A 144,179-nucleotide genomic window follows, 5' to 3' on the forward strand; every position below is an offset into this window, starting at 1 on the left:
TCTCACATAAATTGGGTGCATTTGAATACTGATCCCCAGTAGGTAGCTATTTGGGGAGCAATAGGAGGTTGGCCTTGTTGTAGGAAGTATGGCATAGGGGTTGAGATCTGAGGTTTCACAAGCCATGTTCCCTCTCTCTGCTTTCTGTCTGTGGTTCAGAAGTGAGCTCCAAGCTGCTGATCTAGCCATCTACAACCTGCTACTTCTACTCTGCTATCATGGACTCTGACCATAGAAGATGAGTATAGAAAATTCCATAACTCATTAAGCTTTATAACAAAATTAAAGAAGAAAGAAATGGAAGAAAGGAATTGGTAAGGGACAAACACAATGGAATATTTTAGGACTGAGATGTTTAGGATGGCCAGATACAGAGACCTGACCAAGTTGCTGGTATCAAGCAAAATAATACAAAACAACAAACAAACAAACAAAAAACCCAAACAACAATACACACCAGGAAAGTTCACAACAAAATTTCAGAGCATACGTATAAGAAAAACTTGAGAACACAGATAAGTATCTCCTGAGTGTTAAAAGTGGTTACACACAGATGACTAGCATTGGACAAGCATTAGCTATCTCAAAATAAGTCTATAATCTATCTATTTATAATCTACCATAATTATATTCGTAAGTATCTAGCATCTATCTTTATGAGTTATTGAGCACTTTATACTCAAACTACCAAAGAAGAGTGAGGTCAGTCAACTTGCTCAGGTCTGCCTTCTATGCAATCTTTCTTAAGTTTTTAATAGAGGATATGTTTTATTAAGATGAAAAAGGAAAATATAGGATCAGAGAAATAATGTCTCCAATGAAGGAGACTAGCAAAATGCTGAGGTGAAAACTGTTCTATCAGCTCTGATAGCAGCCATTTTGTTATGACATTGTTGCAGCGTTGATCAGATTCCATCATACAGAACTCCCGGACAAAGAGACAAAAGTCGACCAGACAGAATACATGGAACTGTGGATGATAACTTAGAGATAAGGAAGGTACAGCAGACGATAACATGGAGACTAAGCACCAATGTTTTCATATACTAATTTTGTATGTACATGTGTGTGTTCATGTGCACATGAGCATACTTGTATGTGTGAGGGGAGAGAGAGAGAGAGAAAGAGAGAGAGGAGAGAGAGAAGAGACAGAGAGAAGGGAGAGAGAGAGAGAGAAAGAGAGAGAGAATGTACATGCACACTCATTTCACAGTCTGTCTGGAGAATCAATTTTTCCAGCCTTGTGGCTCTTCACAATTCAACAGGTCATCTGGTTTGGCAGTAAGCACATTTACCCAAAGAGCCAACTCACTGGCTGTGAGCAAAATGTTTTGATCCACAATTTAGTGAACAAAATATTGTATAAGAAGGGAAAAAATGTCTTGATAATTTTCTAGAGTGCAAATTATATTTCCTGAGTCATACTCACATGAAGTCACCTAAATTAACTTTCAAACATATTCAAAAATAGGAAAGGAGAGATGAGAGATTTAAGAGCTAGATGTATAAATCTCAGAAATGGAAATCAAGAGATCATGTCTAACAAATCCTGTGGTGGTACTGTGTTCCCCAAAATATTGTGCACCCTAATAAACTTATCTGGGGTCAGAGACAGAATAACCACAATATTAAACATAGAAGTTAGGCAGTGGTAGCACACGCCTTTAATCCTAGCATTCCAGAGGCAGAAATCCATGTGTTCAAGGATACAGCCAAGCATGGTGACTCACGCCTTTAATCCCAGAAAGCGAGCCTTTAATCCCAGGGATTGGTGGTAGAAAGCAGAAAGGTATATAAGGCGTGAGGGCCAGAAACTAGAGGCAATTTGGCTGGTTAAGCTTTTAAGTTTTGAGCAGCACAGTTCAGCTGAGAGCCATTTGGATATGAGGACACAGAGGCTTCCAGTCTGAGGAAACAAGATCAGCTGAGAAGTTGGCCAGGTGAGGTTAGCTGTGGCTTGTTCTGTCTCTCTGACCATCCAGCATTTCACCCCAATAACTGGCCCCGGGTTTGATTTTATTAATAAGAACTTTTAAGATTCCTGCTACAAAATCCAGTTGGAGAAGAATGAATGTATGAATAGAGGATCAGTATGGTCATCACTTACTGTCTCCCTCTGTTCAATAAAAGATTTGGCATGTGAATGCCTAGTGTCAAAAATACATCTTCTAGTTCACTCACATCTGTGATGATGTTTTTGGCACATACACATTTCAAGTGATTAAACATGGAGGCTTGTTTGAAAGGATAGCAAATACTTTTGCCTTTTCCTCTACATTCTACAAGTGGTGGAATCTGAATATCAGGTCTGGCATCTTTGATGGAAACAAAAACAAACAACAACTCTCCATACCTTCTTATGTTTGAGGCTATCAGAACCTAGTCTAGTAGTAGTGTTTCAGCCCCTTGTGAAAAACATGGAGGTGACAAGCATCAGGGGAGCCTATGGAAACAGTGGAACATCTTGTCTTTGGATACTACACTTCAGGTTATAGAACAAAAAGATAGGAGCTAGTGTTTTCCATTGAAAACTTGAGTAAGTAGAATGTAAATTTGCTATTTTATATACTTTAATTTATTGAATACCAGTTGTAGGTTTTTAGGTTTTTTTTGTTTGTATTTTTTCTTTACTCTTTGGTGGCCCACCACCTAATAAATACATAGAGACTTAGTCTTACTTATAAATGCTTGGCCTTAAATTATCCCATTTCTGTTTAACTGCATTTAGCCCCTGGACTTTTTATTTTTCTTAACTCTATATATCTTTCTTTCTTTCTTACTTCGTGGCTGGCTGGGTAGTTGGGTGGCTGGCTCCTGGCATCTTTCTCTTCTTCTTTTCTTGCTCCTCACTCTTTTCAAGATTTATCCGCCTATTTCTTCTCTCTACCTGCCAGTCTCACCTCTTTCTCTCTCCTGCCTAGCTATTGGCCATTTAGCTTTTTATTAGACCAATCAAGTGTTTTAGGCAGGCAAAGCAACACAGCTTTACAGAGTTAAATAAATGCAACATAAAATAATGCAACACATCTTTGCATCATTAAACAAGTATTCCACAGCATAAACAAATGTAACACATCTTAAACTAATATTTCACAACAACCAGTGATTTATGACTCAATGTGATACATTATTAAAAATAAGACAGGTGTGTGTAATAGTGTGGATAAAACATCTATAAACATGGCAGTTAAAAAATGAGACTGCTGAGTAAATAGGAGTCTATCTTTTAAAGACCTTATGTATTGCTCTAAAGGTTTGTGGCTTAATGTGATCTGATTTCTGGTTTGAAGATAGTTCTCCTAGGAAAATGAATAATATACCAGAAGGCTCAGCAATTTAACTATGCTAATACTTATTAATTGGTAATAATTAATAAATAGACTTTGATGGTAAACATGTGACAAGTAGTAGAGGACAAATCAAAACTATTGCAGAGAGGACCACCAGGCTAAAAACTAAATATTTGAGAGGTGGAAGCAAGCAGAGGAGGAAAGCACCGGAAAGGAAGTGGTATAAACAGTGGTATAGACCCTGTCTCTGGGGACCTTCAGAATGGCTCTCCATTTCACATCTGGCTATGGAATGTTCAGTGGTCATGCTCTGCTTCCCATTCCTCATCTGGAAAGTGGGAATGCATCACACAAGAAGGGAATGAGAGATACTTTGCTGTGGTGGTATTTTACTTGTACTGAAATGTGATTTTAATTGTATGTTAATAAATAAAGTTGCCTGGGGGTCAGAGTTTTAGAGCCATAGCAAGTGCGTGGCGGTGGTGGCGCACGCCTTTAAGGACCCGGAGGGTGGTACATACAGGTAGTGACAAGGCAGTCACGTGTTTAGGTTTACAACCAATGAGAAGGCAGAACAGCTAGACTATAAAAAGACATACACACAGGAAGTAGGCCCCTTTTTCGGAGAGCTCTCTTGGCTGAAGCAGGATAGCTGAAGCAGGAAGGGTAAGGCTCTTAGTTCTGACCTCTTGGTTTTCTTCTCTGAATCGGCTCTGTGTTTCTTATTTAATAAGACGGTTGGTTACATCTACACTTTGCAGAAATCTTTAACAGAGTTTTATAAGAAGTGAAAATTTACCAACTCCAGCTGACCCCAACTGACCCAGATAACAAACAGTATTGTGCACATCACTGCAGACAGACTTATCAACCTATATCCATGTTGCTTCCAACATTTATGACAGATATTTGTTTTTATAAGGTTGCATCCAACTTATTTGCTATTTTCAGCATTTATTAGTATAATATACATACATACATGCTCTCGGTCAGGGGTATGGAAGAGAACATTATTTATGATCATTGCTGCATATTAACTTAAATTGTAAAAGTTAATTACATGAAGAACCACGGCTGTAAAGTGTCAGAGCCTGCTGACAGTCAGCTGGGTGGCTGGGTAGAGATGCTCGGATTGTAGAGACAGTGAAGAAGACAGAAAAGAGTTAAGAGAACTGCCAGTCAGTGCCGGACAGCCCTGAGTTTATTTCACAGCCAGCTATATACAGTTTTGAAGAGCAGAGGTAGAACAATGCACATCACAGGCATTCAACCACTATCTCTCCTGCCTTGCATCAAGGAGCAGGCAGTTTCATTTTCTATCTCAATGTACCTCCGGTTGGCATTAGCAGCCTGAGTCTAGCTATGTAGTGTGTTCCTTCCTGTGGGCTAATCAGGACTTTCTCACAGCCCTGGAGCAGCAAGCTTGAACTCTATTGTCTCAGAATAGACTTCAGATTCAAACTGGGAAATTGAGTCAATTGTGGGCTCCCACAGTAAGGTTGGTTGTTCCCTTGTCCTCTTCAAAGCAGGTTAAACAAACAGGCTGAGCACACAGTAGGCTAGCAGTGTTAAGTGATCTCAAAGTATATTACTAACTCTGGCTGTGAGGTCCAGCAAAGGTTACAGTCTCTTAGAATGTAAGAGATATTTTCAAAATAATGTATTACCACATTTATGTGTTAATTATGTGTCTCTATGAACAAGTATGTGCATGCAAGTAGAGGACAGAGGCTAACTAACGAGTTGTGGTGATATTTTATTTGTGCTGAAATGTGGTGATATTTTATTTGTATGTTAATAAATAAAGCTTGCCTGGAGATCAGGGGGAAAAGGCCAACCATTTTAAGTAAACAAGTCAGGCAGCACATATTCTTAATCCCTTAGCAGGCAGGATCTCTGTGTGTTTAAGGTCACACTAGGGAAAAGAGCCAAGCGTGGTGCCATATGCCTTTAATCCCAGTACCAACAATAGAAGCTTGGAGGTCTGTGCAGACAGACAGAAAATGACAAAGCTGTGTAGGAAGATGAAGTGAGGTAGCTGGGCTAAGATAGCCAATGAGAGGGCAGAATAGCAAGGCAATAAAGGCATGGGTAGACAGGAAATAATGCTCATTTGGAAGCTGCAGAGTTGATGAAGTAAGGTTGGCTGGTAGCTTTCCCTATTTCCCTGATCTAAGGCTTTCACCTCTATATTTGGCTCTACATTTTTTATTTGATAAGACCATTTAGAAATTCATTTACATTGAGTTTTTTCCTCAACTGATCCCCACCTTAATTTTAAGGCAGGTTCTTTTATTGAACCCAGAACTCACAAATTTGGCTAGACTGACTGAATAGTGAATGACAGAATCTTCCTGTCTCTGCTTCCCCAGTACAAGGGTTACATGTATGCACTGTCATATCTGACTTTACACACGGGTGCTGGGGATCCAAACTCAGGTTCTCATGCTTGCACAAGTAATTTACTGACTTAGCCAACTCCCCATGCTAGTAAGTAAAAACATTAAGAGTCTTTCAGCATGCTTGGATATCACAAGGCTATTGCATGTCTAGCATGCCCCCTGGTCTTAGCAGCTAATGGGGCAATGGCAATCTTGGTATCTCAGGAGATCAGAAGCCAGAAAATATAGATGATGTCAAAAATGAGAAAAGCATTCTGAGCTACCACTAGGCATGGATGACTTTCTAGAAGCATGCCTGGGAGTGAGGAAACTAAGAATTGAGAAGGCACATAAATAAGACTTCTGAAAGAAAGGAAAAATAAATAGGAGAAACATATGAGAGAACAAGATCTCCGAGGACCTGTTATTTTCTGGTTTTCCAATATTATCTTCTCAGCTAAGTAGATTTTATGAATCCAAAAAGAAGAATTATTATTTTTGACCTTGATTTATGTAAGATGTGTTTCAAGAACCTCATCTCATGAGAGGGTGTTTAGTTCTGTTGTGCAGCCTTTCCTCATATTATTTCTTAAAAGCAATAACACAATATGCAAAAGAATGCAGAAAGAAATCAATCTGAAATGACATCTCATGTCTGGAGATGTCTCCTCTGTGCCCAGTACAAATAGCTCTTTTTGATAGCTTCTGTTATTAGTGCTGCATCTAGGAAGAACAGAAAACATGCCTCACAGAAACCGTTTTCTATTTTCAATTTTCCAAACAGGTAACTGAATGATTTCATCTGTCTACAGAGTTGTAGGTGTGTGTGTGTGTGTGTGTGTGTGTGTGTGTGTGTGTGTGTGTGTATTTAAGAACACTGGAGACTGAAAAAATATGCCTATATACTACACACACACACACACACACACACACACACACACACACACACACACACAGAGGAACTGTTTAATCTTGAGTAAATTCAGTTACAAATAACAACATAAAATATAGTATTTGATCTCAGGGTGTGACAATGGCATTTCTTATAATAACAAGAGATAAATTCACTCATCCCCTGGAACATGACTCCTATGTGTGGTCCTTATTCCCATAGGCCTATTTTGTAGTTATTACAAATAGAGGCAACATCACAGGAGAACCATTGTGCCTTTTCTACACCCATATCTGTTTAGTCACAGGAAATGAATTACCACTAAAGTTGAGTATAAGAATGATATGATAGGAGGTAATGATAGGAAGATTGTAGCAAGCCCAGAGCCACCAAGGCCCAGACAAGTCAAGGGTATACAGTGAAATTATTTCTCAAAAAAAAGCAAACCCCCAAAAGAATGATGTGATTATTTTTTAATTATTTTGAGTATATTTTCTATGCATATGTTGTTTGACATTCAAGGTAAGGCTTATTTCCATATGTCACCATGAGCATCAGAGAAAAGTCTAATAGGAAATGCTACTATGATTGCCAAGCACATATCCTTTCAGGCAGAAGTGCTGCATGTGATCTGTGCACATTGCACCAGTTATAATTATGCCCCAGACATTAGCTATGCATGTAAATCATTTAATGTGTTTAATAATTACAGTCTGTGCTGTTGGCATCACCTCATCTAGCAGAGGAAGAATTTCAATCTCTGTTTAATGAAATCTCTAGACCCTGAGAGTTAGTATAAGGAATTTGAAGCTACGTGTGGGGAGACTACTTCTAGCATTCATGTTTTGGGGCAAAATAACTAGATGTGGAGAAAATAGTTTGCCTCGCTAGCTATTTGTCAGAAAAGAGAGCTTATAGGTAAGAAATTTTTATTTTGTCTAAAAATATTAGACAGAAACACCACTATTCTGTCTGGTATTTTCAACTGTGCATTCATTTATGTTGTCTGAACTCTTTAGAGTCTTCTGTTTTATGGAATTAATGTAGTCCTTAAAAATTTCAGGCTAAGCCGGGCGGTGGTGGTGCACGCCTTTAATCCCAGCACTCGGGAGGCAGAGCCAGGCGGATCTCTGTGAGTTCGAGGCCAGCCTGGGCTACCAAGTGAGTCCCAGGAAAGGCGTAAAGCTACACAGAGAAACCCTGTCTCGAAAAACCAAAAAAAAAAAAAAAAAAAATTTCAGGCTAAACACCTACTGTTCTACTTAAAAGAGGTACTTAATGTGTCCATTTGGTAAAGAACAGTTTTATAACATCAGAAATGAATGACCACTTACCAAATAAACGTGTTTGTGTTTAACTAGCTATATGAGTAGAATTTGAATGTTTCAAACCATTTGGCTAAGATATGAACTAAATAGCATAAAGACTCATAGTGATTAGAGACAGGGTCACTTTCTGCTCAGAGGATACACACAACTGCGCCTTGGGTGCTTGCAGCCCAGGGGTGTGCAGGCTCCTGCTCCATTCCTGCTGAAGGTCTAAAGGTCTTCTACCCTAGACTGTGACTCTTGCTTTATTTGCATGGTTCCAAATCTTGTAAAGAAATTTTTTGTAAATGTCCTATGACCTCTGTATTAGTTATTTTTGTATCACTGGCACAACATACCCAACAAAAGCAACATAATTAAGGGAGGAAGTATTTATTTTGGATCACAGTTCAGCTATTCTCAGCCCCTCCTGGTAGGAGAAGGCACAATAGTTAGATCAGTCAATAGCAGTAACAGCTTGCCGTTTGTTCACATCTCAGTGGGTTAGGAAGCAAAAATCTCAGGCTAGAAGAAGTTCCAGGTTGTAAATGCCAAGAGCTTGCTCTTCTAAATGCACTCCCTCCAAGTAGTACCACCAGCTCATGTTCAAACACATGAAGTCATAGGGGCTATTTCCGTCTGAAACAGGACAATCTCTCAGGAAGGTTTCATTGCTCTTTACTGCTCTAGAGGTGGTGGGACCTGGGAGAGTGAAGCCAAGAAATGAGGTGCACTGAAGTCTCAGGCAATAGCTAACTATATTCAGACAATTTATACTCTGAGCGTTAAGAAGAATCACATGAGTAGTGTGCAATCACAAGGGCAAGCTGCACATGACAGACATGCAGGGAAAACATGTTTCTCCATAGAGGCAAGTAAACACATGAAAGTAGCCAGTTGTAATGAATAACCTGAAGTAAACTCACTCCTATCCGCCATACCTGGGAGGAGCATGAAAACACATTCCAAGAACAATTTGGAGCTTTGAAGAAACTGAGATCACAAGACTTTTGTCTTCTGTTCTTGGAGTTTTCCAGCAAGTACTCAGAATTCTCCTCCCATAGCTCCATTCTTGGACTGCTCCCCCTTTTTATTCTTTAAATGCAGGATATCCAGAGGGTTTTGATTTGAGATGTTATAAATTGATGTTGATATAAATCTAATTTTTATTTGATACATGAGTATCCTATAAGTAATCAAATTATAGGCATAATTAATAATATTAGAACAGTGAGAGAATTGTGTGTAATACTCTGCCACCAAGAACAGGGATCCAAACTATTGGTCACATTATATTGATCAGAAAAATCTAGGGAATAGCTTAAAAAGAGACCCTTATGTAGTTTTAGTAGCATATAGAAAGTAAGCCAACATTTGCCTTTAATAGGAATATAAATGTTATGATGTCCCATATAAATGGGAAGTGATTTAAATCTCAGGGAAAATTTATGCATTCCCTTCTTCAGATGAATGAATGAGTCTATTACAGTCCTATGGTTGAGTCATAAACGCAGTCATTAGTAAAGATAACAGGAATTAGAAACATCCAATATACAAGCTGAAACAAGGGAGGATGAGGAACATAAGACCAATACACACGCTCAGAGACACTCCCTGTAGATGTACAGGTCAAAGCAGCTAGCATTGTCAAAAAAAAAAAAAAAAAAAAGATTCTCCAGTGACATAGACTCTGTGTATTTCATAGAATAGCGTCTCCTTTGATTCATAGGTCTATAACTTGGCCCTGGGTGGGCAGATTGACTCTGAAGATAGGGTAGATACCAAGGTCCATGACATAGTAGAGCAGATGGCAATTAATAATTTAGGTGTCAACCCAGCAGGAGAATGATTCTCTGATGGAGAAACCTTGTTCAAACAAGGCTTACAAGGCCACAGACTCTGGAACACTGTCTGCTTCTGTCTGTAATTTCACATGAGCAAAAACAGCTATGGGAATTGCCCCACTATCTGTACTGTGATGTGTCTATCTCATGATTACATCTCATCCATGGGGCATTTTTATCTGTGGATTCTTAGGAAGATGCTGTATAATTTTGACAAAGTCAGGGCCTATTAATTTCCACTAAGAAGCTGCTTTAGTCACAGTTTAGATTTATGATTTAGGAAAACACTTGAGTCCAGATTGGCCCAAATTCCTTTAATCTTTATGCTGAGAATTACAGTTACCGGTTTCTTGTACATCATGAGGTGAAACAAAGCTTCAAAAGAGCTTTAGATAGACCCGGTACTTTGCGATCACAAGGACACACAGCTGAAAATGCCTGGCTAGGTTGTAAACACAAGGACAGCCCAATTATTACTAGCTGGCAAATGACTCAGTCCTTGCACCCATTCCTGACCTCAATTTGTGAAAATATATTCTAACTAGTTAAAGCTACAGAAAATAACTTGACTCTGTAGATCCTAATGAGGGCCGTAGGTGTTCTTAGACAATCAAAAGTTACACGTAGGATAGGAAAATATACTTCAAGATTTAAAAAGTGCTTTTATATCACTGTGCCTTGGAAAATGCCAAGTGGGCCTATATTAGGAGATTTAAAGTAAACCTGAGTTCCAACCAGAGCATTTACGACACAGCTCTCTTTCTGTAAACACTTTGAGAAAGCCCGGCATTTCTGTTAATCACAAAATGTTAGTTTAAAATGTTACTACACTTAAAAATGTAGGCTAGTACACAAATTCCTTAAATTTCTTAGACTCTTCTATAGTTTTATAACTCTTTTAACCCTTTATAAGCTTATCTCTTTAAGTTATATAATGTAATGACGGATACTTTATTTGCAGCTGCCCTTTACAGCCAATTAAGAAGTTAAGATTTATTACATGTATATTGTCAGGATGGCTCTGTTTCTTTTCATTTTCTGAAAGGTGACCTTAAAGTGTATTTCCTATATTCATCATGAAAGAGTTTATTGGGTATACACACACACACACACACACATACACACACACACACACACACACACACACACACACACACACACACACACCAGAGAAAAACCTGGAGCCAACATGAGAAACTAGAGATACCATCAGAATATGTGCGTTCCTTTCCTAAGACCCTCAGATAGAAATTAGCCCCTCAACCTCACTATTCTGCGGCATTCTCTCTACAACCCTGAAGCAGCCTGGAAGCTGCTCTCTCAGGCTGCATTAGATCAACATTTCCTTTTGCCCTTTAGCTGGAGGCTTCCTGTCTTTCTGGTGACTTCCACTGTCTCCTCACCCTCTGCTATCATCCTTAGTGACCTGGGGCTGGAGGAGCTGAAGAGGAATCCACCACGTTTCAGTGGATCTATGTGCAATGACAGATGCATGCCCCTTCCCAGTTTTCTTCACGAGAAGTAAAAGTATGACAGGTTAATGGTCTAAGTTAGGGTTTCTATAGCTAAGACAAAACACCATGACTAAAAAGCAAATTGGAGGGAAGGGAAAGGGTTTATTGAACTTCCACTTCCACATTGCTGTTCATCACCAAAGGAAGTCAGGGAAGGAACTCAAACAAGGCAGGATCCTGGAGGCAGAAGTTGATACAGAGGCCATGGAGGATGCTGTTTACTGGCTTGCTTCCCCTGCTTTCTTTCTTTCTTTCTTTCTTTCTTTCTTTCTTTCTTTCTTTCTTTCTTTCTTTCTTTCTTTCTTTCTTTCTTTCTTTCTTTCTTTCTTTCTTTCTTTCTTTCTTTCTTTCTTTCTTTCTTTCTTTCTTTCTTTCTTTCTTTCTTTCTTTCTTTCTTAAGATTCATTTTATTTATTATGTATACAGTGTTCTGCCTGCATGTATCCCTTCAGGCCAGAAGAGGGAGCCAGATCTCATTACAGATGGTTGTGAACCACCATGTGGTTGCTGGCAATTGAACTCGGGACCTCTGGAAGAATAGTCAGTGCTCTTAACCTCTGAGCCATCTCTCCAGCCCTCAGCCTGTTTTCTTATAGAAACCAGGACCACCAACCCAGGGATAGCACAGCCCACAATGGGCTGGGCCCTCCTCCATTGATCACTAATTGAGAAAATGCCTTAGAGCTTGATCTCATGGAGGCATTTCCTCAACTGAGGGTCCTTCCTTTGATGACTCTAGCTTTTGTCAAACTGACACAAAACCAGCCAGTACATTAACACACCAGCTTGCTTACTTCTTTCTGCAATAAAACCAGGGAGGTTAGAGTGTACACAAGTCTGAGTCTATTGTTGTAAATAATTGTACAACATAAGACGATGGAACTCTCATCCAGTGTCCGATGGAAGCAGATGCAAAGATCCACAGCCAAGCCCCAGGTGGAGCTCTTGGGAGTCCAACCGGCCAGAGAGAGGAGGGATTGTATGAGCAAGAGATGTCGAGACCATGACTGAAAAAAGCACAGGGACAAATAGCCAAACTAGCGGAAACACATGAACTGTGAACCAATGGCGGAGGAGCCCCCATGGAACTGGACCAGGCCCTCTGGATAAGTGAGACAGTTGATGAGCTTGGACTGTTTAGGAGGCCCCCAGGCAGTGGGACCGGGACCTGTCCTTAGTGCATGAGCTGGCTTTTTGGAACTTAGGGCCTATGCTGGGACACTTTGCTCAGCCCTGGTGCAGGGAGGAGGGGACTGGACCTGCCTCAACTGAATCTACCAGGCTGGGCTGAATCCCCAGGGGAGACCTTGCCTTGGAGGAGGTAGGAATGGAGGGTGAATTTGGGGTGGGGGGAAGGCTGGGGGGTGGGAGGAGGGATGACAGGGGAATCCGCAGCTGATATGTAAAATTAAATTAGTTATAAAATAAAAATATTTACATAAAAAGAAAAATTTGAAGACTTAAACTTAAAATTTCAAAATGACAGAACCAAAAAAAAAGAAGAATCTGAAACTATATTTAAGAGTTTATGAATTAACCATAACAGATGAATCAAAACAGCCATCTTCACCTGTTGTGCTCAGGAAAAGGAAGTATTAAAAGACTGCTGAATATCTGGACCATGAATTCACTCCTATGCTATTAGATGAGCCATCAATAAAGTAAGTATTTTCCTGTGGAATGGGTATTGTAGACTATTATTTTAAGGTGTGTTGCTTTTATTTATGCTCTGGAACATTTGTTTAATGATGCAAAGATGTGTTTGATTAAAAAAAATTCACCTGCGGTCAGGAGGCTGAGTCAGCAATTAGCTGACAGGAAGTGGTAGGGCGGAGCCAGGTGAGAAAGGGTTGATAAGGAGGGGCGAGGAGCCGCACAAGGGCTTTTGGAGGACTCAAGCCAGGAGAGGAGGTGAGCTACTTGTTATTCAGCCTCTCTGTAGAGCAAAATTCCACCTTAACCTTTGAATCTTGAGTTCTTTAGAGGGAGAGAGGTTTAATTAAGTTCCCTTTGTATGTAGCTTTGCAAGAGTTGAAGCCAGAGGGAACAGATTTCCCTCTGGCTATGGCCCTTGCAGCCTAACCACTGCTGGAAGTGGCCGAGTTGCAGTTGCTGATTCAGACAGCTGTGGCTTAAAAGGCAGCAACCATTTAAAAAAAGGACAACAAATGGGAGAAGGTTAGATAATTTTATAATCACAAGTTCAGTTCATATGAGAAAATCCTATAGCTTAGCAGGTGGATAATAATTTTCTTTCCTTTCATAGTAACATGCAAGTGAAATTTGAAAATCCATAGAGCTTTATAATGCTGTTAAAAACTGATTGTTAGTTAAGAGTAATATAATACAGCAAGGATCAAATCCATGTAATTGTTGACATCGCACCCCCCCTTCCCAAATTTACTAATTGAGCAAGAAGAATAAGGTAAGCAGTTTGTGTTTTCTGGCCCTTATAGGAGACAGTTTAGTGGAGAAAATAAATAAATTTAAAGGCAGCGAAGGATCCACACAATACACAAATGCCTCTTTTAGTCTGGATTCAAATTACTGTAGTTCTTTTCTTGTATCTCAAGACAATATGTGAAGACTGTCTAATGCCATCTCTCCTTTTAGAATTTTAAGTAGGTTTGTTAGTGCATTGGAAATACCAAGCACAGCTCATAAGGCTGAGGAGGAATTGGGAAATGAATTCATTTTCCCTGCTCTGCCCTAGCTTGTACAGTTAGCTTTTTCATAAGCTCCTTCCTACATTCTCATCAAAAATCAGAGAGAATTTAAGATTAGACTGATTATCAAATACCTCATCCCATGCCGCAGGGTCACTTTTGGGCTATGGAGGCTATGTATCTAAAGGAGAGTCCGGTAAGGGAGCTGGAGAACTACCACCAGAATAGTTATTGGTGGCACTGTTTTTACTTTTGCTTTTGCCTGACCAGGAAAAATCTTCTTTTCTGTCTCTTTTAGCAATTTTAAGGTTCGATCATCCAGTTTATATTCATTCAGGAATTATCTCTCTCTTCCTCATGATTAATGTCCTCTTTATGTTCCTTAAGCATTTAGATAACTCTGAATTAATGCCCAAGTTACCCAAAACTGATGGAGCTCCTTTCCCCTTCTTTATACACTTTTCAATATTCTTTCAGATTCTGTCCCACACTTCTTCATCTAAAGTTCCTTTTTCTGGAAATGAGGGGTTACAATCATAAACAACTTGAAAGCAGTCTAATAATTGTGATTTTAATATTGTGCTCCTCCTCTCTTTAAACACGATTCACAAGCTTGACATGAGGCAAAGCCTCTCCTGTTTTTGTCTGGCTATTCTCACTCCCCTCCTTCTGTGAGGGTCCCCACTCGCTTATCATGTAGCCCCCACTTTGGGTCCCTGTTCAGCTGGCACTCATTCACTGCTCTAGTGGTGGTGAGACCTGGGAGAGGGGAGCCAATAAATGAGATAGACCAAAGTCTCACGCAATAGCCGACTTTATTTAGAACATCAGATAATTTCTACCTTGAGCATTAAGAGAAGTCACGTGAGTAAGGAGCACAATCACAAAGGCAAGTCGCACATGACAGACAAGCCACATGGATGGGCAAGCCACATATGGAAAAACATGTTTTTCCATGCAGGAATATAAGGAAATAACAACACCCATTTATAATGAATAATCAGAAGTAAACTCACTCCTATCTACCACACCTAGGAGGATCGTGAAAGCACATCCCAAGAACAATTCTGTTTTGAAGAAACTGAGGTCATGATGTTAGACTTTTGTCTTGTTTTCTCACAAACACTCAGAATTCTCCTCACATGGCTCAATTCTTGGACCCTGCTCCAACACACTGCTTTTTTTATTTTTATTATTTTCATATTACTTAAAACTTAGAAGATTGAGAAGAGTTGTATTTAGAAATTATGTTCTGTGTTCCTATCCTCATTGGGGTTTTTGTCAATTTGACTCAAGTTAGAGTCATCTGAGAAGAGGTAGCCACAACTGAGAAAATGTCTCCGTAAGACTGGCCTGTGGCAAGCCTGTCAATATTTTCTTAATCAATGATTGATGTGGGAGGGCCCAGACCATTATAGGTGAGGTCACCCCTGGGGTATACAAGGAAGCAAAATGAACAAGCCAGTAATTATTATTTCTCCATCCTGCCCCTCCTAGAGTTCCTGCCATAAATTTTCTTCCATGATGGATTGTAATATGGAATTTTAAGTGGAATAAACCACTTCCTTCTAAATTGTTTTGGTCATGGTGCTTCATCACAGGAATAGAAATCCTAAGTAGGACACACCCAGTTACACCAGCAATACTAGGTACTTACATTTTGTTTTCTTTATTTGTCATTTTTTTCCAGAGTTTCTAAAGATACATTTTCATTTTCTTCTTAAAAGCTTGAATATACATTGGAATAACAATTGAGTATGTTTCAAGAATCGTTCTTATTTTTCCTAAAGATAACAGGATTTATTTCCCCCAAACAAGAGCATTCTTTTGCAATTCAATTGTAAGATCAGGAAAATCAATATTAATACATTGTCAATATCTAATCTCTCTCTATATATAACAATTTTTTAAAGTTAATGTATTTTATTTATCAATTGTGAGTTTACCATGGCATGTGGATAGAGGTTAGAGGACAACTTGTGGGGTCAGTTTTATCTTTCCATCATGGAGGATTAAACTCAGGCCATCAGTCTTGGTACTTTTGACTCTAACCAGCCTATATATTCAAACAGAATGGTTGTTTCAGAAATGTATTTTGTTGTCATATTTTCACAACCCAGGACAATTCCAGGATCATGTATTACATTTAGTTATATTATTCCTTAATCTAAAGATTTTCCCCTTTCTAACTTCTTCCCTCCCTCCCTCCCTCCTTCCCTCCCTTTCTCCTTTCTTTCTTTCTTTCCCAGCCACTTTAGTTTTTCTTTATCATCAGTGATCTTGACGTTAAAAGGTATAAGTTGGTTTTTTGATACAATGTTCTTTAGTTTGAGTTTGCTCATTGTTGTTGGATAACCCTTTCCTGAATCAATTATTAGTATGACATTACAAAACGCTAACTTTCTTTCTTTTCTTTCACAGCTAATAATATTCTGTTATACAGAAGAATTTATTCCCATTTTGCGTGTTTGCAGTATTAGGTATTTATATCACTTTGGGCTTATGGGTTTTTATTTTGTTTAATAGATTATGATATTTCATTATCATCATTTATTTTGATCTCAAATTGCCCCTTGTATTTGAGATTTTAAAAACAGTATTACCTTTGCTTTCTTATCCACTTAAGTCATGCAATCTGGACCTAAAATGTTCACATGGGAGTTAAAAAATAAACATAGGCTCACAGCAAGGAAACTGACTATTGAATACATAAAAATCAATCATGAAAATCAGTAATTTTCAAGACTGGTGGCTTTGTTGTAATCAGATACAACTTTTCAAATGGTCTACCACTGTTTCTTTTTTGTTAGTATAGTATCATGTTTTTTATTATCATCAATGATTCTGGAGTATTCACTTTAGTTTCATCTTACAGTGAATTTTCTCTTTTCTCTGTTTAAGCATTCTTTTGACCCCAAAGAACAGCCTACGACATTGTAGAATAAAGTTGAATGTGTTTATAATAGTTTGCATGCTATTGATTCTCAACAGTTATTCTTCTGAGTTCTTCATGGCTCTGTTTTGTTTTGGGTAACTCCCATTTTGGTCACATACGCCGAGTTGTATGACATCTTTGGATATTATCCACACACGTGGAGCTGCAGGCTGTCCAAAAGACTCCCAAAGCATAGAATCTATTGCTATTTCCCTTGGTTACCCCCAAGAGGTAGAAGTGCTAAAGGTGACATGTACTTCAAAAACAGGGCCCAGAGACCCCTGAGCTGGAACTGAGTTGAAAATCCATCCCTGGGAACTAGCTTTCATGGTACCAGAAGGTGCCATGCAAGCTTCCAAATGAGGGAGGCAACAAACATTCCTACTCAGATATGACACCTACAAGCCACGTCAATGGCCAGCATGCCACAATAACCCTACAGGAGCAGTAGTGACCCATATACCTTGGTGACAACCAACAGATCTCTAATTGTACTTAAGACCTATTTAACAAGAGGGAGTCCATGCCTGGTACTGGTATCTGCTCAGTGCTAGTGAAATCAAATTGGAGGAGAATCTACAGCCAATCATTTACTGATCAATCAGTCCATAACTCCCTGACACCAATCTATAAACACTTGTCATTGTACTCACAGACAAGTGTAGTCTTCTACCCTCATTAAGAAAACTTCTCTTTGCAACAGATGGAGACCACTACGGAATACCACAATAAATCAAAATGTGGAGTTGTAGCACCCAGTTCCAATGGACACATCAACAAAATATTCCTGCACCTAAGACTTGGGAAACATTGTGGAAGAGGGGGCAGAAAGATAAGGACCCCGTGGCTTCCTGTGAGACAATTTCTCCTATGTAGATGAATTTCTAAATGGTCTTATTAAATAAAAAACATGGAGCCAGGTATAGGGGTGAGAACCTGAGAGATCAGGGAAATAGGAAAAGCCACAGCTAACCTCACCTCACTCAGAGCACAGCTTCCATACGGAGCTACTCCTGTACTCCTAGTAACATCAGAAGTTACACCTATAAAGTCTCGCCAATAAGTCTGCCAAAATGTGAGCTGAACAATGGTGATATCTACAAACATGTCAAATTGCATGGAGAAAAGCTCATGAAGCCTCAACCCTACACAAAGATCCATAGGCAGTGGAGAAAAGCTGGGAATGGGAGGAGTGGCCTCCCCAGGGAAGAGCACAACAATTGGTTGTCCAGTGCCAAACAGTCAACCCTGAAAATAAACATACAGGTAGCATTATACGGACTGAACAGGCTATATTATATGCATGCAGTAACAATTAGTTAAAACAAAAGAGGCCATGAATTGGGAGGAGAAGAGGGAGGTATATGGGAGTGTTTGAAGGGAGGAGAGGAAAGGAAGACATGTTGTAATTTATAATCTCAAAAAATAAAGTAGACCTTCTTCTGCAAACCTATGTGTGAGCATGCCTATTTCTCCTCATATTGTCCTCAAGTGAGTGGCAAGGGAGGTCACCATTGCTATTGTGTATAGGAAACCATGTGTGCAGACTGAAGAACACATTGAGGAAATGAGAGGTTGCAAGGATCCTAGTTTAGATCTTAAGCATAGAGAGCATATTATCAGCCCCATTATTCACTAGACTCTTCGTGGGCTTGGAAAGCAGGTGGGTTCCTTAGATTTCGAGGAGCCTACTAGATAAAAGGCACCAAAATAGGACTATCTAGGCAGCCACTGGGTATGACTATGTTGGGGCCTATGCCGCTGTTGGGTGAAGCCCAAATGAAGCTTGGGGCAGTAGTTTCTCTGGGACACCTTTGGTCTTTATTTTACTGGTGATATGTCTAGAGGATAATGTTGACTTTGCAGTAGAAAGAGGATTACTCTAATATGTAAATTGTTATTTTAAATGGCAGAACCACACTGATATTGAACTTTACCATAAATATTATGAGTGCACCAAATCTTAATCCCATAGAAATATTTCTAGTGCAGACTGACTTTTCGTTTGTGTGCTTTTAATTTTAGAGATGGCATTTGCTTAGCTATGCCCTCATCTAACCTCCCTGAAATACTGACATTGCAAACAGGGCATCTAAAGTTGGTTCACATTTGTTAGAACGGCCGATAGGAAAAAAAAATACCTGTGTGCTACAATAGTAAATATAGCACGGATTCAGATGACCTCTGTTCATCTCCAAATGTGATAGATTCAAAACTTCTCACATTGATTTAAAAAAAAGAAGAGGACCCCAAGAAACAAGTCCAAGTGCAGCATGTGAAAACTGGCTCTCTGGTCTGCAGATGTGTGAGGAGTTTCCGGCTCAGCCCTGCAGAGCTGACTGAGGGTCAGTGATAGCACGTTGCTTCTGCAGGAAAGCCTCAGAGGGAAGGTGCACTGCTCACTGTCATTTTGCTGGCCGGCCTGAATATTACACTTGCTGCTTCATTCTTTAGAAGAATAAACATTTACACACCATTATTTGGTCAGGAACAAAGCTTGGTGCAAGGAGTGTACTGCTTTTCTTTTATAAACAATGAGCCAATTATTTCTTCACTTCTGGGCCCACTGATGACTAGTTTCAAGTTAGTAATTGTTTGTTGATGACAGTTGTTGATTAAACACTTGTCAGTGCTAAATGTAGCATAAGACTCATGGAAGCTGTTTCTTGTAACAACTCATAGTTTTGTGACAGGACAGTCATATCTTCATCCTCTGTCTTAGAATTGAGAGTGGGGAGGGAGGGACAGAGAGAGAGAGAGAGAGAGAGAGAGAGAGAGAGAGAGAGAGAGAGAGAGAGAGAGAGAGAGAGGAGGGGGAGAAGATAAAGCAACACCTTCTTAGCTCTTCTTAATTAAGTCAACCTTCTGTTAATTAGATGATATTTCAGACTGCCAGCAAAGGGAAGGGCAATTTATTCCAAGTGGACCTGAGGGACCCTTTTAAGCAATAGAAATGTCCTATATGTTAATTTTGTTGATAGCTACAGGAGTGAACACATTTTTCAGCACTAAAAAATGATTACTTATTTTGAAAGGATACATAGACTTTAATATATTTAAATTGTAGCTTGCTTTAATTTATAAAGCTGACCAAGAAATAAAGTTTCAACTCACTGAACATTGTTCAAAGGACATGAACCAGAAATTCACAGCATAAGAAGGCAAATAGCTCAAAAAATGTGCTGATGCTAACCTCCTTAAAAATGATGGAAGTGAATTATGACATGCTGTGTTGACCTATAAAGTTGGAAATATTATTGACAATAATAATTTCTATGAGGGAAACTTAACTTGTTGAAGTATATATTGTCATCATGCCTATTAAGGGTGGATTGGGCACAATTAAAACATTTGTGATGCATACACCTTTGTTTCAGTCATTACACTTTGGGGAGACTTATACAGCAAAAATACTTGCATGTAAAATACATACATACCTGTAACCTATAGAACTGTAAAAAATTGGAGATGATTATTTAAATGGACTGGCTAAGTGAATTCTGGTGTATTCACACAACACAATGTGGCTGTGAAATGAGAAAATCTCTGAATGGCATAGATGTGTGTGCTTATATGCCCTTGTGTGTGCACATGACATGTGTGTGTATGTGTGTTTGTAGATCTTAATATATAAATTCAAAGATAAGGCAAGCTTTTCAGATACATCATTTTCCCTAATCCTCTTCCAAGATACAAATAAAAATCTTTGACATTACATATGCAAAAAAACAAAACCAAGACCCCCAAAATATAAGAAAATTCTGGAAGGCAAAAAGGAGATAGTATTACAACTATGATTCTCAGAACCCACAAGACACAGGGAATGAACACATTTGAAGTTTTGTTCTTTACAGATTTGTTGAAAAAGCTGGTGACCTATAAATACCCACAAATACAGATACAAAGTGGTATTGGGAGAGTATCTCAGGATTAAAACTTTTGATAAATTATAATTATATCATTTCCCTCCTCCTTCCTCCAACACCTCCCATGCCTCTCATTCGCAAATTCACAACTTTCTACTCAATTATTATTGCTACACACACACATACACACATATGAATGAATAAATATATAACTACAACCTGTTAGTCCATTTAGTTACTTGTATATTTATATCTTTAGCACCGATCACTTGGTATTGAATAACAAATTAGTGTGCTCATCCCTGAAGTTATTTAAGTTTCCCTCTCTCAGCAGTCATTAATTATTTGTAGCTTTTCATCTAGGGGCGGGGCCCTGGTAGATTTCCTCCATCTTCGTTGTCATGTCACTTGGTGTTGTCATTGTGCAGGTTTTGATTCCGCAGTCTTGTTGAGATTTCATGGATATAGCATCCCTGTCATATCTAGAAGACACAATTCTGTGGTACACATTGATCTTTGGCCTTTACAGTCTTTCTGGGCCTCCTCCATGATGTTCCCCTTAGGTGTAGGGGTTGTATTGCAGATGTATAATCTGGGGTTGGGCACCCCACCGGTCAGTTGTTCTATGTGATTTGACCAGTTGTGGCTTTTGGTGATGGGCTTTGTCTGCTTTGAAAAGAAGCTTCTCTGAGATGGGGTAAGAGCTACACTAACCTGTGAATGTAAGGATAGATGCTGATAATCAGTTAGAAATCACACTGGTTAAGAAAAGTAAAGTAGTAGATATTGTTCTCTAAGATCCATGGGTAGTTGGCAAGGTTTATACAGCTAGGGAAATGCAAATTAAAACAATTTTGAGATTTCTTTTTACCCCAGTCAAAATGACTGCGACCGAGAAAACAATTGACAACCAACGCTGGTGAGGATGTGGGGAAAAGGAAGTCTTGTTTGGTGTTGTTAGAATTGCAAACTGGTGCAGCTGATATGGAAATCAGTGCGGAGAATTACAAAAGTAGATCCACCGTATGACCCAGCACATACCTAGGCATATACCCAGTGGACTCAACATCCTACTCCAGCCAGGTTTATTGCTGCTCCATTCACAATAGCTAGGAAATAGAAAAAAAACTAAATTTCTTTCAACTGAAAAAAGATAATGAAAATAGTAAATATATATATGTATATATATATATACATATATAGATAGATACATATTAGAAGTATTTAGCTATAAAGAAAAATGAAATCATGTAATTTGCAGGTAAATGGATGGAATTGGGTAACCCAGACCCAGAAGGACAAATTCTACATACTTTTTCTGATCTGTGGTTCCTAGATCTAAATATTCAGATGTAAGCATTTAACCTTGAGTAACTGAAGAAACAAGGAAGGTAAAAAGCAACCACGGTGGATGAGCTCTCGAGAGGGGAATAGCAGTATACAGGTTTATGAAGTGAGAAATGGGAAAACAGAGTAGCATGAATTTGGAGAGAGGAAAGACAACCCAGAAGAAGAGAGGGAAAGCAGGGATAAATAACACACAGGGTGTTTGAAAAAGCCATAGGGAATCATATTATTCATATACAACACACATGTCTACACATAGTTAAAAAACTTAAGCTTACCCACAAGAGCCATAAACTGTGTAACAGAAGCCACAGTACCAAGCACAACAAACCTCTCTTAGGGTTGTTGCTCAGGGGAGTCCAAGAGCCTGCCAGAACAATATAGGCTATTGCTGTTGTCTCTGGTTATCTGCTGGGTGTTGAAGCTAAGTCCGTAATGCTGAAGATACCAAAATCTTTGGGCACGGGATTTGGAGGATTCAAGCTGGATCTGACTTGAGAGCCTCCTGCCTGAGCACTAGCTTTCATAGTGCTGGGAGATGCTATGCAAGCTGCCGAGGAAGGAAAACAATCAATAGTCCTACCCAGCTGGTGTTTGTGAACAACAATCAGCTCTGGCTGCTGGGTGACTAAACATCCTAACTGTTGAATCAATGCCCATTTATCTGCTGTGTTGACTCATCCATTTTCTCTGTTGCTTCCTCTGGGTGTGCATGCATGTACATGTATGTAGAATGCACGTGTAGGTGCACATGTGCAGATTTTAGGTAGAAGGGTAAAGAGGGAAGAGAACGGCACAATGGCACATTGTGTTAGTGAGGGTTTCTATTGCTGTGATGAAACACCATGACCAAAGCAACTTCAGTAGGAAATAGTTTATTAGGCTTATGCTGCCGTTTCACTGTTCATCATCAAAGGAAGTCAAGACAGGAACTCAAGCAGAGGAGGAACCTGGAGGCAGGAGCTGATGCGGAGACCATGGAGGAGTGCTGCTTACTTGTTTTGCTCATTGCTTTCTTATAGAACTCAGGAGCACCAGCCCAGGAGTAGTACTACCCTTCATGTGCTGGCCCCTCCCCCAATCAATCCCTAATCAAGAGAATGCTTTATAGCTGAATCTTGTGGAGGCATTTTCTCAGTTGAGGTTCCCTCCTTTCAGATAACTCTAGCTTGCGTCAAGTTGACATAAAACTAGCCAGAACCCACATCCTATAATTTTGTCTTTGGGCTTCTATTAATTTCTCACTTTACTTTCTATCTCAGACAGTTCATATATACTAAACACATGCCAGATATCACACAAGTACTTTAATTGCTAAATTAATCCTTCTAAGAATGCCCTGAGTAAAGTTTTGTTTTTGTTTTGTTTTTTTTTTTTTTTTGTTTTTTTTGTTTTTTTTTTTTTTTTTTTGGTTTTTCGAGACAGGGTTTCTCTGTGTAGCTTTGCGCCTTTCCTGGAACTCACTTGGTAGTCCAGGCTGGCCTCGAACTCACAGAGATCCGCCTGGCTCTGCCTCCCGAGTGCTGGGATTAAAAGCGTGCGCCACCACCGCCCGGCAACCCTGAGTAAAGTTTTATTAATGCCATGCCCATTTTGTGGATGAGGTAAATAAAACAGGATGAGGAATAAAGCTTTACAAAATCCTCACAGCTTGTGAGAGACAGAACTAAAATTTAAATGCAGGTAAATCTATGTCAGCTAACATGTGGCAGCTGTTCTCTCATCTGTGCGCTTAGCTGCTCTTACTTGACAGACTGACGGAATGATATAGATGCTTGATGGGGGCGAGTGTAGCCAATGCACCTCCAGAAATGTGATGGGGAAAGAGGTGAGGATAGAGTAATAAACACCCATACTCTGAATGCTTAAGAGCTCGTATCCCCATGAGAGCACCACATGCTTTACAGATAGAACAGTGGAGTGGAGTACTGCTACTCAGAGGGAACCCCAAAGTCCAAGACATTCAATATACAACTTAGCGATTGCTGGAATAACAATGAATATTTTTCTGCTAAGAGGAATTTTGTGTTCTAAAAGGTAAATACATGAACACTACACAGTTCACATTAACTTGATTTATCCATGTCATAAACTACATGCATTTCAGTATATCGTGTTTACCCCATAAAAATACAATTTTATGCATCAATTAAAAATAAGAATAAAATAAAATACATACATTTGTGGCAATATCTTTTGGGGAACATTTACAGTGATATAAATCATTGAGTCAAGTGTGCAAACCCCCCACTACCCTGTTTCCACTCCAGGAAATTGAACATTAAGAGAAAGGAGCAAAATGGTGAAAATTTTGTATTGGTAAAAGGGTCATAGTTGTGCCTCTTACTAAGAAAGATTGGTAGTAGAACTGTCTGGGTGAAGAAGAAGGAGGAGGAGGAGGAGGAGGAGGAGGAGGAGGAGGAGGAGGAGGAGGAGGAGGAGGAGAGGAAGAAGAAGGGAGGGAGGCCATGTTTATATAACTGAGGTCTGCTAGACTTGTTAGTCTTTCTTCTAGAGAACAAGGATGAGAGAGGTTGGTGACATGAGAGGAAGTACATGTGGAAGTAGTGACACAAGACAGTTGGAATGGCAAAGCTTGTTTGGATGTGTCATGCTTGGAGAGAGATGGACTGTGTTGGAGCAAAGGTTGGAAAACCCAGGCTCCTGAGGGTAAATAAAGCTGACCCTGAATGCATTTTGTGATAGGTAGGAAACAACTTGGAAGAAAACACCAGCTGTTTAAGACACAGCATTTCACTGTGCTGAATTATTTCAGTACATGACTTCCAGCCGATTCTGGCTGATGCAAATATCCCTTCCATGGAGTTTGCTTTTTCTCAGTTCTCCTCATGTTTGGATTTCTGCTGCTAAAAGTGCACTCCAGGGACCAGGGCTGCAGCCAACCGCCAAGTCTTATTCTAACTCTGACATTAGGCCACCACAACCCTTCGGGAATCTCAAAGATGAAAGGTCCTTGTGTTTAAATGTTTTCTTTCCCTTCCTGGACCCCTGCACTCCTGCGGCTTTATGCCTGGCTTTCCCAGATGATTGCTGGGATGTTGCCAGCCCTGGCTGAGACACTGGCTTAGAATCAGTTTCTCACTTGTCAATTTTGGGGAGTTTTCATACACCTCAGAAGAATGACTTCCTTCAGAGGCCGGTGCCTCTCAGGCTGCACTTCCGTAAGTACTTCCGTTCTGTGGACAGAGCCTCTGTGCTGCCCTGGCTGCCCTGAGGAGCTTCAGTCCAAAAGCCTTCTCTCCAGATGCATCCTTTAAAGTCAGTCTCCTTTGTTGTGCTGTGACTCCCCCCTCCCCCCACTGGAAACTATCATCACTGTTCCACAGCTCGGCAGTCTAAGGTAGATTTCTGTGGTTAGTGAAGTGACCATATTCTAGTGTCTTGACTCTCTAGACTGCTGACATTTCATGTAGGATTTTTTTTTCTAAAAATAGTTTCAGAGGAGATTGCAGCCATTGGACAAGAACAGTGGGGCTGTGGTGATGTCCTTTATAGCTTTCTTCATGAAGTTTTCCTCATAAGTTACTTTCTGTATTCATTGCTCAGTGCCTACCCATGCTCCCCAGGGCCAAACCATTCAATAGTGAATTGACTTAAACAAATTTCCAAAAAAATATATTTCTGTAAATGTAATTAAATGGTTTTGTCTCCTTTAATAGATTTTTTTAAATTGAAATGTTTACAGATGAAAATGATAATATGGTGTTTGCTTTGAAATAAACTATGTGTAAGGAAAAAGGAATGGGTAGGGGCATAAATAGAATATTAATTATTTAAGTCGTTTGCTTAAAAATGACATTTGTGGAAAGCAACATTGCTAGGGGTAGAGTGGAAAGCGATTTGCATATTGCTGGGGTTTGGATTTAAGAGCTAAACTTGGCAAGTTGGATTTTGAATATTTCTTGTGCCACCTACACACTTTTGCATTTGTTAAAGCAGCATCCTGTAGAGGCCGCCCTTAGAAGTATGTAGTTTTTTTGAACATTACCATTCTCACAATCACACCACTGAAAAGTTAGCGGGTCTGCACTTTTCTCTCCAGTTCCCAGTGCCCTAGGTGGGTCTTCAGTGAGCCATTTTGGTAAAAGTCATAGTGACTTCAAGAAGGGGCTGCATGGGAAGCAGTCTGATGGGATGAGGGCCCACACTACCTCCAGCTGCCATAAGGAAGCCCTTCTCGCTGGATCCAGGGATCTGACAGATAGTTGGGAAAAAGTGAGGCTCTAAAGGGGAGGAGAGAGTATAGTTATTTGTTTAGACTCTGTCTAAGAGCTCTAGAGTTAAATTTATACTCATAAAGGCTTGTGAGATTAAATTAATTGGAAAATTAATTAGTTAATGGAAAATTCTAGATGCATTGTATATTTTACTTTGCTTTTCTTCAAAATACCAGCCAAGCCTTGTTGAGTTTAAACACAACTTAATCCTGAGACATAGGTATAGTTTTAGAGTTGGTCTGTCCTATGGTATATTATGCTTTTCCAACCAGTCTATCAGATACAGAATAAGGCAGGGATGATACCAGCAGAGAGATCATTTTTTTTATGTAGACAGACAGATGGATATAGTTCATTAATCAGCCAACAATTTATGAGCAAATTATGCATAACACTGTGTTCTTCAACTTCTCGTGTACCTGCAAGTGGCACCAAGATAAACTGTGAAGCATTCCTTTGGACTTTCACTGTACGGTATAACATAATTCTTATTTGTGAGAAATCTAGAACAGAAGCAGCATTTACATTCAGGGCAATTACAGTAATAGACACAGGGTTAGATGCCGTCTAAAACATTAGTCTACTTCCAGTTTGTAGTTGAGGGCTGGAGATGGAGTTCAGGAGCAGAGCACCTGCCCGGCTTGTATGAGTTGTGGGTTTCATCCCTAGCACCAGAAAAACAAAACAAAACAACAAATGGAAACTCCCATACTAAATCCAAATAAAAGTAGCTTCAGCAAGCTGAGCATGGGAGCCAGCCCTCATGAGAGTTCAAAGGACCAAGATAGATGCGGACTGCGACCAGGGGTTTTCCGTTTGAGTCTTTCCAGCATCAGGATGAACAGCGCCTGTAGTCCCTTCTCCATGGACTTGCAGCTGTTGTACAAGGCGAAGCTGAGTATCACAACGTATCATTAGTAGGCTCATACTTAATATTTATTGCCGTGAAAACCTCTGATTTCTCTTTCCCAGCTTAAAAACAGTGGTTTGCTTAAAAATGACATTTGTGGAAAACAGCATTGCTAGGAGTAGAATGGAAAGTGATTTGCATATTGCTAGGGTTTAGAACCCAGCCTGTAGTGATCCGGTGACTGCACTCTGGGCGGTAACAATATTCTGCCATCTAGTGGATCATTCTGAGAATAAACTGTGACTTTACTGAATCCTCTGGCTGGAAGGAAAGGATTTGTATTAGTAAAACAATTTTCCCAGTAACTGAACTCCAAATGATTTTTTCAATAAAAAATACAATATAAAATTATTGTTTTATTAATATTTAATGCATTTTTTACTTCTTTTAATTACAGACACTCACAATACATAAATCAAGACACCCCATTTCTGAATGTTTAGTGAGATATGTGTGATATAGGCAAATGTGATTATATTTAGTTTTTAAGTTTTTTCTTTCCCATCTTGGAAGTAATAATGTCCAGAGAGAATATCCTTCTTCCCCTTGACCATTTGACTTGAAATGTTGACTTTTCTTTCACTCACCTGTGGAAACAGAATGAATACTGCTTCTTAGCGTTTCAATTTCTTTTTCTGCTGATGACAGTGTACACCTCCTGGGTTTACTGGAATGACTTACCATTGCAAAACACTGTTTTCAATGTCATTTTTCCTACCAATGTTATTTAATGTGTGTTAGCTTTTACTACTTGTAACAAAGATGTTTAGAAGTGGCCTTTCCCATGACAAGAGCCAGTTCACATATATGTAGCAACAATTAATGAAAAAGGAGGCCATGAATCTGAAAGAGAGCAAGAAAGGGTATATGGGAGGTTTTGGTGTGAGGAAAGGGAAAGGAAAATGATGTAATCATATTATAATCTCAAAAATAAAAAAAATAGAAGCAAGAGAAAACAATGAAAACCTGGCCAGCAGCACAGCACAATACCCTAAGGATGTAGTGGTGGCACACATACCTTGATGCTAACAAACACTCTCCACTTGACTTAAGGTCTGTTCAATAAGAGGGAAATTAGCCTGGTACTAGAAACCTAGTCATCTACCCAGGGCTAGTGAAATGATAGATATTGGAGAATTTATAACCACCACTTTACTAAAACAGCATAATCCCTAACTACCTTCTAAATATTTCTGCTTACTCTTTATATGATGGTGGTGGAACAGGCAAAGATTCCATTCTCAAGAATGTATATCCCAGGGTGGAAAATACTGAGAAAGAGGACTGTAAAGGGGATGGATTTTTGGAAGTGAGATCATGGAGATAAAGGAGAGCCAGCAAAGCAAGATTGGTCCACTATCAGATACGAATCAAAAAGCACTGTCAAGGAAGAATTATGTGTGGGAAGTGCATACAAGTGTATTCTGCATCACTGAGGATGAGTACTCAACTCAGGAGGTTTGAAGCAGATGAAAAAAAACAAGACAAACTTACCTGTGCCTTTATGCCCATGTTTGTATCAGGTGTGTATGGAGGGGAAGTTAGGTGATGATTTCACGTATGGAAGATAATTAGCAGACAATTTAAATTATTACTCTCCCTCATGGTCACAAATCAAAAGTTATCATTTTGCTTTTACATTTGAGAATAAAAGTAGTTGTTAGCTTTGACATTACTCTTCCTGCAAAGCAGTAACACCTTTATTTTGGCAGGTGGAAACATGCTTGTTAGGAGGAATAAAAGATTTTCTAAAAAAAACTAAGAATAAAAGTGGAAGTATCAGGATGTAGTGTGTTTCCTCTCTTTCAGTCTTGAGATTTTGGATTTGGGTTTGTCAGCCCCCGAGGTTTTATGTTGAGCTCACTGTAGAAATATTTGGCAGCAGAAATGTTGAGAAGGTAGTGACTTTCTAAAGTAATGAGCCTCTACTTTCTAGAATTCAAACCAAAGTAATTATGTGAATAATCTGAGTGTCCGGCCAACAAGGCTTAGTGCACATTCAGAACAGCAGGATGGGAAACAGGAAGTGTAGGAACAGGTAAAGCTTACAGAGGAGGTAGGTCCTATCATTGAATGCTGTTGTAGTACGATAAACAATTTAAGAAGTTCACAGCTGCACACACTCAACAGTGGGTTAAAAAACATTGTGTGTACTTTGTGGGACTCAGTAAATACACATGGCGATCTATTCTAGTTTGCTTTTTATTTCTGTGTTAAGCACCATGACCAATAGCATCTTGGAGAGGAAGGACTTATTTTAGCTTATATTTCCAGGTCACAGTTCATCTTTGAAGGACACCAAGGTAGAAACTCAAGCAGGAACTGACACAGAAAACATGGAGGAGCACTGCTTGCTGCCTTGCTCTCTGGTTCTCTCTTAGATAGCTTTCCTATGTAGCCCAGGCCCATATGCATAGGCTTGGTGCTTCCCACAGTGGGCTGGACTCTCTCAATTCAATGATTAACTAAGGTCGCAGTCACATATGATGGAGTCAATTCTGCAATAGAGGTCCCCTCTTTCCAGATGACTCTAGGTTGTGTCAAATTGACAAGATAACCAGGACATAGTTTAAGATAGTCAGTGCAATTATATTCCAGTTGTCTATAATCACATCACAAATAATTCCTGATTTGGGATGGTCTGGTTTAATCTAAAAGCTTTCTATATGTAATAAACTTGGAGGTCTTAGAGGCATCTTCAGGTACCATGTGGATGCTGCTTGGAAAGGGTATTGAAATTCACATGGTCAGAAACTGGTATGAAAATGAAAGGTTCTTAGTAATTATTTAAAGTTGCAGGAATGAGTTTGCCTTTTAGCTGTTTTCCACATGAGCAAAACTCCATATACAGTGATTGAAATGACTGACTAGAGATATTTACACATTAATCAATCATGGTTATTACCAGCATAGAAAGAATGTGAGTGTAGCAATAGTGCTTCCACAACTGCAGGTACGTTGGCTACTCTCTGGGCATCAACCAAGTGTCAGACATTTACTTAAGTACTAATTTTATTAAATACAAATGCACCTGTGATCCAGGGCACAGCAGGGCTAGCTGATACTCAGAAACTTTAGAGTAAGCTGGGAAGTGCCAGTAAGGTTTGAAGTAGCGTTCACGTCTAGTTGCATATCCTCAGCCTTTTAAGGTTAATATTATAGTTTCTCAGTTGAAAATAGAAAACAGAGGCTTGGCCCTCAGTTTTAGTACTTCACCAAACGCAATACAGCAAGCCAGGGGAAGAACTGGGATTATTTGATTGTTTTATTTTTTGAGATTATAATTACATCATTTGCCCCTTTCCATACGTCTCTCCAAACCCCTCCACCTAGCCCTCCTTACTCTCTTTAAATCCACAGCTTTTTTATTTCATTAATTGTTTTTACACACATATGCGTATATGTATGTACATATATATTCTTAAGTATCACCTGCTCAGCCTGTAAATTATTCATATATGTGTTTTCAGGGTGACCATTTAGTATTGAATAAGAGGTTGGTGTGCTCTTTACTAGGGAAGACTATTTCCCACTCAGTATTCCTTAGTAGCCTGCAGTTCTTTGTGTAGGGTTGAGGCTGCACAGGCTTTCTCTATCTGCTGTGACATGACTATTGTTGTTCTTGTTCAGGTCACATTTAGGCAATAGTATTGGTAAGACTGTACGGATGTGGCTTCTAAGATTCCTAGGAGACAGAGGCTCACAGCAAACTGCTCCTCTGGCTCTTACAATCTTTCCATTTGTCCTCCACAAAGAAGACATGATCCCTGAACCTTAGGTGTGTAAGTTGTCATATAGGTGTTTTCACTAAGATTGGGCTCCCCAACTTTGCATTTTGATTCTTTATGGTTTTCTTGAAGGGTCTCCATCTGTTTCAAAGAGTTTTCTTGATGAGGGATGAGGACTACTATACTCAAATGTGGGTATAATTAATCACAACAATGACCAGCTTGGCACAATAACCCTAAGGGTTCAGTAGTGGCATGCATACCTTAGCAGTAATCAACAATTCCCTAATTGGACTTAAGATCTGGTCAACAAGAAAGAAATCGTGCCTACTACCAGAAACATAGCCAACTATGCATGTTGGAGGAGAATACAACCATTGCTTTACTAACTATATTCTAAACATTTTCCCTCATACTTACAGAACTGGGATTTTTAAACTCAGTTTTTCTTTGCTATAAAAATCAAACCTTTAACTATTCTTATTCCTAATTGTAATAAACCAAGATGTTTAAACTTCTCTAAAAAATATACAAGAAACTAAAGAAACATTACATTTTGTTCCAGATGAGGTAATTCTGATTTTGCTTTTCATGTAAATCAAAAATTTGACAGGCAGGTGAGAGCCTGTCTTTGGGAAAGAACGTAGTGGGGGAAGGAACACAGAACTGGGAAATGGTGACTTGGAGAAGAGATTCCGGGGAGCAACTGAGATGCTGTTGGCTTAACTGGGGGATTGAGGGCAGGAAAATGAAGGCAGGTATTTTTGAAAGCTTTATTGATATAGTTTATATGCCCTAGAGTTATTTGCTTTAAATGTACAAATAAATTATTTTTACTAGTTTTACAAAATAGTGCAATCATCACCATGGATGAGTTTTTAATTCTTTCAGTTTTCCTTGTATATATTCATTGTACATGGTAACACACGAGGACAGTTCCATATGGGTATATATTGTATGTTGAGCATATTTTCTCCCACACTCCCATAAATCAGTTTAAGAACATCAATTTTTAAAATTTTATGTGTGTGGGTATTTTGCCTACAGGTATTTCTGTGTACCATGTGCCCATGGAGGCTAGAAAGGGTGTTGGATTCCATAGAACTGGAGTTACAGTTATGAGCTACCTTGTGAGTGCTGGGAATCGAACCTGGATCCTCTGGAAGAGTAGCCAGTACTCTTACCACCAAGCCATTTCTCCAGCCCCCACAAATCAGTTTTAAAATGTTTTCTTCTCCTTTCACAAAGATCATTCATGTCCGTTTATAGTGAAGGGATGAGAACAGAGAAGTAGAAGGTGCTGGAATCATGGATGCCACCAGAAGAAAGGATTTGAAGGACTAAAGAAAGGTCAACAATGACAAACACCTCACAGGAGTATAGAACGAGATCAATGTGTCTGCCGGTGCCATCTGACAGATTTCCATGGAAAGGGAAGGTATCAATCATAAAACTTCATTAACTTTCTGTTTATATATTTTTGCTCCTTTGCATTTCATGTAATTATGGTGGATTTTTACTGTATTATATAAAGAAAACAGTATTCTTTGAAGTTCAAGTTTAACCTATATTTTTAGGAATGCCACTTTTTTTAATCACCACGCTCCATTTCCTTCTACTCACCCTGTGTCCAAGACCTTGGGGTGGAGCTGCCAGGAAAAGTCTTGTCAATGATATTGCAGGCACAACTCGGGATTAAAGAGAACACTGCTGCATTCCATATGCACCCTTCCACACACACCAACTCAGATTTTCCTTTCTGAATGAAGCAGACTAGCATTTAATGTCACTGTGTTCCTGAATGGATGTCTGTTGAGCTCATTAATGTTACTCAGTCAAACAACTTTTATAGAGATCTGCCCCTTAAGTTCATGTCCGTTGCTGGGAAAATACTTTACCTAAATACTCATTTCCTCTCATGTGGGCTATAATTCTATCAAATTGTGCTGCTTACTTTCCCATCCACAGAGGTATCCAGTCCTGTTACTACAGATACTCACAGAATGGCTTTTCTTTAATATGCTTAAACTTGGAGCCTGATCCTTTCGTTCTTGCTTTTTTTGTTTGTTTGTTTGTTTTGTTTTTTTGTTTTGGTTTTTTTTTATACACTTAATGATTTTCAATTTTAGAAATAGCCCCTCTACCTCCATTATTCTGGAGTATACCTGACCTTAAGGCTAGTCAATCAGCAAAAGCTATAATTGTTCTAATAAAGATTTTTTTCCCATTTCTGGATGCATTTTGGGGTCATTTAAGAAGACACATGGATACGAGTGGGGGTGTTTATTTCTATGTTCTCTTAAAAGTATGGATTAGAGAAACTTTTATAAATTTTTGTGTAGCTGAGTTTTCTGGTGTCCCAGCCTGCCAGTTGTCAAGATGAATCTCTCTCACCCACCAGTCTTGCAGCCACTCAGACCCAAGTAAACACACAGAAGCTTATGTTATTTACAAACTGTATGGCCATTAGCTCAAGCTTATTACTGACTAGCTCTTACACTTAAATTAACCCATAATTCTTTTTTTTGCCTTTTAATGAGTTGGTTTAATTAATTGAAAGTGATACAGAATTTAGAGTACAACAAAGATGAAACAGCTCTGGTAGGATTTCAGACTAGGTTTACTTTTAAATTCGCAGCTGAGGTAGGAATTTCTGAACACTAGAGACAATGAGCCATTGTATTATTTATTATTATTATTATTATTATTATTATTATTATTATTATTATTTACAAAAGTTTATTACAGTGTACAACAGGCTCCAGGATAACGCTTCATTCTAGCTGTAGGTGGCAAAGATGTTATGGCAGGGAATCCAGATATTTAAATAGGGATGGAAGAGGGTCACCATCATCTCAGATATGAGGAACAGCTTACTTTTTGCCAGATTTCTTAATTCCACCTGTGGCCAGGGGTCCCTTGCTTGTGGCCTTGGCTTTTAGTTTCTTGAGTTTCTTCTCCTCTTTTTGTTTCTGCTTGAAAGCCTTATCTTCCTCATCCATCTCCTTGGCCTGCTTCTTGGGCTGTTTCACGGGCTTCTTTTTGCCACTTTTGCAGCCCAACATGGTGCCTACCCATAATTCTTATTTATGTTTAACCACATGGCTTGGTACCTTTTCCCAGTTTTGCCTTCATATCTTGCTTCTCATGGTGGTGACTGGAAGTGTTTCCTCACTCAGCCCTCCTGTTCACAGAATTCTCTCTCTTTGTCCCTCCTATACTTCCTGCCTGGCTACTGGCCAATCAACATTTTATTTATCAATCAAATCAGAGCAACACACATTACAGCATACAGGAAGACATCTCCTGCATTTTTGTATTATCCATGTAACTTTGTTTTTATTATAATAAATAAGATATTAACATACTGTGAGTTTTTACAATTCTTTCAACTGAGAAGAAATTTGTATGGTTTAAATGAAGATTCTTACTATCTTCTTCCATGGCATCTTTCAGTTGCGTTGGTAATATATAATTTATATAAAATTCAGATTTTGTAATTTCTGAGCTCTAAGTTTACATCTGCCCATGTAGCATACTTTCTTAAGTCTTATAGGGATCAGTGAAGAACCCAGAGTTTTGAGACAGTGTTTTCCTCATTTGAACTGGGTCTTACTGTGTTCTCAGCCAGGCCTCAATGCTCTGGGCTCCAGTATTCAATCCCAAACCTTTCTCCTCAGGCTCTGAAGAGTACAGATTCCAGGAACTCCAACTATACTCAGTTTATTTATTTATTTATTTTACTTTTTAAAAAGATTTAAGTGTGTGTGTGTGTGTGTGTGTGTGTGTGTGTGTGTGTGATGCATGCGCATCCCCCTGGAGCTGGAGTTACAGGTGCTGATGAGCAACTGGACTTTGGTGTGAGGCATCCAATTCTGGTCCTTTCCAAGAGTAGAATGTGCTTATCATGGCTGAGCCATCTCTTCAGCCCCCAGGCATTTCTTGATGGTGATGTTATATGACATGTTCCTGGTACTTTAGTGAAATCTAAAGGTTCAATGTTCCTTGGGAGAAAAATTCAGGATGAAGGCAATGTTGCTAGCTCCCACAATATCCAATGATAGAATGACTCTAGTTGAAGAAACAATACTTGGAGACACAAGGCTTAAGTTTTAACTTTCATATCCATATAAATAACACTTTTTCTTTCCTTTCTTCTTTTCTTCTTTCTTTCTTTTTCTTTCTTCTTCCTTCCTTCCTTTCTTTTCTCTTTTCATTTTTATTGGTTCTTTGTGGATTTCACATAATACTTTCCAATCCCACTTATCTCCCTGTCCCGTCAGGGGTCCCAATCAACATGACTTTTCAAAACCATTAATTTAAAGAAAAACTAGGAGCACCTATTTAGAGGTATTTTTCCAAATATTTATTGGTTCAAATATTAAACAAATTTATTTTCTAAAGTAATTATAGTTTGCAAAACAGTGTAGATTTGGAAAAGTTTTGTGTTACAAAAGCTTTGATTTCAATAAAATAGATAAGTGCTTAAAAGTATCAAGAGTTTTAACAATCCCTCTGACTTAAAAAAAACACTAGCAAAAGAGTCTGAGCTATGGCAGGAAAATCTAAAGTGAGCTCATCTCCTGGCTTCTGAGGAAGTAATTAGAAATAAAAAAAATCATTTTAATTTAGTAGTCTTCTAAATATGACACTGTAGAAAAGAGTCCGGCAGCACAGTTTAGTTAGCAGTAGAGACATTCCATCTGGATCAGTACTTAAGGTATTTTTCTATTTGTGCCTAGAGATGATAACCAAATATAGTCATTTATATATTGTAAAAATGATAAGACAAGAAGCATGAAATAAAAGTAGAAATTCTAAAGAAGTTATTCTATATCTGTTGTGTTCACAGCACAGTTAATGTAAAAAAAAATCCAAAATCCAATTCAAGAATATCTACTATGTGTAGTGTACATTTGTTCAATATAAGAAATTTCTAAAAACCACCATTTGTAAAACAAAAAGCTGTATTGTGGCAGCTACAGGTATGAAATATCCATTAAAGCATTAAAGAATAATTTATATGTTCAGTTAAATATGACCATCTCATAGTGTAAAATTCATTTTTAAATTTAACACATGAACTATGTCAGCATGTCAAGTACTTTAAAAAATACTTTTACACTTACATTAAAAAGTGATATTACCAACATCAAAAATGTGAAAAGGCTGATTTTTCATGTTGGTATTCTGCAGTGGTTTTTAATGAAGGTCACTTATGCTCAGAGGCACACATTTTTCATCATGACTGACCTCTTTTACTGCAATGTACAATGCAGTGTTCCTAAAGTCATAATGACTGAGTTGTGAACTATGTGATAGGATTGCATCTCAGTTATCCACTGGTGCTAATTTGTCTCAGTCAAAATTTTTAATGGTTTTGTTAATTAAAACTTGAGCCCTTGGGCATCCTACCCATTTTTCTTGATGGAAAAAAAAAATCCCATTTTATCAACTTCAACTCCAAATATAACCATGTCAAGCATCTTGATTTGTTGATGTGTACACTCAGCCATGTCAGCAAACACAGCTCCAAGGTTGAACTTCTGCTTGTTCTCTCACATCTGCAGCCACCAACCACACATGCATGTGAGGAGCATTGGGAATCACCAATCATTGGGACCAATCACTCTCGTCCATTCTCGTCCTACTCTACACAGTATACACATTGGTATAACTGTCCTTGAACACTGTCGCAGCCTTTTTCTGTCTGTCCTAGCTAAGAACACTGGCAGCTTCCATGGCCTATCATATACACCTGTACCTTTTGTCCTGACAGTTAATTTTTCCCCTTCCTTTGACTTTCGCTTGTAGCAATACCATTTCTCCTTGCTCGATAGCACAGCATCTCTGCAGCTTCCAAGCCATCTGGTGAAAGACTTGCTTATAACTACTTCCCTGCCCATGCAGATGTCACCCTGAATCAGGAATGTCCACTGCTTACTGAGGCAGCCCATTCCATTTTTCAATAAGCCAGTTAAGAGAATTTTTCCATCTATAAATCAGATAAATCATCCATGCTTTCCACAGTTGACTTTGTGTGTCATTGGGAAGAAGTCTTTCCTAGTTGTTTTGCATATGAATGCTGTATCTACAGTGACACTCTTCTTAGACACCAGGGAAGGGTCTTTGCAGTGAGACCTCCACATTTTTGAATCCAGATCTGCCCTCCCCCCACGTCAAAGTCCCAGAAGCATGACCTTAAATTCTGGACAGCACACATTAATTGTATATTTGGTGACTAAGCAATACAAAAATAGACAATAGTTTCTATGTATTTATAAACTGTACTTAAGAAAGGATAATAAAATGTTTATCTAGCAAGTGATTTCATGCATTTAATTGTTAAGATTAAATTCAAAGGGCTAAGAATACATCCCAGTGGTAGAGTCCTTGCACAGTGTGTGTAGGGTCCTGGGTTTGATCTCTAGCAGCATTAAAAAATAATGCAATCCTTACCCTATTCATCCCCACATACCATAACAAACACCTTATCTTTTTAATTGTTTAACCAGGAAATATCATGTGCTACATGTTTATCTGTAATTCATTAACAGAGATAATGGCATATCTTGTATATCTATATAAATTATAAAGAATTTAGATTTTTACAGTTGTAAATGAATTATTTTCTAGGTCACAGAATAACCAGCACATTTAATTTTACCTGTGCAATTTCATTTAGTGCAAGCAAGTACTAATTGGCCTGCACACCACAATGCTAATATGAGAAAATATCTTGGTCATTGTTAATTCAAAAGCAAACTTGCGATTTTCAAAATGTGTATGCAGCCTAACTTATTAATTTCTCAAAATTATTAATATCTCTGAACATCTCTTGCATTTTACACTACTTAAATTGTTTTGAGCCGGGCGGTGGTAGTGCACGCCTTTAATCCCAGCACTCTGGAGGCAGAGGCAGGCGGATCTCTGTGAGTTCGAGGGTAGCCTGGTCTCCAAAGCGAGTTCTAGGAAAGGTGCAACACTACACAGAGAAACCCTGTCTCGAAAAAATAACTAAAAAAAAAATTGTTTTGATAGCAATTGTAATTGAATCTCCTATGATGCATTTTTAACTACTGTCATCTGGTTCAACCTTTTATTCTATTTAGTTCACATTTCAAGCATCTGCACTAGTCTGAAAGTCAGCATATTACTACATCCAGGAGAGTAGGATTACATCCAGGAGAGTTCTCCTGACCTTTCTCTCTACAGATGAACCTCTGTAACCATGACCTCATGACCAAGACCAAGCACTGAGATCACAGACTGCTTTCCATTCGTCCTACACTAGGGAGGGCCACAATCAATTGATGCTGGATGCGAAGGTTGTTTGTACGGTGGCCCAGTTCCCACTAAAGCTTCCTCTGTGACAGAATACATGTTAATTTCTGGACTGGCTACTTAGGGTGTGGAACTCCTGGTCACATAGCAGACTGGAGCCCTGGGATTGGCTGGCTTCAGGACAGGGAGTGGTTCAGTAATAGAAAAACTGAGGAGGGCTTCTCTGAGTCCCATTTTTTTTGTGTGGTATTTTGTTTGTCTTATGATCATGAATTATCAAGAGTGAAGTATTATTTTTAAGTTATTACTTTCACTAGGTTTCTTTAAAGTGCACTTTTATGTTTGAGCATTAGTTATCTATATAATTTTCAAAGGCAAAATGTGTGAGGCTTAGAAATAATTATGCATTCTATTATGCCTTAGATATCTGGATGAAACTCATGTTCTAACACTAAACTGCTTCCATAACATTTATTACCATGGATGAAATTTAATGATTTATTTTCTTTAAAGGCTTGCCTTTGGGGACAATTATTCTGGTTAGATTCACTTAAAAGAATAGATGAAATCTGTAAGCATTTACAGAAACCATTGTGGGCTTTGGAAATACAATTAATCTAAAATGTATTTGAATCTGTAATCTAAATCTAATCGAAATTTATGCTTGGCTCTCCCCAGGCAGAGATGATGCCCTTTATACTTAAGTATAAGGGTACCATAGCTATCCAATTCCATTGACTAAGGAGACAGCTGATGATGGGAGCCCTGTGTATGAAGAATATCCACAGCTTTGTTTTCAACTCTTATTCAGTACTTGTGAACAAAGAATGCTTCTAAAATGATAAGGTTGTTAAGTGTGATGATTACTAATTGATTTTTTCATAAATCTTGCTCTTCCACTATTCATATTCTTTCTGTCATGTTATATATAACCAGCTAGCTTAAAATGCAAACATTTGTCTCTTGTACACTTCTCAGTTGGATCTTGTTTTCCTTCTGCAGTTTTGAAAAATGCCCTTCAGTACTAACATTCACAATTACTAAATACAGGCCATATACTCGATAATAAAAAAGTATTATCCCATGTTTCCAACAGCAGAGTGCAGTATTTTGCAAGGAGATAGAGCACTGAGGCTTAGTAATTCATTTCTATTAGACTGTGGTTTTGTGTGTTTCTTATTATAGAGTTCAGTTATAAAGTATACTCAACTTTTCCTGCTACGTACCCTCACCCCTAAACTGCTTTCTAAAATACAAATAAAGAATATTATTGCCACGGAGTTCCCAATTTAGTGAGAGCAAAGGCAAAGCGGATTTCAGGTGGGAAAAGGCTGTCTCTTTCTACATGTCAACGTCTGTCCCGGAACCACACTTGCGGCAGAAGATTTCCGTGTTCTGAGTCAAGAATCCTTCACCCACCAGGGAGACGGAGCACTTCCCACAGTTGAAGCATTCACTGTGCCACTGGCGGTCTTGAAAGCAGATGAACTTCGCACCTCTGAGACCTGGAAAGGAATCGGAGGAAAAGAGTAATCTATTCTCTTCCATGAACAGATTGAGAGGTCAGCAACAACTCTACAGCTACCGAATAGAGTCGTGAGCGAGACAATGTAGACACAAGTAACCCGGAAGGGTGTGGCCTGGTGGCCTCATGTCCAGCTGAGGATTTTAGCCGCATAAGATTCCTAGCTCAAGTCTGCTGTAATCTAAGGAAGTAAAGTGAAGCTAGATATGCATTGCTTTTTACATTGTTTTGGGGAGGAGGAGGCAGGTGAAAACTGTGCAAGGTAGTTAAGAAACTGCAGTGCAAAGGGGGGGCGGAAGCCCACGGTATCCAAACACGAAAGCAGTTTGCCCTGCTCTCCATGTGAGCAGGTTTTCTTAGCTGCAAACTGAGAACATAATGAAAGGAATGTGTACTTCTGAGCCTGGGGCTTGATGTTTTAGTGACTTCAGTTTTCCTCTCTTCCTCATTTTCTCATGCTTCACTTTACTTGGAGTAAATCCTATTTGGGGAGGTTGGAGGCACAATTCTCCAAAGACTCAAGTCGAGAATTTCTTCCAGATTACCACAGAGCTATTCTGCAGCAACAATTTTTAGTACCTGGCTGTACAGCAGCTTCAGCTCTGAGTTCTGATGTAAATGGAGGAACCTCTTCACTCTAGCTTTCTGGTCACCTTATTCAGAGATAAATACCAAGAAGGCCTTCAGCCCCCATAACTTTAGCTTTACTTGAGCTAAATTATTTTTTTAAAGCACTCACTAAAACGCTGACCCCTGTCTGTCTAATATAATTTTAAGATGCAGTTCAACAAAATTGTGTCGAGTAGTTGTAGGAAACAGAAAAGTTCCAGAAGTTGGGAAGGGACTGGAATGTGACAGGTTGGCTCTACTCATTTCATTTGACAAGCTGTCCCCAAGTAACGTTTATGTTATGGGTTATTGGTGAGTCGCTTGTCGCCCATGGAATGATGAAAGTATTTCCTGTACTGACTCACATGCACTGCCCAATTCTCCTGTGAGATAAAGAATCCCGAAGTGTGACTATGAATCTACTTCAGATAAGTTCTCTGAAAATGAGAAGTGACTTTTATTTAACATCTTTTTCATCTTAAAATACTTATATATGCATCTATGTGTTTGTGCACATGTGTGTACAGGTGTCTGAGTATGCCAGACAAGGGTGTCAGAACCACTGGAGCTGAATTTACAGGTGGGTATGAGTTATGCAATATGGATGCTGGGATCTGAACTCTGGTGCTCATGACTGAGCAGCAAGCAGTGCTCTTAACCACTGAGCCATCGCTCTGTCTTTATTCAGAGTTTAGCTCATAAACAAACTATGATCCTACTTCCTTTTCTTTATTAAACCTATAGTTTATGTATCTGTGATAGTGTCATCATTATCTTATAATGAGAGTAAACTAGTATTGTCTAGTTTTATATTAACTTGACACACGCTAGAGTCTTCAGGGAAGAAGGAGCCTCAGTTGATAAAATACCTCCATAAAAACCAGCTTGTAGGCAAGCCTATATGGCATTTTCTTAATTAGTGACTTGTGAATGAGGGTCTAGCCCATTATGGGTGGAGCCATGCCTGGTCAGGTGGTCCTGAGTTCTGTAAGAAAGCAGGCTGAGCAAGCCATGAGGAGTAAACCATTAAGCAGCACCCATCCATGGCCTCTGCATCAGCTCCTGCCTCTAGGTTCCTGCCCTGTTTGAGTTCCTGTTCTGACTTCCTTCAGTGATGAACAGTGATATGAAAGCATAAGTCTAATAAACCCTTTCTCCCTAACTTGCTTTTTGGTCATGGTGTTTTGTTACAGAAATAGAAACCTTAACTTAGACATATACCAATTAATTTTTTTAAGTTTTAATAAGATAACTGTAAGAATAAGGTTCTGTATGTACATAAATAATCTCTATCAATAAAACTAACTATTGAATGTGTAGGACTTTGACACTTATGAGTTATTCTCAGTTTTATTAGCAAGCCATATACAAGTGGCAAATGTAAAAGTAACTATAGAATTTTGCAAAGAAGAAAAACGGAGACATCTAACAGTAGGTTAGAAGGTCTGACCCAACCCTTGAGGTTTTGTAAATTGTTCCAAATTTGGTTGTGTTTACTTCTTTTAGGTCACTGGGGTCATTTGAAGTAACAAAGTCCTTTAGGAAACTGATCTGTTGCAGGATGTGGTAGTGCACATCTTTAATCTCAGGTCCTGGGAGGGTGCAGAAAGAGGCAAGTCTATGTGAGTTTGAGGCCAGCCTAGTCTACATATTGAGTTCCAGGCTAGCCAGGACTACATACTGAGACCTTGTCTCAAAAAGAAAAAAAACTTTAGCTCTTGAAACTCCATTTTCTCTAAATAAAAAGAAATGAAGTGAAGCACATGTATGGTCCTTTTCTACTTATTTTGTAGAGATGGCAAGTGTGGGCCTCCAGGGGGAGGCATTTACCCATAGTCACACAGTGGCTTAGCAACACAGGCAGGACCAAGGTCTGTTAACACCAAGTTCAGAGCACTTTCACTACATCAAGCTGCTTCATCTAGCTCAGGTAGTTCAAGAGGCAGTAAAATCTTAAAAGAGGAGAGATAATTGTAGTTACACATTCTAAATTTTATCCTTATACTCACAAATAAGTGCGGCTCCCATCTCCCATCAAAGACGTTTCTCTTTATAGCAAATGGAGGCCAATACAGAAAGCCACAACTGGACAAAATGTAGAGATCAACGGGAAGCGTGGAGCCCAACCTCAACAGTTACATGTACCACATAACTCCTGCACTTAAATCTCAGGGGACATCTTTGAAAAGGCTTGTGTCTCCTAGAAGTGGCTGCATTAACTAGACCTGCATAATGACACTATCAATAGATGCAGAGGGGGGAAATCTCACTGGTTCCAACGCCTAGACAAAGAACCACGGGTAACTAATGACTGCTGAGAAAGGGGGCACTCGCCTCTCCCAGGGATTCCCACCCTAACTGGTTATCTAGTACAAAGTAGTCATCTCTGAAAACATGCGCACAAACAACAAAAACAGACTCTGTAGGCTGTACTTATCATATGTTTGTGTGTGTGTGTGTGTGTGTGTGTGTGTGTGTGTGTGCAACAACAATCAAAGGAAAAGGGACTATCAAATTGAGAGTGAGAAGGAAAACAGGAGGAGTTTGGGAAGAGGAAATGGGAAGGGATGAAGGGAGGAAAGTGAAGAGAAGAAGTGATGTAATTATATTTTAAGTGAAAATAAAACTGAAAAAAGAAAATCATAGTTATGTCTGTAATTAGTTAAAATGAAGTCAATTCAATGAAATAGTATCAGTAAATTACGTACACCCACTTGTAGGTAGATTTAGTTAACATAGGATACTATACTAAAAGCATCCTAACAGAAATAGCTTTTCTTAAAATTAATATTGATTTTTAATTTTACATATTTGCAGTATGTAACGTGATGTCATGATACATGCAAACAGTATGGAATGTCTAAATCAGTCTAATTAACATGAATTACTTCAAACACATCTTTTAAAATTCAGTCTTTTATAGATTTTTCAATTATATAATGCATTATCATTCACTGTAGTCACCACAATGTACAGTAAGTTTCTTGCACTTGAACTTATCTGTGAGAATGCATAGCTCCCAAGATGGCTAAGGGTTTGCACGAATTCACAACTTCTGAGAACAAACACAGCATTTCCAGGATTCCCTGTTGTGTGTTAATCCAGAGAGCTCATTTAAAAGAAGCCTTACTTTAGGGCTTTACATATGTTTAAGAAATGTTAGAATGAGCTGGCTGTTTTTGCAGGCATTTCAGTCTTAAGACGATACTTAGAAAGTCCTTTAGATTGACTCTATTCACTTAAATACTGTCACATTTAGATTAACTTGGGGTCTGCTCTTCTGTCTTACGTTTTTGTGCAAAACTGTTGGTTTCTGTCTGTACTGAATGAAGCTTAGTACAATTGGCTGATGGAACGTTTACCAGAAACACCATTTAGGTGCTTGGGTCTGTAATGGATCAGAATTGAACTCCTCAAGTTCAGGGCTTGTGTAGGCTCTGTGAGATCCCCATTAGCTGTTAGAATTCTCAAAGAGCTGTAAAAATATTTTGAATTATATAACCTCTTAATTTCCTCATCAGAGGGTCTCTTTTTCTAGCCCAGTTCAAGTGAAATTAGAGCAGACTGTGATGGGAGGGAGCAGATTCTGGAGTCCTGGTGATTTTAAACATCAGGAAGTCCCATGTTCTAACTAAAAGTGAGGGAGCTGGTAGCTGCCTCCCTTGACAGGAGCTGCCAAATGAATAGAAAACAGGAAAGTAGAGTGGTTAGGAACACATGGTGAGAAGCCCAGTAGTCTAGGATTGTTAACATGAAACATTGTAAGTGCCAAGGAGGTGACATAGCTGAATGACAGAGAAACAGTGTGAGAAGTGAGAAGACCTGCCTCCTGTAATAGGGCTGCTTAGGAGAGTGAACTGGGAATGTGAACGCAGCCAGGCAAGCTCTCAATTTGCTTTTCGTTGCAACAATGGCTTCTATATTACTCCCCTCCCTAACCCTGTGAATTAAACATTGGCCAAGTAAAACCTGTCTGCTAGCCAAACACAATCCATGGACCAGTGAGAATCTGGTGGAAAACATGTATGGACAAACATGTGCTTTACTAGGAGACCATGTCCTCTCTTTGCAACTAGGTGGAAAGCCTTCAAGTTTAGCTTAGCAGAGGAAATACTTTCCTTCATTTGAAAATGCGTGTAGATTCAAAACACACACACACACACACACACACACACACACACACACACACACACATGTGCGCGTGTGAGCGCACGAGAGGAGAGAGACAGAGAGACAGAGAGACAGAGAGACAGAGAGACAGAGACAGAGACAGAGAGATATTTGAGGTCAGAGAAGGAAAAGGAATAATCTTTAATTTGGTGCTATCCAATATGAGCTAAAAAATGAAACATGACATAAGAATACTGAACACAGGAAGTGGAAATACTGTTCTATCACATTATTAATGACAATAAATTGTCTGGAAGAATAGCTTCTGGGTTTCTCAAGTCTCATGCTGGTTCTGCCTCTTTACCACAGGATCAACATTTTAGAGATGGTTCTGAGAAAAACACAATGCACTCCTCCAACCCTGTGAGAAGCTACTTAGCATGGATCGATTTGTCGTCTATGTTATTTTTCAAACGGTGTCTCCTGTACTTTATTGCTTTAGTACAATACTGTATTGTTTTCATTCATAATCAAGTTGTTGCAAGTGAGTACAGAGGAAGGAATAATACATTTGTTTAAAGCATCTTAAGAAGAAATTAAATTAATTCCTGTTCTATGTTACTCTAATTACAGCTTTGGCTAATTTATAGAATAGTTTAATTAAAAGCTTTTGTATTTTAAATGTTTGGCTTTTGTTGGAATTCAGTAGGATTCTAATTCAGTAATATCCCTCTGCCCTCTCAATTCCTGAGTCTCAAATTGAGCCTCCTCACTAGGGCCTTCTCTGACCTTCTGGCTTACCTGTTTTCCTTCCTTGGACTATAACTGTCCTTAGAAACCATACCATTAGGTTTAGTATTTACTTTTTACAGTGTACAAATCCCCAAACTATATCCTGTCATTCCCTTGAGGGGTCCACATAAAATTTAAATTTATAAGTGAGTATCTACTTGTGTTTATCTCAAAAGGAAATGTAGTAGAAAAAAATATGTTTTTATTTACATTTCCTAAGTCAACTAGGTAGCATTTTCCATAGTTTTAATTGCATCATGGTAGAACCATGGTAAGCTGAAGCACTTACCAGTGATGGGTTTGGTGCAGGCTGCACACTTTTTGGCATAAAGATGGTTGTAGCAATCCAAGCAGAATGGGAAATCATCCCTGGACATAAACGCCTCCTCACAAAGCTCTTTCCTGCAGCCGCTGCACAGAAAGCATTCTTTGTGCCATAACTGGTCTCGGAAGGTTATCCCACCAGAAGTTATCACCTGCCAAAGCATTAGCAGAAGGCAATGAGTGTGGATACCCTTGCAATTCAGACAATCTCATGATGCTTCTCCATGCCCACATTTGGTGCTCTGAGCTCTGTACCATCTTGCAGTAGGATGCTCGCTTCCTTGAAAAACCTCCGTAAGTTTTTTAGAAAACAATATGAGAAGCCAAATGTTAGAGGGATTATACAGAACCTCAAAAATGAAAATAAGTCCAATTTTCCTAAAGACTGTATCAGAAAAGAGGTAGAATGCCCTTGGACCCGGGAAGATCATAAAGGAAGCAGGTGCTTGACATACTTCATCTGTTTGTAAGTCTTCTATTTTTATCTCCAAAGATCTTTAGTTAGGCCTCACATAGCTCTACCCCACACATTTATATCAGTATCTGACCTTGAAGAATGCTGGAAAACGTGATAAAACAAAACAGAAGCCAGAGTGCTTTTTCTTGAAAGCTCCCAGCATGACTGAGAAATCTCAGTTGTGGAGATCCTGGGTGGAGCTGATGAGCGCCATCAATGTGAGCAATGACTTACTTGTTACCCCCACCCTCAGTCCTGGGTTAGGGAGGACCCTTTCTGGATATTCTCAACACCTCTACATGGCATAGACTTGGTCCTTCTGTAGACAAACAGTCCTTGAGTGGTGGATGACAGTGTTACTTGCTACATCCACCGAGAGACGGCACTAAACTTGCACATACTCTACCATCTGTGTGCTCAGCTGTGTTGAAAAGCCACGCTACTACTGTACTTTGAACAAGAAACTTGATTTCAGCTACTGCGTGAGTTTTCAACTTCAGGTCTTAAATGGTGTACAGAGTTCAGATTACTGCTATGAACATAAGAGCTGGGCACAAAGTCATGAATTTGTAATGCATGTTGAGCCTCAGATACTTATTAGTCCTTTATAATGCTTGCATAGTGGTGGGGGATTGAACCTAGGACCCTGTGCATTCCAGGAAGATGTTTAACCGCTTGGATAGCCCATAATACATTCTTTTTAAAACCAATTTAATTCTCATGTTCTTTAAAAGATGGAAACATACTTTTTGAGAATCAGGTTGATAGATACTGGTTAAGTCTTCCTGTGTAGCTACTTTATGGTCATCTGTTCTTTCAAATCCATAGATGCTGACCTCATAGAGCTGCTGAGGAAGCTGAACATATTCATGTCTATCTTTTTCAAAGACCAAGGAAATGTGATGTTGAAGATGGCTGCTGCAGGTCTGTATCAATCTTTCTAGATGTTAAAAATGCAAGCCTACTTTAGGCTGTCTTTGTTTGCTGACACACACAGACATATTGTTTGTCTATCATACATGTCTTTGAAAAATATTCTAAACACACTTTAACTGTATGTCAAGTTTCTCAGAAACTAAAGGTATTTGTTAGGGGTCTTTTTTTTTCTATAAGAAAAAAACATACTATACTGTTCTGAATAAGTAAATGAGGAGTGCAGTGGTATGTGAGAAGTAAAGCAATTTAAAATGCCTCCCACTGACTTCAAATACCTGACAGCAGGCATCGGCGAAATCATGCTTCCTTTGATTTGTTTAGTCAAATGATTTGTAGGCAGTGCTTAAAAGATCTGAAACTTGAAAAATGGATTCCTAGCAAAATAATATGTCCTAGAGCTCTGGAATATTTGAAAAAAAAAGTTTGCCCATGATTATATTCCTTTTGAAGAAGTAGAGAGCAAAAATGAAGTCTACTATCTAGGTCTGGGTTGATCGTTGACTTAGAATAAGTTTCTTCTCTGTCAAAGTGAAGACATTAACAGTATGTGTGTGTGCACATGTATGTGTATGTCTGTGCATGCATGTGTGTGCATGTGTCTGTGTTTATATACATGTGTATGAGTGTGTCTTTGTGTGTCTCTGTGTGTGCATATGTCTGTCTGTCTGTGTGCATGTGTGTGAATGTGCATGTATGTGCATGTGTATTTGTGTAGAGGCTAGAGGCTGACATTAAATGTCCTTGTCTATGACTCTCCATCTTAGTTTCTGAGAACGGGTCTTTCACTGAATGTGGAGTTCTCCATTTCATCTGGACTGGTGCTGGTTGCAGATTCATGCTGCCTGGCCCAGCCTTTATGTTCGTGCTGGGGATCTGAACTCTTCTTCCTATGCTTACACAGTATATCCTCCACAGTATCATCTTCCCAACTCACAGTAAGGATTTTGAACCAAGTAGAGAGCAGTTGAAGAACTTAAGGACAAATTTAATTCCATTTTCACTCTGAAGAATTTGAATTCGAAGCACTTACAGTTTGAGCCACCAGTTGCTTAGTAGAAAATTCTAGTGTATCAAAATGAAATTGGTGAGGAAAAACTTAAAGGCCTGGTTGTCAAGAAGTTTGACTTTATTTAAGCCAAGTTTTGTTTCTGGTTTGAATCAAACAGAATCTCTTTCTTTAGCTTTGATCACAATTATCTATATCCAGCTTTTCTTAAAGAGTACGTGGTTTAATGATTAAATGGAAAATAATCTGAGTCATCATCTCTACAATCCAATCAGAGCACTTCATAAGCTTCTAATGACTTCAGATCCTGCCCTCCATATATATATATATATATATATATATATATATATATATATATATATGTGGCCATATATATATATATATATAGCCACAGTCTCCCATAGCCTGGAAAATCCAGCACTTTGTCTCAGGCATCTTAAGTCTTTATAACAACATTGAAAGGAAGACTCCATTGTGACCAGTAAATTACATGACATATCCCACAAGTTTCATTAATGGCTTAGCCTAAGCTGAGACCTAAGATTGAAGCCTCTCAGAACAAGATAAGCCTACTCATTTTGTTTCCAGCATGTGCTATAAATGCCATTGACTCTGGAAGCCATGAGGCTTCTTAGGTCATGTGGTCATGGCACAGGGTTTGATTGTTGCTCATATCATCATTTTCGAAGCCAGTATTTCTGGAAAAATAATAGAGACTTTCAGGTAGTAGATGATTTCCCATCTTGAGACTATCCACTGTAGCTATCAGCTACCATTATGGTGCAATATAGCAATTATAACTCTGAAAGGTGTATTTGTTGCTTTATTGTATAGGCAACACTGGTATTACCAATAGAAGCAGAAAATTACTGTACCATGTGTGCATACATACATGCTTGCGTGTGCACCTGGAGAAAGTGTGATGAGCTTTCCAGCAGTCCAAATGCAAATACACAGTGTTTTGGGGAGCTGTCATGACAGTTAATGGATCACACTATTCAGGAGCCAACACCAATCCATTGTCATGATTCAGCGTTCTCCTACAATTCACAGTGCCATTTTAAACTCATGATCCTTCCTGTGTCAAGGATTTCTTTGAGAACATCAGTATATATTTTATGAATACAGACAGCCTTCATCAAGATGATGGGCATGAGTTGCTTTTCACATAAAAGCAGAGAGGGTGAAATGTCAGGCCATGTCTGTTTCTAAAAAATGACTTTCCCTTCAGGAAAGTATGCTTTGAATTGGAATGAGTCAGAGGGTGCTTGCATTTGTGCTGGAGCAGGAAATGAAGGAAATCACAGCTCTTGGCTTTGTGTGTCTTCATGCCAACTGGATTTCTCTCCCAATCTGTCACTTACTTAAGCCTACCAATCTCCTTAATAACACAAAGCCTCAAGACAAGAAGAGATTTTAGTTACTAGAAAATAATAGGCAGCTTTCCTAGTATCTTGCCCCCACCCCGTCTGCTCTCAGAGGCAAATCCCTATTTCCCTGAAATAGTTAATAGTAAATGAATCAAAATTGTCTTCTAGGAAGCAAAGAGCAATGTGCCTGTCCAGAGCAAAGTTTCTGTAAGGCAGTGAATGCAACTGGGAGGTCAAATCACCTGTGCTATTGAATATTAAATCCATGATCTAAGGTGGAATTTTATGGCTACTAAAACAGGAAGACATCTTCACTATGAGAATTTTAGTTTGTGATGTGTTGAAATTTAAAGATTACATCATGCATTAGATATAGCATGATGGGTTCACTTCATTCCAAATATATAAGGTAGCCAAACAAACAAAACAAAAAAATAAATAAAACAAAAAACAACCCAGTGTTCTGGAAGGTTCCCTAGCTTTACCCTCTTTAGATAGTTACCTTCTTACAGAAGTTGCAGTATTGAGCAAACTCCTTCTCGAAACACGGCACACAATAATTGCCACTCTCTTTTGAGATCAGGGGCTTGGTTCCTATTGGCTGTCGGCAGTGCTCACACACAAAGCAGGTTTCATGCCAGTAGTTGCCCTTAAATTCCATTTTCCGAGAACCTGGATCCCAAAATAAGACTGTTAGAGCAAGCCAGGCATACTTGTGTTTTCTTTAAGAAAACATACCTCAATTATTTAAAATAGTTTAAGTATGACCGTAATAAACTGTATTACTGTATAAATAAACAGGGAAAAACTTTAAGAAAAACATTTTGTCATTCCTGAGCTATTTAGAGAAAAGGAAAATTGCTACAGTTCTGCTATGATAAGAGTGAATCACACACAGAAAACTCCTGCAATTTCAGCAAAAGCTACGGGGAAGTCCTGCATGTAGAGATTGGGAATGGTTCATGGTTCAGACAGATTGAGTCATAGCGGTCATTAGAGGAATAATTATAAATGCCCAGGGCACTACTCCTGTGATACATATTGTGGGAATGGCTTCTGGATTTATTCGACTTCATAATAATAATAATGACAGTAGTTATAATGACCAGAGTGCTGTGAGGAGGGGTTGATTGATTCATGTTCTTATGCTGCTGTCCACAGGGATAGGAAAGGACCGAAAAACAGGGAACATGGAAAAGAGAGTTGTTATGAGCCAGAGGAACAGGAAATCTGCCGTTAGATTGTGTCTTTTAGTGTGAGAAGGTAGCTATACCCATGATATCTCAACAGTATGGCTACCTAAACCAGACCTGGACAACTCCAACAATGTGGGAAATTTCACGGGGTCCTATCCCTAGGTGAAGAGCTGCAGCTAACAGCTGCTGAAAGGGAATATTAGTATTTCCTAGGGATGAGCTCCAGATTAGTTATCTAATACTAAATATCTAGAACACACACACTTGCAGGAAACACTGAAAGGACTCAACAGCTCGAATTTATATGCTTATTTGCTTTTATGTCTGTAACAACAAAGGTTAATGAAGAAGACACTGCAAATTTGAGAGAGGGAGAAACTTAGGAGGGGTAGGAAGGAGGAAATGATGTAAGTATATTTTAGTTAAATTATTTTTTTCTTTTTCTTTCTTTTTTTTTCAGAGCTGAGGACCAAACTCAGGGCCTTGTGCTTGCTAGGCAAATGCTCTACCACTGAGCTAAGTCCCCAACCCCTTAAATTATTATTTTTTTTAAAGTGAAGTATTTACATGGACTCTTTTCTTCCCTAAGGGAAAACAATGTCCCTTAAACCAGTTTGTACAGAGCTATGAAATGATGCCTTTGGTCCAGTGATAAGGCAAAACTGGTAAAGGGGCTTGCTGCTATGTCTAATGACTTAGTTTGATCCCTGGATCCCACTTGGTGGGAGGAGAGAAGTGACACTCCCCACAATGGAAGAAAATAGACACAATGAAAGAATGAATGAATTGATTAAAAAATGAGGACCATCTTCAATGTCTGATGAAGAATTATCCCTTTCAATGCCATTGGTTAGGCCTAAGACAGGGCATTCCAGTTGTGCTTCTGGTGCAAGTTATCCTTTAGTTCTATCTCTGGCTCAACATGTTTCTATGAATTAGGTTTTATGAAAATAAAATATAGAGAACTGTAATAAAATTACAAAATTATGGAGCACTGCAATTTACTTTGATCAAGAAGAATAGATGATTGGGAACCAGAGAAAGAAAACAAAAGCATTGCCTTTCTCAAACCAGTGGTGCTTCCGAAGAGTGAAGGGTTTTCCTTGGGCAGAGCCAACAGCTCCGTCTGGGTCTCACCTGGCATGATGGTTCTCTTGCAGTGGAAGCACTTGGAGGAACACTCGTTAGAATAGCAGTCTGTGCACAGCAGGCGCTCATCCTTGGCAACAAAAGGCTTTTCCACCAAAGACTCATGACATTTGGTGCACTTGAAGCATTCTTCATGCCAATGACGGTTTTTGTAACAAAGATCCTTTGAGACAATAAATAAAGTTAATTAAATGTGCTTGACGTGAAACAAGACGTTTTCTAAGACAAGACGGGACACTCTTAGGACCCTAGTACCAGTAGGTTGTACCACTAGCTTGAGCGAAAGTTGTTGATACAGTTTTCTGCAGAAAGACTCTCTGGGGTAATAATTAAGAGCAAAAGCCTGGGGCTTGTTGGATTGGCCACTAAAGGCCACTGAAAAAGAAACCTCACCGGAATTTGTCAAGTTTCTTTATCTTCCTTTTATAACCTACAAGAAAGGTTTTACACGGAATAATTTTAATTTTTAGGTTAGAGTATTTTATTATTCCTTTTGACTTCAAGCAAACAAATAACAACAGTTAGCTAAAGCAAAGGCAAGAAAGAAAGGAAATAGCAAGTCCAGAGCAGGAGGAAGTGTGACGTGCAAAGGAGCCATCATGGGGGCTAAGGGAGAAAGGCAGATTGTTAAGTTGGAAAACACAAGCCTTGAATTCTTTATGCCTCCAACTTCTTTTATGCATTTTTATACGTATTAGCTATTCTAGACATAACTCAATATTTAGTTGTAAAACTCTGGGGAAATAATTTAACTCCTTTAATTTTTTTACTCATCCTAAAAACTACCACACATACATATACTAAAAGAAAAAAGTTGTCTTAAGGATAACGTGAGATTAAAACACGCAATTCACAGAACTACACATCACGACTTGATACGTTAACATGTTAGAAAGTAAAAAGTCAACGTGGGGAGGAAAGGGGCATTCTGAAGCAGTCACCCACTGTCCACAAGCAGTAACTGAACTAAAGCGATGCCTACCTTAGAGTCTGATTCAATTGGTTCTTTGCACTGCTCACAATAGTTAGAAAAGATCTGATCATAGCAGGAGACGCAGTATAGATGATCATCCTTGAGCACATACTTCTTCCCAAGAAGGGATACCGTGCAGTATTGACAATCAAATTGAGTACTTGTCATCTCTATTTGATCCTGTGGATAAGAAAGTGATTCTTGTGTATAAAAACAAAGCTTCATTACAAATAGCTAATCCTTTGTAAAATGTGAGTCAAGCAGTTGAATTTATTTATTACTTGGCAAAATATCACAAATTTAGGAAGTTGCTCATAGTTGTGGTGATTTAGGAAAGGCTACGCTTCCATCTTGGCATTTCTTTTGTATTCTTTTCCTCTCAAAAGTAAAAGCAGCCAAATGGTGAAACAAAAATATCTTATTCACCACATGTCAAAATGGATATCAATGAGAATGCAATACATGTAGCATGTGCCATACCAAACATCATAATATGACCTGAGAGAGGGTGTTTAAAACTGTCATTACGTAACTATCTCAAGAGAGTTCTGGAAGTGGAATTTGATAAAAATAACAATTCTTTTTACTCAAACTTGAACAATTAGTACATTGCTATTTTTATTGCATTTTTTATTCTTAAACTCTGTTTTGGATTCCTAATAAGGGTCCCGTATATTGATACCAAGGCCTTCCTATACATACACTTCTCTATCGGGACACCCTCAGCTGATGCTCTAAGGACAACTCCAAACACTGCTTCCTGCTACCTTTAGGCCACCTGGAACTCTGCATTTAAATGTCCAGGCCAAGCTGAAAACACAAAACTCTGCAAGTATGATTCAGTCCACATGCTAGGTTTTCATGACTTTGGTTGAGCAGTGTCCCAGGTATGGGGATTCAGAGAAAACCACAGGATTCTTTAAGTTTCGTGGTGAAACCAGCATGTATATGGCATGAATCAGCACAAGAGCCTCCAGCACAATGAAAACTGACAGAAATATAAAGATGTTGGATTATTTTTTCAACCTAGAAAAACTGTGAGCACGACAATTTCATCATAGCCCAAAACAATAGCACTAATTTTCGTTGGGAAAAATTGAATTTGCCATCTCTGGATTTGTTAGAATGTATTCTTATTCTCTAATCTAGATTTCTTTCACTTAAAAAAAAATAGTACATCAAGTAATTAATATTGTGCCTGAAAATATTTTAATACTGATTTATATCTACACCATGTTCAATGCTGTTATCAAATATGTTTTATTTTCTCTTGTTTTAGTAATGAAGTCTGCAGCAGAGTTTCTTGGCAAATCCACACTATCATTAATTCTGTGTGTATTGGCTTTGCTCATCACTCTTCACACTAAGCAGGGAAAGAATGACCATCTGGAACACAGGGGTCTTTCCCAGGAAAGATACAAACCCAGACTAGAAAGATCCCAATGGGATATGGCCAAAATTATCTGCAAGGAACATTGAATTCCCTATTTGATTAATTTCACAGAAATGTCCATTCCTGGTGAATTCAAACATAAACAGCAGGAAGATAGATCTGATTCCCTTGAAATGCTAAAAATATTTTAAATTACATTTGCAGTGACCGAGTGTTTAATCTCCACAGTAAATAGGATACTTCTAAATTCTTTCACTTAGTATGGAAATGTCATTTTCATTTTTATCATGAATATGTACTTAGTTTAAAATGTGTACAGTGCCACCATAAAGAGTGGGTTCCCTCCTGGATTGGGAATGCTCAGGTGACTTCCATTTTATGAGACTTTAGTATGTTAGAAAAATGAAGACAAAGGATTTCAAAAATGTGCTACTCCAATAATTTATTTAAAACAATAATCCATGCACAAAATTATAATCTCTGTATTTCATTTGTTGGCCAGGTCAGAAATCTAAATATAATGACAGGAATACATGATCCTCCCTCCCTGACTACACAACATAGAAACATCTTAAACCAGCTGGACCATTTTTCCTTACTTTTTAAAAAGATAAGGGCAGCTCTTATTTCACTCTCTTCTGTAAAAACATCATCAGAGAGTTGAGTAGGATAAAAACAGAACTGGTCCACTATCTTAAAATCTTATGATTTTTGCTTCTATGAGAGTATACTGAATATGAACTCAGTGGTAGCTGACTTCCTCACCTTTACCAAGTCTCAAACTTACCCAGGGAATTGTGAATATAATCTGAAGTAATGAACCAACTGCATGTGTACTTTCTTCTTGGCAAAAACACCTTACAAAATTCAGTCCTCATTTCAGGATGTCTATCACTTAACCATGAATGTAGAAATGTGCTCAAATATTTTATTTAAAATGGTACAGAAATAATTACATGTATTAGTATCATACACAATTTTTAGGGTACCAATAGAGAGACTAGTGGTGCAGGACTTTCCTAGGAAGGTTTTAAGGGAGTTAAGTTGCTGGAAATCTGCAAATCAAGGGAGGAAGAGAATGAGAGAAGGAGGGAGGGAGGGAGGACTGAAAGGAAAAGAAAGAAAGAAGAAAGAAAGAAAGAAAGAAAGAAAGAAAGAAAGAAAGAAAGAAAGAAAGAAAGAAAGAAATTATTCCTAGTTTATAAGGAAGGAGAAAAGACGTGTAAGAGGTTGCTACAGGATCTAAAATAGAATGTTGAATTTTGAGAAAGGATTCTTACTGGGTTAGATAAGGTATTCAGGAAGACCTTGAAATTTTAGTTTTTGGACCTCTGACTAAGTGGGGTGAGGTGGAGAGGTTAGAGAAGATGATCTTTTCAGCTATATGAAATTTTACCACTTCTTTTTTTCCGAGCACCATTTGTATCTCCTTGCCTTCTTTGTCTATGGAATCAATATGTTTTTAACTAATGGGAGAATTGTGTCCAGAAACAAGCTGAACAGCCAGTTTGTAATCATTGTCCAAGGGGTAAAGCTGCAGGGTGGAGGAGAGGGAGTACCCTTTCCTAGTACTATTTGTCAAAGACAGCAGGAGGGTTTGTTTTTGGAGATTTTAAATGCTAGAGCAAACTGAAGTTTTGATTAGGAGGCTTAAGAACTATTAGTGTTACTGTCGTGTCCCCACAAGCTACATTCAACACATGTAGGTGTGCACTGCCAGCCATTCATGTGTGGGACATAATTGAGACATCGGTGTCAAGCTTCCAAACTCATCCCACAGTTGATATAAAACCTTAAGCCCATAATTTTTATCACTACCCACTACAGATGTAGAAGACGGCTTTAGAAGTGAAACGATGTATCATACAGCACAGAAAGATAAATAAGGTTTTCTTTTCTGTATTGTTCTTTTAGATTTTAAATTTGTGTATAAAAAGATGTGAGTTCCCTGGCTGGCAAGGCTGTTTACTAGCTGCTATTTTTCAAATGAAGAATGTTTTTCTGTCAAGTTACATTTTATGGTGAGGTGCTGATGAGAAGGCTAAAGCTGTGAACAGCATCTACTTATATTTTATTCTGCTGAGCAGAATCAAGAGATTTACCATGGCTATACTTGACAGAGCATACCAAGGAGGAGGGCAGGGAGGACTAGCTGCCATCCTTGAGGTCCTTAATAGGCTCACTAGGCATTTACACAGCTGTCATTTATCCATGGATTCAATAAATATGTAAAGTATGTTTTATTTGCAAAGTAAACAGAAATTGTAAAGGCTATATAAAAACACATGAAATTCACATAGCATTGGCAGAGAGCATAGACATAACCACTAAGAAGTTAGGAAAGTTTGTAAACATCTGAATAAAATTTGAAAGCAGCAAAGAGAAACGAAACATCACAGAAGTTAGAGTAGTGCTCTATGCGTGACAAATTTTTAAATGTCCCAAGTGCATCCTTAACCCAAATTGGAATTCTAGGGGTAGAGACAGAAGATAAGTATTTTTCATTTCTCACATGATTTCCTGTCCAGTGTTTTCTGAAAATTACCTCTTCAAGGAAGGAGACAGAACAATTATTTTCAGCAATTAAACATTCAGGAACTACTTGGTGAAGCTGCATCTGCATGCCTGTAATGGACGTATTATAGTTTGCCAACCTTGGCTCTATTCTCTTTCTAGGTGAAAACATTTGTCAGACAAAATTATTTCCTGAATCTTCTTCCAGTGAGTGAATGTCCAGGAGACTCTCTGAACTCTTCTAACTACAAAGCTGGAGGGTAGATGTACAATGAAAGAAATGTTCCTACGTCCTTATTGCATAACAGTTTCCTTTGAGTTGATAGTTTCCGTTCTACAAGGAAGCCCCTTAAAACCCCTGAAGTAGATAACTGTGACACCTCATAGTGTCTCTGAAACTGACCAGATTCACTAGACCCCTCCTTCCCCAAATTGTGAAGACTCTCAGATAACCTAAGCTGCATAGAAGAGGCCCGGAAGAGCCCAGCTGCTTGGAGGAGACACTGACCTGTAGCTGGCTGCAAGCTGTGCAGTGCACTTCTGGGTCCCTGCCTTCCTGAGGTGTGGCTCATACAGAGGTGGGCTTTGGGGATGCAGCTGTCTTGGAGTCGTTTCTGCTGCTGTATGTATCCTCTCAACCAGACTCTTGTAAGAAACCCCAGTAAACTAATCGGTTCTTCAAGTTTGGCTTGGGTAATGCTCTTGTTTTTGTGTCTCCCCTACCTGGAGTGAGCCTAGCAACAGTATCACATGAAATGCTGTGATGCTGGCAAGTGGGCTGGGGGCTATGCATGATTACTACCCATTCGGGGTGCCTACAGTCACTTTCCCAGGTGCTATAACTAGCTTCTGGCTGTGAGTGGCAGTAGTAGTGGTGGAGTTAGAGGCAGTAGTTGGTGGGAGATGGAGGCTGACTCATGAGTCATAGGGCAGAATGGACATGAACAGCACCACCCTTGGTGTAATAGAAACATTAGCAATGGTTTGTAATACTCCAGTTTCCTGAAAGAAGGATACTATTTAAACAAATGTGTATAGATTCTTTTCATCTTCACTATAACCCCATCCCCCAAAGCCTATTATAAATTTTCTCTTTGGCAGGTGAAGAGACTATTTTCTGAAGCCAAAACCAATGGATGATGAAATGAAGGAGCTAGAAGCTCAAATCTGCACCTTTCAGAAACTGGAGTCCTATATCTGCATAAACCTCTCTGTCTTTGTGGTTATGAGGAAGGGCATTGCTAGGGGCTAACACAATTGGGAAGCACACTTGTACATATGAGGCACTCATAAACAAGAGCAAGAAATGAATGCCAAGTGGCATAAATCACGATTTGTCCAACCGTATCTTGTTATAGGCAGGGATATGTTCTGAGAAATGTGTCATTAATCAATTCCATTATTGTAGTAATGGCTAGTTTGTTTACACAAGTTTAGATGGTATAGTTTAATCACACCCACGGGCTATGTGCTGTGTCCTGCCAAGTGTGCAGGCTGATAAAATGGAGAACAGAACTGAGAGTGTGAGACAGGCTTTCTGAGATTGGGAGAAGTAATACAATAGCACATTCATGTACCTACTCCTGGGATTCTGAGAAACATGGGAGATGAGTGGGAGTGAAACTGGCAGTTAGGAAAGGATGGAAGCATTTGAAGTGCTCAGACTGGAGGTGATGCCCATCTTTCTCAGAACAGGACAATGTGAGCTGTGGGAGGGTGAATCAGGATGCAGTAGGACCTAACTGAATGTGTTTAGGAGTCAGAAAGAATCATCCTGAGGTTTCACATCTGGGTTCCTTGCAGAATTAGTGTGTTAAAGAAGATGGGGCATGGAAGAAAACTAATGAGAGGCAAGATTAACTCAAATTTATGTGTACTCATTTTGAGGAACGGGACTTGAGAGGCATCCGGCTGTCTGTCCACAAACTTGGAGTGGAATGTTGCGTTAAAGCACGTTTGACCGCTGTCACAGCTGAGCCATTTAGAGGTGGATAAATTGCAGGGGGAGCTGATGTATTGGATGAGGCTGCCAGAGAAAGCTGAAGCACAGCAAAGGAGAAAAGGTAAAAGGCTGTGGAGAAACACAAGCTGTAGAGTGTGAAGGGAACGAAACAGTCAGCAAAAGGCCACTGTGTTGTGGCGGACAAAGAAAATAAGAGCATTAAAAGGGAACATGTTAGTGCAGGTTAAGGATAATTTTAATACTAGTTGATGCCAGATTTCAGAGCTAAAATTTAATTGCACAGGTGATTATTGCTGAAACTTTTTAAGAATAGAAAACAAAATATAATGCATTGCAGAGCTGGCAAAAAAGAAAAATTTAGTCCAAAAAAGGGGGGGGGGAGAAATCAGCAAGCTAGGAAAATGGACAATCTCAGGAGGAGCCTCTTCCTCACAGAAGCCTTCCCAGCTATGGTGACCATGACAACCAGTGAGGACTGACTTCTGAGATCTTCCTTTGGGTTTTGGTTTAAAAGACTACGATCAACAATGAAATTTGGTTGGTAGTGCCCAGGACCTGGTTTGAACACACACACACACACACACACACACACACACACACACACACACACCAAAAAAAATTATGAGAATTTCTCTGTCATTCCAGGCCTGAAAAATTCCAAAGAGAGAATAAAATGAAGGGCAAAGAGAAAATGGGAAAGGAAGTCATTGACTATTACACAGTCACGAATAAACAAATATTGGGTCCACAAGACAAATTAATAGTCATTGGGATTAAAAGTTTGATTTAAAACCACTCTAATCAAAATCACATTCTTTTTATAAGAAAAGCACTGTGTATTGTTACTTGAGGTTCTTAGCTCCATATCTTCAGGTGTAATATATAAACTGAAGGAATAACAGAAACAAGGAAAATAAAAAGGGACCCTTCTAGTTGGGGAAAGCTCTGTGAGAGAATAGAAACTAGCAAAGAATGCCTACAACAGTTACTTCTATTCAGCTTTGCCAGGAAGTCATACACCGCATCAAAGTAAGAAAAGAAGAAAAAAGACAACAAACTCAAAACCCCACAATAATAACAAAAACAAGAATGGAGAGAAACAAATGTATCCTTTATTGGTAACCTGACTGAGGACTCAAGTATTCCGATATGTCTTCAGGTTATCCGAATGGATAAAACCTGTAGATGAAAATCTATCCTGTTATCATTCAGTGGCAATAATCAATAAAATTATCAAAAGTGATTTTGAAACATCATAACTGCTCAGTTACTGTGTCATGTGGCCATTATCTAGAAAGTTATAAAAGCTTTGAGGGAATGTTAAGAAAATCCAAATAAGTGGAAGGATATGAGATGTTCATGGAGTTAAAATTCAGTATTCTGAACCTGTCTTTTTTTCTCCTCTACTTGCTCTGCAAATCAAGATAAAACGGTGTTGGGCTATTTTTGGTAGCATTTATGATCTTGTTCTATAACCCACAGAGGAATACAAAGCCCGAGAACAATCAAATCACATTCAATCAAGAACAAGATGGGAATGCTTCCAGTCAGATGTAAGGCTAGTGAAGAACTGCTGGAACACACTGTGGGATACAAACACAGCTTTAGCCACACAGATCCCTGGGACAAAGGGGGCTCAGAAATGAACCCACACGTGCAGAAGTGTGACCAAAGAGACAGTGTTGCATGCGACAAGTTGGAAAGGTCTATTGACCAAGATGAGTGATGAGGGACAGAATGGTATTTGCAGCAAATGGCCCTGGGGCAATTGAATTTCCAAGTGAACAGCATGAAATTAGATGCATACTATCTTCCTTCATGGGACAATATCATTTCTGCCAGATTATAAGATAGGGAAAAGAGAAAATTTGACAATACAGTCTGTATGAACATGTCAATATGAAAAAGCTCTTAAGACGGAAAAAGTACTAGCTACATGGGATCCATGTTCAGTTACACGTAAGAACTTCTGTTTGTCAAGAAACCAAATTAGTGAAAATAAGCTACAGAGTCAAAGAAGGTCTTGTAAACTGTTTATCCACTGAGAGATTACATCCAGAGCATACAAAGGAGTCCAACAAATTCATAAAGGAGAAGAGGTGGGCAGCTGAAGAAAGACCCAAGAAAATGCATTAGAGGAGAGCCAAGATTCTACTAGGAAATCTTCTCAGTTTAATCCATAGCTACTGAAAGAGTTCAGCAAATTCTACTATACCAATAGATAAATAACAATTATACATGCCTGCTCAGAACAATAGACTATCCATATATCAAGACACAGTCTGAATGTCCATGAAGGACAAAAGGACAAATAAATATATGGTCCTACACCATCTCACCATATTGTAATAAATACATGGTCCTATGCCATCTCACCATACGGTAATAAAAGGGGACAAGGCACAGGCATCCTTCCCAATACCAAGCTTTGCATTCTATGAAACAGGCAGTGACAAAAGATTCTATAAAAGCTGTGTCTTTCACATAAGTTCCAACCAGCCAAATGCAGTCATCAGGAAACTTCACACACACACACACACACACACACACACACACACACACACACACATGCATGTGTACACTCACAGCATAAATGCACGCATGCACACACAATGTGATAGAACAGTTTTTAAAAGCATGGTGGTAATAAATATATAACATCAGAGTTCAGTTTAAATTTCACTTTTGACATTGAAAGAGGACAAGGAAGTCAGATAAAATATTTTGAATATAAATCAATTCTCTTTTATGAAACTGATTTGTTATTTTTTGTATTTTATACACATGTCCTGTCTGTATATGTAACCTTTCTTTTTCTTTAAAACAGCAGATGATGAATCAAGGGGAACAGGATTACTGAGCTATCCATGTAGTATGCTCTTTGTACCAACTGTGGCAAGAACCCAGATGAATGGAGTGTATTTTGGGCAGGGCTTTGCATGCTGATGGGGGGCTTTTTGACTGAACAGAAGAATCAGCAACTGAAAGAATAACTCCAGATGCCTAGACAGGGAGAGAAATAATATGTTCTCTCCTACCATCTCCTAGTTCCTTCTCCTTTCTTTCCCATTCTTCCCCCTCTGTTCTCTGTGGTCCTTTCTGTTCTCTTAATACTGAACTACACTAGAACTGTGCAAAGAATTTAATTCCAGTACGTAAAATGTTAGCTACTGTAGTCCTAACAAACCAAGGCATACATAAGTGTGTGTGTGTGTGTGTGTGTGTGTGTGTGTGTGTGTGTGTATTTTCTTACTTTTTAAAAATCAGAGGTACAAGATTCTAAAGCAAGAGAGCTTCTACCTTTATGTGATGGAGTTGAAATCAATTTAACCCTTTGGATTCTACCAATAGCACTTTGCAGCTATGTGTTTAAGGAATTTTATTTCATTGTGTTCTAGCTTGACAGCATTGAATTATCATATATTCTCCATTCTAAATCCCATTATAAGTTAATCCCAGTGATTTGATTATAGCTTCATATTCACCGTGGAGGTAGTAACACTGTTTAAAATTAATCACAGTGATTACATGCCTTATATAGAGAATGTACAGCAAATGATATTTAAGATGACCTCTTCTCTAATGCATAGTCTGTAAATTGCTCATAACTTACTTGCATATGGATGCAAACATGCACTCTTTAGACTCTGATGGGATTTCTGGATTAATTTCCATCTTTTCTTTTTTCAGAATAGTTTCTGGGGCTGCTGCTGAACTATTCTCACTGTAGGACTACAGTAGTTAACATTTTGCGTATTGGAATTAAAGCCTTTGCACAGTTCTAGTGTAGCTCACTCAGTATTAAGAGAACAGAGAGGACCACAGAAAAGAGAGGTGAGGAATGGGAAAGAGAGGAGAGAGGAGAAGGAACTAGGAATATATTGTTACTCTCGCTGTCTAGGCATCTAGAGCTATTCTTTCAGTCATCAATCCTTTTGTCTTTCATGGGTTCACTTGTTTTAGATTTATTTAGGGATAAACATGATTCAAATAAGAACAGTGTAAACAATATTAAAATGCTCTTGGAAAACATTAGTAAAAATTTTTGAAGTTTGAAATTTGCCTGTGTATTAAACTTGGAGAAGATGACTGGATGAAGAATCTGAATTTAAAATGTACTTCATTTACTTGTCATTTTCTCATTAGGGTTTTAATTGTGAAAACATGCTGTGAGGGCAGGCAGGTGTACATGAGCAGCCAAAAGCACTTCTAAGACCTCACTAATCGGGGTACAATGTGCACTATTCTCTACAAAGGGGTTAAAAACCATCTATACTGCATAATCAAGAACACACTGTGCTTGCACCCTGAGGCAGATGTTTCAGGTGCTGTAATATCTTCTCTGCACCCTTTCTACACGTACTCTCCTGATTAAAGCCAGCAATTTACATATGTCTTTGCTTTCTGTTGATAAGTGTAGTTTTCCCAAGGAGCTCAAGACTAGCTTCCACAATGTTCAAAGAACCTGACTCAGACTCAGTATCTTCTTGCCTGATTTAAAGTGTATTTTCACAGATTTTCTTTATTATGAAGTCTAAACTCACTCAGCACAGAAATTCTTGACTATAGTATGCTATTTTCTTATTATCTCTCACCCTTTCTAGTTACCTCCCATGATTCCCTTCTCCCCAGAAACACTGTATCCTCAGGCCTTTGAGCTTTCCTACATGACTGTCTGTGATGCACTTCTCTCCTTGTGTCTCTGATAAGAAAGTAAAACAATATACATACAGTTGTCCTTTATTTGTCCAACCTAACAATTCTCCTCTTCAATCACGGTCCAACTAAAATCCCACTCTATGTGAAGTGTTTTTAACCTCTCAGGACATAAATTTCTCTCCTGAGTTCAAATTTCTATTCGCCACATTTTGTTCATTTCTTTTTTCCAGTGTGTCCCCCTGGGTTGTTAGCTCCTCAAGGGATGAGCATTTCACGTCACCTGTGCAGCCCAGAACAGGGTCTGAATGAAATGTTACAACTGAATAAATGAATGGGAAAGCTGGAGTCTAGCACAAGTAGTGTCAAAAGCCCAAGTGTAAAGAGGATTCGATTCCAACTATAGTGCATTAATTCATATACATGATGTGTGTGCCAGATACACCATAGGCTCAACAATGAAGACTAAAGAGTAGAAGGCAAAGTCCTCAGGGTCTGGTAGGCCAGGGATGGCTCTTCTGCTGTCCCTACAAGGGTGGCTGAGAAGACTTCTCAAGTGTCCTTTGAATGCTGTCTAATAAAGATATTTTAATAAAACAGCAGGAGTAAGACATTTAAAAGATTTTTTTCTCTAAACTTAAAGGGACAGTTGAGCTCCAGTGAAAAAGTTTCCAAATAGTTATATTTTAGTTCTCTGTTATGAGGTCTGCACATCTGACTTGGGAGAATCCATGACTACGGCAGAAGTTCAAGGTATTGCCACTAGGTCCACCATAGTTAGCACAAGTGTTGTTAATGCCAATGAGCTGCTTAATTTAAGATTGAGGAGAGTTAAATGAGATTCCTGAGAAAAGTAAACCGTTCAAGTTTATTATTCATCCACACCGTGGCAGAGAAACAGACATGTGCTCTTACTCAGAACAGTTCACATATGTGTGCTTTGCAGCTGTTCAGAGGCCTCAGCAGTGAAAAGCCATGAAGCTTTACAACCTCAGTTTGATCCCTGGACCCACATAACGGTAGAAGGAGCGAATGCCCTCCACAAAGCTGTCCTCTGATGTCTCCGTGTACTATTGGCTTGCCAGTACCCACATACATCACGCTCGCGCACACACACACACGCACACACACACGCACACACACACACACTAAAAGCCCACAAAAGAGTTAGACAAACTAGCAAGTAGGTTCTACTTTTAGGTTTTTCTTTCATGTTTTTCTCTCATTCTGAGGAGGAGCAAACATATAATGCAGTACCTTATTTGATTTTTTTGCTCATAACCCAAACATAAGATGAATGCTGGCTTGGAAATCAGAAGGTGAAGATTCCCATATCACTTACTTCAGTACAAACTTTTAATTTGCTGTTACAGAAGTCATTTGACCTTTCTGGCCCTTATTTTTTTTTTAAACTAGAGAATGAGAATCCTATTGGCTGCCTATGATCATACCCGAAGTAGATGTAAAACGGAAGAGTCACAATAAGTTGGCTGCAGGTTGCTCCGCTTGAGGGAGATCCTATAGCCAGCACTGCTTCATGTTTTGAAGGAGGAGCTATTCCCCACCTCCCCCACTCAAAGGGCTACTGAAAGAAAAACAAAATTCAACCATCTTAAAATAACCAAAGCCATAACTTTGGGGCATCAATCAAAAATAATCTAAATCAAGCAACATAGAATTGCGGTGGAATGTTTGATATTAGTCTCTAGAGAATTCTTGCAAGCTCAGATTGTTGGAAGCTCAAATGTTTTGTGTGGATGGTTCAAACATGAATTCTCATGAGAGCCAGTGGAGTACTCTCCCATGAAACAGAGCAGCTGACTAGACCTTTCCATCTGTTAATTAATTCTGTGGAGACGAACAAAGACCAAAAAAAGGCACTTTGTATGGTTTCATGGAGAAATTACTTTTAGAATGATGCTGTGATAGTAGCCATTAACTGAAACAGTTAAGACATCATTCTCACCAAAGTAAGGGCATAACATTTTTTCAGACATTTCACTCTTTCAAGAAGCAAAGGACTCTTTCACAATTCACAGGCTTCATGCTACCCTTGATTTTTAATCCACTGGTGTAAAGCAAATCTTGCCCGTAATGTAACTGTATCTCCAAGTCCTAACCATATCTCAGCTTTCTTTCAATCCACCATTACAAAAAGAATGATGGACATTCCAGAAGGTGTGATTTCAACCTATCCTTCCATTCCCTGTGTTCTTGCTTGGTCATTCCTGGAAAAAAAATGTTTTAGAAAAGCAAAACCAGTTCCTGGGTTGTCTTACTCTCTTTGAGGCCTTTTTGGGAATCTTAGCATCAGACCTTGTTAAAGACTAGGAGCAATTTAAAGAGCTGATTTATCTAATAGTATCACACAGGTGCTGTGTATGTCAGACACAATGCAATCCTGTTTCCTAGTGATGGAATCTATCAGGAAAGATCTAATATACACTAGCAAGTGTCATCTACCTCTTCTGTATGCTCCTTGAATAATCAGCAAGCAATCTGTAAAATTCCTGAAAGCTATTAATCATGTCAGTTTTTTAAAATTTTTATTTTGTTTTTGGTCATCTTTTCTTAGCTGAAGATTGCTTCATTGCATTCCTAACTACTGCCAGCTGGTAGCTGATTTGAGTGGTGTTGGACAGTCATCAACCTGCCCACCCAACACTGTTCTTAATGGCTTCTCTTGCCCCCAATGGAAAATTCAAGCTTGCCAGCAAAAAGTGCCATCTGGCATTGTAGAAACTAAGATGACTGAGGAAGGAGCAAGCCTGTCACCAGGGCCATATTTGCATCTCAAATTAATCATCAGCAAACCCTCACCAAGGCAGGCATCTGGGTGCATGGGTCAGAAGAAGTTGCCATGGTCTGTGGAAACAGAATCAGAAAGAGAAGCTATGGCCTTTCCATGAACTCTCCATCAGTGATCTCAGTTAGAAGCCATAAAGAGGTGAAGAGCTGAGCACTAGAAAATCGATTGATCACTTCATCTCTCCAATATTTTAAAATAATTTCATTCACTAGTCAATCCTCATTCCATTAAGTCACCACAAACAAGATGACAAATGTCTTCATCTTAGCCGTTGCTGCAGAGCAGGGCCAGTTAAAAATTCCTACTCCAGGAAGTCAGGGCGTTGCTAAGGGCTCTGATCAATGTTGTAGTTGGTTGATCCTAACACTGTAATCTTTAAAAAGTTTTTAAAAATCTCATAATATAGAACATCAAACAAAAATTATCTTCTATGATTTTCTGTAAAATAAATATGCCTTTAAATATAAGAAATAGTTTCTATCTCTAATATATGGATAGTATTGGAAGCTGTTCAGTTAAATGAAGAATACATTTATTTTGCAGTGAGTTTTAATGATAGACATTATTTACTTAATAGTGTCTACAGAACAGTTTTTTAAAATCTGCAATTTATCTAAATGACAACTCCGGGTTAAAAAAAAAAAGGGAGGAAGAACTTTCAGTTATTCAACAAAAAGCAATAAATAAGCTTTTATAGCCAATCACACATTTTTTTCTGAGCTTGTAGTAGACTAGCCAAATACCACTTCCTTTGAAACTTCCTGGCATTGGTTTGTACAGTAGTAGATCCTCCTGGCTGGAGATCTTATCATTAAACACAAGAATGAAGGAAGAGATAACTTCTGGTCCTTCTTAGGAAAGCTTTTAACAGTTTTAATTAAAAGGTTTATGAGAGCAAATTCAGAAATTATGTGATTTGAGATCTGTCTAATTCGAGTTATTTATGATTCTCTTAGAAATGTTAAACTTCTGACTTGTATTGCACATATTTCAGCGTGGGCTGTATCCCTCATAACCAAAGCTAAAGCTCAGGATAAGCAAGTCACACCTTGAAGCTGGTCTTCAGGTTGGAGCCCGACAGCACCTCCCATCTACCAGGTAATTTCAAATGTCTCAGATGAAACCGATGGCAGTTTGTGAAGGATTCCTACTTTATCAGATTTATCAAGGCCCACAAAATAGGTTATTGGAGTGTTCTGTGAGGGATGCTGTTGTGTTTCCCTCACGTCTGAAGTGCTTCCTGTAGGTTTGATGGGCGTATTTTCCTTGATTTCTAAGAAGCCTGCAGATACCTTGTCTCTCTTCCTATAGATGGATGTGCTAAGTCACTGGATATAAAACCCTACCTTTGTTCAGGTCTGGCAGAGGTTTTGCTGATGGGCAAAGGTGTGAACTACAGATTCACTGTCATTTTACACATTTTCATTCTCCTTCAAAAATGGTGGCCACTGCAGTCTTCAGACTCTTCTCGAGTCTGCATGAGACTGAGCAGCACAGGCCTGAGTTTTGACAAGTAGAGCTCTTTCCAGCTCTTCACAGACCTGGAGAGGTCCTAGTCCTAGACATCTCTGGGAAGAGCAACAGGCCACCAGGAAGGGCTTATCGTATGTCACAAAAACTCCTTGTTATAGTCATGAACTTTGAAATTGACCTGCAAATTTTAATCTCATTTGACAGTGTTCATGGCGTGGGGGGTGATAGCTCACAGTAATACTATACAAAACAATGCATTGTCAGCATTATAACACATATTTTGACAATGATATGTGTATTGACAAAATCTAAATACATACCAAAACATAACTGTAATATGTCTTACAATGTAGAATTTTTTATATTATACCAATAGAACAAATTAAATAACGTGTATCAATCAGGTTATATTAAAAATTACCAGTAATTATAGAATGTAAAAATTGTGGAGGAGGAAAGCATGTGGGAAATATAGTATGAATAGACAGGAAAAGTAACAAAATTTAAGTATGTGTGTGTAATCTGTTACCACAATAGTTCTATAACATTGGATAGTGCTCGAAATCTACACTGTTTCCAGTCAACCAATGTTTTACTTTAAAAGGCAGTCATTATTGCAACCACAAGGGACAGTGGGCTGCTGGCAAAGCATGGAGCACCAGGTTTTCTTTTTGCAGTAGAGAACTTTGTATCATGGGCAGGAACTGCCTGTCTCAAATTTTTCAATTAAATCTCAACACATATCTGTACACAGTCTCTTGGTCTTGAACATGGAATGTAAAAACTCAGTTTATTTTAACATCATTATGTTACACATGGGAACTAAGTTATGAAGAAGGCATTCATCCTGCCTTCAGACTTCTTTCCAGGGGCATCTGGGAAATTTGAATGCACCTCCAAATCAAAATTTGCAAATGTTTAATAGGACGGCTTCACAGTGTTAATCCAAGTTTATTTAAACAAGCCTTGCTTTACATTACCAATTCTCCACGTGTGATCTACTGAGGTCCAAGCTTAGTTAACTGAAGAGCTAAGAATGAAAAAGGTTTCCTTTAAGATCAGCTCGAATTAGATGCTAAAGGCTGTCTTATATTTGTTATTGTTTGGGTCACTTTAAAAAAATTGTTACCTCACTTCACCTTGTGTGATATCATTTCCTCAGGAAAGAACATCCACTCTGAAACAAATGAGTTATATAGCCAATTAATATTCTATGCAATGCCATATCCAAAAATCAGACTCTCCCAGCAAAGATGAAGGAGAAATGGAAGAAAAGGGGAGAGTCGGTGAGGGAGCCTCTGATGGGAGACTCTTGGGATGGCCTGCAAGACTGCGAGACACAGCCTCTTAGGGTTCATTTTATGTTCCCATTTGCATAAAGTGTGCTTGTGACCTCACTTTCACAGAACCACTAAGTCTGGCAGCCGAAATGGCTTTGAAGTCCTTGGTTTGTTCTCTGCTCTGTTTCTCTCATCTAACAAGAGGAGAAACTGGGTTTAGAGGAACACACTGTTATTTTTGTTTTGTTTTCACACTGACATAGTATTTAGTAAAAATACTTCAGTATAGTTCAGGTTCCTGGCACTTAATAGATATAATTTATTTTGTTTTTTCACATGGCAGAAAGCTTTTTTTTTTAAATGGTGGCTTTCATTACAGATGTGTTTTCTGAAAATAGGAAAAAGAAAAAAAGCTGCTATTTGCATCCCTCACCATGTCTTAGTTACTGCCAGGTAACAGCCTCTTACCCATAAATGCAGAGGTTTGTTCTGTACTTGAAGCCAACGGGCTGGCAGCTGTACAAAGCGAAGCAATTGTCTTCAAAAGGAAGCACGAGTCCCATATAATATTCAGTGCAAGTCTATATTCGTTTTTGTTTATTGTGATCATTATTGGATTACTATGGCTATTGGAAATGAGACACAAAAATGGGTTTTGCAGTAATTTCTGGCTCGTCACCTACAATAATTGTGGCTATGACATGTATACATGAGGTGTATAATCTACTTCTCACCAGAATGTGATTAAAAGTAAAACTATAGCCGGTACGGTGGTGATACCACTACTTGATAGTTGCAAACTCTTGATCACTTAAAATTTGTTGATTATGCTGGGCAGTGGTGGCGCACGCCTTTAATCCCAGCACTTGGGAGGCAGAGCCAGGCGGATCTCTGTGAGTTCGAGGCCAGCCTGGGCTACCAAATGAGTCCCAGGAAAGGCGCAAAGCTACACAGAGAAACCCTGTCTCGAAAAACCAAAAAAAAAAAAAAAAAAATTTGTTGATTATAATGATGACAGTAAGTGGAGAGCAATATTTAAAATACAGCTTTAATTTTTATCTGTTCTAATTCTCAAAGATTTAGACAAAGTTGGTCCTCAGCATCAGTCACGGTATTTATCAGAGCAATAGAAACCAAACCAGGACAGAGACACATCTTTACTTCATCATTCTTTTAGACTGAACTCTGGCTGTATGTGCCCATGGCTCTCAGTAAGTTACTACCCATAGCTCTCATCATCTCTAGTTAGTAGTCTGTTCTGCAGAAAATGCAGAGTAAAGCCTGTTTTCAACCAGGTTCCTAGTGACTGTTGTGTTATCAGTCTGCAATGAGCCTGAGGAACATCCGTGGATGAAAGGAGTGTGAGAAGAAAGAAAAGCAGACCCTTGAAAGTGCTTTGAGGTGTGACTGGGGTGCTTGGGGAAGTCACAATAGTTTTTAGAAAACTGCAGGTAAAATTCAGAATTATGTCTTAAAAGCTGAGAGAGTTTCTGAAGCCAAGGGCAGCCACAGTCCCGGCTGTAGGATAGAGGGGAGTGGGGGGGGGGTCACAATGGAGCAGAGCTGCAGGAAGTGCTTCCGGCAGCCTCCTTGGCCATGCCCTGACAACTGATGGTCAGGGGTAAAGCCCTTTCTACTGTTTGAGCCTTAAGAGCTCAGCTTTCCATGGCCACTGCAGTCTAGGGCACAATTTTCTTCTTGTCCAGTTTTAGACAGTAGTGGAAAAGACAGATTAACTAAAATTTTTATCTTGTTTGTCATTTCAACAATGTTCATATATGACTAATATTGAAGACAGACTCAGACTGCATTTTTTTCAATTAAAGATTGTATGAGAAAAGCTTTATCCCCCTCTCTCTCTTTCTTGCATGTGTTTCTCTCATTTGGAAGAACTGAGCATAAAATTTCCCACCCTTAGTTGACTCATTCTATTCCCCACCCCCCAATCACTTCATCTGTAAGTAACCGGGAATGAAGTGCTCCCACGTGCAACATTTCTCATTTACTCTGCGGAGGAGTCAGGTGCCTTTCCTGGAAGGAGCCCTCAGCATCTGCCAAGGTTATGAAAGTGCTCCGCCCACTCTTAGCACCTTCTTACCTTATGAAGGTGCTGCACCTGCCCAGGTTATGAAGGTGCTCCGCCCACTCTCAGCACCTTCTTACCTGATGAAGGTGCTCCTCCCACCCTCAGCACCTGCCCAGGTTATGAAGGTGCTCCTCCCACCCTCAGCACCTGCCCAGGTTATGAAGATGCTCTGCTCGCCCTCAGCACCTGCTCATGTTATGAAGGTGCTCCTCCCACCCTAAGCACCTGCCAAGGTTATGAAGGTGCTCCTCTGGTGTCTCCCCACTGGGAAAAGTGCAGTTCAGGGCAGGGGTGGATCCTCCTCTCACACAAGTTGTGTTCTTTTAAGACAGCTTTAACAATAATGAATTGGTAATAAATTGATTCACATATTATAGTTGTTTAATTTCGATTGTTTCGTAAGTCCAAAAAGACAAGCACATGATTCAGTGAAAATTTCAAATCTACATGTACACTATAAAACAGGTGGTTTCCCTCTTATCTGACTTTGTGTGTGCATGTATTGAGAAAGGGGAAAAATGAAGAGTCTAGAAGTTTTATAATTATGCTTTATTAACCTAAACACTAAGTGAGGAGTCATGATCTACTCTCTTTTTATCCTGGTTATTATAAAGTGTAACCTAAAACAACAAAAAAGTCCCCCTCCCCCCAAAAAAACAAAGAATGATTTTTTTTGGGGGGGGCAGGGTCTCACTATGCAGCCCTGGCTGGCCTGGGACTTAATACGCAGGCCAGAATGGCCTCAAACTCTCAGAGGTCTGCCTACCTCTGCCTCTGAGTGCTAGGATTAAAGGTGTGCGCCACTAAACAACAGTGAGCTACCTGGCAATCAAAAAGACAATTAAACAATATACATTCCAATGACTGTTCTTGGAAAAATCATTAATTTATATTTAAAATATTTTTGGAGTTTAACTTAATTTTTCTTTAGGTATAAACTTATTAGATTTTTGGGATATGAAGTATCCAGTTTTTCATGTGTAATATAATTTATATCTGCTAAGCAGTATTTTACAGATGTTTTGATGTCAAATGAATAGCATCATGATGAGTGGTGAACATTCTTTGAAAGGCATGCACAAGAGACAGAGTACATTTCTATATAGTGTTCAAAAGGGTTCTTTCTTTAGTCAATTCTATTTTAAAGTATTTTAGCATCTGATGAAAATTACTTGCCATTTCTTATGAAAAACATACATGTATATGTTCACAGAAGTTTTTTCAAACTCAGGCAAGTAGAGTTCTTAGACTGAGGCACTAGAGTAGTTCTGCAACTCCAGCCAAATCTCAGCACCACCTCTCTGTGTGTCCTGAGCCCTTAGCATAGTGTCTATATTTTTACATGACAGAAATCACAGCCAAAAAACACTTTTGACACATGAAATTATATAATGTTCAAATTCAATTTCCTAAATAAAGTTGCATTCAAATTCAGCCACACCCATTACTAAATTATCACACTGTCTAGTTACAGTGGAAGGCACCATGTGTGTGCCCTATCACACTGTATAGTTGCAATGGAATGTACTCATACACATGTCTTTGTACACAGTCTAGTGATGGTGGAAACAGCCATGGCTGTTGTCTAATTACAGTAGAGTGAAGACACACTCACGCCCAGCACACTGGCTAGTTGCAGTGGAATGAAACCATACTCATGCCCAGCACATTGGCTAGTTGCAGTGGAATGAAACCATACTCACGCCAAGCACACTGGCTAGTTGCAGTGCAATGAAAACCATACTCACATCCAGCACACTGGCTAGTTGCAGTGGAATGAAACCATACTCACGCCCGGCACACTGGCTAGTTGCAGTGGAATGCAGTTATGAACATGTACTAGCACTCTTGCTTTGGCTTCCTGGCATCTTCAAAACTAGGGTCACTAGTTTTAAGATCCCAAATGTTTATCTGTGGCTCTTTACATAAATATTTGCTGACCAGTGATTAACATTTTCAAAATGTATTTTGTGCTTTTAATTATAGCCTGCTGGACAGTTGCTAAAATAAGCTTAAGTTTGGCTAGGATTTGAAAGGGTTCTCTGCTTTTAAAATAAAGTTAGACATCATCAGCATGGTGTGTGTAATGGTATTTAACAGAATGATGAAGTGTGTATATTGCTTTAAGTGAAAATTAAATGGAATAAATTAAATATCAATTATATCAATATTTTTAAAAAGTAAAATAAAAAAAGAAAACATGCCGAGATATTAAGCCTCTGGACTGAGGTCATAGAGTTTTAAAATGTTTTAATATGTAGTTCTTTGGAAATCAAATATTGTAAAGTATCACTTTGACAATAAGAGAAATATTGGATAAAATTAGAGTATAGCTGTTCACTTTAGAAAAGTCATTGGTCAAAGGTTAGATGTGTCTGTCATAGTATAATTATAAAAATGTTCCTGGAGTAAACAAGTAGGTATAATTGTAGGACTAGAAATCACTTTTGAAACAGAATCTTAATTTAGACTTCATGGCAGCTTAGTGCCAGTATTTACATTTTCCCAAATGACAGTCGTATCCACATAGCTGCTAAAGAAATGTTAACCTTTATGTGAAGAAAACCTGCACATTAGAAGCACGGTTAGCTCTACACTGGCAGGCATTTAATCAAAATTTATGATAGAAACCCTTTTCCCCATAGAAGCCTCATTTTAATTACATGTCACAATCACAGGATTGTTAATATTTTTAAGAGTGCTAACACTTCTGACAAAATTATCAAATGATTACCTTTTTTTTTTTTTTACAGAACCAGGAAAATATGCCTGCCTGTAATCTGTTCATTTTCACCTATTATTAATTCATTTACTCATCAACTAGATTAAGCCAGTTTAACACTACAGAAAAAAATGGTTAACATATTCAATTTTTTTTATGTCTAGTGCTAATGACAACCAGAGATGCTGCTACACTGTTGAGAACCGGCTCATCCAGTCCAAGAGTTCCCCTTGCCTTTCAGTGAAGTCTGTAGACTGTTAGTATCACCAGAACTTACTCAGAATGCAAAGCTGTCATGAATGGAGGTTGGGCTCATAAGGCCTCAACAAGAGGTGGGCAGAGGAGGGGAGCTATTCCTTCAACTAGCAGCAGGGAGTCAGTTAAAGGGCTACTGTCAACCAAGTGAAAGAAGACAAGAGTAAGAGAAGAGGAGAGATTACCCTATCCTGGGTCTTGGCTGAGGCACAGCCTGGATCATGGTATCTTTGATTGTAGGAGCGTGTACCTGTTGGAAGTACAATCTGAAGCAGAAGGAAGTACCTAGTTGTAATGTGTGAAGTTTGAGAATGTTGTCAGACAACCAAAGAGAGATGTGTAGCCAGGGCCAAAGAGGCAGCAGACAGAAATAATGTAAGTTACTAGGCCATTCTGGAAGGATCCTAGTGCTGTCCCTGTCACGCTCCAGCTGGTGCCCTGGGTGCCCCTATACCACTACATTCAGTTTATTATTGTTGTTGTTCTGAGACGGGGGTGTTGGCCACATGAACCATGTGGTCTGACTTAGAGGCAGGTACACTTTCAAGCTGTTCATTTTGAGAGGATTTGAGGTATTTTTGAGGGAAACATCCCTTATCCACTCCTCATCCCTCTCCTCAAAGGCCCTTCTATGATATCAGTGGTTACCCAAGACAGGAAGACGTTATTTATACAAGAGTAATGAAATACAAGCTTTAACTGACAGCTGAGTCAAACTTCCATGAGTTGAAGTTTTTGATTTTCATTTCTAAAGAGACCATGGTTCCTATATTGAAAACCATCAAAAAAAAAAAAGCTTCCCTAAAATGTTCTATAAAAACACTTGTTTTCAGTATATTAAGTAGATAATGTAAGTATTATAAGTAGAAAATACTTAGGCTTGCATAATCCAAATTAAAAGTCTTTACTCGAAATACTGCTGTGGGCAAACACGCTGAAGAGGAGAGAAAGCTGACTGTCAGTGAGATGACATCGCTTTAGATGGAAACCTGGCACTCAGCTAAGGTCAACATGGAACTCTATAGAAGTAGAAAACAGACACAATGCGTTGACTTTCCTCATTAAGCAATGTGGCTTGTGACTTCAGGCATCTATCTTGACACGTATGCTTAGAAGTATTTTCTGTGATGTCATTCATGTATTTGTGCTAAATTTGCTAGGATTTACACATGGCAGTACTGTAAACCTGAGACAATGGCCAAAGTGGCTCAAACATTTACCTTCTCTGTAGGTACAAGAATTGCACATTTTATTAATGTTTTAAGTTTCCACATTTCTATACTCCGAAACAGCTAGCATACTGACTTTGGTTTCTAATGGATGAGGGTAACCAAAGAGGGTATGCCTAAAAAAGGGAGACAGATGAGTCCGTTCTGCCCAAATAATGGCATCTCAATTTCAAAAAGCAGCACTTTAGATGCATATATCATATATTTATGGGAGTGGGACATAGAGGCATTTTACTGCAACCTCTGGAAACAGATTAGAATTGTTCTATGCCTGCTTCTAGACAGTGATAAGATTTTTCTGGAATATTGGAGGCTTCTGATTAACCCCTTTACTTAAAGGCTAAGACTTTAAGGTGCGTTCTGTATGAATAATTCAGTCATGAAATATCCCAATGATAACGTTATTCACTCAAATAAATTAAGCAGAATAAAACCTGGAATATCTCCTCTTCCCCTTTTATGAAAAAGGAAAATGCCCCTGTATTAAGACAATTAAAAACCCGGGAGGCAATTCCAGTTATCTGCCACCGTGCTGCCTCCATGAGTGTCATCAAAATAAGAAATCTGTAAAACTCAAGAAAAAGAATATCAAGCAGGAATCAGCTCTAATAGCCAAGGCTTCATGGTATGTACCCACCCTCCAAGCAAAAGTTTATCTTAAGCATTTCCTGGAAAGTCTGTAAAAATCTCACAGTTAAAAATTTTAAGAAGCCCTAAAATGCCATATAAACAAACAAAGGAAGCTTTAGAGAAAACTCACTGTTTCTTCAAGCTGCTTTTTCCTTTGATTTACAGAGTCCGGGATAGATGGTAGATTCACCTCTCAATCACAGGCATATCAATTCCAAAAGGAACAGAATGGGTCATCAGCACTAACCCTCCCTACAGCCTTTCAACTTTGTAGGAAAAAACAGGCTCTCTCCTCCAACTCTGTGACACACAAGGCTCCTCCTCAGCCAAAACCACTCCTTGTCAATTTCTACTTAAAACCGCAAGGAAAAACTTCCCTTCAGAATATCCTTAAAGGGAAATTTGACCAGTGTTAGTAGCTCAAGTATCTGGCTAAGCCCCAAAGTTTAAAATATAGAACATTTATGCGGACACACACACTTGAGAATTTCCACTGACTAAGCTCAATTAAGGCCATAACTGTAAAAAAGTGCTCTCTGAAAGTATTGTGCTTTATATTTCCTTAATCAATCCAGTTTTGTTTTGTTTTCTGGTGGCTACCCAAATCCTCCTTATGGGTAGGAACCATCTGAAGGGCAGTCTTTTCTGTTGTGTTGTCTGGGAGATGAGAACTCTCACCTTTGGAGTTCTTTGTAGAGCAGCTGAGACGTTGCTGGTTGCCTCCACCACGTCTTTCTTGGGAAGTTTGAGAACTTGGAGGGTTGGACGTGGAGTGAAACAACTCAGGACAGTTACCTGCTTTCTGCACTTGCAGTGTGGATGGTCTTCTGCCGGTGTCCCAGGGCCTGGCGTCAATTGTTATGTCACTTGTCATTATGTTATGTCACTTGCAGTGTGGCTGGACTTCTGCCTGTGTCCCCAGGGGCTGGCACCAATTCTTCTGACATATCCACACTATGTGACTTCATTTAAGCACAAACTCATCAGGCCTTTTGAAATCTTCAAACTAGGCAGTGTCCAGAGAAGTCAACTGTATCAGAAGAGAGGCTTGGTCACGAGAATTCTCAGTGGGTCACACCGACCTGTATGACAAATAGTATTTGTTCTTAGAATTTCCATTTGAGGCCATTCCTTCAGTTTAGAAGGTGGGAGAAGAGAAGAAATACGCTGCCATAACTTGATTTTATTTCCTGACCAGACTTACACTGTCCTTGTTTTAAGCCATGAAGGCATATGTTAGTATTTCCTGAAGTCAAACTCACTTGGGTTTTATGTGTGGGGCATTGCGATGAAACATGATTAGCAACAACATCTGATCAGCAAAAGCCTATCTGCCTTTCCTTAGTGACAGAATTGTGTACTTGCTAACTAGGAATTTTCTTCCACCTACAAGAAGGGAAGCAGTCTTGGTGATGTCACAGCACTCATGTTATGAGGTCACTGCCCTCTTGGTTTACACTCAAACTCTTCAAGAAGATGGCTTACACTCACGGATTCAACTTCATTGACCCCCTCAGTTTATTGCGATTTGTCTTTCACTTGAACTCTCCACCAGAAAGGACAAAAAACAAAACAAAAACAAAAAACCCAAACAAACAAACAAAAAACCCTTTAGGATCATGAAGTCTGCTGACTAGAATCTCCCAAGCACTGTCACATTTTACAGGAAGTTCCTCTGGCCGGGCCTGTTCTTGAAGCCCGCTTCGGTCCTTTCACTAAGTGACTCTTCTGGTTCCCTCCTTCCCTTTCTCCCCTTCGGTAGTGTTTCTCTGCACTCCACGGTGTTCCTTACGAGCCGCTTCACAATTACACACCAACCAGCAAACCTTTGGTGTCATCTGCCCTGGCACCACTAGGATGCCAGAGTGTAGCCTGTGAGCTACTGGAATCTTCGTCTGTGACTTGTAGCCATCTCAGTCCTGAATGAAGCTTTTTATCTTCTTCCTATATCCTCTCAGGGCATGGCACTGCCATCCACCTGTCATCTGAGATCTTACTCTCCACCAGCCTCTATTCTGACAGCTTCTGCTGGCTCTACTTTAGTAAGTAACATCTTTTAGGCATATCATCCATTACCCCTTCATTCCAGATGTAATAGAACTACAGAAATTGTTTTAACAACCACAAACAGTTGCCTCTGCTCAGTGTGGTTCCCTCTTATCCTTTCTTTATATTATTATAGAGTGATGTTTACTTTAAAATGTCTTATTGAATTATAAAAATGCATGTTGCCTAAACTCTGGAAGAATTAAAAAATATAGAATTTAAAATTACTTTCCAGCATAACCTAAATATTTACCTTTTTTCCCCTAGAATTTTGTGTGTATATGTTAACTACATAAGGCAATATAAGTATTTGGATAAATGTTTACATATAGCTTCAGAGTTACAGAATATACTTAGTGAGAAAAGACCAACTACATAGTGCAGAGATATGAGGAAGTATTCCCATTTCTAGGTTCACTGATAACAAAAGGCAAATTAAAGAGAAAAGCATATGTATTAGTCATTTTTATAATCCTGTAATAAAACATCATGGTCAAGGCAATTTATAGAGGGAAGGGCTTATAGTTCCAGGGGGATAGGAGTGCATCACTATCATGGCAGGTAGGTGTGACAGCAGGCAGGCATGGTGACGGAAGCAGCGAGCTGAGACCTCACATTGTGAACCCAAGCCGGAAACAAGAGAAGAAACTCAAAATTCCATGTAGCTCTTGAAACCTTACTGGTGTTTTTCCTCTGTTAAGTCCACACATCCCAAACCTACTCAGAAAGCGCTACTAAATAGGAACCAAGTATTCAAACATTGGAGCCTATGAGGGACATTCTCATAAAACCCACTACAGCAGCCAGGCTGTGGCAGCGCACACCTTTAATCACAGCACTCAGGAGGCAGAGGCAGGTGGATCTCTGAGTTTGAGGTCTACAAAGTGAGTTCCCGGACAGCCAGGACTATTACAGGAAAATGCTGTCTCAAAAAATCCACTCCTCACAAAAAAGCCTAAAAACCAAAACCAAAAGCAAACTGCTACAGCATACAAATTTCTTATGTGACCTGGACATTTCAGAAAGTCTCAAAAGTTTTTGTTTTTTTGTTTTTTTTGCCTATGTTTGTTGAAGAGTGTATAGTTGTGAATTATGACTGGACAGGGAGGGAACAGGATATTAAGGTAGTAAAACAGATGACACATAGTAGGAAGCCATACTCTTCTAGCCCCCTAGGCTCTTACTTAATATACTGAGACTTTCCAAATCAATAAAATATTATCTGTACAGTAGCTATGAACAATGGCTGCAATATACAAGTAGAACAATCTGCATGACACTTTAAGGTTATGTAAATTATTTAAATTTTTTTAATATTGAAAAATGTCATTCACTAAAAATAGCAACATATTAATAATAGTGACTCAAGACGTATGTGGAAAATATATATCCCAGAGGAGTTTTTTATGTGTGTTTTTAATCTTATTGCTTATGTAACACTGAAGTAAAGGTTTCATGGACTTAAAAAAAAAAAAAAAACCAAAACAAAAAAACAAAAAAACCCAAAGACAAACCTTCTGCCTCACCCTTTTTTCATCCAATTTGTCATAAGTAGTTTTTGATAGAAAAACAACAAACAACAAAAAGAAAACATTTGGGTCTGGGGTTGATGACATTTCGACAAAAGCCATAAATGATTCCCTGTCTAGCTCTCTGCTACACTTGGATCTCATTCATTATCTGAGTAAAGCACTTTTCCAAACTGTCCAAGGTAGTCCCACACAGAGGTCCAGCCACTTTCCATTCACGCTCTATAGCACTGTGGCTTTTGCTCAAAGCACACTGAGATTCTGAAGGTACCTGTTCCTAGTCACCTTATCTTCTGGGTGGTCAGAAGGGGGTTTCCGTTGACTATACTTGTCTACAGATGGAACACACCGAACATTACAAGTGGGGCATGTTTTCTCATAGCTCTATTATAGTGGCAGGAATTAACAGATATGAGAACATGGCTATACAACTGCTGAAATCTGGCTGAGAAATGATTTATGAAGATGAACAGCAAACTTTCAAACAATGAAAAACACCAGGAAGCAAGGAATTATTTTTGAGAAATAAAAATATCACTTCCTTTAACAATCAGTAATTCAAAATAGAAGCATTATATAGATTGCATTTGCTAAGTACTTTCAGAATAGCATATAAAATTTAATAGACAACTTTATTTTAATGTTCTTAACCCAGTTCATTAAGAATATATCAGAAATTAATTCTTTACAAAGTCAGCTATATAATTTTATTTATAAAACAATAAACACTTTCTATTTACTAAGGAAAAATAAGAATGTTTGGGACAAGTAAAATAAATGCAAGTAAGATTAACAAAGCTTTACACTTTTTTTCTACTTTATTTTTGTAAGTGAAATTAAAATGAGTTTATCTGATCATCTCTTGTATTTCTATAGGCAGAGTATGATGCAAATATGGATTACTTTGGTGTTTTCTGAAACAAATAATGTTATTAAACACAATCTGAAATTCTATGTATTTATTAATTTGGAAACTGAATAAAAAAATAAAATAATTTTGGAGTCACAGAGAATTTATTCTTTTTCTTCTTTTGCTTATATGAAAAGATGCAATAGAAAGTTACCCATGTGAAATCATTTATATCAATTTCTTGTGAGGAGGGTGTTTTGTCTGCATGTGTGACTATGCACCCTGTGTGTGCTTGGTGCTGAGGCCAGAGGCATTGGATTTCCTGGGATTGGAGTTACAAAGCAGCCATGTGGTGCTGGGAATCAAACCCGGGTCTTCTGGAAGGGCAGACACTGCTCTTACCCACTGAGCCGCCTCTCCAGCCCCTTAATGTTTTCTATAAAGTTCCATCATAAACTTTATCAAATGCTTAGTTAGTAATTAATTACTTCCATGCAGTATTAATACTCTGTCATTGTGGAAAAGAGGTAGTCTTATTTGGTATTTAAACATTTTTTAAATATAAAAATTACAATGTCACGTAAGGCATTATATAAAACAGCATTCTTTAAACATTTTATTACACAAAATAACTAAATCTTTTGAAAAGTAATAGGACACTGCTAAGAACTTACTTGGTTTGAATTATTGTTGCAAGGAACTATTTTAGTAAGCCTTAACTAATAATAGCAAAAATAAAAAAGAAAACGTTTTATACTTTGTTTTTAGAATAAAAGTTCTGCATGGTTTAATCACACTTACAGATTCTGTGTTCATTAGAAAGAACAGCCTATCTACCTGTTATACAGGTTCCAACAAAGAACTCAGGGTAAAGCAGCTACTGAAATCAAACAAACAAAACTTAGAAATCTAAATCTAACCAAAGAAACACCCCAGTTCTTTTAGCCTCCCCACTACACAATGTGCCTTGCACTGTCTCGCAGTGACCTCAGGCTTGCCCTCACTGTTTCCTGGGGCTTGCTTCAGGAGAGCAAGCACTCATGCTTCTCCAGGGTCCTCGCCTGTCAAGTCACCTCTCAGGCCTCTGCAAACATTTATGTCGGAGGCCTTCTATCTGTCAAAAGCAAGAGCTGGAGCTTAGTGATACAAAATATATCGGAAACTTTCTAGTTTTAAAGCATTATCTATTAATTTAAAAATAAAACGGATTCATTTTTATTTCAGACATAACAAAGACATTTTTCATGAAAAAATACATTATTTTAAATATCTGCCAAAATACAGGAATAGCACTTAGAAATTAAATAGCAAACAATTTCTTTCCTAGAGATGAAAAGTATTCTATTTTATTCTTCATTTTAACTTCTTGAAAACATTAAAGCATATAATATGTTCTAGAATCAGAACTCCTTGAAGAACTTTTATTACATTAAAAATTACACATAGGATTATGTAAAGAGAAAATGTTTTATGGAGAACTCAACTTGTAAAAATTTCCATAAGATTTGCACCTAATGCAACACCACTGTTTTATTTGAACTGTGTGGGGAGGATTAACAGGGGAGAGCGGGGTGTGCTGAGTGACCAATTTGGTGATCACTTATCTTCAACTTTGGGGAAAATACAAGTAAATTCAGGGCACTACTCCTCTGTTACAGATGATTTCCTGGACTTCAGAACAAGGTCCTTAACTGATGGAGACAGTTCCTGAAGCTCCTTCCGAGTGGTATTGGCGACATCGTGTTGTTCCTTGTCTAATTCATCAGAGGACAGATCTTCCTTCTGCCCACTCTTCTTAGTTTGATTGACTAACTGCTTTACAACCAAACCTTGATATTTCACCAGGAGAGTATGCTGGTCCTGTGAAAAGAACAAAGAACCTGTTCGAAGCACATCTGATTTTCTGTGACCAGATAAAGTAGATTTGTTTGAGCAGTACAAACGGAAAGGCCTTATCTTCATGAAACAATGGCCACGTTAGTGAAAAGCTGAGTATGGCAAGCAAGGTCTGCGATCTTGGAGTGCAGATAGGGTGCAGATCAGGAAAAGGAAAGCCTGTGCAGACTACATCATAGGAAGCTGATTTAACTATGTTCTATCATCAAAAACACAAAATCGTAAGAGTCAAAGAAGCCAGATTGCTTTTAGCTGGGGGCTGGCTTTCTTGGATGAATTGGACAAGACATTTAGAGGGGTCCTTGGAAGCTAAATGAAAACTAGGGAAACAGAGAGAAGTTCTGACATTCTTGCATCTTTTCTGAAAATTTAACTTCTAAAATTAGAGGACTTTTCACCATGGATCTTAGAGAATACTAAAAGATTCTTGAACTACACTCAATTATTTAAAAAAAAAAAAAAAAATCAACCCCTAACTCACTGTCCCCATTCCTGGTAACAGACAGATATTAGTGGCTTCTCTCTCTCTCTCTCTCTCTCTCTCTCTCTCTCTCTCTCTCTCTCTCTCTCTCTCTGTCTCGCTGAGTGCTGGCAACGATTCACATCCAAAATATTCCAAGTTTAAAAGCTTGAAAAATTTCCCATGTATTAAAATGTAATACCTCTGGGATTTTGTTCTGAAGAAAAGCAATGATCTGTGGGACACATCTTCCAGGTGCATGGAGCATGCTGTGGGTTGAGAACTGAAATAACAGGACTGATGTGAGGTGCAAAACAAGAGCGGGGTCTTCTGTGACCTTCAGCTGTTCCGCCAGCGCCTGCCGATGCTGGAAGAGTATTTGTCTGCCAAGCCCAATCACAGACATGCATAATTAACAAGGGCTCACCGGTTACCTATTTTCCCTTCAGCACTCCCTTCTCTAGTTTAGTGACTCAGTTCCACAGCATTTCAAGGAATTCTTCAAATATGGACAATCTGTATACACACTACTTTAACTTCAGGTGACACAGGAAGATAAATATGCTAAGAAGTTACAAAGCTATGTGACAAGGAAGCTCAAAGTATACTTTCTTCGGTTGCTGGAATCAAACAAGCTATAGTGACTTAAATAAGGTTTCAGGTAAAGAAGGTCTCAAATCTAATACAACAGCCCAGGATGAACCATCCGTGGGATTAGGGAAGTGAGTAGACTCTCAATGAAACGCTCGACAGTCACACTCCAAAATCAGATAGGAACGTAGCTCATGTTGAGGAGGAGCAACAAGAGAACCAACGTTACCTTTCCCTTTTTTTGTCTCCCTTTTTCACCATAATGTCACAAGCTTCTGTTGCAGAATCCAGACAAGAAAGGAAGTCTTCTATGCTCTGAAGACATTTAATTACACAATTTACTTTTATAAACATTTAATACTGGTTTGTAATTTTATACCCCAAACAAAAACTTTTAACAGAGTATTTGGCAAACAGAAATTGTGATTTAGGACTAAAAATGTGACATGCTCCCATCTTTCTCTCCCCTTTACCTCCCCAAAAGGTACCTGCACACAGAGTCCTAGATTTAGATTCCGTTTACACTGATTCTGATTGGAATAGTGTGCACACAGCGCTGCATCCCCAAAGCTCTAACTGGAGTCACCAGCTAGCACCGACTTACTTTTTCATTCAGAGAGTTGTGCAGTTTGGTGAGAGCTACTTTGGTTTCTTCCGTCAATTTACTTAAAATTTTTCTTCTTATCTGTAAGGGAAAAATTCTTTTGGCATTGTGTTTTTGATATATGCTCTATATAAGATCAAACAGACAAAACCCCCATATATTCAGTACTATGTAATATATCTTGTGTTCTGAATGTTAGGTCTCAAACCAGGGATTAAAAATGTTAAAAAAAATTACAGAATCATAGAGCTAGCCAAACGTTAACCAAAAGACGTCTGTGCAGCCTCATCTTTACAGCCCCCAGTGGTATTAGATGACCACAGAGTGACTGGCCATGTGGGAGGAGACTTTGGGTAAACAGACAGCCAGGGGTTTTTCTTCTCAGTGCCACCTGAAAGAGGGCCACTGAGCCCCACGGCTCTCACACAGAAAGGGATGCCTGTAGGAAGGGCAGTGGACCCTGTTCTGTGGCTAGATGCTTTTGTGATAGTGGTATAAGGAAGCTTTCTTCATCTTTCACAGATGTAGATACTGTGAATTTCGTGGTATTGTGGATTAGACGGATCATTCCTTCTAGTGCATTTCAGGGAGGGGCTGCTGAAAAGCTTGACCGAAGGACCTGGCTGGTGTGCTGTGTCTGGGAAGACAGGCTACTCAGAGCCTCCTTGTTCTGTCTCCTATCAATCCTTAGCTTCGTTTAAGGCCACAGGAAAAGACTGCCAGAATTGGACTTTCTAGAGTAGAAGTCGGTAAAGAAACAGGAGACATGCAACATTTCAGAGTGTTGGGGATCGTTGCTCAAAGTGAAAGAGGAGGAATCCAGTATCTTCCCAGTAGAAGAAGAGGTAAATAACTGCACTTCTGTCTGCGTTGGAGGGTGGTCTTTATTAAATAAGGGAGTCACCACATCAAGAAAAATCATGCCACCTCTGTGGCAACAAACCACAGTAATAGAGGTCACAGCATTAGATGGGTGTGGTTTTACCACTTTCAAAGCCAGTTATAAATGCAGATAGCTACAGGAATACCTTCTCACTCATTTTGCCCGAATCTTCAACCATAAGATGGTCCCAGAAGGAAAAGAAGGAAGAGAAAGAGGTGGCGGAATGGTTATTATTACCACAGGAATAGAGTAAACTCTTTTACCTGGAGGTAACTGAGCCATGGCTCTACGTCACACGTCAAGTGCAGATGTGATAGGCTTGGACTGTAGCTTAAGATCATAATTTTAAACAAGTGAATTTGAGCTTGTCTCAATATTTAAGTGGTATATTGCCACTGAAAGAAAATGATTGTGAACTTAAGAAACTAATTATAAAGGAAGTTATAAATCAACAAGAAAAAGGAAAAGAATGATAGAAACAATTAGAAAAAGTCTTATTTATCATAGAATCATAGAGTAATTAAACCTTTTTACTATAAATAGTTTGGTCATATTATCAATCCTTATAAAATATATAAGCACTGTACTATACTTAAATTCTTTAGTATTTTTTTTTTTTTTTTTTTTGGTTTTTCGAGACAGGGTTTCTCTGTGTAGCTTTGAACCTTTCCTGGAACTCACTCTGTAGCCCAGGCTGGCCTCGAACTCACAGAGATCCGCCTGTCTCTGCCTCCTGAGTGCTGGGATTAAAGGCGTGCGCCACCACCGCCCGGCAGTATTTTTTTTGTCATATAAAAACTCTTATTTTCCCTTTAAACTATTTCAAATGAGAGAAAATAAAAATGTGCTTAGACTCAAATTACATCAATCAGCAAGCAAATCACTAACATACTTCACTTGTAATAGCTGCAGGGTCCTCTACCGCCATCATTAAATCTGAGGCTAGGAAGTTGAAAATGAGGTTGGTGATATCGGTACACACTGTCTTCAGCAGGTGTTTGGTTAGGGCAGTCTGTGTGTCATCTGGAAAAGAAGGACACTTTATGAAGACTAACTTCCTTGAGGATTACAAGAATCAATAAAAAAGACACTATTAAGTATACCTGCAAAATACTTCATCCCCTTTTCAAATAATCTGATATTATTGTATAGGTTAGAAACCTCTTCTCGTAAGTCCTTGATTGTACGTTTTCTGCCAGTTCCAGAAGCAGATGTTGAAGACATGAACACTGAACGTACCACCTCAAGATACATTTTATTAAGAGGTCTGTGACAACATAAATATAGTTAATGCAAATGTACTCCGTTTATGTAGATAATAAATTTTGCTTATAGTGAAATAATACTTTAAAATGCCTCCATCTTTCTAACAAATAAAATTAATTTGAAGCAAGGTTCAGTAAAGAATTTGTTTTACAGGGCCAGGAATAATAACTTAAATGGACTTTTAAATGTTTTTCACAACTTTAAAGTATTCAACATAATTGCAGGAAAGATGACAAGAATGATAGTAATAAACACTCTACAGATCTAAGCAGACCTTTAAAATTAATTTGCAAAATAGCAGAATATAAGTTTGTTCTTCATTCTCAGGAATCACAACAGAAGGTTTCAATTTCCAAAGTACTATTTAAGATGATGGATCAAAAAAACACCTATATGCTCTACAACAGATTAATTAAAAAATGATGCATAATTAGCAGTATCTATTTTCTATTTTTATAGACTATGGCTCTATAATATATTTATGCATAAAATTTACTTATATTAAAAAAAAATCTCACTATCTCACTATAAGAGCTCTACCCTAAAATAAAAAAGTTAGATTACCTGAGCTCTTGGATTACGCTATGAGACTTTATGTGCTGGGTCTAACTTGAGGGATGACCAGGTCTGGTTAACAGTGGTTAAGTTATGTAAAATTTCCTTTATTTTTGCATGTAACATTAGCTTGGCTCATTCACAAGGTAGATGTTTCTAAACTTACTCTTTTTGAGGTCAATTTCCCCCTCCAGAGACTAAAATCAAAATCGAAATGATCCATTTCTCCTTTTAGATGCTATTTTTCATGCTATGTAAGGGACCAGTTAGTGATTAGTCCCAGCCAAGACCTAAGATCCCAACTTCAGTGAACACTTCAAAGGGTCTCAGCTTCTACTGTTCACACTGTCCAAAGCATTTACTGAATGTTGAACTGAGCTGCCTCTGAAGGAAAATAAATTCGGAATCCCATGATCAAATTAAATCCAAAGGGTTGGGGGTAAAAAAAAAGTCTAGCAAGGGGGTGATGGTGAACACCTTTAATCCCAGCACTCGGGAGGCAGAGGTAGATGGATCTCTGTAAGTTTGAGGCCAGCCTTGTCTACAGAGTGAATTCCAGGATCACTAGGGCTGTTACATAGAGAAATTCTTTCTTGGGGGTGGGGTTGGGGGGGGGAGCTAAAATGTGGTTTTGGAGATCTTAGTAAAAATCACATTCTGTCAAAAATGGTAAGAGATACTTGCTTTATTAAGTATTCTGCAAGTTCCGAAATAAACTCCTCAGGGGCATCTTGCACATGTTTCTTTAAATAATCTTCAATTTCATCCTGGAACATGAACATGATGTCTGGCTTCTTCTTTCCTGTAACATACGTCAGCAATGGGAAAACAAACATAAACTCAACAGCAAAAGCCAGGCAGGTAATACACACCTCACCAGACAGAAATGCATTTTTATGTCAACAAAACTGTAACTTCCAAATATAAATATCTAATAAAGTTAAATTTTAAACATTTAGTAGAATTTCTTTTAGGTGACCATTTTTCTTAATTTCCTTTAAAAATGACTGTTTTCTACAAGACAGTCACAAGACGAGGGGAACTCTTCCCTCTCATGTAACTTAGGAAATGCAAATATTTAGGTATCAGGACAATCAAGTAGATTGTCTTTCAGAAAAGAGTGATTTCTCTTCTTTCAACAACAGATAGTGGGCAGAATTTCCTTCTTCACAAAACTGAGTGCTTACTGAAGTCTAGTCAGCCCTGGATTTGACACGAGAGCTTCAGAAAGCGACAGGACTAAGTTAAAACCTACCCTTTTGGAAAGATACAAAGGAAGAAAATTGTCTTTCCCAAAGACAATTCTATATTAATGACTAACAAAATTAGTATGCAGCCAGTGCAATGGAAATGTTAATTGTGGAAATGTCATGCCTAACCACTTACTTGAAAGAGTATTGGTAGCAAAGAACGTGAACAATATTTTCATTATAAATGATAAAGCTATACCCTTCTACAAGTAATTATTTCCAGCTAAGTTGGATTATTGATTCTACAAGGGAAACCTTAGCAATAAAATAAAATGGCTCAAAAATCAATTTTCAGTCTTAATGAGGATCTAAACAGTTGAAATCATAGATTCAAAGTAAATACCCAAGTTCCACTACCTTCTAGGATCTGCTTTGCAATCCTGATGTTCACAGTAAACAGTTTTTTTCCTGTTTGCTTCCCATAAGCCTTTTGTAGGTTGTTAAATTACATTTCTTCCAGTAATCTTTCATACTGACTTAATTCTGTATTTTAGTTGAGAACCTAATTTCACCCTCCATTTCAGAGATTACAACATAACCCCTTTTCAAAGCACTGAAATTACTTTTAAGGTAGAATGGTTTTACACTGTTATAGTGCCTCAATAATCTATACACAAAAGAATGTCACATGCCTCATTTCTCTACGATTACAGGTATTAGAGAATAACTTTTAAAAATTCCTCTTTATTCTTGCTCCCCACTGTATCTTTGGAATTCATAAACAATTGTACAAAGTGAAAAGGAATAACACACACAGCACTGTATCAATGCTGTTTAGAATCAGGGCAGACAGAAAAACAGCTTTTATTGGACATCTTCCTTTAATAAACATTATTTTGTGCACATTAACAACAGTAGGTAGTCCAATTTTTCTTAGATTGTCTAAAAGAAAGCCTAGGCAACTGTGAGGCTGCAAATAGCAGCATGTTATCTTCATTTGAGGTTTTTGGGTTTTTTTAATTGTTGCTGGGGATAAAGAGGAGGCAGAATTATGTTTCATGATCCTATCTCTAAAATGGAAAAAGTATAATTGTAGTAGAAAAGCAAAATATGATGTCTCTTGCAGAGTCAACCTTGGCAAACATTATGAAATCTAGGCAACGAAAGATGCAAGAGTAGTTAATTCATCCCCTCTCAGATGTAAGTAATAAGGCAGCCATGTGTGGAAAAATTTCAACCAAGCACGTCATTCTCTCTGCATCAGCTTCCAACATCTATTCTTCACCTTTCAATGTCTTCAACTACTTCCAAGAGTTCTTTCAAGGTGAAGAGGTATTGGGTGCACAAAGGTCTTTGTGCTCACAGATACCACTAGGGAAACCAGGGACGTTAAACATGCAGGGTTGTCTTTTCAAAAGAAAAGATGTAGAACTTGTTTTCTGCCTGGAAGGTGGGGAATAGAGGTGGCTAATAGCCTAGGTGGTCCTTGTTCTGTCTGTAGGGCCAGGCCATACCAAGCTCCCACAAGCAGGACTGGAGGTGGCTAATAGCCCAGATGATCTCTGTACTATCTCACAGGCCTATAAGGTAACACATGTAACTTATCTCTAGAACCCACCTTCATGGAAGAAGTAACATGTACTTTGAGAAGTTTCAATGAAATGAACAGGGGATTGTGTCATATCAGTAAACCTTTTTCCAAATTGTACTGTACTTTTTATGTCTAAAACAAACTACCCGGGGTCAGATTCGAGAAGTCTGAACCAGCCTTAGCTACTGAGTTTTGCTGAACTCTATTCCTTCTTGTTTCATGTGGATCAACACTGCTGGCCCTGGTAGTCCCAGAGACTTCTGTTTTCTTGTGTTTTTCTTTTCTTTTTATGCCTAGTCTACATCTTCTAAAATTTTTCACCCTTTTTGTTACAGTTATATGAATAAGTGAGCCTTTAGTCAGCATTTCTAGACACCACCCCAGCATTAAGCTTGATTCCAATTTTGAGTTAGTTTAGGGACAGTGTCTCATGTAGCCTAGAATGACAAAAACTCAAGGCTGGTCCTAAACTCCTAGTTCTTCTGCTTCTACTTCTACCTCTTTTTTTTTTTTTTTTTTTTTGTGTGTGTGTTTTTTCAAAACAGGGTCTCTCTATGTAACAGAGAGCCCTGGCTGTTCTAGAAATCACTTTGTAGGCCAGGCTGGCCTCAAACTCACAGAAATCCCCTGCCGATGCCTTCTGAGTGCTGGGATTAAAGGCGTGCACCACCATGCCCGGCTCCGCCTCTACCTCTTAAGTGCTGGGATTATAACTGTGTGCCCCCACACACGGCTTGACAGTAATTTTATTTCCAGTGTTACTATTTTTCAATTCTTTTATCTTTTAATTGTCCATTTTTGTAAACTGTCACCTGGTTTACCAGGGGGAGAAGGGTGGCCATACAGTTAACTACAAGCCGTGCTGTTTTTGCATGAAGATCGACCATGTATTGACAAACCTTAAAATGAGTGACTTGACTGTCAAAGACCGTAACAGGCCCCTTTTGTTTAGTGATTTCCAGCATGAAAACGAAGAGACGAGTTTGTTCTTTATATTACTAAACTGTGAAGTTTGTAGTCACTGAAATGCAAAGCAAATACTCTCTATGCAAACACACATACCCAATTATACGTATCTTAAGGAAAACGTTAACACCACGTGCACACAAATCAAGTGAACTAAGTTAGTACACACCAGCGTGAGAGGACTGCGACTCCTCGTCACTATCATCGTCTTTTCTTCCTTTCTTCTTGACCTTTTTAATTTTGTATTCTCGGGCATTGCCCCCTCCTCCTCCTCTCACACTTCCAGTGCCCTCTGCGGAAATATCTTAGTTAGTATTACTTAATTAATAAGTTTCAGAAAACGATGATACTATATTGCTGTGTTAAACATTATGATAGAAAAATGAAAAGCAAACTAAAGAAATATTTAAATTCTTTTTTTGTGTGTGTGTTTTTTCAAAACAGGGTCTCTCTATGTAACAGAGAGCCCTGGCTGTTCTAGAAATCACTTTGTAGGCCAGGCTGGCCTCAAACTCACAGAAATCCCCTGCCGATGCCTTCTGAGTGCTGGGATTAAAGGCGTGCACCACCATGCCCGGCTCCGCCTCTACCTCTTAAGTGCTGGGATTATAACTGTGTGCCCCCACACACGGCTTGACAGTAATTTTATTTCCAGTGTTACTATTTTTCAATTCTTTTATCTTTTAATTGTCCATTTTTGTAAACTGTCACCTGGTTTACCAGGGGGAGAAGGGTGGCCATACAGTTAACTAATAACTCTTATGGTCAGTTTCCATTTTAAGGTGATAAGGATAATAACAATAATAAGTTCTTTCACTAAAAGTAGAAACCTCTTGAACTTAAGCAAACTCAAGATTGTTTCAACTGTAATTACTCAATCCTGACTCTTTTATGTAGCTTGCTAGTATCTTTTTAGTCAAATCCATCCCTTCACCTTTTCTTTCTCCTCTTTTTTAAAAAAAAATGTTTTATGAGTATGAATGCTTTGTCTACATATGTTTGTGTACCAATGTACGCAGTGTTCATGGCGGCCTGAGAGGGCGTGAGATCCTCTGGAACTGGAGTTACAGGTGGCTGTTAGCCGCCATGTGGGGGTTGCAACTCTGGAAGAGCAGCCAGTGCTCTCTTTCCAGTCACCCTTCACCTTTTCTTGTCCTCTCAAAGAAACATCCTTCCATTTACTATCTCTGTTATCACAGCATTATTTTACCCTCTTATGACAGATCCCATTGGTTTTGCCTTCTTGGCTAACAGACTGATGATTATCCATGTTTGGAGGAGTCTGACTCACCCATCACTCACCTAGATTAAGAATTCTTAAGATGTAGTGGTTGAAAAATAACAGATACTGGATAAATGTCTGTGTGTATTAAATCAGTAACAAAAAATGGCATTATCAATTAGTTTATTAACTAATCAATTATCAATTGGTAATTTTCAATCAATTAATTTACTTACTAAAGACTTAATAAACACAAATCATAAGAGAAGCCTATGTCCTGTGCATAAGAGTAAAGACACATTACTGAGGTAGTTATCTGCCATTAGATGTCTACATTTAGGATCTCATTTACAAAACAGAATACTCATCTTACAGTGGGTTATGTGTTAAATAGCTTTCAACATAAAGATTACTTATTGAATAAAATAAAGTGATTTCTATAAACTAAACATACTTTTCTAACATCTAAACAGAATTCCCTTAGATTTCATTAATTTATTTTCCTCAACTTTACAATGATAAGAAAAATAAAACCACGTGCCTAGGGTGAAATTTATCTTTAATATTTGGTATTGAGTTTCTTATGGGAGGACATGCGAGTTGGACATGATTTGGTGCACCATAATTAATTACTACCACACAACTTCAGTCACTGAGAACAAAGTACTTTGTTCTTTGTTTACTTTGAGAAAAATAAATCAACTATGCTGACTTAACTAGCCAATCAACATGTGTATTTTTAAATATCACTTAAATAAAAGAATAATATAAGTGTATCTGAGTATTAGGAGTCACTGGAGTAACTCTGTGTGGCTTTTCTGGAAAGATGGAGAGAATATCAGAAAGATCTCCAGAGTCTCACAGAAAAAGGTTTTACAAGAGGAAAAATTTTAGCTAATGAAATAGGAATGGATTTTCATAGCAAAAATTATGTTTTAAGCATACATGTTAGACACCTTTGTGTTTATTAATAAAAGAAGTTGAATATCAAAGTTTTTAGCACTGACATAGCACTGATTTGTTGCTATAAGTAAAAGCAGGGAAAATACATGTGCTTGTCAACAGTAAGTTCTAGATGGAAGTTCTCCCTAGAACAAATGCAACTGAGTATAAAGGTCAAATACAATGTTTAACAGGAGATTTGCTCACCCAGGAAAGCTGACATTATGCCAAATCATGTTTTAGGTACTAGGGATACAACCATGGGTGTGGTTTCGAAACAATATAACACACTACAGTGACAAAGTCAGCTGTGGAGGCCACAAGTACAGTCACTATTATGAGGGATTAGAAAGGCACAAGGAAGTAACATTTGGAGTTGAACTCTAAGTGAAAGAGGAGTCCAGCTGCTTGAAGTTTGGAAGAAGTAATGAAGTTAAGAGCATAGTTAGTGCCGAGGCCTTGCAGTGGATATGAACTTGGTAAATATGAGAACATCAAAAAGGCTTTGTTATCTTTTCATGAGTACACACAAAATCAGAATACACTGTGTTGTTTCAATTCTCATGATTAAAATTGAATTTACTAGCAGCTGAAGAGATGGCTCAGTGGTTAGGAGCACTCTCTGCTCTTACAGAGAATTCATGCTCCCTTCCCAGCACACACATGGGAGCTTCACAACTGTCTGTAACTCCAGTTCCATCCTGATGCCCTCTTCTGGCCTCCTCTGGCACCAGGTATACATGTGGTGCACAGACATACATGCAGGTAAAACATATACATATACAATTTTTTTTAAAAAAACTTAAATTTTAATTTAGTAGCAGGATTTGATTCAGATTAGCAGCAGTTAAAATAAAAAATCAATCATTAAATAAAGTCTTTCAAATGGCCTGTACAAAGTACAAAAAAATACAAACTCAACTTTCCCAGCAGCACTTGCTAGAGGCATCATTTTTCCAATGTATGTTTTCAGCCCCTTTATGGGGACCCCAGAGCTGAAGCTACTTCGGCTGACTCCTGTTCCACTCACTCACAGATCTGTGTGTCTGTCCCTGTTCCAGCACCATGCTGTCTGTTAGCACACCATGGCTGTGGTACTTCCGGCAGGGACTGAGACAGCTCCCCCTGCTCTTTACTTCACATTTGTTCTTCTCAGAAGGGGGCTACCTGATATGCAAGTATGGAATGTGCAAGTGAAACAAACCCCTTTGTACTAGTAACATGTACTTACAAACACTATGAATGAGTCTCATTTATTCCGGATTTATTACCTGTTGCTTTCTTCCTGCGCTCATCTTTTTTATCCTTTTTATTTGTATTAACGCTTTCTAAAATGGAAACTTGCTTCAAATCTTCTTCAGTGATTAAATGCACAGGATTATTTTTCATTTCCTGCAATAAAACATGCTCTTTTAGTAGGCAAAAAATATATATAACATTTCAAATAGCAGAGAAGTTGCTTATCAACTTGTACATCCTAATGATCATTGTTAGGTTTCACTGCTGAAGATGATAGAGCTCTTACGTGCTGCTCTGAGCCTGTCTGTCTGTGTCTCAGTCTCATCTGCTCTTCTTCCCTCCCTGGCTAATGAAAGCAGCAAGGTAACCACAGAGCATCTACTGCAGAGGGAGAGACGCACTCTTCCCCAGCTCTCACTGGCTTTACCAAGCTTAAGAGAATCCCCTTGTCCCTTTCTTTTCTGGAGACTCTTGAGCACTGTGCCACCAGTATACTTGAAATTACAAGAAAGCTATGGACACTGCTATAACTCCAATGACTATGAGTTGCAGCCAATTCAAATAAATCTATTTTTCCTATGAATTAGTTACCGAAGAGCTCTACTACTTAAATTTTATGATAACAATTAACAACAAACTAGAACTATTTCCAGCTTCAGAAATCAGTTCTTTTTTTTTTATGAGATAGTTCTTTAATCTCTAGTGACAAAAGAACATTTCTACAGTAAAAATATTACCATTTTCTTTTTGGTTTCCTAGAAAAAATGCTTAGGATAATGAGAAATCCAGTAATAAGATTACCTTTCTCTAAATCCATTCTTTTTTTTTCCCCAGTTAAACAGAGTTCAAAGAAAGGTGATGGACATATTTTAATAAATGATATCTAACATACACACACACACACACACACACACACACACACACACACACACACACACACACACACACACACCCTCTTCCAGCCCTGTACTGACATACATTCTTACCAGAGTATCATTTTTTTATTTGAAGATAAGCAATATGAAGGTCTACTTGTCCCCAGTACAGAATAAACACGTTTAAACCTAAAGTTTACTGATGTCACATCAATATTTTTATTCTTGCCTGCTAAACAGGACAATTGCAGAAAACTATCTCATATAGTGCCACTCCCTATGAGATTATAGGGGCCAAGTACATTCAAACTATCATAGTGATGTGCAAATGTTAACACTGATTGACTTGAATTCCAAATTAGATTTGATGACACACTAATGAATACATCACAAATAATTTATATTTCAACAAAAATAAAAAACATTAATTATAGTGACGTGCAGAAGTGTTTAGAGGCAGATTCTTTCCATCAACAACATCACAGTAGACAGACCTTGATCTTTGCCTTCTGGTTTTCTAAGCAGGTGGGTGGGTGAGCCATGCCTTGAGGTTGGATTGCTCTGGGAGTCAGAGACTAAGTTCTCTAGCTTCATTTTATTCTCAGAGCATCACAGTGTAATTTCTCTCCTTTCCTAAGAGATTTTTTTTATCCTCTTGCCCCTTTTTGAGCTAAGGACAGTTGTCCACTGCCCAATTTCTCATAGTCACACTACTAAGGTTTAAAAGAATATAATTAAACACAAATGATTTACACATTGAATGGGTCTGCATGAATTCAGCAAGAGTATATTAAGACATAGGGCTTGCTTTATCTGAGAACAGGCTTTGAGCAGACATGGTGGTTTTAACTACAAGCATGAACTGGACAGCTACGAAGACAGGCCTGGCAAGAACTCTACTTCACAACCCTTTGAGACAGCAGTCAAATACCAAAAACTTAAAAAAGAAAACGTTCAGGAGCTGGAGAGAAGGCTCAGTGGTGACGAGCACTAGTTACTCCTGCAGAGGATCCAGGTTTGGCTCCAGCCCATCATGGTGGCTCACAGCTGCCTGTAACTTAAACTTAGGGGATTCAATAGCCTTTGCTGACTTCTGAGAGCACCCAAATACAGATGCACATACATATACACAGACATACATGGATAAATACAAATAAACAAATATTTTTAAAAAATTCATCAGTACTTGATTGTTTAAGATAGGCTCTTACTATACAGATCGGGGCTGACCTCGAGCCTAACTAGACTAAAACTAGTATTCCTTGCCTTTAGCTCCTGAGTGCTGGAATTACAGAAATGTACCATCATGCTTGAAAAGTAATTAACTTTGACAGTAATAAAATTTCTTTTCTCAATGAGTTATCCTGTTTCTTCAAACAAGGTAAAATCAATGAAGTTTTGCCAGATTTAATAATTATTTGTGGTGCTACTCATGCTTTGTACTAAAAATATGTTCACTGATTTTCTTTCTTTGATGCCTCTCTGATCACAAAGTAAGTCTGACTTACATACAAGCGACACTTTTTAAGTGTTTTAAGTTTTAACAGTGGATCAAATCCTTTGGTGACTTAAATCGAAAAGTATGTAATTTTATTGGTAAGATTTTAGTTGTAAAATCAGTTCTCTAACTTTTAACAGGCTCTAATGAAGATGAAGAAAAGGAATAATAAATCCTAGAGGACATAAAAAAAGAGCTGTGCAAGATGATACTCCTTTGTGGTCAGACTGCATACAGCATTTCCCAAAAGGCATCAGATGATCCTAACTGGAAAGAAAACACTGTGAAGATTAGCAGGTGGAAGGAACTCGGGATACCTTTTCCGCTTTTTGGTGCATCCGTTCACTGAAGAGTTCTGTACAGTCATTTATAAATTTTTCACTGACCACAACTGTGTCATTAAAGACTATAGCTGAAGCTTGCTTGCTGAATGGTCTCATCACCTGCTGAAGCAGCATGGCAGCATCTTCAACTGACAAAGAACTGGGTAGCAGAGGCTAGAATTACAAGCAAAATGAAAATGAGAGGAAATACAGGAAAGCACAGGCTATCTGTTTCATATGTATAACATACCTATATGTGTGTAGATATATTTATAAATGTGATTACCCTCAAGGAACCTCATTTAAGCCAGTGGCTTTCAGAAGCAGTTATGATCCCAACTTTCCAAACTGTTTTTCGAGGCTCATCGGCACTTGGAGCTCTAGAGTCATATAACATTTTTTAACCCAATTTCCCCACTTGCATGCCTTGATATAGGAATCTCAAGTTGGGCAAAGCACCACCCAAACATACAGAAGTCTCTATGCTTCTCTCTTATAACCTAGAAATAATTCACCAGTAATTCAATTCCTGAAAAATTTACCTGTACAAAGTTTCTTTTCAGCTCTATCATCTGAATTACTATTTTTAATTACTATTTTACACATCTCTTCCTATGAACTGCCTATCTTAAGAGAAGATACGTGTTTGTCCATCATATTTCTAGCATATAGAACAGTGCCTACCACACAGAAACTACCTGAGACCTGCTGTAAGAATAAGGATGCCTTAAGAAATTTGGCAACCACAGCAGGAGTCTTCCTACCTTATAAAAACATCTATGTTCTGATTAGAAGTAACAGACTGGCCTCCAGCCATTATCCATAGTGAAGTGTCTCTGTGGCATAATGAAGGGCAGGTGAACCTTGAACAATGAAGTAAAGCACTATAGGTAATAAAGCAGTTTATGCTAATAAGTTAGGAGGTTGCTGGAGAAGGGATAAGCAAATGCACCAGGATGTCTGAGGTCAGGGTGGTTGTACAAGCTTGGGTATGACATTATAATGGCTACTTTCAACTGCTAATTGACACAATCTAGAATCACCTGGGAAGAGTCTCAGTGAGGGACAATCTAGACCAGGTTGGCCTGTGGGCACGTCTGTAAGGACTGCCTTGATTGTGTTAATTGGTAATGGGAAGACTCAGCCTAAGAGTTAGTGGCACCGTTCCCTGGGTTTGGGCCCTGGACTGTATAAAGGAAGAAAGGAAATCTAGCACTAGCAAGCATGCATGTGTGAGTTTGTTCTCCGTTCTTGACTGTGGATGTACTGTGACTGGCTGCTTCACATTCCTGGTCCCTTGACTTCCATGATAGAAGGGCAACTTGGGGCTGTGAGCTAAAACAAGCCTGTTCACTCTGAAGTTAGTTTCATCAGGGTATTTTTCATAACAGGAAAGAAAACTCAGATGTGCAAAACCTCATCAATTTCACTCTCAGGACTGAAATGATTGCTATATTATTTTCTTTGTTTTTGAGATTTATAAAATTCTGGATTTGATCATGTACACTTATAACATTACTTTAAGCTTAAAATACTTAAAATTTTATTTCTGTTGTAACAATGACTGCTAGAATTTACTTCTAAAAGCAATATTAGCTTTACATAGCCTATTTCTAAACTGGGCATATTTTGGTAAAATATCACCCATCACTGGTTTAAACAAAAATTAAGAGAAAAAGGTGAAACATACAGAAATATCAACCCATGTCCCCGAGCTGATGGCTTCCTCTACTGATGCTTCCACCTGGTCCACGAGTCCTTGACCAACACAAGCTGCCTTCAAAAACAAGAGTTGTGTATTCTTATATCTTTTCTTTATATAGTTCACAGCATCTGGGATTCCAAGTCTGGATAAAGCATCAAATTCTAGAAATACAGAAGAAAGTTGAACAGACCTGTCAATCACTCACACCTTCCAGAAGTCTTATAAAAAGTTAAGTTCCACACAAACCCAGTCTTTGATTGTGAATGTAATGTATTCCAGTATTTTCTGAGGAATACAATAAACGCAGGGTAGCTTGTTAAATGCTTCTTTTCCTCGATGTCTATTACTGACGGTCTCTAGGAAACCTGCTTCAAGTGCTCCCTGAACACAGCTGTGTGACCTCTTCCCCAGCTGAAGGGTTGAAGGAAAGCAGGACTACAGAGCAATACAATGAAAAACGGCAGTAGAGTAAATGGCAACAGTGCAAATTAAAACTCAAAACTGGAATCTATTTTGCTTATTTTAGTTAAAGGAATGAATTTTATTTTTAAAAATGTGTCACTGTAAAACAGGACAGAGCCATTCTCCAAAGTAGATCATTTAACATAACAGACTCAGATTTACAGACATTACTGGTACTGGAGGCATTATAGTTGTTAAGAAAACTAGTAATAAAGCTCTAACCTAAGTCTGTGGTTGAAGAAGTTAATGCACATTGTCAGAGATCAAGTGAGCATAAGCAAAGCCCTGTACTGGAGTGTATGTTCAAACCGTTCTTCACACTCTTAGGAGAATATGCTCCAGTCTGCAGCTTGATCAGGGCTGCACTCAGGAAATGAAGTGGCTACTGCTTTAAATCAGTCAGGGTACTTTACAGAAATAATGGCAGAACCTCAGAAGTACACTTTAGAATAATATTAATGTTTCTGTGTTGTAGAAAACTGATAAATGTAAGCATTGCAAAGCTAACAATCAATTAACGTTTCTAAAATGAAATAACTTGAAACAATAAGCACACTACATTAAACACACAATAATTGCTTTTGGGGTTTAAAAACTTAAAGTTTTATAACACCTGAATTTTTATATACAAATTGAAGGTTAGTAACTACCAATATCATCTTTTGGCATTTTTAAATTTCAATAATAATGGAATTAATTTCAATTCCTAAGCTCCACAGAATTGAAAGTGGAAACTTTTGTTGTAGTCAAAGGGCACCATGACAATCTAATCAATCACAGGAAAACGCATGTGGACTCTGGAGTGCAATACTTTCTAAGAATATTTCAGTGTTAGGAAGAAGTTTTAGTTTCAAAGAAAAGGAAAAAAAAGTTACCTAGGTAGCCGTTCTGCCTGAAAAAGGAATCCACCCATGTACTCTGTGTCCTGGAATAGATGTCAGGGACAAACACTGCTTTATCCTGTCGCCCGCCAACCACAGTGCCTCGTAAACGTCCAGTGCCAACGAGTTCCTCCAGCACAGCTTAAAGCACAACATATAGTACACACAGATCAGAACAGGGACACAGTTTTAAAGGCCAAGAGCTTTCCAGTCAGTCTTCCTAAACTTCATGCTTTTTAAAGGTACATTGAAATTTAAACACCATGCATGAAATTACACTTTAAACAAAATCCCTGATATTTGTTTTATGAGACTACTCAGGCTGTAATTCAGGGAAAATTTAGAAACTAGTTTAACTCAAACCAGACAGTGAGTGAGATTTTGAACAGAATTCAACATTCTGGTCATGAAATCAGAAATGGAAGCCATGGAAGAGGAGGAAGTATCATGAGAGAGTAGGAAAAGCTTGAAAAGCAGGGGTCATGGAACACATGTGACATTAAAGCAAATGGGAGGGGACCAGTTGGGGGAAGGAGGGGACCGGTAAGAGAGAGTAGTAGAAATGGAGGCAAATACAACTATGAAGAAAATATGACACATATGTATGAAAATGCCATAACAATCCCATTACTTTGTATGTTAATTTAAAAACTTGATAAAAAAATCACCCCATTATTTCTTTCATAATTTGATGTAAAGCAGGTGAGCAAATATTTTAAGAACAGATAGTGTTTAATCATTAGCATTATACATTCAATTTTCTAGTATTTAGAAGAACCAAAACACCAGGACACATTAGAATCAGCAGTGTGATCACTTTCCATTATTACTACATTTCTGTTTAACCTGAAGCAGTGTATCAACCATTCTTAATGCAGAAGTAAAATGCCACAGCTGAGAGGATGGATGCTGTGGCTCCAGTGGTCAAGGACAAACCTTACCTCTGCCATGTACTAACTATAAAACACTGGGAAAATCATTTCCTCAGTGCCTTTATTTTCTTATCTGTGAAATGGGGACAATAACAATGCCTATCTCCTAAGGCTGCTGTATTCAAGTAAAGTGCTACCTACCATCAGCTGGCATATCATAAGCACTCAATACATATTTCATCATCACCACCACTATCCTCATAAGTCTACAGCAATCTGGAAGCTAATTAGACTTTCGGCATGCTTAACAAGAGGGAAATCATGCCTCATATGGTAATGATGACTGAGGCTAGTGAAGTCATGGATCTTGGAGGAGAACCAGCAACCACCACGTTACTAAGCCAGCATAACCGCCAACTACATTCTAAATAACTGTCCTTATTCCCACAGGGCAGTCCTCACTCCTTACCAAGGAAACCTCTTTCTGTTACACACTGAGATCATTACAGAGAACTAAAACCAATCAAAACGGAGAGCTGTGGAGCCCAGTCACAATAGATGCATATATAATACAACTCTTGCACTTAAGGCTTAGGGACCATTGTGAAAGAGACAGTGGAAAGATTATAGGAGCCAGAGCAATTGTGGCTCCTAGGAATGCCAAAGTCTCACCAACATGGCTGCCCACAACAATAGACATGGTAATGTGGAGGGAAAAAGAAGCCAGGAGGCCTCAACCTTAACACATACAACTACAGGCAACTCAGAAATGCTGAGTGCAGGAGAAAGTCTTCCCCAGGGACAGCACCCCATTTAGTTATCCAATAAGACACACACCACCACCACTCAATAAAAAAAGAAGTCATGAATTTGGAAGAGAACAAGGAGGGGTATATGGGAAGTTCAGAGCACAGAAAGGGAAGGGAGAAATGACATGGCTATACTATAATCTCAAAAAATAGAGAAAATGAGAAAATGAATTACTTTGTTTCATTAACAGTCTATAAAGCAGTGCTATACTCTTGATGCTGAATGTCTTCTTGGTCCTAAAGAGTTACTACTGAGCTGATGGAGCTTGAGGGAGGTAGAACCCAGAGGGAAGTCCTTGGATCATTAAATGTATGCCCTTGAAGAGAACTGTGTGAAACTTTCTCTTTTTCATCATTGGAGATGTAAGCCAGGTACTCGTGTATTCTCAAAAAACACTGAGTTATACCCACAACCCAAACAATACAAATTGAAATAAAACTCACAGTAAAGGAGCTGCTCCTGAAATCCATATTTTGAAATCAAAGAATTCACTGCTGTAGGCCTTTATAGGAATTAAAAGAAAAAAATGAAACTCACTATAGAATTGTACATGATTAAAAAAAATCCAAACTGGAGTTTATTAAAAGAAAACACCAATTAATTTAAAAGAAAAAATGATGGCAAAGTTATATCAACTCTTAGATACCTGATCAGGACTGTGCTACCCAGGTAGTAGGAATGAGTCTGTTCATAACCCAGATCCGTTTCTATTATGATTCCAGTAACTTTCCTTTCTGTGCTGCTGGACTTGCTCTTGCCCCCACTGTGCAGCCTACTAAAATCCAAGGATGCTCATGTTTCTCATTATCAAATGCTGTGGGACCTCCCTATAACTTGTACACTTACAATTTGTAGATGTCCTAATTTTCTAATGCAATGTGTTATCTGAACAGTTTAGTGCATATGTAATTTTCCCAAATATTTTCAGTACATGGCTGCATCCATGAATGATGCAGAACTCACAGACATGTGAGGGCGGGTGAATATAATTTTCCTTACTGTGGCTTCACTCTACTCACTTGAGAATATTCGAGTGAGATAATATGTGTACTTAAATGCATCTGGAATATTTCTAGACAAAAGTGTTTGAGAGAAATCAATGTTACTATGCTCTTTTTACTTATCTGTATTTTCTGTAACATTTTCTAAACTATTTTAATAGGGTATGATTTATATATAATTAACATCTACTCAATTTCAAGTGTGTACTCAATGATCTTAATCTTAATAAATTTATAAACTTGTGTAACCATCACAACAATCCAGTTTCACGATGATTTTACCACTCAGTAGTATTTGCAGTTAATAATGGCTGCTACTCTGCAGATAACAGTCATCTCTTTCCTGAATCTATAAATTTGACCTTTTAGACATTCAATATAGTTGAATCAATAGGAGGTTTTGTGTTCCTGTTTTCTTTTGCATAGTATTATATTACTAGATGTTCATCAATAATGAAACATGCATGAAGTAGTTCAGTCATAAACATCACTCTATAATACAGATATATCCCAGTTTGTTTATATGTTCAGTTGACAGGTATTTACGGCGTCTATTACAAATAGTCTGAAGCATCATAGATTTAATGTCATGTATTCATGTCTTTGTATGGGCATTGTATGTGACTGTGGCAGTGGGATAAGAGGTGCTATAAATCATTCCAGGGCTTTGTGCATATATAGGTGGCACTCTCCTCTATCACTAACTTATGTCCCCAGATCATCATATGCTTTTAGGTAGTTGAACATATACCAGAGTGTACTTTTTTGTTTCTTTGTGTGTGATGCATGTATGTGTGTTCAGGTATGGGAACCTATGTGTGAGCCTATGGAGGCCAGAGGGACAACTCTGGATATCTTTCACTATCTCTCCCCTTTATTTTTTGAGACAGGGTTTTTCACTCAACTTGGAGCTTCCTATTTAGCTAGGGTTGCTGGTTAGCAACCTCCCAGGATTTGCCTGTCTCCACTTTAAAGTACTTAGGTCCAGATGTTCCTCCATGCTTGGCTTTAAAGAACATGCTGAGAACACGTGAAAACACACTCACAGCACACACCCTTACCCACTGAGCCATCTGCCCGGTCCTGCATTTACTTTTCACTACTTAGTTTTGAAAGTAAGATTTTGTTTCTGTTCACTTGAAGGCATCACCTGTGTTCTCCAGCTAGATTTTCATTTTATGCATATTCCAAGTCCTTTAACTAATTCCAACTTTTTAATGCCTCTCTGAGTATTTAGAATGCCATAACTTTTTTTCCTTTAAATCCTTGAAAAAGCTTGGTAACAAAGAAACATTATTTAAAAATGAATGAAACACTTAAAGCTCCTGTGTCTGGAGAGTTTTGACGAAATTATTTAACAAAATTTCATACGGATCAATTTGTTTTATTAAATTGTTTGATCCCAAATTTTCTCAAATTCCCAAATGAATTAGGTCTCAGTACGCTGTAAACTGTCATCTCTGTTATCTTACAGTAATTATCACAACCTTCTTCATGTTATTTTGTGTGTGTTTTCTGTTCCCGTCAAGGAAACATACTTACAAAAATAGGAGCTTCCTTAAAGGACTCCACCTTAGAACTTAGGTATTACTCAGGGTAGGCATTCAATAAATGTACTAAATTTCTAAGTTTTGTGATTGATGAAATTTTATTTTGGTTTGGAACAGAATGTGGTCTAGTGTACCTACATGTCACACTCGGTTAATATTTACTTCCTGTTCCTCCAGCTACCTGTACCAGCTATCAACATAACCTGGTGGACGATGGGCCTTCAGACCAGAAAAGCAAATGGTTCCTTAGTTTCAAACTACTATACAGATACAACGAATTCAATCCACTGTCTGGAAGCCACATGTCTTAGCACCATCTTGTCAGGCGCAGAATTAGGTTGACAGTATCTGCACACAGAAACCCAGGATTACTAAGAGGGAAAAACGGCTGACTGTGACAAAGTTTATACTCACCACAGTCATCGGCAACATAGAAAAGACACACACGGATAGGAAAGTATTTTTAGTTTTTGACTAAACTATGAATTCAAAGGCCCCAGGAGTTACAAATCTGCCTCTCCCTATCTCTACCAATCAGCTTCCCAGCTCAGCTCCTGTAAAAGCCACCACTTCCTTGCATTTGGAGAGATCGCATATAGGCTGTCAGAGGCCATGGAGGATAAAGAGTCCATGGGTGTGGGGAGAGGGGGACCACAGCAGCAAAAGCAGGTCAGGTACATAAGTACATATGGGAATTGATGAAATAAGTAAGCACATTAAAGACAACGCAGGCTAAATTTACCACGGTTGAAGAAGAGAATTACAAATATAGAAAAGAGCAAAAGAAAGAAAAAGAGAAAAGCATGAAATGAAGCCTCATATTTGACTTGAATTGGAGATAACAGTTTGATCACATGGTTTTGCTCTATATACAAATAGAAACATGGAAAGTACACACACCTGTGTCAGTACATCCTCTAACTCAGTGGTTCTCAACCTTCCCAATGCTGTGACCCTTTAATACAGTTCCTCATGCTGTGGTGACCCCCAACTATAAAATTATTTTCACTGCTACTTCACAACTGTAATTTCTACTGTTATGAATCATAATGTAAATATATGTGTTTTCCGATGGTCTTAGGAGACCCCTGTGAAAGGGTAGTTGACCCCAAAAGGGGTTGTGACCCACAGGATGAGAAGCACTACTTTAACCTGTTTACGAAGAGGGCCAAGGAATAGTGAGACCCAAATAGTGTGTAAAGCAACTAAGTACGCAGATGTAGGTTTCTACACAGTCTACTCCAACAGAGGAATCAGGCGGCCTTGGAGAAATGGCTAGAGAAGCTGAGTGGGTCAGGGAAATATGAACTGAACCCAAAACACTTGGTTCTATCAGTAAAAAAGTAGTCAACACAGGAATGATGAGGTCATGCCAGAAGGTCAAAAGCCAGTCTGAGGGCCAACTACCAGCAAAAATCAAAGGTGACCTGAACATGGAATTTATAACAAGTTAAGAGCAAATGACAAATTTAGGGAATACTAAGTACCCAATAATAAAAACAAACTAACAAACTGTAAGTCTGAGGAAGAATGGGATACATGGAACTAAAATTTCATCCCTGCACATGACTATTTGTTTTCTTTATAAAGGAAAGCAAGTAGCTTTTCAGGAATTTTATCAGCTATATCTGTTAAGTAATTATAACACTAATCAGTAATTGGAAAAATCTTAATTGTGTATCACCTGCTAAGATTTAATTACAAGAATAATGAGTCCCTTCTGCGTATTCCTGCCAAGGATGGGCAGCCTAAATACTGACACTAACATGCACAAACAGCAGACCTGAGAACTTAACATTTTAAAGAATAACTGATCCGTGACCTTCTCAATATCGAGATCAGGAGAGTCAGAGAAAGACCAAACAAGTATTCCAGGTTAAAGGTGATCAAAGACCTATAACAACTAAACAAAACACTTGATTCTGAACTGAACCTGACGGGGCTAGAAAGGGCAGTGCTGAAGCAATCAGTATATCAAAATGAATCCAAATCTTAGATGGGTGTATGTATCAATTATGGGTGTATGTATGTTAATTTTCTGACTAGGAGTTCTGTATTATATTATACAGGACAATGCCCTTTTTGTAGGAAATACAGATTAAAATATTTGTGGTAAAATTTGAATAACTTCTATACTGGTCATAGAAAAACTCTCTAATAGTTTACTTAAAAATTCCAGACTACTTAAGAATAAAAAGAGAAAGAAGAAAATTGTTCCAACTAAATATAAGCTTCCCCTCCAAAGCTTTCAATCTTGTACTCCTGTGCCATGCATGTGTTTGATACTCAATAAATACATACTGTTAATCTGCTCTATTTAAAAGAAATGTCTGCCATTAAATGCTGATGCAAAGACAAGTAAAATAAGGATAGAAAATAGATATCAGATTTGTGATACCAGACAAAACGCTTGAGAAGTGTCAGACGTTAAGAAAATGGACAGTGAATACAGACATCAGCCTTAAGCACCCTTAAAAGAAAAGACTGAACAGGGTATTAGAGTGGAATATGGCATCCACAGAGTTGTATGGACATCTCAAAGACTGATGGGGACACAAAGCTATTCAAAAGAAACTATGTGACATGTAAGGCGTTAACTAAGAATATAGGCTTTCTGAATTCTCTATTTCAATAAATCTGAACATCTTACAGACTCTTAGTTAGAAATGTGCCTGTCTAAAGTAATACTGCTATTCATTACAACTGTGAACTTTTAGTAAAAAGGATTTCAAAAACAGTCCCACCTAAACTCCAAGTAACTAGGTTACCTACTTATCTGCCCACATCACATGGTTACTATGTAATGGAGCCACGGACCCAAGTCCTCCTATGTTAATAACTGCATGGTCTTTCCATGATTTCAGGGTGATCTTCACATAGTGATGTTAGCATTAGATTGTACACTGTTTTCTGTAAAAGTTCAAAAGTTGTGGGAGCAGGGGAAGGAAGGCAATGTGAGTGGAGACAGCTGAGTTTGGGGGTCCTGGAGGCTTTATAGTCCCATTCAGAGCTCTATTTCTACATGTTTAATAAACTGGGATGCTTACAAGATTTTGCTTTAAAAAGATTCAACTACTACTTAAAGATGCAAATCATATCAAAGAAATGTATAAGAATATACATATACATATATACATACTTCAAAACATGCTTACCGGGTAATAGCACTGAAGAGCCCACGGATGCGTGCTTTATGGCGAGCTACAAAGGCCTCAGTGAAAATCACCCCTCTGTTATCAAGGTCAATATGGCCATTGATAATTCGACCAAGTCGCTGAGTTAGTGCCTGGAATAAGAGGTCAACATTTATTAATTTGAAATAACAAAATTAAAATATGTTTGTACAATCCTACTCAATTTATGCTATGTGCTGTGACAGAAATTTCAACTGTACAAATTACATCATACATGAACTAAAATGATGGATTAGTATCTAGAAAGCTTCATTGTCTCATAGCAGAGTTCAGAAACATACCAAATTGTTAAAGCATTAGCTATAATAATAGTAATTATTGATTATCATTAGTTAATTGACAAAGGATTAATACTAATAATAGCCCTTGCTTACAATACTTATTTCTAATGGAAAATAAAAAAATGATCCATTAGCCAGTTTTCTATATATAAATGGTTTTCAACATAGAAATAGCAAGATGAGTCTCAGAGAAGACTCTGTTTGGACCTTTGGATACTAACAGGAATAAATGTTATTCTAAGATTTTCCAACTAAGGGAAACATAAGATCTGAAAAACGATATTCCCCAATAGTAAGAAGACTTTCCAGATTTAAACTGGCAGATTGCTGGTTTCTTGACTGGTTTTCAAACTTGAGACAGAATTTCTCCTCAGCTATACTACCCTGTAAAAGTAGTATGAAATAGGTCTGGACCTATTTCATATCCCCCCAAAAGCAGATGTATTCAAGTTGTTTTGTTTGATAGTTTTATAATGAAGAAAAATATAACAAGCTTTTAGGAACATGCTTGTGATATTCAGAAAATAGAGCTGAAACTCTTAAGTACCCAGGAGCATAGTTGCACAAGAAATCATTTGGTCTGAACCTTATATTTTTTAAGTTTAACTTTCTATGATTTATACTTTCTCAGGTAAAAATAGGACTTAGACCCTTAAATGCTTTGTAAAATATCTATTGTTTCTATATTATGTTTTAAATACCACCAGGAAAGCTTATTCTACTAATATACTACAAATAGGCCTCAAGTAATTATGGCTTGGTAACTTTCAAAAGTTGGATTTTCTTAAGGTAAAAGGTAGTTGTGGAGGTTTGAATGAGAAGGCACCTCCTGCCCTCTAGGCTCATATATTTGAATGTTTGGTCCCCAGTCAAAGGAACCGTTTGGGAAGGATTAGGAGGTGTGGCCTTGTTGAAGGAGTGTGTCATTGGGGTGGGCTTTGGACTACCTACCTGTGGATCAGGAAGTAAGCACTCAGTGCCATGTCTGCTTGCCTGCCTGCCACAATGATTAGATGATTATGGACTAACCCTCTGAAACTGTGAGTCCTCAATTAAATGCTTCCTTTTGTAAGAGTTGCTTTGGTCATGATGTCTAATAAAAGCAAGAGAATAGTAACTAAGATGGTAGTTAAAATGAGATTTGGCTATTTCCTTGTTTCAGTAAACGGCAAACAAACTACTGTTTGTAGAGTGCTGTCCTTGTGCTAACTCATTAGATATCTCATTGATGCTTATGAAAAGGACACAGTTATTCCTTCTCCAAAGGTATGATATTTGAAACACCATACAGATGAAATAATCGTAATGTCAGGTAACTAAGTAGTGGCATCGATAGGATTCAAATCCAGGTTTGTTTAACACTAAAGCCTATGAATGGTTTTCCACTGTACCACATGGACATCTATGATTATAACAAACTACTTTAAAAATACAGCCAACACATGGCTTCAGGTTTTAGGTAACACCATTATTACACTACAGTCATGATATCTGAATTTAGTATCAACACAAATACCCAGAGTTAGAGAATATGTGAGATCCTTTGTTTTCCTGTCATGGTCACAGTTTAGAGAAGGAGAAGTGATGGCAAGGAAAGAATGGTACTACTGACATTTTAATAAGGAAACACTCTGCTGAAGGTGTTTGCATTGCAAAATATTCAGCAGCAGCCCTAATCATCCCCCCTCTACATTATAATATTTAGCCATTATAGAAAAGCGGTCTACATTATAATATTTAGCGATTATAAAAAAGCGGTGTATATTTGGTTAGTTTCTGTACAGTGGATATCATAAGCACAAGGCAAATCCATGCACCCGTGGTACATGCACTTCTGTGGCACCAAGACAGTCCTACAAAGTATTCACTAAGTGCTCTTGGGCATCTTGTGGCTTGGGACTTGGGATACTTGTAATCATTTTCAACACATCTCTTTAGAGACATAGATGGAATGCACAACCAAAGTCCATGGCTGTGAGAGGTAATCACTTGTACCTTATAAAAAACGGCCTGACCCTGTCCCCCAGTGAGATGCTTTACAATTCTTTATACTATTAGGGGAAAGTACCTGTGTCAGAAAGTCCCCAGGAAGGTCATAGGTCTTACACAGCTCTGAGATGGTTACTTGACCGCTTTCTTGCAATTTGTCATTTACCTCTTCTGATAACCGATCCAGATAGTTCCTAATATTGAAAAAAACTTAAATGTTTTTAAAAACTTAAAATGTTTCCTTCTGTATTCTTTCCTGTTATGCTTTTCTTGGAGTATGATAGGTCCTCAAAGTAATGAAAAGGATATGAATGAACAACATTCACTGCTCAGACTCTAAAGCTAGTTTTTTGCTCATAGATGTAATTAAATGTATGGTAAATTAATCAAATGGTAGATTTTTTTCTTTTACCAGTAGGTTTTATAGTCATTTCACATTTTTTAGAACACATTTGCTTTGTGTTCAGTTAACTCATGACAAATAATAAAAGTTATGTTTTTATATTGCCTGTATAGGAAAAAAGATCAGGATTTATATTATTTATGAATATGTATTCCCCATAATTAGCACTTACTTTTAAAATGGAATGATTTTTTTATAATAAAATGATTTTTTTTTTTTTTTTTTTTTTTTTTGGTTTTTCAAGACAGGGTTTCTCTGTGTAGTTTTGGTGCCTGTCCTGGAACTCACTCTGTAGCCCAGGCTGGCCTTGAACTCACAGAGATCCACCTGGCTCTGCCTCCCATGTGCTGGGATTAAAGGCGTGCACCACCACCGCCTGGCCATGAAATGACTTTTATACTGTATTATATGAGCTCTAAACAAAAAGCCTTACTGGTCATGACCAGCCTAAACATATATTATTTGAAAGAAGGAAAGTGCTTCTAAATATTATACTTACTCATCTATCAGTTGACCCAATACTATTTGGACATGCTTCTCTGATTTAATAATGTCACTGATTCTATTTTCAATATGAGTCAGGTCCACATTAATAACCTAGAATTAGATAGAAATTATATGAAGTTTGCACTAGTTGTTAAATTTAAGAATATACATTTAGATTTATGTTTTAATACTCATCCTTACATGAATTTTGGCTTGCTTTAAAATACTGATAGCTAAGTATGGTGGAAAACACCTATAATATCCTAACATGTAGAAGGACAGCCACAAGTACAAGGTCAGTGTGGTCTACAGAGAGAGTTCTAGGCAAGACAGGGCCACAGAATAAGATAAGACACTGCTAATAAAAAAAAAAAAAAAAAAGAAAAAAAGAAAAAAGAAGGAGAGACAAAGAAAAAAAATTGCTTATTTATTTACTTTTGAGTTCTGAAGAATTACATTTTTTTCCTGGAAAACTTGTATTAAGCAGTGAACTCTATTTTCATAAAACAGCATTTCATATAAAATTTTCTAGTTTCTAGACCACCTTGGTGGTCATATACACTTTTTAATATTTTAAAAATATTTTACTTTCATTTTTTAAACTATTTATCTATTACTTACTCTCTATATACTAAAATATATAAATATGAATTCCTAATAATGTTTCACCCAAAATTACACAAACTTTACAATTTATAAAGTAGTAACTGTTGAGTTTATCTGTAAAGAATGTTCTCAAACAAGAACGAAAACTTAGTAAATTAACTCAAGGCATCAGCAAAGGTTTCACAACTATTTCTTCACAAACATCATACCATATACAACACCAGTACTAGTGAATACTTAGAAAGGAACTGAACAAATCCATGGTATCAGAAATTAAGAAACTTTTAAGAAATAAAAGCAAAATTTTTATAAATTTACCTGTTGTAAGTCAACAATGTTTACTCGACCTTTGAACAAAAGACAGGCATTTAAATTACATGGAAGTACAGCCAAAGAGCATCAATTCTAACAGACACAGCGTTGATCAGTCCAAGTTCTTCTACAAAGGGCACAATAACTGATGCATTGAGATACAAGTTACTAGGTGACCAATCACCACGGTTAAAGCCACAGGCAATACTGTTTGCAAAGCTGTTTTTATCACATCAGACCCAATTATGAACATCAACCGACACAAGATGACAAACCCTCGGGAGACATTCAACTCTCCACACAGTTCAGTTTGTCACAAATGACCAAAAGAAACATCTGCAACTAAATGAAGATGAATGCCCAATTCTTTGAAATTGAAAAGGTAAGTGTCTATCTACCAGCAAGACAGAATCTGTTAAATATTCCAAATCATGGTTTGTGTTTTATTAGCACTAATGCAGGAAGATCAGAAACAAAACACCAACATTGCACCCTAATAGTAGCCATTGAAAAGTGGGTTTTGTTCAAATCAAACTGTGCTCAATCATTTTAAGTCATTGTTCAAACTTTGAAAATACAAAGCAAAACAATATTTTATGTTTGCTGCTAGTAACTGAATTTTATATAATACGATGGGCCTCAGGTCATAGTATATAGATTTACAAAGTTTTTTTTTTAAGGAAAATAGTAATATAGCTTTAATATTTGAGAACTTATAATCTAATGAAATCACTATTCTTCATATACAATTAACCATCTGATCATTGGCAGCTAGGTACCCACCCCTGGTTCACAAAGTAAATTAATATGAAAAGAAAAACCCCACACATATAGTACATTTGATTCAATACAACAAAAACATGGTATTTGTTACATGGCAATATTTAGGCTCATGTTTGTGTAAACCTAGAAAGGCTGACTGCATGAACCTATGAAGTTACCAGTTGAGAAGGGTTAGAGCTCAGTGGGAGCATTTGCTAGCGCATGCCCAAGTTTAATTCCCAACAAACACAAAGTGCGGGAGAAAAAGGAACAATTTAGGAGAACTGATTATTTACTTACAGTTTTAATGTATTACCCCAAACTCCCAGTAAAAGCCAAAATGTAACACTAAGGAACTACTTACCACCTCGGACATGGAGCTCATCTCTCATTTCTTTACTGATTTGGGCTGGAGTGATATATTCCTTTCCATCAAGCGTATGAACTACCTCTAGCTGTTTCTGAGAGATCAGTTTATTCACAATCTCAATGCAGTTCCGCTCTGACAACCTGAGAGAAACCAGAAGTTTAAGAGTGTGGTTGGTATGTTCCACAAAAGTGTTTGAGAGCAAAAATTTGAGTAACTTCTACTTTACAAATTCTGTCCTTTATTAGTACAATGACATAAGTAATTTAAAAAGAAAACTTGAGAGTTAGCAAGTTTACATCCGTTTGAATTATTTACTTAATCCAGACACACCACTGTATTATGATTCTAAAAGTGTTCTCTTCTAGTCCTGCCTTCAGTCTTCAAATACCAAAATTGTGGACATACAATTTAAAAAAAAAAAGAGAAACAGCAGCTATGCCTTTAATTTTCCGATGAAACAAACTTTTCTTAAAAATCACAGCATGTTGACCTTACTAGTACAGTTGGTGTACAGACAGGACATCTGACTTAGCAAAACCACAGTTACTATTGTTAGTCACCACACAGTTTACCGTGTCCTAGATTTTGTTTTCTTGGGTTTTTGATGGGTTGGGTTTTGTTGTGGTTGCTTGTTTGGTGTGTAATTGTACTTGTGTTTGTAGCTCTCAATGCCACAAGCAAGCAGCATGAAAGGACTCTATGTGTAGATCCAGTGGTAATAAAATACTACAAGACCTCGTTTACGAGGGAAAAGAAAAGTCTATTCGCGTTATATATGTGATCTGTAATCCTGGACATGGAGTCGGGGCGTTCTGGCCACGCCTCCCAAGATTCGTGGAGTACAGAAAAGTCTGTGCCCGGGAGTCCCTAAAAATGACAGATGGCGTGTGGATCTGGCTTAGCTCTGGGGCAACAGATAAGAAAGGATTTAGAGGAGGGCTAGGCTACTTGCTGCGCACTGCACCGGGGTCTTTGCGAGCTCGCTCTAGGCCGGGCAGCGAGCGCCTCTACCGGCAGCTGCTGCAGCCGGGCTCCGGGGTCCCGCCGAGACCCGGCAGGCCGTGCGGGAATGGGCCAGCGTCCCGGGCCTACACCGGCTCCAGACCGGAGGGGGCCAGCACCTCTGCGCGGCTTCCGCAAACTGCGCCCGCTGGAAGTCAGCCGCCAGCCGCCGGATCTCCTCCCAGGCGTCCGCCATCACAGCCTCGCTCGCTCGCACCACCCCGGGAAGCAGCAGACACGTCAGCCCTCAGCCGGCAGCAGGCGTCCGGGGACGGGCCGCGCCGAGGGCCAAGACACCCGCGCCAACGCAAAGCGCGAACCACAGGGGCGTGGCGGTCACGCTCGGCGCCCTCGGATGGGCGTGGCCTCCGGGAGGCGGCTGCAAACCGCTTCAAAGCCTGGCAAAAAGCTGACTCAGTAATCCTTCAGTTTGCAAGGTGCCTGTTTGTGCTCAGCAACCATCAAATGATCGTCAGCCCTTGCTGAGGGGACGAGACACACTTCTTTTGTCGGGCTATTACAGACCGTGACTAATCCACTTCGAACAATGAATCGGGCTTTTACGTGGGCCAAGAATGAAGTCATTTCTGGAGAAACGTGGGCTTCACTACTACATCACTGCTACATTTTGTTTCCCCAAAATGAATCCATCTGGATATTGCAGACGCCATGGAATTGAGTTCATGTATTCTAGAGGCTGTTATTTTTCTTTTGGGGAATATATACTCAGACAAAGGAATGACCATAGCTGGGAATGAAATGGTGGAACACAAGATAACACTGCCTCTCTGCATTGTCATCCTTGGACAAGACAACTGCCATTGCTCATTCGTATTCACCACGTTCCCCACTTAATCAGTGGGGAAATCGCCTGGCAGAGAATATTTTAGTAGTTAGTATTGTTACTTAGTAAAGAATATTTTACTTCGTTCCAATGTAAATATATATTGGTCTAGATAACACATCCAACAAATAAATATGTCTTCTGAGTACCTAGCTTTGATTAAAATTTCGAGAACTCCATCATTACACTTGTCTTTCTCTATGCTCCCCATCTTATCTTCTGAAGCAGTGTCTCTCAGCAAGCTCGGTACTCCCATTATGTCTAGACTTACAGGCCGGCAAGCCCCTGGAGATCGCCCTGGCTTCACCTCCCTGGCATGTTGATCACCATAGCCAGCTTCCGACCTGGGTTCTGGGCTCTGAACTCAAGTCCTTATGCTGGCACAATGAGCCCTTTAACCGCTGAACCATCTCCCCACCCACCAACTTCAGTGCTGTTGAATCAGGGATATTTCACTTTTGCCCAATATGCGATATACAGAGGTACTTTAAGCAATGCACTGAGTGAATTAATGGAACAAACACTAAGTGGCTGTTTTCTAGACTTAGACAGTTCCTTTGAAAAATGAACGTTGTGTGGATTTGGGGATTTGGTGAAGTTTTATTCTTTGTAAAATTTTCTGGTAGCTGTCTGTGGTTGTGTGCAAACCGTCTTAATGCTGATATGCAGACAATCTGAAGACAGCTGGTATTGTCTTTAACTACAAAGTGTACATGAGTTATGACACATTCTCAGACTTACTTATTGTCCTTTGACATAATAAAATTACACACAGTAATAAAACACTGTGATGCTTCAACATATGCATACGTGCATAGCATTTATGTCAAACCCCTAACCCTTCACATACTATCCATGAAAAAAAAAACATTTAATATTATCCTTCCTTCTAGAGCTATAAGATGTAAAGTACATGGTTGTCCAATTGACAGGTGGAACCTCATAAAACTAAGAACTGTGCACAGCTAAGGAATCAATCAGACAAGTGAAGAAGCTCACAATGGGGAGGATTCTTTGTCAGCTACACATCTGTCAGGTGATTAATATCCAGAATATATAAATAATTGAAAAAAAATCAAAGAACAACAACAACAACAATTCCCACAAAATGACCCACTAAAAATTAGGGGATTATAGAGATGAACACAGAGATCTCAAAGAAAGAACAGTGGCTAAGAATTGTTGCAAAATATGGTCATCATTGTTAGCAATTTGGGAAATACAAATCAAAACAACTTTGAGATATTATCATACCCAGTCATAATGGCTAAAATACTACTACTACTACTACTACTACTGACAATAAATACTGGGAAGGATGTGGGAAAGGGCACTCTCATTCACTGTTGGTGTGGTTGAAAATTGGTCTAGTCATTCCAGAAATCAGGGTAAACTCTCAAAGAGCTAAAAATAAATCTACCCTGTGACCCAGCTCTATCACTCCTTGGCATATGCCCAAAGAACTCAACATCCTACTCCACAGCCATGATCATTGCCATTCTATTTACAATGCCTAAGAAGTGGAAATAACCTAACTGTCCTCCAACTGATAAGTAGATAATGAAAGTGTGGCACAAGTACACTATGGAACAGTATAAAGAAAAATGAAATCATGAAAATTTCAGGAAATGGAACTAGAAAAGATGATGTTAATTCAGGGGAACCAAGAGCCAGAAAGAACAACACTACATACATATTCTCACTAATTTGCAGTTCCAAGCTCCCAATCTTCAGGCATGAGTATGTAACCTCGAGTAACTAAGAAACCAAGAAAGTAAAATGGGACAATGGGGAGGGGGTAGAGAGAGTGTAGCTCTCATTCTTCATCACAGACACTTCTCTTTACCATAGACAGTGACCATTACAGAAAACCACAAATGATCAAAATGCAGAGAACAACCAACCTTGGGATGCCCTGTCTCAGTAGATACATCTACAAAACAATTCCTGCAGGCTCAGGAAACATCACTTAAGTGCAGGTGAAAAGACAGTAAGAGACAGAGGATCAAGAAACCAGCTTTGGGATTCTGTCTCCTAGAAATGACAGGGAAGCTAAATCCATGATACCTCAACAACACACCTCCCTAAACAAGACCTGAACAATGACAACACAAACATACATGCTAACATGGAAGATGGAAGCCTCATGGAGGCTCACCTTTAAACTACAGGCAACTGAGGAATGCTGAGCGAGGTAGAAATAACCTTCCCCATGGATGAGCCCCCAAATTGGTTACCCAATACCAAGTGGTCAGCCCTGAAACAAGTAGTACTAAATGGATTGAACAGGTTTTTAATATATATTTATGTATTTATACATGACATGTATATATGTATATATATATACAACACATATGAACACACACACACATATGTGCGCGCGCGTGTGTACGTGTGTGTGCATGTGTGTGCGTGTGTGTGTGTGTGTGTGTGTGTGTGTGTGTATCTGTTAAATGTGGCGAGAGAGGAATGGGAAAAGAGGAGGAGACAAAGGAAGAGGAGAAGGAGGCAGAGGAGGAGGAGGAAGAGAGAAAAACTGGAGCTAGAACAAATAGACTTAGACCTGACCAGACATTACATACAAAGAAAATAAACCATGGAAAGCAAGATCAAGATAATGTTGAAGATGAAGGTGTCAGACCTGCATGAATCATAAAAGGTTCTTTAATATACCAATAATGGCTAGCCCAACAAAGGAATAATTGTCCTGCAAAACTCCTGGCAGAGTAGTTAGTTTTTTCTCTTGAACTCTTAACATGGTGAGAGATCTGATTCTTGGAAGGCAGATTCATCCATTAAGGACAGATCTGTTAAAACTACAGTGTCTGTACTAAAGTAAGACTTGTTTCTGTGCTTTCTGTGTGTTTTCCTTGGGTGACAGAATCGGTAATATTCCTTTTATATAATGGCTATCTAAATATATGAAATGTGTCTTTTCCTGTTTGCCTTTTCTAAGTTAAAAATCCCAGCTATTTCAATTAAATCTCCTGGTAATATTCTCAGGTCTGTGGATTCTTTGGAGACACAAGTTAGACTGGTGAACAGTTTAGTAACATTGATGTCAGTTTTGAAACATGGTTGTCCATATGGAATGTAGTGTTTAATACATAATCTGAGTAGGAAAAATGACAGCAAGATTAATTTTGTTAGATATTTTCCTCTGTTGATTGTTCTCTTGACTTAAATTCAGCTATTACAAACTCTATCTCACTGATAGTTACCTAAATTGCCATCAAACCAGGTTTAGTCTATTATTTATCAGAAAAGATTATACATATGTGTGTGTGTGTGTGTGTGATACATCTATATTCAACTTCTCTTTTCTTTAACAAACAATTTATGATTTTTAAATTTATTTTAAGTACAGTTATTCAGAAGCAATGGTATACTTTATAATGATAACACACAGTGAAATAAAACAAAATTCTTAGTGTTTTCAAATTCCTGGCATGTTATGTTTTGTGATTCAGTGACAACTCATCAGTATTCCCAGGAATTCTAAGATATTTTAAAATTGTGATTGTTTTAAACATATGTCTAACAATCCTCACACTCCATTATTTGGCTATCTAAAATCCATCTTTAAAGAATAAAATGCACTAAATTTAGTAGTGCTTACAAAGAACTAGTCTACAGGAATATTCAAAGGACAAAAATAAAATAATTTAACATTCAGATCTCTTTTGAGAGATTAGTCAGAGGATTTGCACAATGTTTAATGCTTCTGTGAACTCAGTGTGCAATTTATGTTTTTTGAAGTACCCTTTCTTGTTCTCCATTGTAAAGGTTATGCTATACCTACATATTCATTTGCTTACAAACATATGTCTGTATATAATAGACTAGGATTCACATATAGGGAAAACATGTGGCTTTTTTCTTTCTACTACTGGTTGACTTCACTCAATATTATATATTCTACATCTGTTTTCTCACAAATTTGGGGATTTCATTTTCTTAGAACTTAATATTATTTTATTTTATATATGCACCAGCTTTGTATTGTCTATTAATCTGCTGAGGGCAAATATCTTGGTTCCATTTCCTTGCTATAGTGAATAAAGCAGCAATAAAATCATGAGGATTCCAATATTTCTATGGGGTTCTCTGGGTATATGCCCAGGACTGAAATAGTTTTGTCCTATGGTAGTTATATTTTAAATTTTTTGGGAAACCCCAAACTGATTTCCATAATGGGCATATTCATTTAGTTTTCTTTCCTCTACAGGAAGCTTCTACCTTCCATCTGTTGCTGTGCTATTGATATTCTGCTAAGAAAGTCTTTCACTGCTCCAATATCTTTTTCTCACAGTTATTAAAAATTAAAATATATTAATATTATTTTCCCTCTCCCCCTTTCCTCCATTCTCTCCCTTTTCCTCTTCACTCCTGTCAAATTCACGGTCTTTTGTTCTTGAATTATTGTTGTTTTACACGCACACACACACATTTATAAATGCATAAATATATAAATAAAATTTGGTGAGTTTGCTTAGGGATGCTTCTATGTACGTGATTTCAGTGCTGATCTCTTGGATACCAAATGTTAGACAAGTCTGTGTACTGTCTAAGGACTGTGGTTAGAGTGCCAGACCAGAAGTACCCTTCAGAACAAGAGTATAGACTCCTGGTTCCACGGTAACAACTGGAACCTCAGAAGTCAAATCCCTCTACCACACAGACATGAGAGAGGTGTAGAGCTAAATGTCTAGACTCCTCAAGAACTTTGTACACAATGGAGCCAAACTTGGATCTTGCACTTGCTTCTGAAGCCACTGTTTGTGTGGCTAGAGGGCTGTTTTGTGTGGTAATCTCTGGTACCATGGTGTTCTTTGGATCTGCACTAACTGGACAGCTGGTTGCAGGTGCTCCCAGATTTTGTAAGAGCCCAAAGCCAGTTCACATGATAGTCTTGGTCCAGCAGAAACTGGAGACCTGGCACAGTGCTCTCTAAACCTATGGAAATCAAAGGTCAGGTATCAGGATTTTGGTATAACAGCCTCTTTGCTCTGGAAATATTATAGAAAAAATTGTTTAAATCAGTTGAGATTATTTTTAAAATTATATCTCATTTCCCATTGTCACAAGACATTTGATGAAGCTTATATGTTTATTAAAGTGACTAACAATAGTGATTGAGAGAATTAAAGACAAGCCAGTGATCCAATTTATTAGACTCCTATATTTAAAAACAAACTGGAACCAGAGGCCACCAGATTTGTTTGTTATTTTAGAAGTTAAGACATATATTTGGAGTAGGAGAGATAGCTCAGTGGTTAAGTGTGGGAGCCCAGCTGGGAGACTGGCTCCCACATTTTATGGTAGGGTACCTTTGAGGAGTGAGGGATAGGAGCTAATATTTCTTATAGAAGAATGGAAAAAGGAGAGAAAAACAGATAGAAACACAGGATAGTCTAGGGAGGGCCTGGATCATTATCCACTGGCCCCTTCTGTCTATTCTAAAGGGCTATGTATAGGAATGCCAAGGGGTGGAGTAAAAGACCTCTCCCCCAGCTCAGCCAAGTGTAGATCTTTCCAATCAACTAGTAACCATGCACATGGTCAAGCAATCTTCTAAATGCAGCCCTGCTGAGTAAAGCAAGCTCAGATCTCACTAGGAAACCTTTGTGGGCCTCCACAACTTCCCCTTCTTGATATGATAAAGGACCCTCCAGGCCCCTTAGATAAACTGTGCCTGTATTAGGTCACTCTTCTTGATTAATTTTACATATGTACATTCAGGAAGCAATCAAGAAGAAAGTTGCTCGTCTTTGGCTACCAACCTCTGGCAGGAGGGGGTACAGAGCTCTGACCCAGGTCCCTACTATGAGCTTGCAAACATCCACAGTGATCTCCTTAGCTGCCACACCTCCCAGTAAAGGAGTAGAGGATAATAAAGATGGAATATCCTTCTTGGAATGGGTCTAAGATGACTATAGCAATGCTAGCTGCACCAAACCCTTTTCAAAAATGTCTCCTAACAGATATTCAATAAAATTTTCAAGAGAACATTTTGATTCCCAAGAGAAAACAGTCATTCCAAAACACTTCAAAGTATCCACTCAAATAAACAAAAATCCATGCTAATTATAAAGACACTTTTAGCTTTTTAAGTAGCTTATATATACCTGTTCCTACCACAGCAGTAGAATTTCTGTACAAACTAACTCAATTGTGAGAGGCCTACCCCCTTGTGGGAAGCCTACCCCTTTCTAAACAGAAATAAAGAGTGGAAACTTTTAGGAAAAATACAGAAAAGCTTCCCTAATTATTATACCTTCGCTTAAGTTCTCCCAGGGCCACTGAGACCATAAAATTATATCTTGGACTACCATAAAATGTGTTCAAATATATCTGAAGGTAAAAGAGTAATAAAAACAATTTTAGTATGAACATCACTATACACTTTTTTACAAACTTACATTCAACATTTACACTCAACATTTACATTTTTTACATTCAATATTAACACTTTTTACATTCAATATTTACACTTTTTACAAACATTCAAAACAAAACTCTATAGAACTATTTTACAAACTTATCTAGAAGAATCTCTTAACAGAACTAACTTATATTCAAAAGCAAACTCTAAAGGACTACTTTCCAAACTTTAGCAAACACCTAGAAAAGATTTCTTAACAGAATTATTATATTTTCTTTCAACACGATACAGAGTATGCAAATCATGAGTTACCATAGTAAAAATTATAGGTGAACTCAACACTGCTTTATTTATGAAAGTTCAGAGTTCATGGTCAGCTTTAACATCTTTCTGAAAGTTACCCTGACAGTTTGAAGTCAGAGCCTCTCTGTTCCACATATTGTGCCAAATGCTAAAACAGCTAAATCAAGCTTCTGAGGATAAAATTTCCCCCTTCTTAATTTTTTGAAGCTGCATTTTAAGACTGCCATGAGCTCTTTCAATGATGCCTTGTCTTTGATAGATTTTTATTAGCCCAGTGTTTCTGATAAAGTTATTTGTTCACAGGAACTGCTACTGTTCAAAGGAGTCAAGAACATAGATGTGTTGTTTTATTTATCATGAAACACATCTTTCATTAGCTTACTCTGAGGAAGAACATTTTCATGACTTAGTATTTTTCACTTTGTTCACTGGCTTCTCAAGCCCTGATACCAATTTTATCAGTAGCTGTGATCCACTCTGATCATGAGTCAATCAGCTCAGACTGTAGCTGTAGCTTTTCAACCTTCAGTACTTGGCGCTTTTTTCCTATTCTCACAAACATCAGTGCATTCACTAAGCAAGCATTCTAATGTAGCATTGTTTTCTTGTAGAGAACTTTCAAGTGAGGTGACTCTATTTTGTAAGACAGCTAGATTTTCTAGAGTTTGATCCCCATCTACAAAACAGTCATTCCTTTCTGAACACATACTTCCTTATTCCCCATTAGATTTGCAGAGAAATCACTCACTACAGGCTACTGTTCAAAAGGCAAAGAACTTCTCTCATTCAAAATGACTTGAGAAGCATCATTAGCATTTTAATTGCCTCCTGACAGGCATCACCTGTTTCTTGTTTTTTTGGGAAGTAAAGCTAAGCTTTCTAGCAGTTCTTGGAAAAAAGCAATGTTTTGAGCTGAAAAGTAGAGTTTTTTGGGCAATGTTTGAAGGTTTTTGTCCCAGTTTCTCTGTCTTTTCTCCGGGCCTACTAGCCTATGTTGCCTCGCTTTTTATGAACTACATTCCCCAAGCTGCCTTTCTTTATAGCGCCATGCTGTTGCAAACTACATTTCCCATGCTGCCTTTCTGGGTCCAGGAGAAAACTTGCGCTCGTACGGTCTATATTCATGCTGAAGTCAAAATCAAGCTTCTGTTTTTACCATGGGAGATTTTTGTCCTCCCTAAACTTGCATTAGGATACTTGCCTTACTGTTTGACAGATGGGCCTCTCTAATCAGATTTTTCACTTGACACTGTTCCCAGAGACAGTTTCATCTGTCTGCCCATGAAGACTTGGACAGGAATTTGGTAACCCTTTGCTCCCCTGTCTTACCAGGTCAGTGAAAAAGTAAAGAGAATACTTGAAAAAAAGAAGCTTTTTTTAGAAAGATTTTGTTCCCCCAATAGATCTCCTACTTGTCCCTGCTTGTCTGTTCTCCCAAGATGCCTCAGCCATGGTTGAGCTCTCTGCTTTCTGTCCTGGGGTAAGGGCTCACATACTGCTAGGAACTTAGACCCTGCCGGACTTCAAAGCCTCCTTTGCTGCCTGCATGCTAGCATCCCCTACCTGGGTCTTGCACCACCTCTGCTGTGGTTCCACCCTGGGGGAAGCTGTCCTGCTTAGCTTTCCACCTGCATTTTCTTGGGCATAGGCTCTGGTCTCAGAGGATTCTGGCTGCTGTTTTTCTAATACTGGCTTGAAGGAGAGACAGGACAAGTAGAGAGGATTTGCCATATTCCATGAGGTTTTTCGTTATTTCTATGGGAATTACAGGTCATTTTTTTTTCATTCTGATAGATTTTCCAGATGAGTTTAATTCTGCCCTTGCAGGAAGAAAAAAAAAAAAAATCTGAGAAGGAAAGACCTGAGAAGCTTTCAGTTTTCTAGAGAAAGATTACTAAATTTTCCCCAAGACTTCAGTTTACTAAATGTTGGCTTTATGGCCAAGAGGAAACTAATTCCGATGGTATGATGTTTTCATACAGTGATGATGCCAGCAGAGTGAAGAGTTTTATTTTATCCACAGCTACCTCAGGGAAAATTCTTTCCCTGCCACCCAGGGCTTAGATCTAAGCTGTCCACAGGCCAAAAGCTTCCACAGTAATCTTTTTTTTCTGCCTGTTTTCTTTTATAGTATTTTTCTATGACTCTGATTCTTCCCAGTTTGTGTTTATAGTCCCATAGCTGGAAAATCAAGGACATAGCTTGTCTTGTTGCTTCTCTTGTTCTACCTACCCTAAGTTTCTTTTTACCCAATATTCATAATTCTACTCTTATGCTCAATTTCTTTACAATATATCACTTTTTTTTTTTTTTTTTTTTTTTTTTTTTCGAGACAGGGTTTCTCTGTGTAGCTTTGTGCTTTTCCTGGAACTCACTTGGTAGCCTAGGCTGGCCTCGAACTCACAGAGATCTGCCTGGCTCTGCCTCCCGAGTGCTGGGATTAAAGGCATGCACCACCACTGCCGGGCCCTATATTCTATCTTACATTTTTTTCTTAATTTTTATAGATAGAAATTAAGAGAGAAAAAAGAAAGAAACCTAGATAGAGAGACACTTGCTGCAACCTCACTTTTAACTTTGGCATTCAGCCACCTTACTTCCACTCCCAAGAATAAAATACTGTTGCATTTTTTTTCATTCATTATTGAGCATGCCCCCTTACATCTGAGACACTCCCAACACTTCTTTCACCAAGTCCCCATCCCTGTTCCTGATGCCGTTTGTGGGAGCCCAGCTGGGAGATTGGCTCCCACATTTTATGATAGGGTACTCTTGAGGAGTGAGGGATAAGAGATAATAAGGATAGAGGAGAGAGAAACACATAGAAAGATACCCTAGGGAGGGCCTGGATCATTATCTACTGGACTCTTCTGTCTGTTCTAAAGGGCTATTTATAGGAATGCCAAGGGGTGAAGCAAAAGACTTCTCCCTAGCTCAGCCAAGTGTAGACCCTTCAAATCACCTAGTAACCATGCACATGGTCAAGCAATCCTCTAAATGCAGCCCTGCTGAGTAAAGCAAGCTCAGATCTCACTAGGAAACCTTTGTGGGTCTCTACAGTTAAGCTCTTGCAAAGGACTGGGGTTTAATTCTCAGTATGTATGTCAGGTGGCTCAGAAGTGTCTGGGACATCTGACGCCTCTGGTTTCCATAGGTGCTTCATGTACTCCATGGCCCTCCTCACAATGCACACAATATACAAAAAACTTTAAAAAATAGTTTAATATTTTATAATTATTTATTTACTTAATATATTTAAATCTTTAAAAAGATTTTAATGTACTTTATCTATTATTTATTTGATATATTTTAATGTGATTTTCCTAAGCCTCACACTTCTTCTATTAGACAGGAAGATGATAGAATGACATCTTCTTTAAGGAAAGTTATAGTATTCAAATTTTCAGTTTTATAAGAAAAGTTTTTCTAGATTTGACCTTAAAGAACTGTTGCAGGTGGTGGTGGCTCATGCCTTTAATCCCAGCACTTGGAAGGCAGAGGCAGGTGGATCTCTGTGAGTTCCAGGCCAGCGTCTACAGAGCAAGTTCCAGGACAGGCTCCAAGGCTACACAGAGAAACCTAGTCTCAAAAAACAAACACCACAAAAACAACCAAGAAGAACTCATGTTGGTCCTTAATTACCATTTGCTTAATGTACAACCTGTGAACTTATTCTTTTAATTATTTGTTTTAGAATCATTCTTGTTTATTTTTCTTCTTATTACCCCAACATAATGTAAAGTCCTTTTACTAGCTACATGTTTTCTTGACAGATCAGCAGCTTGGCTCTGATTATGGTCTTCAGCCCTTGTTAAGGAAACAGAGACTTACATTTCTTTGCTCTCTATCATTTTATTATTTTGTATGTAGTATTTGTACTTTGACCTGTCCAGTCAAATCCATGTAAGTACTTTAAAGGTATAAATTATCTCTTTATATTTCTGCTTCCACTTACTTCTTACTAGTATTATTTGTGATTATGTTGTCAGAATTTCATTTCAGTACCACATCTTTGTGAGAATTCTGCTGTAAATATATTTTCCCAGAAACAGTAAGTATTCTTTGGTTTCCAAGGGAACAAATTCTATATTAGTCTTTTTTCCCCTTTCTTGTACAATGCCAGATTTATTAGCTGTAGGCATCACTTGTTTTGTTCTGTACTTCTCTACAGTGTAAGTCTCAGGAAAATGATGAAAGGCAAATCCATAAAAGAACCAGTTAGTGTTCTTGTCAGAGCTTGGATTTGTCCTAGTCCCAAAGGAGATGAAAATTTTCCTATTTTATCAACCAAATGTGATTTAAAAGATATATCGTCAGCTTTTATCACTGCTCTGCAGTAGTGTTCACAGTATAGCAAACAGCTGTAGGAGCACATTCTAAATAAATGCAGAATATCTGCCCCACCTGCCAAGGAAGGGAAAGCCATATTTCCCAAATGTCTAGGAACAGCACATGACTGCCTTTATTTCCTCTTCCTCCTTCATCTTCTCCATCTTCTCCTTTTCCTCTATGCATAAGGTATTAGTTACATCAATAAGATGATATATTATAATCATGCTTTAAAAACATATACCAAAACAACAGATGTTATACTGCAGCAGCAGCAGTGACATCATCCAGAATAGATCAGAGCCACAGCTGGCATTCCTAGAATCTTCCTTCCAATATTCCATACAGGAAAAGTCATTTCTGATTAGAAGATCTGCCTAAGCTCCTGAAAAAGACAATATTAAGGGTAGTTCTAAAAAATAAATGCATCTTTAGCTATTGTCTTAGTTTGCTTTCTATTTCTGTGATAAAAGACAATGACCTTCGAGGCCAGCCTGGTCTCCAAAGCGAGTTCCAGGAAAGGCACAAAGCTACACAGAGAAACCCTGACTCAAAAAACCAAAACCAAAAAAAAAAAAAAAAAAAAAAAAAAAAAAAAAAAAGACCATGACCAAAAGCAATCTGGGGAGGAAAGGGTTTATTTTGCTTTACAGTTTATAGTCAATCATGGAAGGAAGACAGGGCAGGAACTCAACAGAAATCTGGAGGCAGAAACTGAAACAGAGATGTTAGAATGCTATTTATTGACCCCACAAGGCTTGCTCAGCCTGAGTTTTTATATAATCTGGGACCTCCTCACTACTCGCAATGAGCTTTCCTCTCCACCTGCATCAAAATTAGCTAAGAATATACCACAAAGACCTTGTTTACAGGCCAATCTGCTGAAGACATTTTCTTAATTGAGGTTTTTATTTTCAAGATGACCTTAGCTTGTATTGAGTTGCTAAAACCTAACCAGCACAGGTGTGTGGGTTCATAACCTATGTTATTGCAAACTTAAAAGCAATTTATATATCCTTATGCATTTTCTCCTTTGCTCACATTTTAAGCATGTCCATTTTCTTGATGAGAGAGATGCTAATGCTGATGCTTTTCATTGTTCCACATAGTAGCTATATTTCTGTACAATTTTTATATTGACTAGACATTTATTGTCTTGCTCAACGTGTGTTTGACCATAGTGAATTCAGTTGATTTCATAGGGTCAGCAAATACACAGCATAGAAGCTTAGGTACCCTGGTAGAGCACTAATCAATTATGACATTTGCTTTACAAAGGCAAGAAACAGCTTCAGAATCCATCTAAAACAATGTTCCAGTAACCATTCATCAGAATTGATGCTTACTATGAGATTTATTTGCCATTTACAGAGCAAGGCCATGCCTCTGATAAATAGCATTAAGTTTAAAGTGACTTCTGAGTGATGGCATCAGCAACATGAGGGCCACTGGTGGAGGGATAGTTGCTTGAATGTCACTACAGAGATAGCACTTTTTATCAGCAGCTAGAAATTAACAGGGATTTGTGCTTAAGGTAGAAACAGAAAGGAAATAAAACGAATACACATTTTTGGGGTGTGTCCCTAGACCCTTAGATTGCCTGTCTGGGACACCATTACTCAGAATTCTATCATTCTATTGAGTGACTTTTTGTATGTCCCAGTGTGGTGCCTAATGATGGCAACATGGTTGTTCCTTATGATCAGTGATCCAAAGGAGCAGTGAAAAGGGGAGGCCTTTACTTTTTGCTTTAGTTTCCTATAACATTGAAGAAGAGACCATTTTTTTATCCCATTTTTTATCTTTACTTTTTGTTAAACATTCTAGAAGCTAGTTACATCCAGAGGCAAAGGCAGAGAAAAAAAGAATGCATCCATGCATACTAGTCAGGTTATTACCTCTTTACTCATCTATAGCCCAGAATTCAAACCCCAGAATTTGAGTTATAACATTGTGTTATTCACAGTGTTCTGGGTCTTTCCACATTAATTAACATAATCAAGACAATCCCCCACAGACATTCTTATAGGCCAACCTGATTTAGACAATCTAAATTGAAGCTGTCTTCCTAGATGGTTGTAGGTTATGTCAATTTGCCAAATAAAACTAGCTACCACAAATGCTATATTAGTTTAGAATATTTTACTGATAACCTGGTATCATTTTATATTTTCTCAAACATTTTAGATATTTGGCTTAATAGAACACTAGTAACTGCTTCATTTATGACACTATATACCACAACATCTGGAAAATACTTCTATATCCTCATGAGAAAATCAGAGTGCACAAGATAAATGACTTAGTATGGTTTTGAAAACAGTTTTAATCTGAAAGACCTCCTCCAAGATTTAGAAACACCATAGATTTTTGACTTACACTTTTGGAACTGCTGCTTTACCCAGTCCTGAAGTGACTGATGACTTGATGTAAGATGAATGCAGATGCAGGACATCCCTCGCTAGGACTGTCCTTTGCATTGCATCATTGAAAAGGGACAGGAAATTTGCATATGTCATCTTGTTTGTTAGCACAGTTCTGTTCAATGTTTATTGGATATACTTTCAGTATATAAGAGCTTATATATTCCAGTTTGGCATCAAGCTCACTGTGTAGCTTCTGATCCTTCTTCTTCCACCTCCCAACTGTGGAGATCACGGGCATGTGCCACCACACTTAGTTTAGGACTTTTATCAGTGTATAAACTCATAATGTAGAGTAAATACCCCCAAAATTGTTACCATGGAATTAATTACAAGCACGAGTAGAGAAAAATCAGGCTCAGAGAAATATAAATAAGAAAATAAGATCAATATTTTCCCAAAATCACAATGTTATATTCAGGCTACAAATAGCTAATTTGTTTATTTAATAAATATTTATGGGACATCTGTTCTAGAAATATGACTTGAGCAAATAATTAAGATATACCAGTTGCTCCCACTGTGATTATATTATAGTTGTGCAACTTATATCACAAGTAAAGCTTTGGCTAGAGCAAAGTAAGCAAAACCCAACCTAACAAATATATCAATTACAAGATTATTTCTGACCAAAAGATTAAAAGAAATCATCAAGGGATACAAACATTTTTGGAAGTGTACTAGGTAATTTTCATGTACTAATGTCACAACTGACTTTTGAAGTTTTGTTTTTATAGCCTCTACTGATAAAATCTGAGAGTCTGTGAATTAAAAAAAATGCATCTAAAATATCATATAAACTGCTTTTTGGAAAAAAAGTGTGGTTTAATTGTTGCCAGTTGTCTTATTTACTTTTCTATTGCTGTGACAAAATACCATGACCTAAGCAACATACAAAAGAAAGCATTGAACTTGGGGCTTACCATTCCAGAGGGCTAGAGTTCAACACTATCATGGTAGGGAGCATTGCAGCAGACAGGCAGGAATGGCACTGGAGCACTAACCGAGAACTTACATCTGGTCCACAATCATGAGGCAAAGAGAACACATCCCCAGGGACACACCTCCTCCAGCAAGGCCACACTTTTTTATCCTCCCAAACTATTCCACCAACTGAGAAACAATCATTCAAATATATGATCTTATAGGGGCCATTCTCATTCAAACCACCAAACCTGTATTATGAGGCAGTGTTTCCAAACTGAAATTACATTCCTTTCTCCTCTTCTAATATGCAAAGTACAAACCTTCCCAGTCATTTAGGATTGTAGTACTGCCTACTCAAACTTGTTTCCAACACTTCTCCTCCAGCAAGAGCCTAAGTAAAAGGAAAGGCACAGCACACCTGATGAGAGTTATATGTCTAATGCATCTGGTAATTTGAAGTCAACTTTTAGATGGAAGGTTTTATCTTTCTTTCAAGAATGGGAAGGAATGATATGAATTACAGGCTCAGTTCTGTCCTTCCAAAGTTTATAGGTTAAAGTCGTAATGCCTAGTACTTCAGGACGTGATTGATTGTGTTTGAAGTTAGAGTCTATGAAGCAGTAATTAAGTTAAATGATGTCTTTAGGTCTGGATACTTACAAAATAGGTTCAAGTAGGCACCTCCAGAGGGGAGACTGTCTGAAGACACATGGCAAGAGGCCATAACAAACCATGGAGGAGACTCAGAAAAAGCCACATCTGTGGACACCCAAGTCTCCCCGACTCTGGCTGTCAACCTCCCAGGTGGTGGTAAGGTGTTATGGCAGCTCCTGCAAACTGAAACTGTGTATCTATGATGATGAGGAAAGAGGAGGAGGCAAGGACAGGGGAAAGATCAGAGAAGAAAATCTTAAGCTTAGCAGAGAAGGTAGGACTAAAGGCATAGAAAGTGGTATGGTCGGTTAAGTGGCAGCAAAAGAAATCCATGCCAAGTTGCTTGTGTAACGTGCACCTGTCTAGCAGCACTCAGGGTGGAGGCCAAGGCAGGGAGCTCTCTGGCCTAGGCCAGGTAGCAAGACTTGAATCCAAACCAAAACGAAGTCAAATTCCTAAGACTATTTGTGTGATAAAAGATGTGATGAATTTTAAGGCTCTTAGGGCAAATGACTTATCCATTATTGCATAGGTGGGCCTTAAACACAATCTCATATATCGTTATTGGACAGAAGTAGAGACATCTTTAAGACTGAGACACAGAGGATAAGAAAACTGGGGGCATGTGGTCTGACACAGTGAGAACCACGGGAAGCTTGAAGATGTAAGAAGAGAAGACATTTCTGTTGTTCCAAATGACAAAGTATGTGTTATTTTTTTGGAAGTCATGGTGAGCTAATATGAACAGATGAGAGAGGGGAAATCTCTTCCTTTGAAAAATGGCCCTCCAAAGCAAGGGTGATCACACAATGTCTTGGAGATGACCATGGCGAGTAACCAATGTTCAATTTACACATATTGCCTTTAGGACATTTCTAATTTTTCTGTTTGGTAGACTACCTTGTATATAGACAATGTCAACTTGAGTTAAAAGTGGGTTCTTTTAAACTTTTTATCATTTATACAAAGACAGAAAAAGCATTTAGTTTTATATCTTTCAAAATTTATGTGTAAGTAATGGATCAGACAGTGAACACATTGTTGCTAATGCCATGTCTGTCTCAAGGCATGCATGGTGATTTATAAATTGTTGGGAATTTCTAATTACGTTGGTTAAGGTGGAAACAACTTTCACGAAAATTGCTTCGTTGAAATATTGAAATGACATGATGTTCTACATTGTGATAGCCTGCAACACATTACAGCTCAGTGGATTTTCTTTATAAATAAAGTTTGTAATTTGGCTATGGTTGAACACTGTTCAGAAATGCTTTCTTAATTCTTGTTTTTGCTATCATATTCACTTTGACAGGTGAGGATGGAGGGTGTTGGGTGATGTTTGCTGTTAACGAGAGGATAAATTAATTTAAGAGTGGAAGTGGTGCTCAATTAATTATAATCCATTTAGAAAACATTGTTCATTAGAGTTTTTCATTGCTTTAACAGGCAGCCACACCAGTCTTTGCAGTACAGACTGCTCATGTTTCGAGCAAATGATACATGCTGGGATGATGGAATAGAGAATCTCTTCTGTAGCATACAATCTCACACTGGCATGCAGGGGCTTCACATGATTTACATTTGTCATTAAAACCCTGTAAAAAACAAAATGGCACTCTGACCAGGGAAGCAGAACCCAAATTCAGCAAGAATTCTCTGGGAACCTAAAGGCCAGTCCTGCCAGAGAAGGAGGTAGGCTCACTACAGATCTTCACATCTCCCTCTTCTCCAGAAGCAATGCCTCTGTCTCACCCCCGGTTTTGCAGCAGACCACCTGCTGCAGGCTCCATTTCTGTCCTGCATCCATCTCCAGTAAACTACACAGACCTTCCCTCCTAACCTCCCTCCCGCAACACAGTGCTTTATCAAAGGCTTCCTTCCCTCCGACTTTAGCTGGCACTCCTTGGAAAGCCACAGGACACTCCAGCCATGGAAGCAACCAGGCTAACTGCAGATCTCCACCACTTGCTCCATTCATCCAAGTCCAATCCTCTAGTCTCACCCCAGTTCCATAGCAGAACACATGCTCTGGCTTCTCCTCACTCTCTGACTCAATTCCCAGGGGACTACACAGATACTGGTAGACCTCTCTGCTTTCCCCCCTCTTGTGGACCCCATCAGCCCCCACTAGCCCATCCCCATTCCTAAGTATCAGTTCCCAATACCTACTAACACATTTTACCGGGAACCCCCAGTTGCCACACCTCTCAGGAACCCAGAAGAATTTTCTACATGGCAACATACAGCCACCAGACTCTTCCAAGAACCAGAGAGGAAATAGAAACCAAGGAACAAAACACCAGCAAACAAAGACAAGATCAGATATCAGTACCCAGAATTATACCCTCCCTATCAAAGACGCCTAGACACGAGCATAAAAACACAATCAGTAACACAAAGTGGCTCCACTAGAGCCCAGAAACCCTTCCACAGCATGCCCAGAGTACTGCAACATAACTGAAGCACACGTAAAGGAACTTAAAACAGCCGTTATGAATATGATAGAGGTCCTAAAATAGGAAATGAAAAATCACTTAAAGAAAGCTATGAAAATACAAAAAAGAAAAAAAGAGCCCCCCACCCCAAAACAGTGGAATGAAATGAATCAGTTCAAGACCTAAAAGTGGAAATAGAATAATTATAATTAAAAAAACTAAACTGAGGTAATTCTGGAAATAAAAAATTTAGGAACTCAAACAGGAACCACAGGTTAAAACAAAATACTACTGGCTTAAAAAAAGAAAAAAAAATACAGTGATAAAATGACTCCTGATGATATTTTTCTATACTCAGATGAAAAGTGCCTTGTTCAGTCATCATCAGAGAAGCTTCCTCCGAGAAGCTTCCTCCTTCAACAAATGGAAACAAATATACAGACCCACAGTCAGATAGTATGTAGAGTGTGAGAGACCTTGGAACACTCAGCTCTAAATAGGATGTCTCCATCAAATCCCTCCCCTTAGAGCTCAGGGAGCCCCTACGAAGTGGATGTAGAAAGAATGTAAGAAGCAGAGGGGATGAAAGACACCAAGAAAACAAGATCTTCTAAATCAGCATGAACAAAGCTCATATGAACTCACAAAGACTGAAGCAGCATGTGCAGAGGCTAAATGTGTCTGCACTGGGTCCTGTGTGCTTATATTATGGCTTCCAGTTTGTTTTGTGGTATTTCTGAGTGTGGTAATGAGTTGGTCTCTGATATATTTTCCTTCTTTTGGGCTCTTTTCTTTTTATCAGTTTGTCTTATTGGACTTTGATATGATAGCTTTTGTTTTATCTTTTGTTTTGTAATATATTTTAAAAAATGAATGAATGAATGAATAACTAGCCATTAGGGTAAAGTTTAACAATTGAATTGTCATTTATACCTGCTGGGAGAGGGAAATCAGCTTTCTTCAAAGGAGTGACACTGGGTATATCAACCACTCTAGAATAGGCCTCATGTTCAGGAATGTTTGATCAACATATAATGGATTCCACAGGGTTTTTTTTTTTTTTTTTTTTTTTTTTGTGTGTGTGTGTGTGTGTGTGTGTTTTATGTGTGTCTACTTGGTTACAGTTTGTTTGTTTGCTTGCTTTTCCTTTTGTATGGTGTTTTATTTTGTTTTCTTGATTTTGGGGGCTTGTTGTTTTATTAGGCTTTGGTTTGTTTTTTGAGAAAAAAAACTTGAAGTTGGCTGGATAGAGGAGGACATAAAAGGACATGGGAAGGGGAAGAATACTATCAAATATATTTAAATTTAAAAATTGTTTTAAATAATAAAAATATACTTAAAAATTTATTTTTAAAAAAGAAGCAAGCTTTCTTGGTGGTGGTGGTGCATGCCTTCAGTCCCAGCACTGAGAGGCAGAGGCAGGTGGATCTGTGAGTTTGAAGCCAGCCTGGACTACAGAGTGAGTTCCAGGACAGCCAGGGCTACATGGAAAAACTCTGTCTTGAAAATCAAAACCCAAAAACAATAACAAAAAAAGAAGAGTTAAGCTGATGTAGCCATTTTAATGTCTTCAAAATAGACTTCAAACCGAAACTAATCAAAAGAAATAGGGAAGGACACTACATACTCATCAAAGGAAAAATCCACCAAGAGGACAAGTTTGTAAAAGGATCAGATTTTGACCCTCACACCCAGTCTTAGTCAGTGTTTCTATTGCCGTGAAAAGACACCATGACCATGACAACTCTTTTAAGGAAAACCTTTAGTTAAGATGGTGGCTTACAGTTTTAGAGGTTTAGTCCATTATCATCATGGCTGGGAGCATGGCAGCTGGGAGTATGGTGGCATGGAGGCAGACATACTGCTGGGGCTGAGAGTCCTACATCTGGATAGACAAGCAACAGGAAGTACTCTGAGACAGTGGGCATGGCTTGAGCATATATGAGACCTCAAAGCCCATCTCTACAGTGACACATTTCCTCCAAAAAGGCCATACCTACTCTAACAAAGCCACACCTCCTAATGGTACCACTCACTCCATTTAGGGGCCATTTTCTTTCAACTCACCATACACCCTGGTAGTGGGAAACTTCAGTACCCCACTCTCATTGATAGACACAGGTCATTTAGACAAAAAACTAAACAGAGAAATGCTGGAGCTAATGGACATTACAACCCAAATGGATGTGATAATTACATAATATTTCACCCAAAGACAAGTATCATGGCTGGTAGGAAAACAATGAGATAAAGAACCAAACTCAGGTCAGCATCACCTTAACAGGAGCTGGGTCAAAAACTTCCAGAATGTGACCTTATGGTTCATTTTTTTTTACACATTTAAACACAGTAAACTTTGGAAAAAAGGATTCCACAAGACACTTTTTACAACGAAGCTTCATGGATTGCTACACTGAAAGTCTGTTGTAACATACATCTCTATAGCAAAGCACGTGTAATCTTTACAAGAATTACTTCTATTGACTGATAAACAGTTTCTCAGGTTAAGGGCATAGGGAGCAAGAACTTATAATAAACATAAGGATGGATTCTATTGATGGAGGATGCAGAGTACATGGGACCTCTTTCATAAGGATGAGTTCTATTCACTAAGAGACAAAGCTGAGGATAAGGCTCTACTGCTAGAGATTTGGGGGAATTCAGTTGAAGGCTGGCTCCACAGACTAGCAAAAGATCACCAAGTTGTTAGAAAACATCCATTCCAGCATTCTGTGCTGTGGGATGTATGGCAAATGTGTTGCTAATTAATCAATAAAACACTGATTGGCCGTTGGCTAGGCAGGAAGTATAGGTGGGGCAAGGAGGAGAATAAAGCTGGGAAGTGGAAGGCTGAGTCAGAGAGACACTGCCAGCCACCACGATGAGAAACAGCATGTGAAGATGCCGGTAAGCCACGAGCCATGTGGCAAGGTATAGCTTAATGGAAATGGATTAATTTAAGCTATAAGAACAGTTAGCAAGAAGCCTGCCACGGCCATACAGTTTGAAAGCAATATAAGTCTCTGTGTTTACTTGGTCGGGTCTGAGTGGCTGTGGGACTGGCAGGTGAGAGAGATTTGTCCTGACTGTGGGCCAGGCAGGAAAACTCTAGCTACAAATGGCGTCCAACGTGGTGGCAAGAGTTTCCACCTAAAAACTGAGAAAAAAAGATTCTAAAACGGAGCTAAAAACAGTTCCTAATTGTCTCTCTCAAATGAGTGGCAGCTGCTGGTTTGAGCTACTGACGGGTTCCTAGAGTGTGTGCTCGACCTGCATTCCCCTATGGCGGGAATGAGGCCTCTGCAAATGGCACATTAAGCTGCATGGTGGATTTAGCCTTTGCAGGTACAAAACAAAAAAAGAGGTTTCTGGACTACATGCTGCTTGGATAAAAGCATAGACCCATGATAGCTCCCAGAGCTGGTGGTAAACGTAGCCATGCTGGGAAGCTGAGGTGGGCAGAGCCAGCAGCCACAGCTGCTGCAGTTTAAAGCAATAAATTCACAATAAGACAGATTCAGATGTAATAGTTTACAATGTGTGTAAAATATACGTAGGCTTGAAAGAGACAAAAAAGGTGATAGAGTTATAGAAACAAATACATAGTTTTAAAAAATAAAGTCTTTAAAGAGACAGTAAAGGTAGTATAAAAAATAAGCCACGTGAAGATGAATATTACACAGAGAATCTGGATTGTGTTGTCTTTGGGATTTTTAACTGCAGAAAAACATTTGATTGTAAAAGCTGTTAAGTTATGCCAAAATGTATATTTTAAAGATACCTTGACTTCAAAATTTGGATATAAAGATATGTTGCTTTGGAAAAGAGTTTCTTTTGTTTTCACAGAAAGCCAGAGGCTATGGATTTGTTCAAGATTAAGATACATCAGGTTTGACCAGCCAAGACCCCCTGAAAGATCTTCGATGACACCATGGCCCAGATGATTCAACATCCAGAACGATTTGAAGGCAACTGGCTCAGACGATACACCCTCATGGACTATTCCATAATCCTAAAATTTTCTTTGTTTCCCCATAAGATACAGCGCCCCCCTCCAGCAGGAAGCAGTAAGAGAAGCTACGCCCAAATTCCCAAATTGTATGTAATTTTACTTTGTTAAGGTTAAAACCTTCCTTTTTGAAAAAAAAAAGGGGGAAGTGCTGTGGGATGTATGGCAAATGTGTTGCTAATTAATCAATAAAACACTGATTGGCCGTTGGCTAGGCAGGAAGTATAGGTGGGGCAAGGAGGAGAATAAAGCTGGGAAGTGGAAGGCTAAGTCAGAGAGACACTGCCAGCCACCACGATGAGAAACAGCATGTGAAGATGCCGGTAAGCCACGAGCCATGTGGCAAGGTATAGCTTAATGGAAATGGATTAATTTAAGCTATAAGAACAGTTAGCAAGAAGCCTGCCACGGCCATACAGTTTGAAAGCAATATAAGTCTCTGTGTTTACTTGGTCGGGTCTGAGTGGCTGTGGGACTGGCAGGTGAGAGAGATTTGTCCTGACTGTGGGCCAGGCAGGAAAACTCTAGCTACAATTCTGGGTAACCAGGTATCATTCATTTTCTTGCCTTGAACTAAAACACGTGTATTTAATAATCTTGTTTTTCTAATGCTTTCTGTAAGCTGTGCTTCCTATAAATATATTACTTCTCAGCACCTCAAGGAACTTTCTCCAAAACTGACCACATACTCGGAAGCAAAAAGTCTCAATAGCTACAGGAAATTTTAAATTAACATCCTGACTCCTATCTGATCATCATGGATTAAAGCTGGCTATGAACAACAACAGAAAACACATAAAGCTTAGAAACTCATGGAAACAGAACAACTCTCTACTGAATGAAAAATGGGTCAAGACAGAAATTACAAAAGAAATTAAAGACTTCATAGAATTAAATGAAAATGAATACACAACATACCAAAACTTGTGGAACATAATGAAGGTTGTTCTTAGAGGCAAGTTCATAGCACTATGTGTCTACAAAAAAAAAAAAAAAAACACCAAAAAACGGAGAGATCTCATACTAGTAATTTAACAGCACACCTGAAAGCTCTAGAACCAAAAGAAGAGTTTTGATAAAGAAGCAGGAATACAGAGGAAAAAAAGACATCATCTTCAACAAATGGTGCTTGTCACATTAAACAGCTGCATGTAGAAAGATTCAAATAGATCTATAGTTATGCCCCTACACAAAACTCAATTCCAAATGGTTGAAGACCTCAACATAAAACCAGATACACTGAATGTGAAGGAAGAGCAAGTGGAGAATAGCCTTGAAGTAATTTGTACAAGAAAAGACTTTTTGGAATAGAACATTGCTAACACTGCTCTAAGAGCAATAACTAATAAATGGGACCTCAGGAAACTAAAAGCCTTCTATATTGCAAAGAACACTGTCACTAGGATAAAACGACAGCCTTCAGAATGGGAAAAGATTTTTACCAACTCTATAGTTTGTCCAAAGTCCAGGGAAGACACTATGTCTGGAGTGGGATATCTGAGAGAAAAAAAAATCTCTGTACACTATGCTCTTATGTCTGTTCCTCTAAGACAAAATTCTATCTTTACAGCTACAACTCCGTCAGGCATTCAGGGCAGGAATAAATCTAGATACACCAAGCTCCTTGTCTGTCTACTTTTTTCTCTCAGATGAAATCCTGTCTACATAGCTTCAGTTCTTTCCTGACATTCAGTTCCTCTTTGTCCCCTCATTTACTGCCCTCTCATGGTCATGCTAATGATTAAGCTCTTATGCTTCCAGCCTCATCTTATTCCTCAGTTTCTTCACACTCCATCTCTACTTGCTCTCTACTCCTGGCTCTGATGAACTCTATAAGAGTTCTTGTTAGTTTTTCGGCTGCGTTGTGTTCTTACCCTGCAAGGAAATGCCACGAAACACGACAGAATCCGCTAACAAAGAGTTTTATTAAAGGTAAAGGGACAGAGAGTGAACAGGCCTGCGGGAAACACGTGTGTGGAGAAGAAAGAATCGGGAACATGGCGCCTGATTTTAAAGGCTGGGCGTGGACAGATCAGCATCACTACTACACGCAAGCGCGTAGATCACATGGCCAAGTTGCGCGCTTACGTGGCTAGTGGGACGTCACGGATCTTGGTCATGCGAGATGACCTGACCCGGAAATGGTTATCCTGACCTGGGCCTGGCTAGGCGGAAGTGTCCGCCAGGCATATGCGAACACGCCTGACCGTGGGGGCGTGTTGTAAACCTTTCATTCCTGACTCTTCCTTTTTAAAAAAGAAAGAAAAAAATTGTGGTTGACTGGGTATGGGGGCGACATTTCTCTCAAAGACTGCTTCCAGCTGAATAGTGGGCATTGGTTGGCTCTTGGGGGCAGGGGGATGAGAGAGTATCTTGTGAAGTCCTGGGATGATGGTGGGCAGGTCCTGGAATGAAGTTCTGCTGTCCCCTCGTTCTGCAGCTGTCCATCCGTGCTGTGGCTGGGAACCTTCCGTGCTGTGGCTAGGAACCTTCTGTTTGACAAGATACTGTTGACATAGAAAAGGCTTAGAGAGAAAGAATCATTATCATTTTATTTTGGAGTTGGCATTTGTCTGAGGTAGATCTGGCCTGTCCATGTGATATTTACCTGAGGTAGATCTGGCCTTAGTACTCTGCTTAATTTTTATCTGAGACAAGCCTTATTAGAGGTAGTTTATTTAAGGCACCTGTTTCCCTTATTAGGTTAATATTTAGGAAACGCAGGTGATCAGTTGCTGAGTATTGAAGAATGATAGATTATTGTATTACATTATTCCTTACCGCCTGGATATTGATGGTCCTTTTTGCCTCCGGCTCTGTGTGGCCCTGGTTGGGAAATGAAGGGGTGATACCTTATTCCTCTGGAATTGGTGACAAGGCAGTGGATCCTGGTGTCCTCTGGAGCTTGAGAGTGAGAGGCCCTGTTTGTTTCACTGTATATGAAGAGAGATTTTTCTGGGATGGAGGTGAGATAAAAGGTTTTAGATGAGACAGGTGGACCCAGTGAGGAAAGCCCTCGAGTTTAGCAGCTGTAGGAGTGACAAGAATTACCTTGAAGGGTCCCTGCCACTTTGGGGAAAGGGGTGAAGGGCGCTGGCCTGGAGGGAAGAGAAGAACCTGATCCCCAATGTGTATTGGAGGTGGACAATTATTGTCACACGGCTGAGGTAATGAACAGTCTGCATAGCTCCATAGAATAGACCTTAGGTGACATAAAAGAGGAGTTAACAGGCTATCTGGAATAGTTGGAGGTTTGGATAAAAGACCTGGTGTTAGAACTGGCCTTCCATACATTAGTTCAAACGGAGAGATTGAAAGAGGCTTCTTAGGGAGAGCCCTGAGCCTGAGGAGAGCTAGAGGCAATAATCTTACCTAGTTGAGATGCAGTTCCTGGGACATCTTAGTAAGGATAGTTTTTAAAGACCGGTTGGTACGCTCCACTTTTCCTGAAGATTGAGGGCGGTATGGGATATGAAAATTCCAGGGAATATTTAACGCCTTAGCTAGTGTCTGAGAAACCTGAGAAGTGAATTCTGGGCCATTGTCAGACTGGAGCGAAGCAGGGACTCCGAACCGAGGAATAATTTCTCGGAGAAGGAGGTCTGCAACTGTCTGAGCCCGCTTATTAGAAACCGGATATGCCTCCACCCAATTTGAAAATGAGTCCACCATCACAAGGAGATACTTAACTTTCCTGACGGTGGGCATATGGGTAAAATCGAGCTGCCAGTCAGTCCCTGGAAGGGAACCTCTAGCCTGGTGGGTGGGAAAAGGCTGACTCCTGTACTTGGTATTGGGATCTGTTTTTTGGCAGATCTCACAAGAGGCAGTAATAGTCCTTAAGAACTGTAAGTCCTCAGAGGTGGGCTGCAGGTGAGCTTTTACGAATTGAGACAGAGCAAGATTATTAGGATGAAAGAGCTGGTGTAGATAGGAAAGAATTTGTCTAGTGTCTGGAGTTCCCTGTGAGGGTGTAGGCTGTACTGTATGGATTCCCTGTGGTGGGTGAGGTGAGACTTGGCCCTGGAGGGCCGCTGTCCTGGCTGCCTGGTCAGCCCGGTTGTTTCCCCTAGAGATGATGGAGCTATCAGTCTGATGAGACCGGCAGTGGACAATTCCTATAGCCCTGGGGAGGTGGGAAGCCTCCAGCATGGCCATTATTTGGCCTGAGTTAGATATGGATCCCCAATGTGTATTGGAGGTGGACAATTATTGTCACACGGCTGAGGTAATGAACAGTCTGCATAGCTCCATAGAATAGACCTTAGGTGACATAAAAGAGGAGTTAACAGGCTATCTGGAATAGTTGGAGGTTTGGATAAAAGACCTGGTGTTAGAACTGGCCTTCCATACATTAGTTCAAACAGAATTGAGTTGTAAACCTTTCAGTTCTGCCTTACCATCTACAAAACCTCTGTGTTCTTCCCTTTTCCCTGGTCATGCCATTCTGTCTGCCTCTACAGAAAATGCCTGTTTCTTCTTCCCCTCACCAAGTAATTCTCTGCCTCTTCAGGAATGTTGCTCCATCCTACCTTCCACCTTGATATGTAAAAACCTCTTTTGTTCTCAGTCAATTGCTCTGGAGAGCCACTAGGTCTCAAGGTAAGGGGATGGTCTGAGCTTCATCAGCACAAGAAGCAAATCTATGCATCTCCCACCAGCTTGTCTTTGCCTACATGACCTTATCCAAGTACTGGCTGGAACAGGGAAGTTCACACACACATTCTATGGGAATTATGAGCACAAGAAATTCATAACAAGGCACAGCTGAATATTAAGCTGTATAACCCCAAATAGTTCATGCTAGATGGCTTTCCACCTGACTGGCCCTTGGCCTAGTCAAGGTATAGCTTTAATACACAGCTGGACTCCGTATAACGTATTCTTGTAGCTGGCCACACAACTCCACATCTGATAGAGGACTCATATGTAAAATATATAAAGAACTCAAGAAACTAGAGATAAACAAATGCAATAACCCAATTAAAAAGTGGTGTAGATATCTAAACCGAGAATTCCCAAAAGAGGAAACTCAAATGGCTGAGAAACTCTTAAAGAAGTGTTCAACATCCTTAACCATTGAGGAAATGCAAATCAAAGGTAGTTTGAGGTTTTATTTTACATCTATCTGAATAGCTAAGATCAATAAATAGCTAAGATCCTCTCAGTAGTTCGTGCTTGAGAGGATGTGGAGTAAGGAACACTCATCCATTGCTGGGAGTGCAAACATGTATAGCCCCTATGGAAAAAAGTGTGGTGGTTGCCTAAGAAGATGGGAATCTATCTCCCTCAAGATCCATCTGTATCACTCTTGGTTTTATACTCATAGGACATTTTATCCTACTATAAACATACTTTCTCACTCATATTCATTTATAATAGCCAGGAATTGGAAACAATCTAGATGTTCCTCAACAGAAGAACGGATGAAGAAAATGTCCTACATTTGGGATGGCTCACTTACAGTTTCAGAGGTTCAGATCATTATCATCATGGCAAGGAGCATGGTGGCATGTAGGCAGACATTGTGCTGTTGTGCCCAGATTGGGACCCCAAAGACTTCACCACAGACCTTAGGTTCAGAATGCAACAGCATGGTTTATTTCTGTTTGTTTACAAGCCACGGGCAGGGAAGCTCAATCCAAAGCACTCACTCGTAGTCATGAGGCCAGGAGGAACTTGCTTTTTCTTTGTGTGGCTTGCTTTTTAAAGGCAAAATCCACAAGCCCTTCAGGGGGGTTGGGGGAGTTTTGCATGGGTGCAACTCGGATTGGTTTATTTTTATCTCTGTTTTCTTTTAATTGGGTAAGGGTATGTAACCTTTGAATTTACTGGTTGGTGGTTACAATTTATTACTTTGGGGGCAGTCCAGCACAAGTCCCAGGCTTTGTCCTTGAGCCACTATGGGGGCTGGCTGGCCAAGCACGTACTGCACATAACTCTAAATTGGTGAGGGGCCCCAGAGAGTAAACATCTGGCTGAACTTTGAGCAGTCTTTTGTTCATGGCCCTCCCAGAAACTGCTTGCTCAAGTCTCAGGAAACTGAAATTGAGGCCTGATCTCTGAGAGAAGACTGAGCAGCTTGTTATGGCATCTGCTTGGTCCTTTCAGTGCTGGCTACATCTTGATCAGAAGGAAACAGGAAATGGACAGTGTCACACTGAGGGAAGCTTGAGCAAAAGAGACTTTAAAGCCTGCCCCTTAAAGTGATACACTTCCTCCAACTAAACCATACCCACTCCAACAAAGCCACAACTAATAGTGTTACTCCTTATGAGATTATGGGGGCCAATTAACATATACACTAAACACCACAGGACTGATGCACAGAGACTGAGACAACATGCAAAGAGCCTGCATGGGTGTGAACCTATGGGGTCCTAGGTCTGAAAAGAGAAGTTGACACATTTCCCAATCCTAACCCAGAATCAATCTCCAACTGATAATCTCTTACAAATGAAAATTTAGTTTTCTACAAGGAAACTTGGTGAAACAAACTACTCTTTTGTTGTTGTTGTTGTTTTTGTTTTTCTAGACACGGTTTCTCTGTGTAGTTTTGGTGCCTGTCCTGGATCTCACTCTGTGGACCAGGCTGGCCTTAAACTCACAGAGATCTGCCTGGCTCTGCCTCCCAAGTGCTGGTATTAAAGGAATGTGTCACTGCTGATCAGCTCAAACTACTCTTAAGTGTAGATTGGATCCTTACCAGTTGATGGCCAAAAGAAAACTAACTCAGTGTCATTATTGGAGGTTCCTTGTGTCATAATGTCATGTCAGAGCTTTTTAAAGAAGTTATACACACACACACACACACACACATATACATATATATATATATATATATATATATATATTTACACATATGCATATATGTATGTATGTACGTATTTCCTCTCTTTTTGCCCTACAGGTCCTTGGCCTATATAGTCTGACATCTAGTTTAGTGTTTTTATGGGATATTTGATGCAAATGTTTAAGTCTTTGTGTCTTTCAAGTGCCATTTCTTGGGCTCTGTTCCTCTGTTTGTTGTTTTATCCTATTCTGATGTGTTTGTTTTTCTCTTATTTTATTATATTATATTTATTATATTATAATTTCTTAGTTGCCTGTTCGTTTTCTAATGATAGACAGAAAGGGATGGATCTGGATGGGAGGGCAGTTGGGAAGGAACTGGGAAGTACAGAGAGGGGAACCCATAATCAAGATATGATATGTGAGACAAAAGTTATTTTCAATAAAATAAAATATTTTCAAACTCTGTTTTCATGTCTTAGATTGACTTTTTTATTTTATTCATTTCCATGTTCTTTTAGTTGTTTGACAATACTTATAATAATTTTAAAATTCTTTCTCTGTAAGTTCTTCCATTTTTCCATTGGGGTTCTTCATTACTTATTGTGTTTGTACTTTTTTGAAGTGACAAGGATTTTCGATTTTTGTATTGTTTTTGTTTTTGCCTAGGGATTTGTATAGCTAAAGTTAGTTTGTTGGTTGAGTTTTTCTTTCTTCTTTGTTCAAGTCACCTTTCTTTTGTCAGCAGAGGTGAAATTCTGTTTAATACTCAGAAAGAAAGAATGGAAAAATTCATAAGATATTTGAAAGCTTATCATTGAAGTGATTAAATTAGTTAAGAGGTTTTTTATACCAGAAAGAGTAAATTTTATTTATTGAAGAATTGAACAGATAAACACAGTTTAAATGAACTCTTATGAATTTCTTCAAGTTTTTACATTATTAAAATGATTACTGAAAAATTAAATATGGTAGAAAGACAAACCTGAAACATTTACAAGGCAACAAAAGAACTTGCTAAATTAAATTCTTCTTCAGCACACTCTGAAAAAAATTCTTAAGCTTTTCTCTTCTTTATTTTAACAATGGATTGTGGAAAACATGCAGGTTTGTTTAGACATGAAAATATTTTAACGCACAGTGATCTTGCCTGACAGGAACTCAATCACAATTCTTCCATCCTGTGGTAAAGGTCAGAACAAAAGAAAATAGTTTATGCACTGAATGTTTTGTGCCTTGGTCTAATATTTAACACAATGTCTGAGTAAAATGACAAAAAAAAAAAAAAAAAGGAAGAACCATGCTGGGTGCTGGTGGCTCACACCTTTAATCCCAACTCTCAGGAGGCAGAGGCAGGTGGATCTCTGTGAGTTCAAAGCCAGCCTGGTCTACAGAGCTAGTTCCAGGCCAGGCAGGGCTACACAGAGAAATCCTTTCTTGAAAAAACAAAACCAACCAACCAATCAGTGTTTATTCATGCTGTATCCTCCATCATACCGAATTATCCTACATGGCTAAGTATGTTCCATCTTAGAAGCTTAACTGGACTATTCTATACATTCACTGTCATAGATGGCACTCTTGCCATTGTTAGAGACTTCAGTAATTAAAATGGGAAACAGAAGCTTAAGTTATTTTCCCAAAACTGTTCTGTAGAACCATGTTATGATGATGGGGTTTTGCTTTTGTGTGCCGAATGTCTTCAGCTGAATACAGCGTAGGGATCCTTTCTAATCACAGAAAGGCACTGCTCTCCTCAACAATGTGATCTGACCTGAGACAGCTCCGTACAACACATTCTGCAAATGGCTAACAAGCCAATAGCAAACAACCTGACTGTGCAAACCCTTATGCTGGTGCCTAAACATCTTCAGAACAGTTGTCATGATCTCAAAGTCTGTTAAAAACTTACAAACATAATGTGTCAATCAGAACTAAAGGTGAAACACTGATGAATGTTGAATCCTCATGCTTCAGGTGTGTTTCCTGTTTATGTCTTAAAGTTGTTTTTTTAAACTGTAACTGTTCCATTTAAATCTCATTCACACTAACTTCATTTGTGCAACTGAAATAAAATTGCTATGTGTGTGTATGTATATGTATATGTGTATATATATATATAGTGATTGATGAAAAATAATCCTTTCTTTCACTATATATAGAAAAGTAAAAATCATAACAACAAACAAACTTTAATGGTTAAATAG

The 144,179-nt window shown here is 38.6% G+C and overlaps 3 protein-coding genes across 5 annotated transcripts; all 3 read right to left on the reverse strand.

Annotated features, from left to right (window-relative positions):
- Positions 1 to 33,685: 33,685 nt before the first annotated feature.
- LOC131904629 (translation machinery-associated protein 7-like) lies at positions 33,686 to 34,232 on the reverse strand. Its single transcript, XM_059255700.1, has one exon. The coding sequence runs from the start codon at positions 33,981 to 33,983 to the stop codon at positions 33,792 to 33,794; it is 192 nt and encodes a 63-aa protein (XP_059111683.1). The 5' UTR covers positions 33,984 to 34,232; the 3' UTR covers positions 33,686 to 33,791.
- A 5,237-nt stretch (positions 34,233 to 39,469) lies between these two features.
- On the reverse strand, positions 39,470 to 77,023 carry Fhl5 (four and a half LIM domains 5). Of its 2 annotated transcripts, none has more exons than XM_059254065.1 (6): positions 76,455 to 77,023; positions 52,659 to 52,829; positions 51,665 to 51,839; positions 49,834 to 50,003; positions 45,528 to 45,714; positions 39,470 to 39,707 (listed from the first exon to the last, which is right to left on the reverse strand). In XM_059254065.1, the coding sequence occupies exons 2-6, from the start codon at positions 52,815 to 52,817 to the stop codon at positions 39,544 to 39,546; spliced, it is 855 nt and encodes a 284-aa protein (XP_059110048.1). In that variant the 5' UTR covers positions 52,818 to 52,829; positions 76,455 to 77,023; the 3' UTR covers positions 39,470 to 39,543. The 2 variants fall into 2 exon arrangements, with proteins under 2 accessions (XP_059110048.1, XP_059110047.1); XM_059254064.1 differs by having other exon boundaries at positions 76,338 to 77,021.
- A 4,252-nt stretch (positions 77,024 to 81,275) lies between these two features.
- On the reverse strand, positions 81,276 to 113,133 carry Ufl1 (UFM1 specific ligase 1). Of its 2 annotated transcripts, XM_059254066.1 has the most exons (19): positions 112,991 to 113,133; positions 111,864 to 112,009; positions 110,744 to 110,772; positions 109,833 to 109,930; positions 109,010 to 109,124; positions 106,622 to 106,752; positions 101,359 to 101,417; positions 99,228 to 99,374; positions 97,876 to 98,051; positions 96,180 to 96,359; positions 93,522 to 93,642; positions 90,256 to 90,378; positions 87,024 to 87,141; positions 85,622 to 85,785; positions 85,411 to 85,541; positions 83,636 to 83,716; positions 83,261 to 83,346; positions 82,643 to 82,823; positions 81,276 to 81,944 (listed from the first exon to the last, which is right to left on the reverse strand). In XM_059254066.1, exons 1-19 carry the CDS (start codon positions 113,065 to 113,067, stop codon positions 81,726 to 81,728), a joined length of 2,382 nt encoding a protein of 793 aa, XP_059110049.1. In that variant the 5' UTR covers positions 113,068 to 113,133; the 3' UTR covers positions 81,276 to 81,725. The 2 variants fall into 2 exon arrangements, with proteins under 2 accessions (XP_059110049.1, XP_059110050.1); XM_059254067.1 differs by lacking the exon at positions 83,261 to 83,346 and having other exon boundaries at positions 81,767 to 81,944.
- Positions 113,134 to 144,179: the final 31,046 nt, after the last annotated feature.

This window comes from Peromyscus eremicus, chromosome 2, assembly GCF_949786415.1.
Source record: "Peromyscus eremicus chromosome 2, PerEre_H2_v1, whole genome shotgun sequence".
NCBI lineage: Eukaryota > Metazoa > Chordata > Mammalia > Rodentia > Cricetidae > Peromyscus > Peromyscus eremicus.

Bases quoted from the DNA above. Each gene is read 5' to 3' on its own strand.
- LOC131904629 (XM_059255700.1), bottom strand. From the start codon at position 33,983: ATGTTGGGCTGCAAAAGTGGCAAAAAGAAGCCCGTGAAACAGCCCAAG.
- Fhl5 (XM_059254065.1), bottom strand. From the start codon at position 52,817: ATGACAAGTACTCAATTTGATTGTCAATACTGCACGGTATCCCTTCTT. The intron at 50,004-51,664 runs GTGAGACCCAGA...TTTGGGATCCAG, and splicing joins CAAGAGAACCATCATGCCAG to GTTCTCGGAAAATGGAATTT. The intron at 45,715-49,833 runs GTAACTATCTAA...ATGCTTTGGCAG, and splicing joins ACTGCAACTTCTGTAAGAAG to GTGATAACTTCTGGTGGGAT.
- Ufl1 (XM_059254066.1), bottom strand. From the start codon at position 113,067: ATGGCGGACGCCTGGGAGGAGATCCGGCGGCTGGCGGCTGACTTCCAG. The intron at 101,418-106,621 runs GTAAGCATGTTT...ATTCCTATAAAG, and splicing joins CTCTTCAGTGCTATTACCCG to GCCTACAGCAGTGAATTCTT. The intron at 83,717-85,410 runs GTATGTTAGTGA...TTTCCCTTACAG, and splicing joins CTGCAGCTATTACAAGTGAA to ATAAGAAGAAAAATTTTAAG.